This window comes from Bufo bufo, chromosome 2 (genome assembly GCF_905171765.1).
Source record: "Bufo bufo chromosome 2, aBufBuf1.1, whole genome shotgun sequence".
Lineage (NCBI taxonomy): Eukaryota > Metazoa > Chordata > Amphibia > Anura > Bufonidae > Bufo > Bufo bufo.
Window position 1 is genome coordinate 520,522,739 of NC_053390.1, and position 144,179 is coordinate 520,666,917.

Sequence of the window (144,179 nt, forward strand, 5' to 3'; positions counted from 1 at the left end):
GTTCCACTCTGTCACCTGGTCACTTTGTGGTCTCCTGATGCAGCTGCTGCTGCCATCTCCACACTATGTCACCTTGCCACTCTGTGGTATCCTGCTACAGCTGCCATCTCCACACTATGTCACCTTGCCACTCTGTGGTATCCTAATGCTACTGATACTGCCATCACCACACTATGTTACCTTGTCACTGTGTGGTATCCTGATGCTGCTGCTGCTGCCATCTCCACACTATGTCACCTTGCCACTCTGTGGTATCCTCCTGATGCTGCTGCTACTACCATCTCCACACTATGTCACCTTGTCACTCTGTGGTATCCTGCTGCTGCTGCTACTGCCATTTCCACACTATGTCACTTTGCCACTCTGTGGTATTCTGATGCTGCTGCTGTTGCCATCTCCACACTATGTCACCTTGCCACTCTGTGGTGTCCTCCTGATGATGCTGCTGCTACTACCATCTCCACACTATGTGACCTTGCCACTCTGTGGTCTACTGATGCTACTGATACTGCCATCTCCACACTATGTCACCTTGCCACTCTGTGGTATCCTGCTGCTGCCATCTCCACACTATGTCACCTTGCCACACTGTGGTATACTTCTGATGCTGCTGCTTCTACCATCTCCACACTATGTCACTTTGCCACTCTGTGGTCTCCTGATGCTACTGATACTACCATCTCCACACTATGTCACCTTGCCACTGTGTGTTATCCTGATGCTGCTGCTGCCATCTCCACACTATGTCACCTTGCCACTCTGTGGTATCCTCCTGATGCTGCTGCTACTTCCATCTCCACACTATGTCACCTTGCCACTCTGTGGTATCCTGCTGCATCTACACACTATGTCACCTTGCCACTCTGTGATCTCCTGCTGCTGCTACTGCCATTTCCACACTATGTCACCTTGCCACTGTGTGGTATTCTGATGCTGCTGCTGTTGCCATCTACTCTGTTGTATCATGATGCTGCTGCCATCTCCACACTATGTCATCTTGCCACTCTGTGGTATACTCCTGATGCTGCTACTGCCATCTCCACACTATGTCACCTTGCCACTCTGTGGTTCCTGATGCTGCTGCTACTGCCATCTCCACACTATGTCACATTGCCACTCTGTGGTATCCTAATGGTGATGCCACTGCCATCTCCACACTATGTCACCTTGCCACTTTGTGGTATCCTGCTGCTGCTATCTCCACAGTATGTCACCTTGCCACTCTGTGGTATCCTCCTGATACTGCTGCTGCTGCCATCTCCAGACTCTGTCATTGTGCCACTCTGTGGTCTCCTCCTGATGCTTTTGCTGCCGCCACCTCCACACTCTGTAATTGGGCCACTCTGCGGTCTTCTCATGCTGCTGCCAACTCCAGACTCTGTCATTGTGCCACTCAGTGGCCTCCTCCTGATGCTGCTGCTGCCACCGCCTCCACATTCTGCCATTGGACCACTCTGTGGTCTCCTCATGCTGCTTCTACCTCATGAATATGTCATAGGTCCACTTTGTGGACTTCTCATGCTGTTTCCACCCTCCCCATCTCATGACCGGTCCACATTTTTTTTTACCTTTCTTCTGATCTGTCTGAAAATGAGACGCACAACGGATCCTGTCTGTGTAGCAGCTATAAGACCTGTATGGTCCCATCAGAATTGGCTTATGATTTGGTAGCCAAAAGCAGGAGTGGGTACAAAACACAGAAGACATGCAAATATTCAATTTACGTGTCATCTCTGTTTTAGATCCACTTCTGTTTTTTTTTGGCATTAGCAATACTGATTGAGCAAATGCTGACCGAGTGAAGGCGTTTTCTCCACAGACAGGATCCATTTTTTGGTGGGTTATTGTTCTGATGAATCAGAGGAAGGGTAAATTAATCAGTGATGTAAACACAAACTTACTGCTGACACCCTCTTTCGGGGGGGGGGGGGGGTCTCTACTTGTATAAGAGTTTAATAGAACAGGTCCTGATAACATCTATGTGGAATCAGCTGGCGACAGTGTAAAAGGAGTGCATTTCTTCTTGGCGCTAACATCGACCTGTAAGGCTGAGTTCATACTTGAGTTATTTGGTCAGTTTTGGGCCCTTGACTGCCCAAATAAGTGAAGTGTGCAGTGATTCTAATAGCGATGCCTGTCATCTGCATGTCATACGGACTCACAGTATTATTTTACTACCAAAGCAGATTCCCTATGCGTGTTACTGCAAGGCACAGTGTTCCACACCACTATAAAGGCTCTCAGCAGCCAGGAAATAGCAGTTTTTTAACGTAATTTGCCCCAAATATATTTGGATCGAACCAAATTTTTGCCGAAAAATTCAGCGAACCGGGGAATCGAATTTTTGAAAAATTCACTCTTGTTTAATTTTGATACTGTACGGAGATGAATGGTAGTACAGAATTAATCTGAGGTTATGAATGAAGCGACTTCAGATGTAACATCTTAAGCTCAGATATAAATTACATTTAAATGGATAGATCACATGGTCAATTGTTGTTATCTTTGGATATTCAATTGATGGTTGTATTTCCCATATAGCCAGGGGCACATAAATGTATTGCAATCTTCCCCCAATTTAGCATTAGGTGCAGAGATAGTGCAAACAATGGTGCAAGAAAAGTGCAAATAGGTGCAATAATTATTTTTAAAAATAGATATGATATAAAAAAATATGAAAAATTAAAAATTTATAAAAATATATGAAAACTATATAAAAATATAAAGAAATGCGGTGGTGTCCAATCTGTTTAGTAGACAGATTTTGAGTGTATACACTTGTGTCGATTATTCATGTGAACATAGAGCGTCTTCTCTGTGGTACTCTTGCAGTCTTAATTCCTTTAGTTAATAATAAACCGTCATAGAAATTGCGTTATGGTCCGTGGTCCGAATCCATAATGCAATTTACCTTTTACCACCAAACGAAGCGTGAACAAATTTCAAAATAGGAACTTTGCTCATCTCTACTATTATTATACCCGTGTTCTTGAATGTGTTGTACTGTATATTACGGCAATATATCAGTACTAGTGCATCTCAATAAATTAGAATATCATCAAAAAGTTAATTTATATTATATAGATTTATTACACACACAGTGATCTATTTTACAGGTTTATTTATTTTAATGTTGATGATTATGGTTTACAGCTAATGAAAATATAAAAGACAGTATCTCAGTATCTCAGAAAATTAGAATACTACTGTATATAAGACCATTAATACAGAAGTGTTGGCCTACTGAAAAGTATGTACAGTATATGCACTTAAACCTTGGTAATTACTGCATCAATATGGAGTGGCATGGAGGCGATCTGTCTGTGGCACTGCTGAGGTCTTATGGAAGCCCAGGTTGCTTTAGTGTCCTTCAGCTCGTCTGCATTGTTGTCTCTGTTGTCTCTCACCTTCCTCTTGACAATACCCCATAGATTCTCTATGGGATTTAGGTCAGACAAATTTGCTGGACAATCAAGCACAGTGATACCATGGTTATTAAACCAAGTATTGCTATTTTTGGAAGTGTGGTCAGGTGCTAAGTCCGGCTGGAAAATGAAATCAGCATCTCCATAAAGCGTGTCAGCAGAAGGAACCATGAAGTGCGCTAAAATTTCTTGGTAGAAGGCTTCTCTGACTTTAAACTTGACAGTGGACCAACGGCAGCAGGTGATGTGCGATGACTGTGAAAACTTCACACTGGACCTGGACCTTGACCTTGACTTGGATTGTGTGCCTTTTCACTCTTCCTCCATATTCTGGGGTTAATTGATTTCAAAGAAATTCACTTTAATCTGAAAACAGGACTTTGGACCACTGAGAGCAACAGTCCAGTTATTTTTCTCCTTACCCCAGGTAAAACTCTTCTAATGTTTTCTCTGGGTCATGAGTAGCTTGACACAAGGAATGCGACAGTTGTAGCCCATGTCCTGGATATGTGTGTGTATGGTGGCTCTTGGAGCAGTCCACTCCTTGTGAATCTCTCCCAAATTCTTGAATAACCTTTTCTTGACAATTCTTTGAAGGTTGAAGTTATTCCTGTTTGTTGTGCACCTTTTTCTACCACACTTTTCCCTTCCAATCAACTCTCCATTAATATGCTTGGATACAGCACTCTGTGAACAGCCAGCTTCTTTAGCAGTGACCTTTTATAGCTTACCCTCCTCATGGAGGGTGTCAATGACTGCCTTTTGGACAACTGTCAAGTCAACAGTCTTCACCATGATTGTGTAGCCTACTGAATCCAACTGAGGGACCATTTAGAGGCTTAGGAAACTTTTGCAGGTGTTTTGTGTTGATTATCTGATTAGAGTGTGACACCATGAATTCACAATATTGAACTTTTCACAAAATTAAAATTTTCGGAGATGCTGACTTTTGGGTTTTCATAAGCACGTGTAAGTCATAATTGTTGACATTAATATAAATAAATGCTTGAACTATGTCCCTCTATGTGTGTAATGAATCTATATAATATATGAGTTTCACTTTTTGAATTAAATTACTGAAATAAGTTAACTTTTCGAAGATATTCTAATTTATTGAGATTTACTAATATATATAGCCCTTAGGGATGAGCGAATCGACTTCGCATAAAACTTCGGTGCAATACTGTACGGAGCAAGTGAGTATTAGAATGTGCTAGCTCAGATGAGCCGAAGTTATTACTTTGCGAAGTCTCGCATGACTTCGCATAATAACTTCATAGATTAATTTTTACTGTAAAAACTACTTCCCGAACTCTGGTACGGTTCCAAGAACCTGAGTTTGGGAAATGTTTTTTTTTACAGTAAAAATTAATCTATGAAGTTAGTATGCGAAGTTACGCGAGACTTCAGAAAATCAAGAACAAAAAAAGTGATGTGGGAGGTAATCTAACCAAGGAAGAAAGAGAAGGTATTAAAGAACTAACATATAGTAATGATCTAATAATGAAACCATCAGACAAAGGGGGGAACGTAGTACTGATGGATAAGGTAGGTTATGTCTCAATGGTAATGTCATTGCTCAATGACACGACTACATATCGATTACTAACGGAAAATCCGACAACTAAATTTAATAGAGAGCATAAAACTCTACTTTTTGATGCTAAAGAAAGGCAATTGATTACTAGAGAAGAGTTTAAAGTTATGTTTAGATCACGACCAACCATTGCAACCTTCTATGCAATACCTAAAGTCCACAAAAAACGCCAACCTATCCCTAGAAGACCCATAGTCTCCGGGAATCAGAATCTATACGAAAGAATCAGTCCATATGTTGATTAAATTATCTCACCATTTGTCCAGACTCTCCCCTCCTTTCTAATAGATACTAAGGACAATGTCATCAGACTGTAGGAGATACATATTGATAATAATAGATTAATAGCTAGTCTTGATATAGAGGCTCTCTACACTAGCATTCAACATGAACTTGGCATCAAGGCAGTTGAGTCGTTTCTCAACACAAATTTTTTTTGGTCAATACACTTTTATTTTTTCATATGAACTCACAATTTGTTGGCAAATATTATTTACAGATTTATGAGACAGCAATGGGTACGGTTTGTGCACCAAGTTTCGCTAATCTTTTTTTAGGGTGGTGGTAGGTAGGTTTTGTATTCACTGAACACACATTACACTAATCACGTGTTATATTTTGGGGTCGTTATATAGACGATATTTAGATTTTTTGGGGATGGCACTGAAATAGAATTTCTTAACTTTACGAAAGACCTGAATAAGAATGAGATAGGCCTAAATTTTACAGCAGAAATACAATGTGAGAGCCTCAACTTTCTGGATTTAAAATTACTCTGCAGCCTGATGGCAGTGTCACAACAGAAATCTATAGAAAACCGACAGGGACAAACAACTTCCTACTCTGGAAGAGTTTCCAACCGACGTCACTTAAGAAAGGCATTTCAGTAAGACAGTATCTAAGAGCTAGATGTAATTGTACAGACGAAACTTCCTTTGAACAAGAGAGTAATCAATTATACCGTAGATTCTTGGCCAGAGGTTACCCTAAGAAAGTTCTTCTTAAAGCATACAACAAAGCTAAAAACATTGAGAGGAACAGCCTACTCCAAGAAAAAAAACAAAAAAGAAGAAAATAAAAAAATACGTATAGCTACCTTCGATGTGCAACATGAAAGGATCTACAGGATGCCGGTCTTAATAACCCTGTGGTGAATCCTCCAAAATTATGAATAGGCAGCGGCCTCTATATAACTTCAGCGTATCCACCGCTGGTCTAAATGTAAGCCACCTTCCTTGCTGACTTGAATTTAATTTTTTTTTTATGGCTAAAAGAGGTGTAGAAAATGGTAAATGAGAAGGGCCTGCCGGCCTGTCCCCTTCCGTGCGCATGCCACGCCCCCTTTTTTTTTACACCTGGCGTGAGTGGTGAAATAACCCTTGCGCCGCAATCGTCGACAGATAACAAAAAACTGGCGCATATCTGGTAGTAAATGACCCCTTTTGTCCACAGTATGGAGAAAGTGTTTTGTCGCTAAGAAATGTGCATAAATGGATCGAGAAGTTTAAGGAAGGTTGCACAAGGGTTAGGCATGAAGAGAGAGTTGGACGCCCGTTCATGACTAATGACAACTTTGAGGGAGTATGTGAACTGATTCAGTTGGAAAGATGAGCAACAGATGATTATACAACCCTACAAACCTACAAAGACCAAGATTCACATCTAGTGAAGAGGTGAAGACAACGGTGCATTCGTGGTTTGCAGTTCAGCCTAAACCATTTTTTTTATGAGGGATATTGACAGACAAAATATATGGAAAGGCAAGGAAATAATGTCAGAAAATGACGTATTATTTGGAAGCGCTCACTAGTATCCAGGAGGTGCAGGGAGCAGTGACTGTAGCACTGCTAGTGCTTGCTGTACTCACTACTCCCTGGTCTTCTCCAGGCCTGCTGTCCTGACCTCGTATAGCACCTGAAGTTGTATGCATCTGGTCGCAGTGCAGCATGGGCCCAGAAAAGACCAGGGAGTGAGACTGTAGGAGAGACCGCTGGACCTGCAGAGTAGTGGCAGAGCAGCATAGGTAATTTAACTTATTTATTTTAGTTCTGATGAGGTCTGATATGAGGATCTCATATGGGGTATGATCTGAGGATCTGATATGGGTGTCTGATCTGAGGATCTGCTATGGGGGTCTGATTTGAATATCTGCTATGGGGGTCTGATCTGAATATTTGATATAAGGTTCTGATCTGAGGGTCTTATATGGGGATCTGATCTGAGGTCTGATGTGGGGGTCTGATCAGAGGTCTGATATAGGGGTCTGATCTACGGATCTCATATGAGGGTCTGATCTGAATATCTCATATGGGGGTCTGATCTGAATATCTCATATGGGGGTCTGATCTGAATATCTCATATAAGATTCTGATCTGAGGTCTGATATTGTGGTCTGTTCTGAGGTCTGATATGGGGGTCTGATCTGAGGTCTGATATGGGTCTGATCTAAAGTCTGATATGGGTCTGATCTGAGTTCTGATATGGGGGTCTGATCTGAGGTCTGATATGGGGGTCTGATCTGAGGATCTGATATGGGGAGTTTGATGAAAAATATTTTTTTTCTTATTCTCCTCCTCTGAAACCTAGATAGTCTTATCATCAGTTGTGTCTTTTAAAGTTAAAAAAAAAAAAAAAGCCTTTTCTGAAAGTTGATTAAAATAAATTCTACAGCCAGAGTGCAAATAATTTTTGACTTGTATAAAATTCTTTCATTGACAAAAGATTTGAGCTCCATTGGAAAAGACAATTTTTTTGTGTATGTTTGCCATTCATGTGAAGATCATATGGATTACACAGTCAAGTTCGAAGTTCACAGTCAAGATATTAACTTGTCTTTTTGACCTGTAACATGAAGAACAACTTTATTTCTTTTATTGTCCTCTGTAGTAAAATTGTTGGTGATCATGTCACTTTCGTTTAAAAGCTGAACTCCTGAAGACCCAGCATGAGGCTATAAACTCTATTTGTTGTGGACAATGGGTCTTTTGTTGAATACAAATTATGGCTTTGACCCCACTGAAGATGCAAAGTACAAGACACGAAGGTCACAGAAATTGGCCTGCTTTCTGTATAATTTATTATGAATGTAACAAAATGTACCACAAAAAAATAGTATATGTCCTAACTTTGCCCGCACCATGTGGATTGTGGACCCACTGAAGTCAATGCACTAATGTTAATAGCCAAATTTTACATACATAGAAGTAAACGTTAAGCTGCATTTTCTCTAAATAACGGGACAAAATAGCGTAGCATACTGTACTTTTTTGTCTGGTAAAATACTGGGTTTTCTAATGGAAACCAGATTCCATTAAAGTTAATGGGATCTGCAAGCTGTCGTTAATTTCTGGAAATGTTGCTTCCATTATTTTTATTGTTCTGCTCCTATAACTAAACAGAACAATGGAACAAAAAATAAATAAATAAATAAGTGAACACAACCTTACCCCTTCTTTGTGATCATGTACAGCTACATTGAGCAAGGAAGATATATACCTCTCCTCCTGTTCCTCCAGCCTATCAGTACTTCCCTGACTGGCCCTCCCTCTCCTCCTCCATGCTGGCTAGCCCAAGGTTGTGGCTGATTCAACCTTAAATATCCCAGGCTGTATAGCAGCTAGAGATATGAACCATACATTTCAATACATAAATCCAGTTGAGAGTGAGATTTGTATGTATAAGCGCTGTACACCCTGAGATATAGCCGTTAGTAGCAAGGAGGTTTCTGATATCTCCTTGGCTACTGATAATTAATGCCACCTCTATGTGCTAGTAAAAATTAAATACATACACTAACTGGTTTACCGGCCAAGTGGCAACTCTAGTGATGGGCCGTTTTTAGTATTTGCTGTAGCAATCACACTGCCTTCCATCTGTCCTCTACGCTTTATTAACCCCTTAGTGACAGCCTGCTTTGGGCCTTACTGACTAAGCATTTTTCTTCCTTTTTTCATTGTCGCGTTCCAAGAGCTATCATTTTTTTTTTTTTCTGTCTATATAGCTTTATAAGGGCTTGTTTTTTGCGGGACAAGTTGTAGTTTTTAATGGCGCCATTTTGGGGTACACATAACTTTCTAATTAACTTTTATTAACTCTTTCTGGGAGGGAGATGGGAAAAACAGCAATACTGTCACTGCATTTTTACGTTATTAATTTTACGGCATTCGTTTTTTTCGGTATAAATAACATAATATCTTTATTCTCTGGGTCAGTACAATTACAGTGAAACCAAATACATATATATTTTTTTACATTTTACTACTTTTTTGCAATAAAACCCCTTTTTTTTAAAATATATTTTTTTTTTGTATTGCTGCTTCCCAAGACCCATACCTTTTTTATTTTTCTTTCTTTGGAGTTGTGTGAGGGCTTGATTTTTGCGGGATGACTTCTATCTTTCATTGGTATCATTTTGGAGTAAATGGCGCTTTTTGATCGCTTGTTATTATGTTTTTTCGGTGGCAACTAAAAATAAATGAGCAATTCTGTCTTTTTTTTTTTTACGACGTTTACCATAGGGGATAATTTACATGATATTTATGTAGTCCAAGTTGTTACAGATGCGGTAATACCAAACATATGGGGAAGATTTTTTTCATTGAAAAGCATATTTGCAATGGAAAAAAAAGCGTTATATTTTTTTTATGGGATTTTTTTAATTGAATAAATGTGTTTTTTTTACGTTTTTTTTAACCACTTAATAGTCCCACAAGGGGACTATAACAGACAAGCTTCTAATTGGTTTTAAAATGCAATGCATTATCCCTATAGTGCAGTGTTGGCGAACCTATGGCACGGGTGCCAGAGGCGGCACTCGGAGCCCTCTCTGTGGGCACCCGCACCCTGGAAAAAGTCTATGGCACACTAATATGACTTAGATTTTTCCTGCCCTTCATCAGCGCAGGGCTCGCTATGAACAGCACAGGCAGCGCACTGAGTGTAGCAGGCTATTATAGCTAAATGATAGAGTACATGGAAGATATACTATCTTTGACTGTAGAATTCCGGTTAAATTACCGTGTTGGCACTTTGCGATAAATAAGTGGGCTTTGGGTTGAAGTTTGGGCACTCAGTCTCTAAAAGGTTCACCATCACTGCTATAGTGCATTGCATTTTAATGTCAGTGCTATTCTGACATTGACCAGCAGGCTGCACCAGAGTGGTTCAGCCTGCTGGAAATGACTCAAGGCTGGTCTGGGGCCTACACGAGACCCCATCCAGCCTTTACACACATCGGCACCCCGTGATCGCATTTGCGGGGTGTCAATGGGAGACAGAGGGAGTCTGCTCCCTCTGTCAGCACTTTACATTCGGTGGGCGCCATTGAACGCGGCATGTAAAGTGTTAAACATCCCGAATCGGTACTCCTGATGGTCCGGGCTGTTAGAGCAGGGCCGTGGCTCTCATGTGAGATCCAGGTCCCCGCTCCTCGCTGCGCGTAAAAAAGCGGCAGCCCAGCCTAAGACCCCTTAGTGACCGCCGTAAAAACACGTATGGGTGGTCACTAAGGGGTTAAGGGACAGATGAGAGTATGTCTGCAGGATCAGACTACACAGGGTTTTTTAGTAGTCTTTAACTATTGATAGTTCACATAGGTATCCATAGGAGCTGTAGATAACATGTTAGACATTTATTAATCAAGACTATGCAAAGTTGCTTAATTTTTCATTGTAGATGCAATGGAGCAATATAAAAAAGTGATTGCACAATGTTAATATACAGCTCAAGTGACAACTATCATTAGTGTTCTATAAAAAGCCTTTTAGTAGACATGAAATGTATGATTAAGTAGAATTCAATGATAACTCACTAGATGGAGACAATGATTATGCTGAAGCACGCTATGAGATCAGTGATGGAAATAGTATAAAGCAGCCCTTTTTCTAACATAGCTGAGAGGTTAATTCTAGCTAGTGCTTACCTGTACAAAATAGCGTGGCATAAGATACAGCGATCAAAAACAGTGATGAGACCATCATGACCTAGCAAAATGAAGGGAAATGGTTTAACAGAACTGTCAGATTCAATATAGCTAATAAAAGCATGGATAAATGTTTATTACGTAGAGGAGACAGATCATTTCTGTACAGAAATTGAGGATGACCTTTACTGATAGCTCTTATCTGCCCAATATCCCAGAGAAGAAAGGAATGCAAAATAAAACCATATCTTCTAATATTTATTCAAGAATACCAATCCAATGCAGCAAAGGATACCGGTTGCTGATTTAGATTTAATACGCAAGGTTGTCACCCTGTGTATTTTTGATTTGGAATCATCTGAAACATGTTGTCATCCACATCCTCCAAGCTATTTTCTGTGACTGGAGAAATTATTAATATGCTTGAAAATGTTGAAAACATCAGTTTAAACTTTTATCCTAATGAATAGGTTTAGCAATAAATATGCATCACATCCATGGATCTGTAAAATAGCCATGTGCGTGAACCGTAAAATGCAGAGCAAATAAATAGGATGCTGAACTTATGCGTGGATACTGCCAATGACTTTTTCATGGCACACTACTACTTCCACGCTCTGCTCTTTTCTTTGAATCTTTGTAAGGCCTCTTTCACACTACAGTATGTCCATTTCAGTGTTTTGCGTTCCGTTTTTAACAGATCCGTTGTTCCGTTTTTTTGGTTCCGTTGTGTTTCCGTTTCCGTTCCGTCGTTCCATTCCGTTTTTCCGTATGGCATATACAGTATACAGTAATTACATTGAAAAAATTGGGCTGGCCATAACATTTTCAATAGATGGTTCAGAAAAAACGGAACGGAAACGGAATGGAAACGGAAGACATACGGATGCATTTCCGTATGTGTTCCGTTTTTTTTTGCGGACCTATTGACTTTAATGGAGCCACGGAACGTGATTTGCGGCCAAATATAGGACATGTTCTATCTTTCAACGGAACGGAAAAACGGAAATACGGAAACGGAATGCATACGGAACACATTCCTTTTTTTTTGCGGAACCATTGAAATGAATGGTTCCGTATACGGACCGTATACGGACCGCAAAAAACGGACCGCAAAACGGAAAAAAAAAACCCGGTAGTGTGAAAGAGGCCTAAGACATATTTTTGATGATAACTCTATATATTCTATGACCTTGTGAATTCGCTCAATGTAAAGCTATACCTTAATTTAGTTTTAGGAGATAATATTCACTAATGGCACGCAACAAGACATAGGCAGTTTTCACATCTACGGCAAGAGGATCTGGTTGCCTGATCTGGCACATACTGTATGCCGGCTGTTGGCTGGACCCAAAACCATTAGATGCAATGGTTTTTGTCCAGTCGAAACCTGCCATTTAAGCCGTAAAGCGGTCATATCACCACTGAATCCTATTATAGTCAATCTGTAGAATCCGCCAATGCCAGATCCGGTGAACTATGGCAGGCTGTTCTCTGCCGGAAATGTTCACAGGAGATGTGAATATGGTCATTGCTTTTTACATAAAATTCCAGGAAAGCTTTTTGTCTCACTCTTGCATTATTGGAACAATTAACCACAGAAATTATATAGAATAATACTGTATATATGTACTTGTATGTATAGAAGACAACATAAACCTATTCAGCGCCTCACTCTTTGACAGCTTATTTCATACATTGTTACATTGTCACATTCAACTACTATAAGGCTACAACCACACATTCAGGTTTCTTGATTTTGACTTCCAAAACTGCATCCAGAAACGTGAAGGTGTGGTCGTACCCTTAATATCCTGGACTTAAAGTGGTATTCCAGTTATTAAAAGTTATCCCTTATCCACAGAATAGAGGATAGCTATAAGATCGGTGGAGGTCCCACTGCTGAAAACCCACCGATCTCAAGAATGGGTACCCCATATCCCTCGGAGCACTCCAAAATGAACAGAGCAGCAGGTTGACCAATGGCACTGCTGCTCCATTCATTTCTACAGGACTTCCGAAGACAGCCAAGTACAGAGCTTGACTTTTTCCAGAAGTCCCGTTGAGGTGAATGGAGAGATGTAAAATAGCTCCATATAAACTAGAAGGAAAGATTGAATAACTTGGTATATTGTTCAGTAATAAGGTGTACCAGGCCTCAGCAGAATTATTTAAAAATAAAATACTTTATTAAATAACCATTAAAGAGTTTATAATAATAATTAAAAAAAAATCTTGAACTAGTGGGTATCAGGCTTACAGGGGTTGTCTGACTTTTTCTTACTGATAATTAAGTGAATGGGGCTGAGCTGCGCCCAGGCCACGTGACATATACTCATGACGTCACTGGCCTGTGGGAAGCTGCAAGAAGGCAGTGGCGCTACCGTGAGCGCTGCTGCTTTCTCAAACAGCTGATCGGTGGGGATCCCCTGTGTCAGACCCCCACCAATCAGATGCTGATGACCTATCTAATGGGGATAGGGAATACCACTTTAAGTTACTCTAGCCTTCCAGTCAAGTTCAAGCAATTGTATGGAGGGAAAGCACGGTCATTTTCAAAGGGATTTTAGAGGAACTGAGCTTCATTTATTGCTACGGCTTTAAATTCTCTTTCCCAAGTTGTCACCATTTTGTTTTACTATGATGTATATAAATACTAGTATGTAAGTGGTTAAATATGTTAAAATCCTGAGCATAATAAGTACAATCGAGGTCAGAAAAATCATTGTGTATGTAGAATAGAGTTATTAAAATCTGCACGTGTTTCTCTTCACATCATGAGCTACGAATCTAATCTTCTCCAAATGAGCTGCTTTACAAACAAATCTTTTTAAGCAAAAATCATATCTGTTTCAGTGAAGGAGAATAATGCTAATGGCAGTATAGAAATTCAGAGATTAAATGAGGTATGAATATTTGGAGGGTAAGACAATTACCACCTCAGAAACAATATATTTGTAAAGCTAATTTCTCCAGAACTTGACCCCTTCTTCACTGCCTTGTCCATGCTTGAACTCTCCTTGAACTTTGAAGATCTGTCTCGAGGATATGATACGGCCATCTCTTTTGCATCTGGTTATTTTAGATCCTATTTCCAACTCTGAAACAGACATTAATGTGATTTACAGACCAAGCCACCTGACATGGGTTGGGATCTGGATCAACCTTTCATGCTCTGGAATTAATGTGAAAATGTCTATGACATTAAATGGTCTGACATAAAGTGCACATTTTGGAATTCATGAGGCTTGGGAGAAGTTAAACTTTTAATGCAATTATTTTGTTTTATTTTATCTCTTGACAGTATTTTAGAAGTTATGTCCTTGCATTAGATTATGGTTTGTGAATATACATTTAATCAAGTTGTTAAGGCTACTTTCATACTTGCGTTGTTGTTTTCCGGTATTGAGATCCGGAATCTCGATACCAGAAAAAAACATTTCCATTTAGTCCTTATGCATTCTGAATGGAAAGAGATCCATTCAGGATGCATCAGGATGTCTTCCGTACCATCAGCATTATGTTTTGTGACCGGACACAAAACCGCTGCAAGCTTAAAAAACTGATACGTCACCCCTTGACTTTTAATGTATTTAGGGACTGTTCCGTTTTTATTTTTCGTTTCGACTTCATACAACCGTATTCTAACGGAACAGATGCATTCTAATGTACAAAATTAAAATGGATCCATTTAATTCCGGTATTGAGATCCTCTGCCAGTTCTCAATACTGGAATTAACAACTCAAGTGTGAAAGTAGCCTTATGCTATAATAGTTTGGGTTAGCACAAATATTAACATGACATATGAATGATCATTCATCGCCATATTATATTTTAGCAAAAATCAATGAACAGATTTGAAAATACTATATTGCGTGGACTTCATTAATGCTATATTTCCCTTGCACCATAAATGCTAATTATTGGATGTAAAGCTGGCAATATAGAGTTTCGAGATGGCTGAACAGGAAGATTGCGACATTTTTGGCACCTCTTTGTGAATTGCAAGAGTGTGAATGACACTAACCAAAGAGTAATATCTGTAAAATAATGATCCATCGTGTTGTATATTTAGCCATTATTGAGGGTAGTAAATGGAAATACTGGGAAGATCATTTGTGCCCACCAATAAATGTACACCACCTCAGTAGAAGCCCATTCCAGGTCACAGAGCAAGGCAGAGAAAGGACTGCTAAATGTTGGCGATCAGCTTGGCACTGGGTTCTAAAACGTCAACCTTCCCAGGCCAACTGTGCAGTCATTTACAAGCAACCCCCTGATTAATACGGTATATGACCAGAACTGCAGCATGGGTGCTCAAATGTGAGAAGATATATCATTTTCATATGGAAGCTCAACCCTTTTCAAATTTTCAGTTGTGAACTTTAAAAGAGCAATTTCAAAATGATGCAATAAGGATTTCTTGTGTATATATGAAAGGAATATTATCTTTATATATATATTGAATTTAAACAGAATATTGAGCGAAACTTGCTGGTAGCATTAAACCCCTTCCCGACTGCAAGTATATTAACGTTCTGGCAGCTCTTTAATCCAAGCGCTGCAAAGCACTTGTATTAAATCTTCTGCCCCTTCACTGACACTGTCAAGGACAGTGCAGAGTCCAGTAATGCCAGCAACGGACCAATCAGAGTGGTCCTTTGTCGCCGATCGCTCCAATTGGTTAGTCTATGCAGACTAACCAATTGGAGCGCAGCAGTGTGAAAATGGCGGTTTCAGGCTCTGATCCGCACTCTGGCATTAGCTGATCTTTGCCCCCAATTTGCGCCCCTCAACCGTGCCCCCTGCCCCAATCTGAGCCCCCATCTGTGCGCTGTAATGTGTCCTGCCAGCCCCTTCCGTGCCCTCTGCTCGATCAGCGGCAGCTCCCCATCTGTGCCCCCTGCTTTTAACTTTGCTGGCCGTGCTCTGCACATGCCGGCCCCTGGCTTTAACTATTCACTGCCCCCATCTGAGCCCCCTGCCCCCATCTGTGCCCCCTGTTACGGTCCTGCTGAAAGTGATGGCGGTGGCTCAGTTCCTGAGCCGCCACCATCAGCAGCGAGTGTCAGCTGTATGCTGACACTCTGCTATAACCTCTTAGATACCGCAGCTTCTCTCAACCATCGGGTGATGGCAGCGGCCCAATGGTTGCCTTCCAAAGGCGTCCAGTGTTGCCATCAGTAAACCTGATAGTACTATACTTTGCAATGCAAGAGTATTGCAAAGTATAGTACAGCCATCAGCCCCATTGGATCTTCAAGATCCAAGCGGGACTTAATAAAAAAAAAGTGTGAAAAAAAAAATTTATTTAAAAAGAAAATAACAGGCTTTTCACATATCCGCTCATTTATACGACATAAAAAAATAAAGTACACATAATTGGTATCATCGCGTCCGTAATGACCTGATCTATAAAATTATTATGGTACTAATCCCGCATGATAAACGCTGTAAAAATAAAACTATGTTGGCAGAAAAATAAAAAAGCTATTGGTCTTAGATTTTGGTAATGCAAAAAAAATAAAAGTTTAATAAAAAGTGATTTTATGATATAAAAGTCGTAGAACATGAAAAAACTATACAAATTTGGTGCTGCCATAACTGTATCGACCCGCAAAAAAATTATCATATCAACTACAAATGAGCCCCTACACAGCTCAATCAACCCAAAAAATAAATAAAAAAACAATGGCCCTTAAAATCTATTTCAGCAAATTTCACGTTAGAAAATGCACATGCTACTCCTTTTGTTTTGAACAGTCTGCTCATACAGCAGTTTACGACCACATATGGGGTGCTGCTGTATTCAGGAGAAAATGGGTAACAAATTATGGGGTGTTTTTTCTCCAGTTATCCCTTGTTAAAGCCACTTTTTCTTGTAAAAAATATAATTTTTCATTTTCACAGCCAAGCGTTTCTAAACATTATGAAACACCTCTGAGGTAAAAGTGGTCATTAAACCCCTCAATAAATTCTTTGAGGGGTGTAGTTTCCAAAATGGAGTCACCTTTTGGGGGCTTCTTCTGTTGGTGTGCCTTCAAATATGACACGACACCCAAAAGCCATTCCAGCAAAATATGCTCTCTAAAAACCATATATCGTTCCTTTCCTTCTAAACCCTGCTGTGTGCCCATATAACTGTTAAAGAACATAAATGGGGTGTTTTTGTAAACTGTTTGTTTTGCGGTTAACCCTTGCTGTGTAAGAGGAAAAATTGGATTAAAATTAAAAATCTGCTCAAGAATTGAAAATTGAAAATTTTACCTCCATTTTTTTCTAATTCTTTTGGAACATCTAAAGGGTTATCATAGTTTGTGAAACCAATTTTGAGCAATTTGAGGGGTGTAGTTTCTAAAATCGGGTAATTTATGGGTGGTTTCTATTATGTAAGGACCTCAAAGTGACTTCAGAACTGTCGGTTTTGAAAATTTTATAGTAAATTTGAAAAATTGATTCCAAAATTCTAAGCCTTCTAACGTCCTAAAAAAATAAAATGCAATTTTTAAACTGATGCCAACATAAAATAAACATATAGGGAATCTTAAGTGAAAACTCTCTAATAAGGCATCACTAGCTGCTCTAGCTCTATTGTGTAGAAATTAAAATTTAGAAAATTAAATTTTTTTTCAAATTTTCTGTAAATTTGGGATTTTTTATAATATAAAGGTCAACGTTATCATCCCAAATTTATCCCTAACATCAAGTACGAGATGTCATGAGAAAGCAATCTCAGAATGGCTTGGATAAATAGAAGCATTCCAAAGTTATTAGCACATAAAGGTGAAAAATAGCTTGGTCTTGAAAGTGTTAAGATGCCACCAGTCCAAAGGGCTATATAGGCTTGTAGAGCTAGGACTATAGACATTAAGGGGAGCATTTCTTAACAGATATATGCCACAATAGTCTTAGACTTTTCCAAAGTGGCGATAAAAGGAAGTGTGATGTGGGTGGAAAAACGGGTAAGCCGGCAGGCCCGGCTCCTTTATTAAGTTTTTATCTAAATTTTGGCATGGAAAAGGAAGCCATAAATATTACCCTAAGTTTTTGAATGTTGATCATGTGTCAACAGTTTGCACATCTTCTTATATATCTAGCAGGAGAACATGGTACATAACATGGTACGTGGCATCTCAATCTTGTCCCATGATAATGAGTAAAGTGAATACCAGGAGCCTGCAAATTTCCTAGTTCTCAATCCACTGAAGGATCTCTAGAATGATACTACAGAACAGATAATCCCCATAGCCTGAGCAGGGCTGGGACAAGGTCCACCACCAACAGAGGCTGAGCTGCTCAAGTGCGCCCCCCCCCCCCCCCCCCCCGCCATTTAGATATGTATGTTTGTTATTAATCAGACATCCACCGCAAATCACCCCCCCCCCCCCCTGGGGGGTTCCTTGTAATTTTACCACATCCAGAACCCCATCAGACCAGAACCCCATCAGACCTCAGATCAGACGGAAAAGAATTTAATATTATCTTTATTTAAGAACTATCTTACTTTAGGGCAGACTCTCACGCTCTATCCCTGCTGGGGCCTGGGCTGGGTTGTGACACAGTGCTGTGCTGCTGCCTGCTGCTGCCCACGCTGCTCCTGGTCTCCAGAGGGCACACATGTGACCTGACTGCGTACAGCGCGTCAGGTCAAAGTGCACGCTGTACGCAGCCAGTCAGGCAAGCGACTGAGCAGAGACCAGTCTTTTTCACAGTTTTCATGGTCTGCTCATGGGCAGACCGGAAGGACGGATCCGTCCTTCAGTTGTTTTGCAATGCCGGATCCGGCAGGCAGTTCCGTCATTGGAGTTGCCTGCCGGATCCGCCGATCAGTGTGACAACTGACAGCATTTGTAGACGGATCCGGGTGCGGACCCGTCTACAAATGCATTGCAAGGACGGATCCGTCTACAAATGCATTGCAAGAACGGATCCGTCTATCCGCTTGTCATGCGGATGGACGGATCCCTCTGGCAGTCTTTTTCACACTTTTCATGGTCTGCGCATGCGCAGACCAGAAGGACGGATCCGTCCTTCAGTTGTTTTGCAATGCCGGATCCGGCAGGCAGTTCCGTCATTGGAGTTGCCTGCCGAATCCGCCGATCAGTATGACAACTGACAGCATTTGTAGACGGATCCGGGTGCGGATCCGTCTACAAATGCATTACAAGAACGGATCCGTCTACAAATGCAGTGCAAGAACGGATCCGTCTACAAATGCAGTGCAAGAACGGATCCGTCTACGAATGCATACACAGACCAGAAGGACGGATCCGTCTTTCAGTTGTTTTGCAATGCCGGATCCAGCAGGCAGTTCCGTTGTCGATGCTGCCTGCCGGATCCGCCGATCAGTGTGACAACTGACAGCATTTGTAGACGGATCCAGGTGCGGATCCGTCTAGAAATGCATTGCAAGAACGGATCCGTCTATCCGCTTGTCATATGGATGAACGGATCCGTGTGGCAGTCTTTTTCACAGTTTTCATGGTCTGCTCATGGGCAGACCGGAAGGACGGATCCATCCTTCAGTTGTTTTGCAATGCCGGATCCGGCAGGCAGTTCCGTCGTCAGAACTGCTCGCCGGATCACTATGCTGCAAGTGTGAAAGTAGACTTAGTCCTGCGACCTCTCGCCGTGCTGCGCCGGAGCTCCGCCCCCCCGTCCCCATTGACTATAACGGCAGTCCAGCGGCACGGCCAAATAGCGGCAGGGCGGATCCGACAGGGTGAACAGCCTGTCGGATACGTCCTGCCACTAGTGTGAAAATACACTTACGCTAGTGTGAAATGTACCATTAGCAGTATCTGTATGTAAGCAATATCTATATTATTCAAATATATATTCAATATAGATATTGCTTAGATAAATATATGTATTGGTGGCAGATATGGATTATGCATAGCTGAATCCAAAAATATGATTGACATTTATTTATTTTTTCCCAGGGGGTGTTCAATGTGTAATGTCTACTAGTGGGGGGGGGGGGGGGGGGGGGGGGGGAGGGCTGTAAGAACAGGGAACAGGGCTGTAAGAACGATCCATGTGTACAAACTGGCACCTCTAGCCCAGTGAGTGCAGGAGCGATAACATACACTGTTGCTGGAGAAGAGGTCGCCTCGGCTCTGGTATGTACCGCGCATGAGCGATCACATACCAGAGCCGAGGCAGTGGGAGGAGAGCTGGAGAGGGGCGGGCACCAGAGGCTCTGACGTCTTGTTTACAGAGCCTGGCCGCTCCATCAAGCAGGGAGAAGCCTGTAAACGAGACGTCAGCACCAGAGCCGGCTTGATGACGTCAGGGGTCACATGACCCAGAATTAAACTGGCCAAACAGGCAAAGATAGCTTATTGAAGTGATTTAAAAGAAACTTTCAGTGAACTAGAATAAGAGTAATTAGAATAAATTTATTTAAGTCGGATAACCCCTTTAAGTATGATTTTTTTTTATTTACCACCATTTCAGGGAAAATTGATTCGCTATCATGAAGCACAAGGAAATTCGGCTTTGCGGCAAAAATAATTTTTCCTGAAATTCAGATCAAAGTCCACTTCGGACACTTTAATTCGCTCAACACTAGTGATTAACATTTGGTGGCATTATACTCCTTATCTTCCTGGTAATAACATTATTAGCCCTGCTTGAAGTGGACACACCAATGACACAGGTAAATTTACTATGTCTTTTGATATCAATAAAAATATTTTTATTCAATGATTTCTGTTTATGTACTATGGTTTATATGGTTATTTACCGTTATGTCTTACTTCTTTTCACAGCGTCTTTTCGATAAATGTCTGGGATAGATGAAAAAATCAATGGATACAGGTCGGCTAATAATAATTTTCATGCATGTGCAACATCACTTCTGTTTTTATATGTCTGTGGTCCATGCAATAAAGACTGTTATAAACTTTGCATTATACAGTTTCAAGTTATAGTTATATGTATAATGGACATGGACATAAAGTCCAGACTTTTAGCTTTCATTTGAGGGTATCCACATTAAAAATGGATGAAGGGTTTAGGAGTTTCAGCTCCTTTACACCCTGTTTTTAAAGGGACCAAAAGAAATTGGACGATTGACTCAAAGGCTGTTTCATGGGCAGGTGTGGGAAATCCCTTCATTATTTCATTCTCAATTAAGCAATAAAAGGCCTGGAGTTGATTTGAGGTGTGGTTCTTGCATTTTGAAGATTTTGCTGACAAGTAAATATGCTGTCAAAGGAGCTCTCCATGCAGGTGAAACATCATTTGCGAAAACATAAAAAACCCACCTAAGAAATTGCTACACTATTAGGAGTGGTAAAATCTACAGTTTGGTACATCCTGAGAAAGAAAGAAAGCATTGGTGACCTCAATGATGCAAAAAGACCTGGACGCCCACGGAAGACAACAGTGGTGGATGATCGCAGAATACCATGGTGAAGAGCAACCCCTTCACAACAGCCAACCAAGTGAACAACACTCTCCAGGATATATTCGTATCAATATCCAAATCTACCATAAAGAGAAGACTGCATGAAAGTAAATACAGAGGGTTCACTGCACGGTGCAAGCCACTTATAACATAGAAACATAGAAACAGAATGTGTCGGCAGATAAGAACCATTTGGCCCATCTAGTCTGCCCAATATACTGAATACTATGGATAGCCCCCGGCCCTATCTTATATGAAGGATGGCCTTATGCCTATCCCATGCATGCTTAAACCCCTTCACTGTATTTGCAGCTACCACTTCTGCAGGAAGGCTATTCCATGCATCCACTACTCTCTCAGTAAAGTAATACTTCCTTATATTACTTTTAAACCTTTGCCCCTCTAATTTAAAACTGTGTCCTCTTGTGGTAGTTTTTCTTATTTTAAATATGCTCTCTTCCTTTACCGAGTTGATTCCCTTTATGTATTTAAAAGTTTATATCATATCCCCTCTGTCTCTTCTTTCTTCCAAGCTATACATATTAAGGTCCTTTAACCTCAAGAATAAGGCTAGATTGGACTTTGCTAAAAAAACATCTTAAAAAAACAGCACACTTCTGGAAGAACATTCTTTGGACAGATGAAACCAAGATCAACCTCTACCAGAATGATGGAAAGAAAAAGGTATGGCGAAGGCGTGGTACAGCTCATGATCCAAAGCATGTCACATCATCTGTAAAACACGGTGGAGGCAGTGTGATGGCTTGGGCATGCATGGCTGCCAGTGGCACTGGGTCCCTAGTGTTTATTGATGATGGGACACAGGACAGAAGCAGATTAATTCTGGAGTTTTCAGAGACATACTGTGTGCTCAAATGCAGCCAAACTGATTGGTCGGGGTTTCATAATACAGATGGACAATAACCCAAAACATAAAGCCAAAGCAACCCAGGAGCTTGTTAAAGCAAAGAAGTGGAATATTCTTGAATGGCCAAGTCAGTCACCTGATCTGAACCCAATGGAGCATTTCACTTGTTAAAGACTAAACTTCAGACAGAAAGGCCCACAAACAAACAGCAAATGAAAACTGCTGTAGTAAAGGCCGGCAGAGCATTAAAAAAGAGGAAACACAGCGTCTGGTGATGTCCATGAGTTTAAGACTTCAGGCAGTCATTGCCAACAGAGGGTTTTCAACCAAGAATTGGAAATTAACATTTTATTTACAATTATTTAATTTGTCCAATTACTTTTGAGCCCCTTAAATGAAAGGATTGAGTTTAAAAAATGCTTTAGTTTCTCACATTTTTATGCAATCATTTTATTCAACTCACTAAATTAAAGCTGAAAGTCTGAACTTCAACTGCATCTGAATTGTTTTGTTCAAATTCCATTGTGGTAATGTCATAAATTAGAAAAATGTTGTCTCTGTCCAAATATCTATAGACCTAACTGTATTTTAGTGTACAGAGAATATTCTTTCTATTGGTATAGCAGGGATTCTCTGTCCTACCTTCGCATATGGCATCTCACATTTATTGCATGCAAATACAACTTTTAATGAATTTGTTGAATCCATTTGTAAAAGAATTTAATGCTCTGAGAATTATAGGGGCTCTTTCCTTTACTAAAATAAACTCTGCTCTCCTGTATAGTAATATGTCTTAACTCATGTCACTAACAGTTAAATGTTGTATACATTTCTAACACCAAACAGTAATCAAGAAAATCAAAACTTCTAGTTCACCGACATTCACTTAGAGGCGGTTCCTGATGCTTGGATCCGGTCCGGCCTGGGCATATTTGTAGCTCCAAGAATAAGATGATCCAGCATTCAAGTAAAACCAGCAGATTTTAGTTTTTGCAAATAAACAGATCTTTTGGTTTTTTCATTTACTTAAATGCTGGATCATTGTATTCTTGAAGTAATCAAGAAAGTTTGATAATCCAGCCCTAATCCAATCCCATCATGCCTATATATATATATATATATATATATATATATACATATACACACACACACATACAGTATCTCACAAAAGTGAGTCCACCTCTCACATTTTTATTAATATTTTATTATATCTTTTCATGGGAGAACACTGAAGATATGGCACTTTGATACAATGTAAAGTAGTCAGTGTACAGCTTGTATAACAGTGTAAATTTGGTGTGTCCTCTAAATAACTCAACACACGGCCATTAATGTCTAAACCACTGGCAACAAATGTGAGTACACCTCTGAGTGAAATGGTCAAATTGTACCCAAAGTGTCAATATTCTGTGTGTCCACCATTATTTTCCAGCACTGCCTTAACTCTTTGGCCATGGAGCTCACTAGAGCTTCACAAGTTGCCACTGGAATCCTCTTCCACTCCGCCATGTTAGAGACCTTGTGCTCCTCCACCTTTCGTTTGAGGATGCCCCGCAGATGCTCAATAGGGTTTAGGTCTGGAGACATGCTTGGACAGTTCAACGCCTTTACCCTCATCTTCTTTAGCAAGGCAGTGGTTGTCTTTGAGGTGTGTTTGGGGTCGTTATCAGGGAGGGGATCATGCTCTGCTTCAGTATGTCACAGTACATGTTCTGCTCCTGATGAAGGGGACTCTTCCTGTGCCCCGAAACGCGTAGAGCTCTTTTTTCCTGCTTTTTTGAAAATAAAGGAATTTGCAAGAAGTACCGAGTTGGGAACTGCTGCCTCTTCCTAAGATCTTTGAAGCGATCCAGGATTGGGAGGAAACTTTTTTGGGTGTCTTGAGCTTTATCCCTCAAAATTTCCTCCCTGTGAAGTGAGTGGAGACCAATACTATTCATTGATATTATTAAGTATATGCATTTATATCCATTTATATCCATCTATATGCATAGGCACTGAATGGGTCTGAAACCTGTTGGGACCATTGTGTGCTTTTGCTCTCATACTTTATACTTTTTACTGAAGAAATTTTCAATACTATTTGATTTCTGAGTATGATACCTACCCAGGATCTGAATATATAGGGTTTAATCCCGTCTTCTACCCCTCTTACTGTTATCACCGTTATTCAGTGACCAAGAACTGGTCCGCACCTTCTATTGCGAATATCAGCATTGATCCGCACGGGTCAAATATATCTACCCTATAGATATTGTTATTATTGTTGTTTTTTTTCTCCACCTTGACTGGCGTCCCACATTGTGGTCTCCAGCTCAATTTTTTTCCTTCTTTACAGTACATGTTGGCATTCATGGTTCCCTCAATGAACTGTAGATCCCCACAGCTGCACCACTCATGCAGCCCCAAACCATGACACTCCAAACACCATGTTTGACTGTAGGCAAGATACACGTCTTTTTACTCCTCACCTGAATGCCACCACACACGCTTGACACCATCTGAACCAGATGCAGCGATAACACTAAATTCAACACACCTGCTCCCCACTCACACCTGAGACCTTGTAAAACTAGTGAGTCACATGGCACCGGGGAGGGAAAATGGCTAATTGGGCACAATTAGGCCATTTTCACTTAGGGATGTACTCACTTTTGTAGCCAACGGTTTAGACATTAATGCCTGTGTGGAGTTATACAAGCTGTACACTGACTACTTTACATTGTATCAAAGTGTCATATCTTCAGCATTGTCCCATAAAAAGATTGAATAAAATATTTACAAAAATGTGAGGGGTGTACTTACTTTTGTGAGATAATATATATATATATATATATATATATATATATTTGTATGTAATGAAAATAAAAATGTGCATAGTAAAAGCAATGTGTAAGCCTGAACATGGCATTCTAAAAACTTTGTATTGCTTTATTTCACTCATTTTACTTTAAACTGGCTGAATGAATAAATAAAAAATCACTGAAAATTGTAGTAATCCCACAGTATATAAAATCCTTAAGATAAGGACTGCTGAGATGCTTAACATGCAGTTCACAGTACAATGCAGATTGTGTATATATAAGATGATGAGCAACAAAAAGAAATGTAATCTACATTGCAATGCTTCCCTTAACAAGCACAAGGGAAAATGAATTGAAACATTTTCTTGATTGCGTTACTCGTCCTTTCTAGAAATGAATGAGCACGTTTCTCGGCTCCTACCCAGACAATTTCTCTCTCTTTCTCATTCCGTTTCCTAACCAAGTGTCACAAGATGGTAAAAGTGACAAGCTTAAGAAAATGAAGATCTCATTCTGTTTGAATATTATGTTAACCCCCGAGCCTCACTGCTTCATTTATCAGCTTTTCCATATCTCTCTCCCCCCGCCATGCCTGACCCTTTTGGTCTGATTATGTATGATCAATGTGCACATTTACAGTGGGGATCTTCCCATATATCCAGACCCTCGGCCTCTAGTCACTCATGCAGATAATAACAGCGGTTCTACTCACTTGCCCATAACTACAAGCTTCATTAAATGGAAAGGATGTCACCAAATGTCCCTTTAGCCATCTTTTTTTTTTTTTAAACCAGGAGGCTTGCAAAAATAATGATCATGTTATAAAATAAGTTCATTTATCAGCATCCTTTTAATAGTGTTTCTCTTAATAACTAATTGGAAGGAGAAGGCTGAACCAGCATTGTTGTGTGCAATACAGTGTAATAACTTACTTTAGAAAAAGTGCAAATGTTATTTTTAATTAAATCAGTTTCTTATATATCATATTTATATTTAGAACTGTAAACTGAATAAAATCAATTTCTTCCCTTTATACAAAAATAAAAAGTCAATAAGCATAAATTGTGTGATGTATGTATTAAAGGAGTATTCTCATCACAGACAATGGGGGGCATATCGCTAGGATATGCCCTCATTGTCTTATAGGTGCGGGTCCCACACTTATATCGGGAACAGAGCCCTGCAAGGTGGTGGCTGGAGGATGCTGAAGCTCGCTTCCCATAGAAGTGAATGGGGACGCAGTGCATGACTGGCCATCACTCCCATTCACTTCTATGGGCCCGACGGAAATAGCCGAGTCAGCACTTAGCTATTTTTGATGGCCCCATAGAAAATGAATGGAGGGCGGCTACACATGCACAGTGCGCCCTCCAACACTTTTTGGGGCTCTATTTCTCGATATAGGTGCGGATCCCAGTGGTGGGACCCGCACCTATAAGACAATGGGGGCATATCCTAGCAATATTCCCCCATTGTCTGTGATGAGACAACCCCTTTAACCACCTCCGGACCGCCTAACGCAGATTCGCGTTCCGGAGGTGGCAGCGCTGCGCACAGTCACGCATATACGCGTCATCTCGCGAGACGCGAGATTTCGCTCCAAGCCGGCCCGCGCATGCGCATCGCGGGCCGGCAAAAGTTAAAGAACAAGTTAGTCACCAGCCTGCCAGCAACGATCATTGGCTGGCAGGCTGGCGATTTTTAAAAAATCCAATCACAAGCCATATAACAGATCATATTAGTAAATATGATCTGTTATATGGCTTGTCTGCTCCTGTGCTGGTCCTTTTCGTCGGTTGGATCCAGCACAGGAGCAGACTGAACTGTGAGTAGCACCAACACTACACCTTAGCCCCAGATCACCCCCCTGCACCCCAATTAACCCTTTGATCACCCCTTTGATCGCCCCTGTCAATCACCAGTGAAAGGAAAAAAAGTGATCAGTGTAAACTGTCACTTTTTTTTTTTCACTAGTATTGGCTGTTAGGTTTTAGGGATAGTTTAGGCCCCTTGGTTAGGTAGTTAGCGTCAGTTAGCGCCCACCCCACCGCACCGCAGTCACTTTTATTCGCTGAATAGCGTATCGCTAATCAGCATTTGTACTTTTATAGTATCTGTAAGTGATCAAAACTGATCACGGTCAGATCTATAATAGTATTAGTGTCACTTTAGTTCGCCCTCCACCCAAAACGCAGTGTTTGCCCGATCAGGCCTGATCGGTCGCCCACACGTGCGTTCACCCACGCCCGCCCCACCGCAGTGACAAAAAATATATATTTTTTGATCACTGCACATTCATTTTACACGCACTGCGGCGATAAAAAAATCAGTTTTGATATTTTTTATCAACCGCAGCGGCCTCCGGTACTTCGCTAGCCTCCCCTTTGTAAGACAGGTTTGCTTTTTTTCTTGGGTAGTCTCAGGGAATACCCCTAAATTTAGTAGTCCAAAATGTCAAACAGGGGGTATTCTTCTGAAGAGGCCTACAGGATTCTGACCCAGTCGGATGAGGAGTGGGAACCCTCATCTGATGAATCTAGCGGGTCAGAATATGAACCTGTGGAAAGCAGTGGCTCTCTGACCCAAAGTTCGGACGAGGAGGTGGAGGTCCCTGGCAGCACCAGGCGTACCCGGCCCCATGTCGCTAGACCACAGGTTATGCAGGATCCGCTTCAAGAGCAGCAGAGTGGGGCTGTCGCTGCCGGATCACGTGGTGAGGCATACACCAGCAGCGCAGCCCTCCCTGGACCTAGTACCAGCACTGCCGTACAACATGGTGACGTGGCGAGCACCAGAAGGGCAGTTGAAGCTGGTACGGTGGCACGTGCACTAGTTACCCCGTCGCAGCCACCGCACAGACAGGCCCGTAGAGCCCCTAGAATCCCTGAGGTGCTGGCAAACCCTGATTGGCAGTCACCAACTTCAGCCGCACCTGTAGTTCCCCCTTTCACCGCCCAGTCTGGAGTTCGGGTTGAGACGGCTCAAATCGGTTCGGCCCTGGGATTTTTTGAGCTGTTCTTGACTGCGGAGCTCTTGGACTTAGTCGTGGCAGAGACCAACCAGTATGCCACACAATTTATATCCGCCAACCCGGGAAGCTTTTATGCCCAGCCTTTCCGGTGGAAACCAGTCCAAGTTTCCGAAATTAAAATTTTTTTGGGCCTTCTCCTCAACATGGGCCTGACAAAAAAGCATGAATTGCGGTCATATTGGTCAACGCACCCGATTCATCACATGCCCATGTTCTCTGCTGCTATGTCCAGGGCACGATTTGAGGCCATCCTCCGTTTCCTGCATTTTAGCGACAACACCACCTCCCGTCCCAGAGGCCACCCAGCTTTTGACCGGCTCCACAAAATTCGGCCCCTCATAGACCATTTCAACCAGAAATTTGCAGATTTGTATACCCCCGAGCAAAACATCTGCGTAGACGAGTCCCTAATACATTTTACCGGGCGCCTTGGCTTCAAACAGTACATCCCAAGCAAGCGTGCCCGGTATGGGGTCAAATTGTATAAGCTCTGTGAAAGGGCCACAGGCTATACCCACAAATTTCGTGTCTATGAGGGAAAAGATCAGACCCTGGAGCCGGTCGGTTGCCCTGACTACCTGGGGAGCAGTGGGAAGACAGTCTGGGACTTGGTGTCACCCTTATTCGGCAAGGGGTACCATCTTTATGTGGACAATTTTTACACAAGTGTGGCCCTCTTTAGGCATTTGTTTCTAGAACGGATTTGCGCCTGTGGCACCGCGCGAACTAGTCGCGTGGGCTTCCCCCAACGGCTTGTAACCACCCGTCTTGCAAGGGGGCAGAGGGCTGCCTTGTGTAACGAAGAACTGCTCGCGGTGAAATGGAGAGACAAGCGTGACGTTTACATGCTCTCCTCCATTCACGCAGACACGACAATCCAAATTGAGCGAGCAACCCGTGTCATTGAAAAGCCCCTCTGTGTCCACGACTATAATGCGCTCATGGGAGGGGTGGACTTCAATGACCAGATGTTGTCTCCGTATTTAGTTTCCCGCAGAACCAGACGCTGGTATAAGAAGGTGTCTGTATATTTAATTCAATTGGCGCTGTACAATAGTTTTGTTCTCTACAGTAAGGCTGGGAGAACACGATCTTTCCTCAAATTCCAGGAAGAGATCATCGAGAACCTCCTTTACCCAGGAGGTTCCGTGGCCCCATCCCCCAGTGTAGTTAGCCGTCTACACGAGCGACATTTCCCCAGTGTCGTTCCTGGTACCTCAACCCAACCGTCACCCCGAAAAAGATGTCGTGTCTGTAGCAGGAGTGGAATAAGGCGTGACACCCGCTATTTCTGTCCTGACTGTGCTGACCACCCTGCCCTATGCTATGGAGAGTGTTTCCGGAAGTACCACACACAGGTACACCTAGCATAGGGATTGCATCTCACAGGACAGGCACACAGGGCTATTAGGGCCCTTTTACTCTCAGCTGCTGCAAACCTCTCCTTTCACCTGGGATAAAGTGCATAACGTACTTCGCCACATCTTTGGGCGATTTGCGCTTTGCACATTGTCCCATGGGGAAGGAGAGGTTTGTTCTATAAAGGTAAAAAAAACTAAACAAAAAAAAAATTACCGGTAAGTAAAAAAGTTAAAAAAGTTTAAAAAAGTTAATATGTTCTGTTCTAAAGTTAATAAAGTTATTGCTTTGCGGCCTGGTTTTTTCTTTTTTGTTTTGTTTTTTTTACCTTCCAGGTGGACCAACCGATCGACCAGCTGCAGCACTGATGTGCATTCGGACAGAAGCATTGTGCTGCTGTCAGATTACACGCAAGTCGGTGTATGCGGCGCTGCAAGACGAGATTTCTCCTCTGCAGTAAAAGATATGTTTGCCGAGGCATATGAGCTGAGGAGGTGGCGGTGTTCATATACTTTGGCAAACACTTTGTATATATAAAAAAAAAAATCCCGGCAATGATTTATTCATCCACATCGATTGATGTGAATGGAGAAATCTGGTTTGCCAGGGCATACGAGCTGAAGTGGGTATGGATGTTGGGCGGAGCTCCTATGTCCTGGCAGACGCCTTTCCCCTCCTTTTTCTTTTTTTGGCAGAGATTTTTTCATCCACATTGATCGATGCGAATGAAGAAATCTGTGCCGTTCATTTTTTTCTTTCAGCCCAGAGGCTGAACGGAAAAAAAAAATCTCATTACCCGTATGCTCAATATAAGGAGAATAGCAGAAACTCCTAATGCTGGGCATACATGTAATGATTGCGGAGACCCTCAAATGCCAGGGCAGTACAAACACCCCACAAATAACACCATTTTGGAAAGAAGACACCCCAAGGTATTTGCTGAGGGGCATATTGAGTCCATGAAAGATTGAAATTTTTGTCCCAAGTTAGCGGAAAGGGAGACTTTGTGAGAACAAAATCCAAAAAATCAATTTCCGCTAACTTGTGCCAAAATTTTTTTTTTTCAATGAACTCGCCATGCCCCTCATTGAATACCTTGGGGTGTCTTCTTTCCAAAATGGGGTCACATGTGGGGTATTTATACTGCCCTGGCATTTTAGGGGCCCCAAAGCGTGAGAAGAAGTCTGGTATCCAAATGTCTAAAAATGCCCTCCTAAAAGGAATTTGGGCCCCTTTGCCCACCTAGGCTGCAAAAAAGTGTCACACATGTGGTATCTCCGTATTCAGCAGAAGTTGGGGAATATGTTTTGGGGTGTCATTTTACATATACCCATGCTGGGTGAGATAAATATCTTGGTCAAATGCCAACTTTGTATAAAAAAAATGGGAAAAGTTGTCTTTTGCCAAGATATTTCTCTCACCCAGCATGGGTATATGTAAAATGACACCCCAAAACACATTCCTTACCTTCTTCTGAGTACGGAGATACCAGATGTGTGACACTTTTTTGCAGCCTAGCTGGGCAAAGGGGCCCACATTCCAAAGAGCACCTTTCAGATTTCACAGGTCATTTACCTACTTACCAGACATTAGGGCCCCTGGAAAATGCCAGGGCAGTATAACTGCCCCACAAGTGACCCCATTTTGGAAAGAAGACACCCCAAGGTATTCCGTGAGGGGCATGGCAAGTTCCTAGAATTTTTTATTTTTTGTCACAAGTTAGTGGAAAATGATGATTTTTTTTTTTTTTTTTCATACAAAGTCTCCTATTCCACTAACTTGTGACAAAAAAAAAAAATTTCCATGAACTCACTATGCCCATCAGCGAATACCTTGGGGTCTCTTCTTTCCAAAATGGGGTCACTTGTGGGGTAGTTATACTGCCCTGGCATTCTAGGGGCCCAAATGTGTGGTAAGGAGTTTGAAATCAAATTCAGTAAAAAATGACCTGTGAAATCCAAAAGGTGCTCTTTGGAATATGGGCCCCTTTGCCCACCTAGGCTGCAAAAAAGTGTCACACATCTGGTATCTCCGTACTCAGGAGAAGGTGGGGAATGTGTTTTGGGGTGTCATTTTATATATACCCATGCTGGGTGAGAGAAATATCTTGGCAAAAGACAACTTTTCCCATTTTTTTATACAAAGTTGTCATTTGACCAAGATATTTATCTCACCCAGCATGGGTATATGTAAAAAGACACCCCAAAACACATTCCTCAACTTCTCCTGAGTACGGCAATACCACATGTGTGACACTTTTTTGCAGCCTAGGTGGGCAAAGGGGCCCATATTCCAAAGAGCACCTTTCGGATTTCACTCGTCATTTTTTACAGAATTTGATTTCAAACTCCTTACCACACATTTGGGCCCCTAGAATGCCAGGGCAGTATAACTACCCCACAAGTGACCCCATTTTGGAAAGAAGAGACCCCAAGGTATTCGCTGATGGGCATAGTGAGTTCATGGAAGTTTTTATTTTTTGTCACAAGTTAGTGGAATATGAGACTTTGTATGAAAAAAAAAAAAAAAAAAAAAATCATCATTTTCCACTAACTTGTGACAAAAAATAAAAAATTCTAGGAACTCGCCATGCCCCTCACGGAATAGCTTGGGGTGTCTTCTTTCCAAAATGGGGTCACTTGTGGGGTAGTTATACTGCCCTGGCATTCTAGGGGCCCAAATGTGTGGTAAGGAGTTTGAAATCAAATTCTGTTAAAAATGACGAGTGAAATCCGAAAGGTGCTCTTTGGAATATGGGCCCCTTTGCCCACCTAGGCTGCAAAAAAGTGTCACACATCTGGTATCTCCGTACTCAGGAGAAGGTGGGGAATGTGTTTTGGGGTGTCATTTTACATATACCCATGCTGGGTGAGAGAAATATCTTGGCAAAAGACAACTTTTCCCATTTTTTTATACAAAGTTGTCATTTGACCAAGATATTTATCTCACCCAGCATGGGTATATGTAAAAAGACACCCCAAAACACATTCCTCAACTTCTCCTGAGTACGGGGATACCAGATGTGTGACACTTTTTTGCAGCCTAGGTGGGCAAAGGGGCCCATATTCCAAAGAGCACCTTTCGGATTTCACTCGTCATTTTTTACAGAATTTGATTTCAAACTCCTTACCACACATTTGGGCCCCTAGAATGCCAGGGCAGTATAACTACCCCACAAGTGACCCCATTTTGGAAAGAAGAGACCCCAAGGTATTCGCTGATGGGCATAGTGAGTTCATGGAAGTTTTTATTTTTTGTCACAAGTTAGTGGAATATGAGACTTTGTATGAAAAAAAAAAAAAAAAAAAAAATCATCATTTTCCACTAACTTGTGACAAAAAATAAAAAATTCTAGGAACTCGCCATGCCCCTCACGGAATAGCTTGGGGTGTCTTCTTTCCAAAATGGGGTCACTTGTGGGGTAGTTATACTGCCCTGGCATTCTAGGGGCCCAAATGTGTGGTAAGGAGTTAGAAATCAAATTCTGTAAAAAATGATGAGTGAAATCCGAAAGGTGCTCTTTGGAATATGGGCCCCTTTGCCCACCTAGGCTGCAAAAAAGTGTCACACATCTGGTATCTCCGTACTCAGGAGAAGGTGGGGAATGTGTTTTGGGGTGTCATTTTATATATACCCATGCTGGGTGAGAGAAATATCTTGGCAAAAGACAACTTTTCCCATTTTTTTATACAAAGTTGTCATTTGACCAAGATATTTATCTCACCCAGCATGGGTATATGTAAAAAGACACCCCAAAACACATTCCTCAACTTCTCCTGAGTACGGGGATACCAGATGTGTGACACTTTTTTGCAGCCTAGGTGGGCAAAGGGGCCCATATTCCAAAGAGCACCTTTCGGATTTCACTCGTCATTTTTTACTGAATTTGATTTCAAACTCTTTACCACACATTTGGGCCCCTAGAATGCCAGGGCAGTATAACTACCCCACAAGTGACCCCATTTTGGAAAGAAGAGACCCCAAGGTATTCGCTGATGGGCATAGTGAGTTCATAGAACTTTTTATTTTTTGTCACAAGTTAGTGGAATATGAGACTTTGTAAGAAAAAAAAAAAAAAAAAAAAAAATCATCATTTTCCGCTAACTTGTGACAAAAAATAAAAAGTTCTATGAACTCACTATGCCCATCAGCGAATACCTTAGGGTGTGTACTTTCAGAAATGGGGTCATTTGTGGGGTGTTTGTACTGTCTGGGCATTGTAGAACCTCAGGAAACATGACAGGTGCTCAGAAAGTCAGAGCTGCTTCAAAAAGCGGAAATTCACATTTTTGTACCATAGTTTGTAAACGCTATAACTTTTACCCAAACCATTTTTTTTTTACCCAAACATTTTTTTTTTATCAAAGACATGTAGAACTATAAACTTAGAGCAAAATTTCTATATGGATGTCGTTTTTTTTTGCAAAATTTTACAACTGAAAGTGAAAAATGTCATTTTTTTGCAAAAAAATCGTTAAATTTCGATTAATAACAAAAAAAGTAAAAATGTCAGCAGCAATGAAATACCACCAAATGAAAGCTCTATTAGTGAGAAGAAAAGGAGGTAAAATTCATTTGGGTGGTAAGTTGCATGACCGAGCAATAAATGGTGAAAGTAGTGTAGGTCAGAAGTGTAAAAAGTGGCCTGGTCTTTCAGGGTGTTTAAGCACTGGGGGCTGAGGTGGTTAATGTTAGCTTATTGTTAAACGAACACTTAAAGGGGTTGTGCAAGAATTTTTTATTTTTTATTTGCAAACTCCTCCACTGGTCACCGGCTCCCCTTGCGTCGTGACAAATGGTCACATGATGCAAGGGGATCCATCTCTATCTCGACCAGTGATTGGCTGCAGGCAATGTCAAACTGGATATTTTCAGAGAGGGAGCCCAGCAGAGCATGGCAGGCTGGGAAGAGAAGGAGCAGGAGCCAGTGCTGGGAAACAAGTAAGCTTTACAGGTCCGTCATCCTTGCAACGATGATTATGGTAAGTGAAGCTTGACATTCTGTATGGTATGTACAGTTTGAAAAAACTGATATTAGAGCATAGCTAGGAGTTGAGCATGAGGGAGGGGGTTGGACGAAAAACATCTGTTACCTAAGTTGAGCTTCAACCCAGTTAATGCCAGACCATGACTACTACCAATTCCACCAAATAATAACTGAATATTAATCCCAATACAAAGGGCAGGCATGGGGGGGGGGGGGGGGGGTGGGGGGGGGGGCGGACAAACAGGGCAATTGCCCAGGGCCTCCATCCCTACATGGGGCCCACTGTTGAGCTGCCCAGACAGATGTCAGTGTATGGAAGAAAGAGGGCGGTCGTACCTGAGAAAAGCACAGACAAGCACAGAAAAGCGCTGGTCCCTGGTCTCCCGCCCCCTGTAGCAGGCACGGTCCCTATGCTGTAGTGAGTGATTCATCCGAAGCATCGGCTCCACTGTAGTCAGGCAGACCTTGGCCACGCCCCCTTCCGCTCTCTCTCTCTCTAGGCACTGCACTGTGATGGCCTCCTCTAGCCTGCTCCCGCGGTTCACTGGGTCTCTGGTGAGTTTAGAATGTGTCACCCTCTAATGACCTAACATATGAGCTGCCGGACCCTCTCTCCTCTCTGTGCTGCAATAAATTACAAGGGATGCTTATAGAGCCTGCAGAGAATATACAGGACCTGTCCTCTGCAACCCCCTTCCCCCCACTGTAGCTGTTTTTTATTTAAACTATTGCTGTCTGTAACACAGTTCTCTAAATGTAATGTGATATTTATAATGTATCTAATATTTGTCTATCTCACAAATTCTTTCTGCATCCCCTATCTACCCATATATATACTCATCAGTGTTGATCGAGCATGTTCGGCAAAACACCAGTTCGGCTCGAGCATCTCGATGCTCGGCACATGGCGGTACTCGGCCGAATACCGCATGTGCTCGAGCGCAATGCTCGAGTCTCCTCCCCGCACGTTTCTTGGCTGCTACGCAGCCAAGAAACGTGCAGGTAAGTACTGCCCTCACTGTAATGCTGTAGCCATGTTGGTTACTGGCATTACAGTGATTGGCTGGCCAGAACGCGTCTTTGGGTGCTATATAGCACCCGATGACGCATGTTCGGCTCAGTCTTAGTCAGGGAGAGCTGTGCTTTTTAGAGACACATAAGTCCTTTTAAGGACTATTGTGTGTGCATGTGAAAAACTTTATCTGTGACATCCAGTGTACTTATTCAATAGACGGTGTCTGCTTCTGACAGTGACATTACCAGTGCAACATCTGAAGTGTAAAGTGCGCGCTGAAAAAAATGATCTGTGACATACAGTGTAATTTTTTCGTAGACACTGCGGACTGTATAACCCAGACAATTTCTCTCTCTTTCTCATTCCGTTTCCTAACCAAGTGTCACAAGATGGTAAAAGTGACAAGCTTAAGAAAATGAAGATCTCATTCTGTTTGAATATTATGTTAACCCCCGAGCCTCACTGCTTCATTTATCAGCTTTTCCATATCTCTCTCCCCCCGCCATGCCTGACCCTTTTGGTCTGATTATGTATGATCAATGTGCACATTTACAGTGGGGATCTTCCCATATATCCAGACCCTCGGCCTCTAGTCACTCCACACGGGGCAGTGGCCGTCAGGCCCGTCGCTAACAGACAGGCAAAACAAGCAATTGCTTGGGGCCCCGAGCTGGTTGGGGCCCCCGAGCTGGCCCGGGGCCAACTTCCAGCCAGGCCACTGAGTAACTCAGAAGATCCGATGATATATTCTAACCCCCAGGCATTCCCATGGTGACGGGGACGCTTGCCTGGGGGTTAGAATATACCATCGGATCTGAGTTTTACGAGCTCAGTGAGATCGTAAAAACTCAAATCCGATGGTATATTCTAACCCCCATGCGTTCCCATGGTGACAGGGACGCTTGCCTGGGGGTTAGAATATACAGGGCCACGCCGCTCACAGCAGTATATTTATAAACTAATCAGTAACTACTTTAACTTTAATCATTGCTCATTGCTGAGTTCTTTACTTGGATTATTTTGATATCTTACTTTGTCTTAGCTCCGGTAATAGCAGGCAGTGCGGGGGGCGGCGCTCACTCACTGACGTCACGCGCCTGCTCCTCCCACTAGGTGGCGCAGGCGCGTGACGTCAGTAAGTGAGCGCCGCCCCCCGCACTGCCTGCTATTACCGGAGCTAAGACAAAGTAAGATATCCAAATAATCCAAGTAAAGAGCTCAGCAATGAGCAATGATTAAAGTTAAAGTAGTTACTGATTAGTTTATAAATATACTGCTGTGAGCGTCGGGGAGGGAGATCTGTGGATGGCACTGTAGGGGGATCTGTGGATGGCAGTGCCATCCACAGATCCCCCCTCCCCTAAACAGTGCCATCCACAGATCTCCCCCCTAAACAGTGCCATCCACAGATCCCCCCTAAACAGTGCCATCCAAAGATCCCCCCTAAACAGTGCCATCCACAGATCCCCCCCTCCCCTAAACAGTGCCATCATGGCACTGTTTAGGGGAGGGGGGATCTGTGGATGGTACTGTTTAGGGGGGATCTGTGGATGGCACTGTTTAGGGGGGATCTGTGGATGGCACTGTTTAGGGGGGATCTGTGGATGGCACTGTTTAGGGGAGAGATCTGTGGATGGCACTGTTTAGGGGAGAGATCTGTGGATGGCACTGTTTAGGGGGATCTGTGGATGGCACTGTTTAGGGGGGGATCTGTGGATGGCACTGTTTAGGGGGGAGATCTGTGTATGGCACTGTTTAGCGGGGATCTGTGGATGGCACTGTTTAGGGGGGATCTGTGGATGGCACTGTTTAGGGGGGGATCTGTGGATGGCACTGTTTAGGGGGGAGATCTGTGGATGGCACTGTTTATTGGGGATCTGTGGATGGCACTGTTTAGGGGAGATCTGTGGATGGCACGGTTTAGGGGGGGATCTGTGGATGGCACTGTTTAGGGGGGATCTGTGGATGGCACTGTTTAGAGGGGGATCTGTGGATGGCACTGTTTAGGGGGGAGATCTGTGGATGGCACTGTTTAGGGGAGGGAGATCTGTGGATGGCACTGTTTAGGGGAGGGGGAATCTGTGGATGGCACTGTTTAGGGGGGGGATCTGTGGATGGCACTGTTTAGGGGGGATCTGTGGATGGCTATTTTGCTTGGGGCCCCCAAATTCCTTCAAACGACCCTGGTGGCCGTAATGCTGATGGTGCACGCAGAGGCCGTGTCCCTGGGCATGGTGAAACTGTGCCTGCTGCCAGAGCACAATAAAAACAATTATCCACGATACCTAGCTTCATGTCCCAGTTTGCAGGGCGGCGCAGGACACCACTATTGAAGTCAGACCAGTGCGGCCAGGTTGTCGGTTGGATTGCAGCAGATAATGCTTCCAGTCGCTTAAGCACCATCCTGTCTTCCACCAAGTCCAGTCTAAGTAGCCAAGAGTCTGTTCAACACAATCCTCACCCTAATCCTCCTTCCTCCCACCATGGAGAGTTTGGGCAAACAATTGATACCACACTCGGAAATTCCGAGGAGCTCTTTTCAGCGCCATTCATTTATTTGGCCCTCTCTCCAAGCACGTTTGAAGGGGGACAGATCTTGTGCCCTGATTTCCAAACTCGTGAGCATCCACAGTCACAATAAGATGACGGTGGGGAACAGCAATTACTGTTTAATGAGGTGGATGATGATGAGACGCAGTTGCGAATAAGTCAACGGCAATTACTGTCTCAAGAGGTTGATGAAGAGGATGAGACACAGTTGTCAATCACTGAGGTTGTAGTTAGGTCAACAAGTCAGGAGGATGAGCAGAGTGAGGAAGTGGAAGAGGAGGTGGTGGACGATGAAGTCACTGACCCAACCTGGCAAGGTAGAAAGCTGAGCGAGGACAGCAGTACAGAGGGGGAGAGATTTGCTGCACCGCAACAAGCTGGAAGAGGCAGTGGGGTGGAAAAAGGGAGAAGGTGGGCCACACCAAACAGGCCCGCAACTGTTCCACGGAGCACCCCCTTGCGGAAATCTCCATTGCCAAGGGGTAGGTGTTTCGCAGTATGGCGCTTTTTTGAGGAAAGTGCGGACGACAAAAGAATAGTAGTTTGAAAACTGTGCCATACTAAAATGAGCCAGGGCGTGAACACTAGCAACCTCACCACCACCAGCATGATCCGCCACATGGCATCCAAGCACTGTAATAAGTAGGATGAATGCCTGGGTCCACAATCTGTGTCTGCGGGTCACACCACTGCCTATTCTTCCCCTGTGCTACGTGGTGGCCACCCCCTGTCGGAGGTGCAGGCCTGGATGCCTACCGCCCTGTACCCGGACCTTCGCAAGCACCATCAGCGACCACATCCACTTCTGTGTCACAGCGCAGCGTACAAATGTCTTTACCCCAGGCGATTGAATGCAAGCGCAAATACCCAGCCACCTACCCACAGACCATAGCACTAAATGTGCAACTTTTCAAATTACTGGCCCTGGAACTGTTGCCATTTAGACTTGTGGACACTGAGGCCTTTCGCAGCCTAATGTCAGCGGCCATCCCGCTTTACGCAGTCCCCAGCCGCCACTATTTTTCAAGGTGTGACGTGCCCGCCTTGCACCAACATGTGTCCCGTAACATCACACGTGCCCTGACCACAGTTACTGGGAAGGTCCGCTTAACCACAGACACATTGACAAGTGCATTCGGCCAGTGACGCTACATTTCCCTGACGGCACACTGAGAGAGTAGTACCCTGGGATGGCACAGGTGCTACCGACGCCAAGGATTGCGGGCCCTACGTTGATCAGGGTTTCCGCCAGCACCTACGTTAGTGGCTCCGACCCCCACTTATTCTCCTCCGACTCCACTTCCACCTCCGAATTATCCGCGTGCAGCACCAGTCAGCCATCAGTCGGTAGCTGGAAGCAGTGTAGCACTGCAGTGGGGAAGCGGCAATAGGCCGTGCTGAAGCTGATATGCTTAGGGGACAAACAGCACACCACCGCAGAGCTATTGCAGGGAATAAGAGACCAGACTGAGCTGAGGCTCTCGCCACTCAACCTAGAACCAGGCATAGTTGTGTCTGATAAGGGCCGTAACTTGGTGGCGGCTTTGGAGCTCGGCAAGCTCACACACATCCCATGCCTAGCCCACGTCTTGAACTTAGTGGTTCAGCGGTTTCTCAAAACCTACTCCAATTTGCCTGAGCTACTGGTGAAGGTGCGCCGCGTGTGTGCACATTTCCGCAAGTCATCGACAGCTTCAGCCGGTCTGTCAACGGTGCAGCAGCGCTGGAAATTGCCAGCTAAACAGCTGTTGGGCGACGTTAGCACGCGCTGGAACTCGATGTTCATGTTGGCCAGGCTTTGTGCAGCTGATGCAGTTGGCCAGGCTTTGTAAGCAGCAGAGGGCAGTAGCGGAATACCAGCTGCAACATGGTCATCGCCTTTCCAGTCAGCTTCCGCTATTCACAAGCAAGGAGTGGACATGGATATCTGACCTCTGTGAGGTTTTAAGAAACTTTGAGGAATCAACACAGATGGTGAGCGACGATAACGCTATTATCAGCGTAACCTTCCCACTTCTGTGTCTACTCAAACGGTCGCTGCTCACAATTAAGGACAATGATTTTCATGTGGAAGAGGTGGAAATGGGTGAAGACATTACACAGGGTGATAGCCAGACCACCCTCAGTTTGTCTTCTCAGCTCGAATGGGACGATAAAGAGGAGGAGGAGCAGGAGACGGTTGCCTCCGCTACAGAGGGTAGTACCCATGGAAGTTTAATTCCATCTGTTCTGCGTTGGTGGGCAGAAGAGGAGGAAGAGGATGAGGAGATTGAGAGTCATCCTCCTGATGACGACAGCAAAGTCTTACCTGTTGGTACTCTGGCAGACATGGCTGACTACATGTTAGGCTTCCTTTCCAGCGACCCTGCGCGTTATATGCATTTTAGACAACATGGATTACTGGTTGTTCACTCTTCTTGACCCCCGCTACGAAGAGAACTTCTCATCTCTCATTCCTCTAATGGAGAGGAGGAGCAGAAACGATGCAATACCAGAAGGTCCTTGTTGAAAAATTGCTCCAAAAATTTCCATCTGACAACGCTGGCGGCAGAGTCCGTAGTTCCTTGGCCAACCGAAGAGGGGAGACAAGGGGAACACACAGCAGTTCCAACAGAGGCAGGGGAACACTCTCCAAAGCCTGGGACAGTTTCATGACACCCCACCAGCACCCACACCCTGATGCGTGGCCTAGTGTCACAAGGAGGGGAACATTTTGGAAGATGGTGAAGAAGTACATAGCAGACCGTGTCAGCGCCCTCAGTGCCTTACAACTACTGTGTGTCCAAGCTGGACACATGGCACGAACTGGCGCTCTGCGCGCTGAAGGTGCTGGCCTGCCCTGCCGCCAGCATTTTGTCTGGGCGGGTATTTAGTGCTGCTGGTGGCATTATAACAAATAAACGTATCCGCCTGTCAACTGAAAATGCTGACAGTTTGACTCTTATAAAAATAAACAAGGCCTGGATTGACCATGACTTCTCGACTCCACCAGAGGAAAGAGTCTGAATATAAAGGCACTCTAAATGTGTTGTTTATAATGTACTGAATACACTGTATTCCCATGCACCCTTTCCACCACAAACAAGGGTATATGGTTGAATCTTCCTTTTCTCATCCTCCTTCTCCTCTTTCATCATATCAACACATGCTTATTCGTCGCATATAATGCTCTCGCATATATGCCCTTCGCATATAACTTTTTACAGGGTTTACTCAGCTGCAGGCCCTCGCATATAATTTTTTAAAGGGTCAGCTCTCCATCAGGCCCTCGCATATAATTTTTTACAGGGTCAGCTCACCAGCAGGCCCTCGCATAAAAATTTTTGAGGGTCAGCTCACCAGCAGGCCCTTTCATATAATGTTTTACAGGGTCAACTCACCAGCAGGCCCTCGCATATAAATTTTTAGAGGGTCAGCTCATCAGCAGGCCCTCGCATATAATGTTTTACAGGGTCAGCTCACCAGCAGGCCCTTGCATATAATGTTTTACAGGGTCAACTCACCAGCAGGCCCTTGCATATAAAATTTTAGAGTGTCAGCTCACCAGCAGGCCCTCGCATATAATATTTTGCAGGGTCAGCTCACCAGCAGGCCCTCGCATATAATTTTTAGTGGGTCAGCTCACCAGCTGTCCCTCGCATATAATGTTTTACAGGGTCAGCTCACCAGCAGGCCCTCACATATAATTTTAAGAGGGTCAGCTCACCAGCAGGCCCTCGCATACAATGTTTTACAGGGTCAGCTCACCAGCAGGCCCTCGCATATAATTTTTAGAGGGTCAGCTCACCAGCAGGCCCTCGCATATAATGTTTTACAGGGTCAGCTCACCAGCAGGCCTTCACCTACAATCTTTTACAGGGTCAGCTCACCTGCAGGCCCTCACCTACAACCTTTTAGAGGGTCTGCTCACCAGCAGGCCCGCATCTAAAATCTTTATAGGGTCAGCTCACCAGCAGGCCCGCACCTAAAATATTTTACAGGGTGAGCTCACCAGCAGGCCCACACCTAAAATATTTTATAGGGTCATCCCACCTGCAGGTTCGCACCTTAAATCTTTTACAGGGTCAGCTCACCTGAAGGCCCTCACATATAATGTTTTAGAGCGTCAGCTCACCTGCAGGCCCTCACCTACAACCTTTTAGAGGGTCATCTCACCAGAAGACCCACACCTAAAATATTTTACAGAGTCAGCTCACCAGCAGACCTGCACCTAAAATCTTTTACAGGGTCAGCTCACCAGCAGGCCCTCACATATAATTTTTTACAGGGTCGGCTCACCAGCAGGCACTCGCATATAATGTTTTACAGGGTTAGCTCAACAGCAGGCCCTCACATATAATGTTTTACAGAGTCAGCTCACCTGCAGTCCCGCATCTAAAATCTTTTACAGGGTCAGCTCACCAGCAGGCCCTCGCATATAATGTTTTACAGGTTCAGCTCACCAGCAGGCCCTCGCATAAAAATTTTTGAGGGTCAGCTCACCAGCAGGCCCTTTCATATAATGTTTTACAGGATCAACTCACCAGCAGGCCCTCGCATATAAATTTTTAGAGGGTCAGCTCATCAGCAGGCCCTCGCATATAATGTTTTACAGGGTCAGCTCACCAGCAGGCCCTTGCATATAATGTTTTACAGGGTCAACTCACCAGCAGGCCCTTGCATATAAAATTTTAGAGTGTCAGCTCACCAGCAGGCCCTCGCATATAATGTTTTGCAGGGTCAGCTCACTAGCAGGCCCTCGCATATAATTTTTAGTGAGTCAGCTCACCAGCTGTCCCTCGCATATAATGTTTTACAGGGTCAGCTCACCAGCAGGCCCTCGCATATAATTTTAAGAGGGTCAGCTCACCAGCAGGCCCTCGCATATAATGTTTTACAGGGTCAGCTCACCAGCAGGCCCTCGCATATAATTTTTAGAGGGTCAGCTCACCAGCAGGCCCTCGCATATAATGTTTTACAGGGTCAGCTCACCAGCAGGCCTTCACCTACAATCTTTTACAGGGTCAGCTCACCTGCAGGCCCTCACCTACAACCTTTTAGAGGGTCTGCTCACTAGCAGGCCCGCATCTAAAATCTTTATAGGGTCAGCTCACCAGCAGGCCCGCACCTAAAATATTTTACAGGGTGAGCTCACCAGCAGGCCCACACCTAAAATATTTTATAGGGTCATCCCACCTGCAGGTTCGCACCTTAAATCTTTTACAGGGTCAGCTCACCTGAAGGCCCTCACATATAATGTTTTAGAGCGTCAGCTCACCTGCAGGCCCTCACCTACAACCTTTTAGAGGGTCATCTCACCAGAAGACCCACACCTAAAATATTTTACAGAGTCAGCTCACCAGCAGACCTGCACCTAAAATCTTTTACAGGGTCAGCTCACCAGCAGGCCCTCACATATAATTTTTTACAGGGTCGGCTCACCAGCAGGCACTCGCATATAATGTTTTACAGGGTTAGCTCAACAGCAGGCCCTCACATATAATGTTTTACAGAGTCAGCTCACCTGCAGTCCCGCATCTAAAATCTTTTACAGGGTCAGCTCACATGCAGGCCTGCACCTAAAATCTTTTACAGGGTCAGATCACCTGCAGGCCCTTACCTAATTATACTGAATAGGTAATTTGCGTGCATGCTGCCTTGCTTGGATGTGGTAGTCGTAGCTATCCAGAATCAAACCCTGATTCCCCGTTACCCGTAGTCACCAAGGTTTGAGCTGACAATAACATCGAAAGTTGATAGGCCAGACATCCAAATGGATCGTCGCCATCACGGGGAGGTGCGATCAGCCCCAGGTTATCTAGAGTCACCAAAGCAGCAGCAGGTCCTCACCCATAATGTTTTAGATGGTCAGATCAGCAGGCCCTTGCTCAAAATGTTTTTGAGGGTCACCAGCAGACCATCAATCATAATTTTTCAAGGCTGTGTATGATGCCCTCCTTTATGCGTGACAAAGGGTGTATTGTAGTGCTGGTTCCTTGTACATTTTGGCAGCCCTTTCAATTAGTGCATACGCTTTATAAGTTTAGGAGTTCTACTACATGAACAATTGTACCACAATGTGAATGGGGCCCTCCTTTATGTGATATACAGGTTGTATCAGATTGCCTCTTCCTCGTAATTTTTGGCAGCACTTGCTTTTTATATACAAGTAAATATACAGGAAAAGAATGTTTCCTAACAATTTTTCATCTAAGATAGATTTTATCTTCGGTTTTGTGCGTATTATTGTCAGTCGGTAAAAGTGGCGTACTACTCGGACAACATCGTTCCCAGCAGCAACCTGGGAGTCCAAGATGCATCCAGACATCCTCCCCATGCTGTTTCCGAACCATTTCAGTGGTGTTTCCATAAATTTCTGACCTTTTTCATTGAACCAGGCACCCTCCCCCAATGGGGTTTTCCCCCTTGACTTCCATTATACTGATATACTGATGTGTTCGGGCCGAGCCCCCGAGCACTATGGTGCTCGATCAACAGTAATATTTATTAGTTAGTCCAAAGAGGACATACATGACACAACATCAGGGGCGTAGCTATAGGGGGTGCAGAGGTAGCAGTCGCTACTGGGCCCAGGAGCCTGAGGGGGCCCAAAGACCCTTGCGCCCCATAAGAAGACACCAGTATTATAGAAAGTGCATGCTGGTCAAGTTATAGCTCTGGCTGGAGGGAAGGGCTTGGGTCAAGAATTTAGCTTGGGGGGGGGGGTTTACTGTTTACATTTTTTCCGCAGGCAGCATGAAGGTTATGTGCTTCCCTAGTCATAAAACACTGAGGGGAGGGAAGGGGGGGGGGCAAGCTGAACCTTTAGACCAGGGCCCATGAGCCTTTAGCTACGCCCCTGCACAACATATAACAAAAATAAATAAAAAATATCCATGCTAGAAGTGCAATGAGGTAAAGAAAACCCCCTCCCCCCAGACTAATGGGTCAAGTAAATAAATGTAATGTTCCAATATTCACAATAACTGAAATGTTGTAATGCTGTGGGGGATACTGGGTATTGGACATATGCAAATGAATGATTGCCAATAAACCCCACAGGAAACTCAGGTATAGAACACACCATAAAGGATTGTCGCAATATGCAGCCTATTGCTAAGGCAACTCTACAACCCCCTAAACAATAGTGATGAGCGGCAGGGGTCATATTCAAATTCGTGATATTTCGCGAATATTATGTAGAATATTCGTCAAAAATTAGCGAATTCGAATATTCGTTATATTCTACGTTTTTTTTACTCGAAAATCGGCAAGGTAAGGATCGCGTAATATGCGAATATTACGCGATCAATACAGGTGTGCGTCAAAAACAAATATATAGTACTATATTCAATATAGTTCTATATATTAGTTTTTTAGAATATTCGTAATTTTTTTCCATCTGAAGTCATGATTCCTCCCTGCTTAAGTTGCTTGACAAGCAACTTAAGCAGGGAGGAATCAAAACTTCAGATGGAAAAAAATGCCGAATATTCAAAAAAATTTATATATAGCACTATTGCTATATATTAATTATTTTTTTATATTCTTCAATGACAAATATAAAAAAAAAAATATATATATATAGCACTATATTGAATATAGTGCTATATATTTGTTTTTTAGAATATTCTGCATTTTTTTCCATCTGAAGTCATGATTCCTCCCTGCTAAAGTTGCTTGTGGGCCAATGACACGTGTCATGTATGTCCTCTTTGGACTAACTAATAAAGATCTGTTTTGTACCTTGAAATGTGTGGCATTGCTTATTGGGGTACCTTGGTTAGGGTCCCACACATGTGCTATATTCTACTACTATATTTTTGGATGCATATATAAAAATGTCAAAAAATTGTTCAAACTGATGACAATTATGTGTGTATTAAAATGTGGAAAGGTCTTATCACAGTTTATAATATCCTGGTCCTTACAAAGTCTATATGTCAGACATCACTGAAATAATGAATATTCCTACATAATGTCTCTGCAACATTGTTACTAAATCTACCCCGTCATTAATTAAATACATATTCAAATAATTATTTTCAAATGTTTTAAATCTTTAGGTACAAGAACTTATGTACATTTAGAATTATTCTTGTGTGGCTGTTTTCTTCCCATCACATCATCTCGGGTGGTGTCACAGGAAATGTATTTAGTGACAGACCCACAAAAATAACAAAACACCTCTCGATAAAAATATCTGCCTTTATTACCAATCTCGACTTGCTGGCAATCCCCTCAGTTCCCTTTTAACATTGCAATTCTTTAGATGAACATTCTTTTTCCCTTCAGTCAATTTTCGAAATCTTCCCAAGAGTCACATTTGTAGGAGGCAGTAAATAACTGTCCTTTGCAATACCTAGCACAATATACTGCCCGCTGACCTGCTGAGGCATTTTGAAAAACACCTAAATTCTTACGACCTGAAATTAACAGAAACACTCTGTTGTGGTAAACACCATTATTTATAATGGCGTTGTTTTCTGATGCCTCTTTTATGTCCGTTTATTAGTTCCTTGCATGGGGCCAAGATGAACAGTACGATTCATAATGCCATTGTTTTAAAAATGCATTTTCTTGATGACATATGGATGAATTCCGTTGGTGAAGCTGTTTGCCAGTTGGCTTGGCGGACAGTAGTAATGCAAATTCAGTTTGTGTAGTGCTGTGAGAGCATTTGCTAATAGATGCTTTGTGCAAAAGCTTGAAAGATGCTTCTTCATGGATAGGATTGTGCCAGAAGCACACTGAGATATCCACAATATCATTCTGCTACATTTCAAATGTTTTTCTTTATATACAGGAGACAGAAGTTACATTGCACATTACTATGAGTGTTACAATCATTCTTATAATTGTAGTTTAGAAAAGATATTCATAATGTACAGGTGCAAAGTAATAAAATTCACATTATTATTGGAAACCCGCTGAACAATCTGTTAATTTTGCAAGCCTTTTGGCAACAAATATGCCCCCTAAGAATCTTTCAAGTGCAATTTACTTTTGAGAATAGACACCCAGTGCATCTCATTAGTAACTTCTGAATTAGTAAGATAAGTGTGGTTCTAAAAAATGATCCATCTAGTTAAAAATATTATATTATTACATAGCACCAATTTATTCTGCAATGACATATGCCGGTAATCAGTGACGTAGCTAGAACTGACTGGGTCCCTCACTGGGTCCCTCAGAACCAGTGATGGCCAGTTCGCCGTGTTCGCCCGCGAGCCTGTCTGAAACAAATGCGGTCACCGGGAGCAGGCAGTTCCGAAAACAGCCCGATGAAGGCCCCCGGCGGCTGTTCTCGGAACTGCCTGCTCCCGGTGACCGCATTTGTTTTAGACCGGCTCGCGCACAGGCACAGGTAAGGGCTTACCTGTGCATCGCCGGACTTGTGAGTTAAGATGGCAGCCCGCATGTGCTTGCGGGCGAACACGGCAAACTGGCCATCACTGCTCAGAACCCTTAATGCAGACATCAGACCAGACCAATAAAAATACTCACCTCTCTTCTTCCCCTACAGTTGCCTCCATTCTTCATGCAAAACTGTGTCTAGGCACATACTACATTGTGACCTGAAGTTGCACTGCATCAGGTCATAGTGCGCTCTGACGCATCCCATCCTGAAGCTGTGCACTGCCAGGACTTACTGCAGCACAGGCTCCTGGAGAACAGGAACAGGGAGCCCTGAAAATAAATCTATTTGTCCTCCTCCTGGGCCCCTTAGTGAGTTCAGGCCTCATAACAGCCGCTTCCTCCGCTTCCATGGTGGTCAAGCTCATTCCAGTAATGGTATCATCCAGTACAATCAAACTTTTTTTTTTACATTAAATGCCTAGTCGTATCTACAGTGTTCTTTAACCTCTTAATGAGTACCAAATTTCTTTTGATGGTGGGTGGTACCGGTCCTCAGTTCACAGCAACATCTTCTGCCATCGCTGTAGTAGATCGGGGTTAACAGCATATAGAGCATGTTTGCTCTAACAATGAAGTTTGTAGCTCCGGTTCTTTGAACAGCTTTGCGTACAACAGCCAGGATCAGAGGGAGCTTGAATCTTGACTGCTATTTCTTTGATCGACGCAATCTATGACCATGGCATGATCAAAGGGGATTCTTCTCTTTAATTGGGTCATCGAGTTTCTCAGTGACCTGATCACTGACTAGGGGACATGTCTACAGTCAGCCCTGTGGACCTATAGAAGACCACATGGCTATCTATTCAATAAACCTTCTGTTAGGGCACCCTTAGGCTACTTACACACTCGCGTTTTGTGCGGATCCGTCATGGATGGATCAGTTCAGATAATACAACCATCTGCATCCGTTCTGAATGGATACGTTTGTATTATCTTTAACATGGCCAAGACAGATCCTTCTTGAACACCATTGAAAGTCAATAGAGGACGAATCCGTTTTCTATTGTGCCAGATTGTGTCAGTGAAAACGGATCCGTCCCCATTGACTTACATTGTGTGCCAGGACGAATCCGTTTGGCTCAGTTTCATCAGACAAGCAGCGTTTTGGTGTCCGTCTCCAAAGCGGAATGGAGACTGAACTGATGCAAACTGATGCATTCTGAGCGGATCCTTATCCATTCAGAATGCATTAGAATGCAAACTGATCCGTTTTGGACCACTTGTGAGAGCCGTGAACGGATCTCACAAACGGAAAGGCAAAACACGAGTGTGAAAGTAGACTTACTTGGATTAAAAATGTAATAAAAAGCTTACACAATTAAAAAGTAATCATTTAGTATAAAATATGTTTTATTGTACACAAATAACATGAAAACAACCCCCCCCCCCACAGATATGATATATTTACACAGCTGTTATACCCTAGAATTTAAAGGGAACCTGTCACGTTGAATATGGTGTTTGAGGTGAAGGCAACATGTTATAGAGCAGGAGGAGCTACTGTGTATAGACGATAAGTTATTTTGGTGGGACAAATCTTTTAAATGAATAAATATGTTACTTACTTAAAGGGTTTCTATCACTTCGTATGCCATAATTAGCTCTCAGACACTAGCGATCCGCTAGTGTCTGCTCTGGCCAACCATCCTAATATAAGAGCTTTTTGGGCAGCCGTTTTGCTAAAAAAATAACTTTTATAAATATGCTAATGAGCCTCTAGGTGCTATGTGGGCGTCATTAGCACCTAGAGCAGGGGTGCACAACCTGCGGCCCGGGGGCCACATGCGGCCCTTGATACTATTCTGTGTGGCCCCCAACCATCTTGTAACAGACATGTATGTCTATGTCTTGTGGCTGCTCACATGTATTTTTCATGTATTTCTCCCATTAGATGGGAGTCCTGGAAGTGTAACTAGACATTAATGATATAAATTGTGTGTTCAATATGCCATAAGTACAAAATTTCAGTTGTTAATACACCTTTAAATTTTAATTTCGGCCCTCGTCATTGGTTCAGTCTGGCAATGTGGCCCCCAACCAGGGAACGTTGTGCACCCCTGACCTAGAGGCTCCGTCTACCTTCATACACAGCCACCGCCCAGTGCGTCCCTCCAGCCCGCCCATCTCCTGATGAATGCGATCCTCCGTGTGACGCAACGGACGAATTCTCGCGCATGCGCCGTGCGCGGCTGTATTCGGCGCATGCGCAGAGAATGTCTGACCGCTTCCCTGCTCAGACATCTCCACTGCGCCTGCGCCGATGACGTCATAGTGCTCCAAGGAACAGGCGCAGTGGAGATGTCTGAGCAGGGAAGCGGTCAGACATTATCTGCGCATGCGCCGAATACAGCCGCGCACGCCGCATGCGCGAGAATTCGTCCGTTGCGTCACACGGAGGATCGCATTCATCAGGAGATGGGCGGGCTGGAGGGACGCGCTGGGCGGTGGCTGTGTATGAAGGTAGACGGAGCCTCTAGGTGCTAATGACGCCCACATAGCACCTAGAGGCTCATTAGCATATTTCTAAAAGTTATTTTTTTAGCAAAACGGCTGCCCAAAAAGCTCTTATATTAGGATGGTTGGCCAGAGCAGACACTAGCGGATCGCTAGTGTCTGAGAGCTAATAATGGCATACGAAGTGATAGAAACCCTTTAAATTGTTGTACTGATATCTAAAACATGCATATGCAAATCATGCTGCCTCAGATGTAATGACTGAGGTTGCGTTCCAGTGTGAAGAACATTGGAACATATTAAGCAGTGACCTCTAAATTTTGCAGTATATGTATAATACTGTAGAACATAAGGGTCAAGCAATTTCCTGGTATATGTAGCATTCCTTCTTTTAATCCACAGATGCATGACAGGGGATTTAGAGTTACGCCACAGCCAGGTGTATACTAATCCATAAGTATACTTTTATGAAGCCATAAACTTGCCAGATTTTGAGGGTTGCACTTGCTCAATCAATTTTCCAGGTGGTGTCTACAGGTAAGCTAATTACGGCTCAATTAAAGCAATCTGGAAAGCTTTTTCTTCTGTAGCCTTCGAGACTTGAAATCCTAACAATGTTAAATTAGTGTATTAAGGCACTCCTTATGTATCATAAGTGACCATGGTGCTGCATTAATGACCTTTTAATAGATATTAATTGTTCTTTAGATGGTATTTACAGCATAGATGCAGCATGAATTATATATAATATGTATTACTAAACATTTGGGAACCATTAAACACGATCTATATCCAGTAAAAACCAATATACAGAGTAGAAAGCATTTTAGTAATCTAATGTATGTTTAAGGCATATGCAGATCATTGTACTGAATACTGTTAATATTTTGTGGCCACTGTTGAATCAGAATAGAAGAAAAGGAGGAAATCTAAGCAGTCCTAAGTATAATAATAATAATAATAATAGCAATAATTAGAGATGAGCAAATTTTTCTAAAATTCAATTTGGCCAGTTCGCCGAATTGTTTTGAAAGAAAAATGTATTCGTGGTGAAATTGCATAAAAAAAACTGCTATTTCCTGGCTGCAGAGAGCCTTTATAGTGGTGTAGAACACTGTGCCTTGCAGTAACACGCATAGGGAGTCTGCTCTGGTAGTGAAATAATACTGTGAGTCAGTATGACATGCAGATGACAGGCGTCGCACTTAGTTGTTTTCCTAGGTCATTGTATCTCAAGGTAGCAAGCACCTCACTGATGCCAGGAAAAAGGCCATCTCTGACATCCAACTCCCGGACACCCCTCATCAGTTGCAAACCTTTTTGGGACTCATCTCCTACTGCAGACCCTGGATCCCTGATGCTTCAGTCCTAATGCAGCCCCTATATGACTGTATACCCCGCAATGCTACTACTTCTTTCCAGATGACAAAGGAGGCCAGAGAAGCCTTTCAGACATTGAAGGCTGCCATTGCATCTTCCCCTGCTCTTGGCACCCCCAACTATAGCCTTCCTTTCCGACTGTATATCATAGAAAGTCAGGGCCACACGACTGGAGTCAGGGCCACGCGACTGGAGTCCTTACTTAAACTCATGTTGGCCACAATAGACCCCATGGTTACTATTCTAAGCGCCTTGACCCCGTAGCCAGAGCAACTATTCTGGCTCCCCATTACATTTCTGCCATCCTTCAGCAGACTCAACCTAAACACCTCACTGCACAGTGCCACCTCCAGCTCCAGTGTAGTCTGCTCCTGCCAGATAATGTCACCATTCAGAGATGCCACATCCTCAACCCTGCTGCACTCCTTCCTCTTCCAAGAAGGGAGTATACTGGAGATTCTAAAGATTTTATTGATCTACATGCTGAAGAGGAGTTTCAGAAAAAAGAACTATGGACCTCAACCGACTCTCTTTACAAGGAACAAGATCATGATTGCATCACAATGATGGAAGCTGAAGTAGGGACACCACCATCAGTCCAAGACACTCCTTAGAAAAACCCACATTGGACTCTCTATGTGGATGGCTCAAGGTATGCCGATGACAAAGGGAAGTTCCATACAGGCATGGCGGTCACTAGTGAGCATGAAGTGCTATGTGCAAGACAATTGCGCCCAGACCAGTCAGCACAGGAGGCTGAACTCATTGCCCTCACTGAAGCCTGCCTCATGGCAAAATACTCTACCACCAATATCTACACAGACTCTAGATATGCCTTTGAAGTGGTTCATGACTTTGGAGTAATATGGAAAGCCCGGGATTACATCACAGCCGCAGGAACCCCAATCAAGAATGCTTCAGCAGTAGCGCTCTAATGGTAGCAGTACTCCTGCCTGCCCAAGTGGCAGTGATCAAGGTAAAGGCCCATAATCGAGCTGACACCTCTGAGGCCAGAGGAAATGCCCTAGCTGACCGAGCAGCCAAGAAAGCAGCAGTGGAAGAAAAAAAAAGAGTCTAGTCAGACCAGATTATAGTAGCACAGGAAGACCTGGAACAGAAAGAAGTCACATGGGACCTACTGAAACAAATGTAGAAACAGGCCACTCCCATGGAAAAGGAAACCTGGTTGAAAGAGCAAGCCCTCGAAGAAAATTCTGGACTCTGGACACAAGGAAAGAGAGTGTGCCTACCCAGAGCCCTCTTTCCCTTAATAGCCTCAGTGGCCCATGGACCCACCCACCAATCCAAAACCAACATGAAAAGGCTAAAAATATAGGTGGCCCCAGGAATCACCCCAGTCCTGGCAAGATATCCCCAGTCTTGCCTCATTTGTGCCGCGTGCAACCCAGACAGGACTGAACCCATGCCCACCAAGTTCCTTTCCAGAGCTCTGCACCCATTCCAAAGGATCCAAATCAACCACATCCAGATGCCAATGTGCCAAGGGTTTCAATATGTACTAGTAGTGATAGACTTGTTCTCTGGGTGGCCAGAAGCCTACCCCGTCCGAAACCAGACAGCAACCACCACTGCTAGGAAACTAATGCAGGAAACTTTTTGTAGGTTCGGGGTACCTGAGGTCATTAAGAGTGATCAGGGCCCAGGATTCACTGCTAGTCTAACCCAAGAGGTCTGGAAGATGGTAGGGTCACACCTAGCATTTCACACCCCTAACCGACCCCAAAGCAGCGGCAAAGTTGAAAGACTGAACGGGGTGTTGAAATTAAAAATGCTGAAGATGACCAGGGAGACATGGCTTAATTGGGTTCAGTGCTTGCCTATAACACTCTTTTTAGTTCGGCACACACCAAGGCTCCCACACAAACTGACCCCGTGCGAGATCCTATTTAGGACAGGGCCAAGAATGGGACAGTATTTTCCACAGCAGCTACAAATGCATTCTGAATCTGTTGCAAAATATGTGATAGCATTGAGCAAACAATTGTCTCTTCCATTCCAGATCCAGACTCCCTAGAAGGAAGCCACACTCTGAAACTTGGGAGTGGGTGGTTGTCAAGAAACTCATCAGAAGCACCCTCGAACCACGATACGAGGGACCCTACACAGTGCTGTTGACTACCCCAACTTCCGTGAAACTCGAAGGGAGACCCACCTGGATCCACGCCTCACATTGTAAAAGAGTAAAGGCCGTCCTGACAACCCTGGAACAATAAGCCATGAGGAAAAACAAAAGGAAACACCATTCAACACGGTTCCCCCTCCCAGCTATGATGCCGTGCAGAGATAGGGTAAGATGAATCCCGGGGTACTACCATAAGCCTTGAAACTAGGAGCTTAACTATTAGGGATAAGTTGTCGCTGGTGAAGAGGATACGAATAGTATTCCCAGGGGATTTGCCAGGCTTTAGGGATAGCCTACAATCAAGTTTCCAAGGGGGGACTGTTATGGACTATTGAAACACTATGGATACTTGCTTGTTTTATACACTTGCGTCACACTGCTCAGACACCGCTTAGTAGAAAAATCCTGCTTCCTGGATGTGCCACCAGACAGGCATAGAGCTTTCCCACTTGAAGATGGGAGGGGGGAAGGAGCGCATTCCAAAGCCCTAGGTACATGTCAGTGAGAGGGTTCTGCGGAGCTGTGCTCCTAGCTGATTTATTAAGTTAGCCTGATGGAAAGGAAGTGTAAGATTAACCCATTGAATGCTTGCTATTTTTTCTCAGTAACCAATAAAAATGCACCACATTTAGTCACCTCCCACCGGGAGGGTATATTCTGTGTGAACACTTACAATAAACTAGAGATTTTTACTTTGACTCCAATGGGTGTGTCAGAGTTTGATTTCTCTGTGCACGTTAAGACAATTTTCTACTAATTTGGAGCAGTACATCAACCTACCTGGTACCTTGACCAGATCCAAAACAATGGCTTCCATGATATCACAATGATGTCGCTTGGATAACACTAGACACTATTAACGCAGCTCATTCCTTTGCAGGATGGTAACCTGCGTTAGAGGCTATAGCAGATATGTATGGTGGTTCTCCAGCTTCTGCTATGCTCACAGGACACACTGGGGGAATTCATTATTGGGGATAGATAGATAGATAGATAGATAGATAGAATTTAATAGATTTTGATTCAAAAAATATAGTTTTGTTATAAGCTCCAAATGTAGCTTCAATTGTTTTTAGTTTTCTCCTGGACTTTTGGGGTCCACTATAGTCTCAGAACCTGGAAGCACCAGAGGATCCCTGTTCTTATGATAACTGGAGGTCCCAGTAATTAGATCCCGCTCAAGCACTTATCCCCTGTCCTGTGGATAGTGTTATTATTAGTGACACTACTCCTTTATGTTAGTGCTCTTACCTCATGCTGGACAAAGAGACATGATATCTACAGATTACATAGGACACCAAAACCTAGTCAGCTGACTCAATCAGTTCAAAGAGTTAAAACCACACAACAAAACACAACCTTCAGTATATGGATTGAATATTATACTGCTATATATTAACTATAAAAATGAATAGGAGGTAATTAGCAAATATATTGTGATCAAACACATTTATTAGACTATGAGAGTTAGTGTACTTTCACACTAGCGTTATTCTTTTCCGACTTTGAGTTCCTTCCTAGGGGCTAAATACCGGAAAAGATCAGTTTTATCCTAATGCATTCTGAATGGAGAGCAATCCGTTCAGGATGCATCAGGATGTCTTCAGTTCAGTCTTTTTGCCCTTTCAGGGCGGAGATAATACCGCAGCATGCGATGGAACTGCCTGCCGTAATCCTCTGCCGCAAGTGTGAAAGTACCCTTAAACATAAAAATGTCCCTTATATTTTTTGCACCACTAAACAAAACAAAAATGAATGGAGTGCTGATAGCTGCCTGGGACTCTTTAGAGTTTCTTAAAGTCAAGACTAGGTCAGTGCTTTTTCAAAAAGTAATAGACTCTTCAATAAAGATGGCCTTGCGGTTCGCCCGGCACTCGTTTTGCGGCGAACTTTGCTTGTTTGCGAACATATGGCGATATTCGCGCCCACCATATTCTTTTACATTGTGAAGAACTTTGACCCATGACACATCCATCAGGTGGTACAGGACAGCCATTTGAGACGTTTCAGCACATGGACATACCCCCTACTTTATAAATAAACCTGATCTGGCCGCAATTTTACTTTCAGTCTTTTGCCAGTGTAGGGAGAGGTTGCTGTGTGGAGCAGGGACAGGCTATTAGGGATACCAAACTCTAGCTAATAGGGCCACAAAAGTCCTTTTAAGGACTGGTATAGGTGTGCTATCGATAGGTGTGATACACACAGGGGTGTGATATACTTATAATATACTTTTATAATGAGTCAAAAACACATAGATAGATCTATATAGTGATCATCTGGAAGGCAGGGGCTTAGGGGCTTGGGGCTTACTAGGGTCATTTTTATATAGGGTAAGGTTCCGGACAGGGTCACTCAGGGTGGGTGCTCTGTAATTAGGCTATCAGGGCCAGAATAGCACCCCCCTGTAGGGCAATATCAGGGACGGTTTTTGCCCACCCTGTCCTTCAATACCACATCATCATCTAGCCCAGGGATGGATGTTTTTTGCTTTCCCTCCTGGATTCATCGATGTGCACTGGAACCCCCCGGAATGTGGTAGGACATATTGTTTCCGATTATTGTTTCCTGATTTTTGTGCCGCCGTGCACTTGTTACCGCCTACCACATCTATGCTTTTTGCTTAACTTTAATAATTTGATTTATTTTCATTTTGAGGGCTATCTTTTAATAGTAACATTATTAAAGGTTACGTTTTATCTTTATGTATATTCTAATGGATTGCCTTCCTTGTACAATGTTATAATATACTGTACTTTCTAACATAGAAAGTATATTATAGTGCATTTGTATTGTGCAGCAGTTGTGTGCAGTTCTGCTGAAATACCGCAGGTATATAGAGGGACAAGGGTTATTGGAACATATAATTTCTACTGGTGTGATATACTAGTTGCCCCCCAAAAAAGTGATTGAAGCAGGGGTGGTATATATCAATAATATACTTTCTATATAGTGCATTTAGGTAGCGCAACAGGGCACATTTAAGAGAATTTCCCTTTAAGAAGCATAAAAATGTCCCCTGATTAAGACACATATTTTTTGTTGGAATTTTTGGCATTGAGCCCCTTCTACTTCTACTAAGTATTTGGTGGCTGCAAATATGAGCTGAAGGTTTTTCAGGTTCGCCTGCCATTAAAGTGAATAGGGCCCGCTGTGAACTTGTGGTTCGCGAACATTTGATCGATTCACGAACCGTCCCGGCCGATGTTCGTCCATCACTACTCTTCAACTGGAGTTATCACGTAGCCCAACCACATACCAGTTTCAGGAACTCTTAGGCCCCTTGCAGACGAGCGTGTCCAGATTAGGTCCGGATGCGTCCTGGTGCATTGCGGCAAACCCGCGCAAGTAGGTACGCAATTGCAGTCAGTTTTGACTGCGATTGCATTCCGATGTCCAGTTTTTATCGCGTGGGTGCAAAGTGTTTTGCACGCGCGTGATAAAAACTGAATGTGGTACCCAGACCCGAACTTCTTCACAGAAGTTCAGGTTTGGGTTAGTTGTAGTGTAGATTGTATTATTTCCCCTTATGGTTATAAGGGAAAATAATAGCATTCTGAATACAGAATGCATAGTGCAATAGGGCTGGAGGGGAAAAAATAAAAAATAATAATAATTTAACTCACCTTAATCCATTTGTTCGCGCAGCCGGCATCTCTTCTGTCTTCTTCTGTGACCAATAGGACCTTTGATGACGTCACTGCGTTCATCACATGATCCATCACCATGGTGATGGATCATGTGATGGACCATGTGATGAGCGTAGTGACGTCATCAAAGGTCCTTTTCCTCACAGATGAAGACAGAAGAGATGCCGGCTGCGCGAACAAGTGGATTAAGGTGAGTTCAATTATTATTATTATTTTTTTAACCCCTCCAGCCCTATTTTACTTAGCATTCTGTATTCAGAATGCTATTATTTTCCCTTATAACCATGTTATAAGGGCAAATAATAATGATCGGGTCCCCATCCCGATCGTCACCTAGCAACCGTGCGTGAAAATCGCACCGCATCCGCACTTGCTTGCGGATGCTTGCGATTTTCACGCAACCCCATTCATTTCTATGGGGCCTGCGTTACGTGAAAAATGCACAAAGAGGAGCATGCTGCGATTTTCACGCAACGCACAAGTGATGCGTGAAAATCACCGCTCATGTGCACAGCCTCATAGAAATGAATGGGTCCGGATTCAGTGCGGGTGCAATGCGTTCACCTCACGCATTGCACCCGCGCGGAAATCTCGCTCGTGTGAAAGGGGCCTTAGGGAACAATTTAGCAAAAGCTCTACAATCCAATTATTCATTCATTATTAATCTATGATCAGTACTATAAACAATTAGAAAAAAAGAACTAAAATCATTAAGTGTTGTACCCGTATAGCATTTCTGAGCATAAACTAAAAATTGATTGACTGATAAAAATCTGAGAATACACCAAATATTGAGAACTCCTTCATCATATTAGAAAAACAAACAAAATTAGAAGACAGTAACAAAAGCAATTTATCCTTGCCATCTCTTGCAGAATTAAAAAACTTTCAATATGAGCTTTATCAACTACCGCTCCATAAGTGTAATGCATGTTTAAAAGAAATTCTGTAGTATTGGCAAGGCAACAAAGCAAGTAAGATGCTTGCCAATATAGTAACAAAATATCTGGAACAAAATTGACCTCAATAAATGGCTAATTCACTTACATCATATTATAAAGACCTTTAACTAGAGATGAGCTAAGTATTAGAAAATTCGATTTGGCTGCTTCATTGAATTAAAGAAAAAGTTTCTTTGTAAGTAGTGGGTGCAATGATAGCGAAAAGCAATTGCGCCGCTCCCAGTCATTGTACCTCTCAAATGCCGCGTTCACAGCTGACTGCGCATCTGACATTAATATTGCAGTGTAAAATAATAATAAATAAAATCATACTTAGGGTCCATTCACACGTCCGTTTTTTCTTTCCTGATCTGTTCCGTTTTTTGCGGAACAGATCTGGACCAGATCTGGACCCATTCATTTTCAATGGGTCCTGTAAAAAATCGGACAGCACAATGTGACATTCGTATGTCATTACGTATGTCATCCGTTTTATGCGGATTCCGTTCCTGGAAATTAGGCTTCCTCCCCAGTATTAAATGTGACCAGTGCGGCCCCCCTCCCTCTATAATCATTGGTGGCCAGTGCGGCAGTGCGGATTCCCAGTAAGTTTTCTACAGATCAGATTTTTCACTTCATGAAAAACTCAGATCCGACAGTATATTCTAACACAGAGGCGTTCCCATGGTGATGGGGACGCTTCTAGTTAGAATATACTGAGAAGTGTGTACATGACTGCCCCCTGCTTCCTGGCAGCACCCGATCTCTTACAGGGGGCTGTGATCTGCACAATTAACCCCTCAGGTGCAGCACCTGAGGGGTTAATTGTGCAGATCACAGCCCCCTATAAGAGATCAGGGGCTGCCAGGCAGCAGGGGGCAGACCCCCTCCCTCCCCAGTATTAAATGTGACCAGTGCGGCCTCACCTCTTTCCCCCCCCCATCATTGGTGGCCAGTGCGGATTCCCAGTATTAATAAATGTGACCAGTGCGGCCTCACCTCTTCCCCCCCCCATCATTGGTGGCTAGTGCGGATTCCCAGTATTAATAAATGTGACCAGTGCGGCCTCACCTCTTCCCCCCCCCATCATTGGTGGCAGCGGAGAGTTCCGATCGGAGTCCCAGTTTAATCGCTGGGGCTCCGATCGGTTACCATGGCAGCCAAGACACTATTGCAGTCTTGGCTGCCATGGTTACTTAGCAATAAATACAAGCATTATACTTACCTGAAGAGCTGCGATGTCTGTGACCGGCCGGGAGCTCCTCCTACTGGTAAGTGACAGGTCTGTGCTAAAAGCAATGCGCCGCACAGACCTTTCACTTACCAGTAGGAGGAGCTTCCGGCCGGTCACAGACATCGCAGCTCTTCAGGTAAGTATAAGGCTTGTATTTATTGCTAAGTAACCATGGCAGCCAAGACTGCAATAGCGTCTTGGCTGCCATGGTAACCGATCGGAGCCCCAGCGATTAAACTGGGACTCCGATCGGAACTCTCCGCTGCCACCAATGATGGAGGGGGGGAAGAGGTGAGGCCGCACTGGTCACATTTATTAATACTGGGAATCCGCACTAGCCACCAATGAGGGGGGGGGGGGGGGGGAGAGGCCGCACTGGTCACATTTAATACAGGGGAGGGAGGGGGTCTGCCCCCTCCTGCCTGGCAGCACCTGATCTCTTACAGGGGGCTATGATTCGCACAATAATTCGGGTGCTGCCAGGCAGGGGGCAGTCATGTACACAGTTCTCAGTATATTCTAACTAGAAGCATCCCCATCACCATGGAAATGCCTCTGTGTTAGAATATACTGTCGGATTTGAGTTTTCACATGTTTCCGTTTTTTGCGGATGACATACGGAAACATTTTCAGGGACAACGGATCCGCAAAAAACGGACCGAAAATCGGGATGTAGAAAAATACTGATGTGTGAATGTAGCCTTACCCTCATCCATTTGATCACGGAGAGCCGGCCGCCACCATCTTGATTGAAGATCCAGCGCGAAATTTCATGTGGCCCGTGATGACATCATCACGTCAGCTGGTGTATGACATGACCGTGCACAGGATTTTGCATAGGATCTTCAATCAAGAAGGCAGTAGCCAGCTCTTCGCGTTCAAATGGATGAGGGTAAGGCTACATTCAGGATCCGTTGTTCCTGAAAATGTTTCCGTATGTCATCCGTATGTCATCCGTTTTTTGCGGATCCGCAAAAAAACGGAAACATGTATAAATTTCAATAAGCAAATAAAGTTGTTTGGATTTCTTTGAAAAAAAAAAAAAAAGTGAATAAAAGTCTAGTTATGTGTTACCTCAGGTGCCATTTTCTTTGGTTCATCGTGAGGTAAAGAGCTCTGTGTGGAAATTTAGCTTTATAGCCATTTTTCCGTGCAAACTCTACTGCGATAACATGCCGAAGGATATTTCTGGAGTTATGTTCCATTCGGTCCTATTTCGCTTATTTGGACATCAAGCAGCAATGTTGGAAGAAGAACCCGAGAGGAGGAGGAGGAGACAGTGGATTCATCCCATTGTTGCGCAGAGACATCAGAAGGGCCAATTTCATACACTCTATAACGATCTGCGTCAAGACCCCTTCAAATTTTTGCCGTATGTCCATGGAGTCATTTGATCACCTTTTGTCGTCTCTCCATCCCGACCTTAACTTCATGGACACTAGCATGCGGCGCAGCATCTCTGCCGAACAAAGGCTTATTGTCACGTTGAGGTAAGATTTTTTTTTTTATGTATATATTTTGAGGTTTGTTATTAAAATAAAAATATGAATATTTTTTTTTCCCACAGATTCCTTGCAACTGGAATTTCGTTTGCATCGCTGCACTTTGAACTTTTGCTTGGGATCTCAACAATCTCTGGGATTGTCTGCCATACGTGTAAAGTCATATGGCAGCGACTCAGTGATGCGGTGATGCCCACCCCCAAGGCGGAAGATTGGCTTCGTATCACCGAGGGATTTTACCAATCAGCGCAGTTTCCAAACTGCATTGGTGCACTGGACGGAAAACACATCCGTGTGAAGAAGCCGCCTCACTCAGGGTCCTGGTATTTCAATTACAAGCAATATTTTTCTGTAGTGCTGATGGCCTTGGTTGACAGTAACTACAAGTATGTAATTGTGGATATCGGGGCCTACGGGAGCACTTCAGACAGACGCATCTTTAGTGTTTCCAGAATGGGTGAACGGCTTCGTGAAAACCAGCTTGCCCTGCCAGAGCCAAGAAGACTACCCGGATCTGCAGGTCCGCCGGCTCCATTTGTGATCGTGGCAGACGAAGGATTCGCATTGTCACACCACCTGATGCGGCCCTTCCCTAGACGCGATCTGGATGACAGGAAGCGCATCTTCAATTATCGATTGACTCGCGCCCGTCGGTATGTGGAGTGCGCTTTAGGAATACTGTCCAGTAAGTGGAGAGTATTCATGTCATCCATACAGATGAATCCGGACAATGCCACCCTGGTGATTCAGGCTTGTGTACTGCTGCACAACTTCACTAGGATACATGATGCCTCCGCTGATGCTGATATTGGTCAAAATGTGCCATCTTCTGTCAATTTTGATCAGAGTCGGACTGGACGACCGGGAACGGCTGGGCTAGCTGTTCGGGAATTCTATGCCGACTTTTTCAGCAGTCCAGAGGGGGCATTACCGTGGCAATTGGAAGCCATCCGTGGAAGTCGCTGATTTCAGCTTGAATCTGGTTACCAAATTACTATACAAATTTACATTTTCTTAGTTTAGTTAGATCCCCTGTTGTTAGTTTAGTTTAGGGACTCGCAAGATAATGAGGACCCTTGACGTGGGCTTGCGAGCTGAGGTATTTAATATTTGACAAATGACAATCATTATATCAATTTTTATTGATAGTGTTTTAAAATTTTAATAAATATTTTTAATTTTTGATTAAATACCTTCAAATACCTCAAAATTACATTTATTAAAAATTCTTTTAAATGTGTTTTTGATTTGTGCTTTTGTAACCACAAAATGCTTTTTTTTTTGAACAATAAAAATTTTCTTAAATTTGTGTTTTACTGATATTTTTTTTTTGAATATGTTATTAACTTATTTCTCAAAATAAAAATTAATAGACATATTTAAATGAAAAATGTCATTTATTATAGTAAGCATATTTATATTTTTTTTAAGTTAGAGATCAAAAAGTTCCCTTGTAAAAGGGCCGGTATTGGAACTGGGGAGACGAGTTCCCTCGGAAGACCTGGGGTATCCATGTTCAAATTGAGAACTCCCCTGGGTAGAAGATTCTCCACGATAGTATCTTGATGGAGGTGGATTGTGGGAAAAAGTTTGCCCAAATGGCCTCCAATTGAGCATTGTATCTCTATCTCGCTCCAAATTATGTACTGTTTCTATTGGTTCGTGTGGACCTGCAAATAGGTCCATTAAAAGTGCCACAGCAGATAGACACCGAGCTTTTCGTTACTTGGGTATTTTTTTAAGTAAGGGGACCAAACTTTTTACCATTGTTTCATCCGGACTCTCACCACGATTCTGGTTTAGATACTCCATAACCCTTGATTCAACAATGGTTCGAGTATCTAAAGCAGAATCGTGGGGAGGGGGACCCCTACGTCTACCCGAGGAACGACGCTGGGTGTTTATCTGCTGTTGCACTGAGATATTTTCAGGTACATCCTCAGAGACAGTTTGCAATGGCGAATTTTCTTCTGTGGATGGAGGGGCAGAAGGATTGACTATTGAAGACGGTCCTGATGCTGCTTCTACTTCTTCCGGCTCGTTGCTGAGGTTATCAACGGTCCTGTAAAATATTTTCAAAAGTATTATTAAAGTTAACTATTAAAGAATTTTTAAAGTTCATAAATGATTATTATTTGACAGACATGCTGATCTGGAAAACGTCAAGCAATTTCAAAACTACATTTCCCATCATTTCAGAACGGCCTACAGAAATCCTCTTATTAGGACCATTTTTGGAGTTGCTATTTGCCAACTGTTCTAAGAATGACGCAGGGACACTATCCAAGCTATTGGATATGAAAATACCTTAGGCCCCTTGCAGACGAGAGTAACTGATTCTGTCTGGATAGATTGTCTAACTAGTTCAACTAAACCCACGGGATTCCTCACTTAATGAGTGCAACATTTTTTTTTTATTTTTTTTAAAAACTATAAAAAAAAAAAATATATTTTACTTGAAACTTCCCTATCACCATGAGAAAACCTCTATGTTAGAATATACCATCGAATTTCAGTTTGAAGGTTCAAACTCAGGTCCATCAGTATAATCTAACACAGAGGCCTTCCCGTGGCGATAGGGACGCTTCAAGTTGGAATATAAAAAGAACAATGTACATATTGACCCTCGCCTGCCTGGCAACACCCTATCTGTTACAGGGTGCTATGATCCCCACAATTAACCCCTCTGGTGCGGTTATGTACACTGTTCTTAGTATAATCTAACTAGAAGCGTTCCCATCACCATGGGAAGGCCTCTGTGTGTGTATATACTGTTGGATCTGAGTTTTAACGAACAAACTCACATCCAATGGTATATTCTAGGCATGCTCAACCAGCGGCCCTCCAGCTGTTGTCCAACTAAAACTCCCACGTTGGCCTGCTGTAAGCTGATAACTGTATGTTGTTTGGGCATGCTGGTAGTTGTAGTTTTGCAACAGCTGGAGGGCCGCAGGTTGAGCATGCCTGATATATTCTAACATAGAGGCTTTCTCATGTTGATGGGGACGCTTCAAGTTAAAATATACCATCAGATTGGAGAAAACTCTGATCCGATGGAATATTAATAGGGAATCCTGACTTTACATTGAAAGTCAATGGGAAAAGGATCCGTTTACAATTGCACCATATTGTGTAACTGCAAAAGGATCCGTCCACATTTACTTACATTGTAACTCTGGACGGATCCCTTTGGTTCGGCACCTCCTGGAGCACACCTAAATTCTTCATACATCATTTAGATGCCCGCCTCCTGAGCGGAAAAGAGGCATGATGGCGCCAAATTTATGCATTCCACATGGATCCATATCCATTCAGAATGCATTGATCCAGAACTGATCATTTTAAGGCCGCTTGCGAGAGCCTTAAAACTGATTTCACAGGTCGACCCAGAAACGCCAGTCTGAAAGGAACCAAACTATAAGTATAATCATCAAGATGACATTGAAATATAATATTAATAAAACATTACTTACGGTCTAGTTTCCATGATTGGCCTTAAAAATTGCAAATTGGCTGTATATAAGTACGGCTTTTTGGCCAAAGATCCATCGCCACTTCTTTGTTTCATGTTCATTTCCCGCTTGAACTGGTCCCGACAGGAATACCAGCGGTTTTTAATTTTGCTAACTAGGATAAAAAAATAAAATTAATAAACAGACATATATTTTAATTTTTCCAAAATTAAAAAAAACAACATATCTGAGATTTACACACTATCCAAACACTAATCTACTCAATTTAATGTATTAGCTATAAGGCAGGCATGCACTACCTCAGACCCTCATGCTGTTTCCAAACTACAACTCCCAGCATTTCTGCACAGGCTACAGCTATCAGCCTATAGCATGGCATGTTAGGTGTTGTAGATTGTAAAAAGCTGGATGGCCACAGCTTGAGCAGCCATGCTATAAGGGGTTAACATGTTTGCAAGGCCTAAAAAAAATGTAGCCATATGCAGCTGTATAATAATGCCTTGCTATGCACAGGTTTGCAAACTAAAAAACTTAGACTGGGGGGTTAAAATGTTTGCAAACCAGTAAAAAAAGCATGCATATGCAGATGTATAGTAATGCCTTGCTATGCACAGGTTTGCAAAGAAAAATTCTTAAACCGGGGGGTAAAAATGTATGGAAATCAATAAAAAAGCATGCATATGCAGCTGTATATTAATGCCTTGCTATGCACAGGTTTGCAAAGTAAAATTCTTAGACGTAAGGATTATAAAAGTTTGCAAAGCAAAAAAAAGCATGAATATGCAGCTGGATCTTTATGCTATATGGAATGCATGGTCAGCCTGCTGCTCTCCAAATGCTGAAAAACTACTACTCTAGACAGCACGTCATAGGAGGAGTAGTAGTTTGGAGAGCCATAGTTTTCACATTCCTGAATACATGCATTTCATACAAGAAATATGACCAGACATATATACATATATAAATTACTCACGGATGATGTGACGCTTCTTGGAGTCAGCTTTTTCAAATTCTGCCCCATCAATTTCTCGGGCAATCTCCTCCCATGACCTTTCCTTCTGGATTCGGTCATGGTAGGAGTCCAATCTGGTATCCCATAGGTTGGGACGCTCTTCAATGAGAGTAATCAATTTTTCAACATCATATAGTGGCATCCTGACAACTTATCCACTCTGATTTTCAAAAAACAGGATACAGCTCCTCTGCCAAGCCCTTCCCCTTTGGTTTCTGTGGGCAGGATTTAATTTCCAGGAACGGAATCCGCATAAAACGGATGACATACGTAATGACATACGAATGTCTTCCGTTTTTTGCGGATCCATTGACTTTGTATTGTTCCAGGATCCGATTTTTGCGGAAAAGAATAGGACAAGTTTTATATTTTTTCGGACATGCGGAACGGAACAACGGAAACGGACAGCACACATTATGCTGTCCGATTTTTTCCAGGACCTATTGAAAATGAATGGGTACAGAACTGGTCCAGATCTGTTCCGCATAAAACGGAACAGATTAGGAAAGAAAAAACGGACGTGTGAATGGACCCTAAGTATGATATATATATATTTTTTTTACCGCCATTCAGGGAAAATGGATTTGTTACATGAAGCATGAGGAAATTCGGCTTCGCAGCGAATCAAGTTTTCCCTGAAATTGAGATTGAAGTCCACTTTGTCTACTTTAGACTTTGTGGACTTCGATTCACCCAACACTATTTATAACCTTAAAATTACCCAGATATCAATCAACATTCACAAACATGTATTCATTCTTTTCTTCAAACATTCAGCTCTCCCATTTTGTTGCCAGAAGACCACAAAGCTTTCAACCAACTTAAAATAGACAAATCCACAGTACCCGATGGGTTCCTTAATGAATTCTACATTGCCCATATCTTTGTCTCATATCTACTTCTAGCTTTCAATCAGAAAATCTAGACTGGAGAACTTTCTAATAACAGGGATCAAACTTGGTAACTTGGCGCGCTGCATAGGATTTGTTGCAGATGACATGAACATCCCCTTATGTCCTACCGAACTTATTCCATATCATATCTGATTTTGTAGAATTTGCATCCTTCTACAAATGTAATAGCAGATATCTAAATTTTTAAACTTAGGTTTATCTTTGACCATTGTTGAATATCTGAAAATCGAATACCCATTTAAAGGTCCTAGTTCATCAGACTAATCCTGCGACAGGGTGTCCCCAAAGCTGAGGTGAGGACACGATTGGACACGTCGGCTAACCCTAATAAGTAGTGGTGTAAGCGCACAGGTTCAGCTTCCCCAGGCAGTGCAGCGACTGCTCTTGAGCAGCAAAAGAGCTTTCCCCCATCAGGAGCCTCCCCCTGCAGCTTGATTGACCCAAAAGTGTAGATACGCATGCACAGTCTCTGCTGCGGTAGCAACTGCAGAACTTCTGCGCTTGCACTGGTACCCTGAGTAGTGGTGCAGCTACGAGATTGTTAGGATTTGGCAAGATGTCCAGCCCTGTCATTCAAGCTGCAAGTGGGAGCCTCTTGAGCACTGGGAACAGCTCCTTGCTGCTCAAGAATTCTCATGAACAAATCAGTTCATATGAATAGATTTACTCACCTCTACCACATACAATATGCCACCTGTGATTTCTATTGCAGATTTTGTGGCAGTTATTCTGACATTTTTTAAAACTATGGGGGAGAATTATCAAACTGGTGTAAAGTAGAACTGGCTTAGTTGCCCATAGCAACCAATCAGATTCCACCTTCCAGTTTCCAAAGGAGCTGTGAAAAATGAAAGGTGGAATCTGATTGGTTTCTATGGGCAATTAAGCCAGTTCTACTTTACACCAGTTTGATAAATCCCCCCCTATGTCTCTAACCACTAGCGATTTCCTCGCTGTGTTTTTTACCTATAGAGAAGTTGATGGCAAAATGCCTGAAACAAATGGCAAGAGCTACAGTTTACAAGTGTTTCTGAAAAGAAACAAGAAAGACAAAATCACCACCCTAATTAACAAAAACACCAACACAAAAAAGTGCTTGTGCCTGCATTTCATATTTCCATAGACCTTCAGCTAACCTATGGAGCTAGTGTTTTTACTGCAAAAAACACCGGACAAAGCACTGGTGCAAAAAATGCAACAAAAACAGGGAAAGTGCAGAAAAAATGCCACTAAAAAGCTATGTGTGAAAGCACCCTAAATGTGTTTTACCACTCTTCAGTATTTGGGAACAAAATGTACCTACCCCACAAATATCTTATTTGACCAGAACTGCCTTCTTCTTTTATTAAAGGTATAACTTCTTAAGGGGTTTTCCGAGATTGTAATACTGATGACCTATCCTAGGTCATCAGTATCTGATCGGCGGGGGTCCAACACTCGGGACCCCCACTGATCAGCTGTTTGAGAAGGCAGTGGCGATCCTGTAAGCGTCGCGGCTTCCTCTCAGCTTTTCCTAGGCCAGTGATGACATGTTCATCAGTCACATGACCTAGGTGCAACTCAGCCCCTTTGAAGAGAATGGGACTGAACGCCATACCAAGCACAGTCGCTATACAATGTACGGCGCTGTGCTTGGTGAGTACGGAGAAGGCCACGGTTCTCACAGGCGTGTCGGACCCCACCGATCAGATACTAATGACCTATCTAGAGGATAGGTCATCAGTATTAAAATCTCAGAAAATCCTTTTGAAGCAGCCTTAGAAAACAACACAATTAAAAGGTTATTTTGGCTTGGCAGGATTGCCACAATTAAAATGCTGATACTGCCTAAGATTTTCTATAGTTTGAGAACTGTCCCCATATCCATAGACACTCATTTCCTTACAAAATGCAATCAACCCTAATGAACTTCATTTGGAACAAAAATAAGTCCAAGTTGAAAGCCGATGAAGGTGAGATTGGGTGCCCAGCCATACTACAATACTATTGAGACACTATAATGGACCAAATGTGACATCTCTGGCTTACTGATAATCTTATTTATGGGGGCCATTTATAATTCATAGTATGTCTCTTATTTTGTGTCAAATAAAGAGTGTAAATAAAAGTATAAAATTAAAAAATGTAAAATAATAATACCTGATCCATTTAATCGTGACGCGATGGCCGGCGCCATCTTGTTTGAAGGTCTGGCACGAAATCTCGCACGGTCCGAGATGACATCATGACGCCAACCGGCGTAGTGATGTCATACATCACCGTGCACGAGATTTCGCCCAAGATCTTCAAGCAAAATGGTGGAGGCCAGATGGTCTAGAGCAAATGGATCAGGTAAGTATAATTTTTTTTGTTTTTTACACTATTTCAGTTTTAATAGATTTGCTACCGCGAAGCATGAGGAAATTCAGCTTTGCGGCAAAACTAATTCATCCTGAAATTCACTCATCACTATCCACTTCACAAATTAGGCTCACCCACACAAACCAAAGAGAGACTTAAAACTGACACCAAAAAACATAGCAAATGATAAATCCCCCTCTATGTGTATGCATGAAATCCTTTATTTTAGTTAAATACTCTAAATAAACAACTGTAATGGATTAATTGAACACTGTAACACTGTAATCATTAGAAAAAACTTTTTTTACGTTGAACTATAATAACCTCAATATACTGTAGATGTTTTAGAAGCAAGCGTACCAGATCTAAATGTAAAGGGATTGGCCACTTTCTGGCTACCTGGGACCAATGTGTAAGTTGACTACATGGCACTTACTAATATAGCCTTTATTAATATTCTGTGCTGTTTGGTATATTTCAAAAGCCATGCCCCCTTGTAAAGCAAATCTTCTGTGCTGCCCACAAATAGGTCCTGTCCATAAGATGGCCCAGAAAAAGGGTCATCTGACCACACATGACTAACACACTGCACCTGCACTAAACTCCCAAAAGTGAGGCGCAGATGGCAGGTGCAGTGTGTTTGAATGGAGTAGACCGCACATGAAGGCGATTTGCCGGGTCACATGACCCTCCATCAGCAGCTATTTAATGAACAACACACAAGATGTGGAAAACAATGGGGCATACCTTATGAAATATAGAAAATAGCACATCATTTTAACAAAGGCTATACTAAGTGCCATGTATTCACCTTACAAACATGATGATCAACAGTAACCATAAAGTGGCCAACCCCTTAAACTGACTGGTAAGCCAAAGGTATCAGCTCATTATCTGACCTGTATCAATAATTTTGTATCTTTTGAACATTTGTCTATGAGATATTCACTGGATAAGAGGGAATTTTATAGATTTCTGCAGTCCCAACATCCTTAATAGAATAGCCTTCAATGCATCAAAACTCCAAATTACAGAAAATGCTATCCTCCACTGTAGTTCCTTAAAAAAGTATATTCTTCTGGTATAGCATTTTCAGCAGTCACCTAAGCCTCCAGATGTATTTGCAGTGTCCCACTCCATGTTGGAAGTGGGCCCCTTAAATCTAATTTATTTTCTATGTATTAAGCTGCAAATTCCCAAATTCCCTACAAGAGGCTGGTAGTTGCATCACATCCATTCACCCCTAGGTGGTGCTGGCACCATATATATATATATATATATATAGAAAGGAAAGTTCAAGGCAGCACTCCTCAGTATTAGATGTTAGGGTGCCAGCAGTGGAAACACCTTACCAAGGTGTACAGTGTAGATGAAGAAAGACACCGCGGCACATCCGTTTAGTGAAAAAAGTGAGACCCTTTATTCACCCATGCGACGTTTCGGTCCGCTTGCTGGGACCATTTTCAAGCAATTGCTTGAAAATGGTCCCAGCAAGCGGACCGAAACGTCGCATGGGTGAATAAAGGGTCTCACTTTTTTCACTAAACGGATGTGCCGCGGTGTCTTTCTTCATCTATATATATATATATATATATATATACACTCACCTAAAGAAATATTAGGAACACCATACTAATACGGTGTTGGACCCCCTTTTGCCTTCAGAACTGCCTTAATTCTACGTGGCATTGATTCCACAAGGTGCTGATAGCATTCTTTAGAAATGTTGGCCCATATTGATAGGATAGCATCTTGCAGTTGATGGAGATTTGAGGGATGCACATCCAGGGCACGAAGCTCCCGTTTCACCACATCCCAAAGATGCTCTATTGGGTTGAGATCTGGTGACTGTGGGGGCCATTTTAGTACAGTGAACTCATTGTCATGTTCAAGAAACCAATTTGAAATGATTCGAGCTTTGTGACATGGTGCATTATCCTGCTGGAAGTAGCCATCAGAGGATGGATACATGTTCTCATTCTGTTTACGCCAAATTCGGACTCTACCATTTGAATGTCTCAACAGAAATCGAGACTCATCAGACCAGGCAACATTTTTCCAGTCTTCAACAGTCCAATTTTGGTGAGCTCGTGCAAATTGTAGCCTCTTTTTCCTATTTGTAGTGGAGATGAGTGGTACCCGGTGGGGTCTTCTGCTGTTGTAGCCCATCCGCCTCAAGGTTGTGCGTGTTGTGGCTTCACAAATGCTTTGCTGCATACCCCGGTTGTAATGAGTGGTTATTTCAGTCAACGTTGCTCTTCTATCAGCTTGAATCAGTCGGCCCATTCTCCTCTGACCTCTAGCATCCACAAGGCATTTTTGCCCACAGGACTGCCACATACTGGATGTTTTTCTCTTTTCACACCATTCTTTGTAAACCTTAGAAATGGTTGTGCGTGAAAATCCCAGTAACTTAGCAGATTGTGAAATACTCAGACCGGCCCGTCTGGCACCAACAACCATGCCACGCTCAAAATTGCTTAAATCACCTTTCTTTCCCATTCTGACATTCAGTTTGGAGTTCAGGAGATTGTCTTGACCAGGAGCACCCCCCTAAATGCATTGAAGCAACTGCCATGTGATTGGTGGACTAGATAATTGCATTAATGAGAAATAGAACAGGTGTTCCTAATAATTCTTTAGGTGAGTGTATATATATATATATATATATATATATATATATATATACCTTAGGGTGTGTCAGCTCTGTGTAGAAGATAGGAAGTTAGCTGAGATGTACGGAGAGAGGTAGTGATGTGTGAGGAGTAGGAGAAGCAAAGTCCAATATGTAGCTGCCATTTTAGCCCCTTGGCCCTGGCCAAGCTGAGGTAGTAGGGAGAACATCCTTACAGCTACCTAGCACAGACCAGAGTAAACTGTGGATATAGAGAAAGTCTAGTGGAGATAGAAGCAGCATTAGCTTATGGACTCCACAGCACCAGAGACCAGGAGAAGCCTAAAAGCACCTGGACACAGCCGGACGACTGGGCGCAAGGTTTTTCATTACCACATACCCAGTGGCGCGCCTAGGGGGCGGTCCACCCCGGGTGCCGGATCTCAGGGGGGTGCCAGAAACAATGACAGATGGAAGCGCTCATTGCTGGAGCGCTGATGCCCACATACTGCGGCGGGGCACGGGAGCGCATAGTTCCCTGCCCAGCCGCCGATCACCGCCATAGGCTTCAGGCCTAATAGGCCTGAGGCCTATGCGGTAGTGAAATCCTGGCGCAGGCGTGCGTGATGACATCATCGCGCGCGCCTTTGCTGGGACGCAGCAGCACAGTGAAGTGTGCGCGCCTTCCTCTGCAAGCAAGCGCCTGGACATAGGTGAGTATTTAGCTTTTAGTTTGGGGGGGCACAGGAGGACATGTGGGGGAAAAATATTATGGTGGGATACTGTGTTGGGGAAAATTATTATGGGAGGGATTACTATGTGGGGGCAATAATTATGGGAGGGATTACTATGTGTGGGGCAAATTACTATATGGCGCAATGTGGGGGAAATTACTGTGTGGGAGGCAGTGTGGGGGAAACTACTATGTGGGGGCAGTGTGGGGGAAACTACTGTGTGGGGGCAGTGTGGGGGAAACTACTGTGTGGGGGCAGTGTGGGGGAAACTACTGTGTGGGGAAAATTGCTGTGGGGGGAAGTGTGGGGGACACTACTGTGTGGGGGCAGTGTGAGGGAAATTACTGTATGGGGGAAATTACTGTGTGGGGAAAACTACTGTGTGAGGGCAGTGTGGGGGACACTGCTGTGTTGGGGAAATTACTGTATGGAGAAAATTACTGTATGGATGCAAAGTGGGGGAAATTACTGTGTGGGAGAAATTACTGTGTGGGGGCAGTATGGGAGAAATTACTGTGTGGGGGCAGTGTGGGAGAAATTACTGTGTGGGGGCAGTGTGCGGGAAATTACTGTGTGGGGGCAGTGTGGGAAAAATTACTGTGTGGGGGCAGTGTGGTAGAAATTACTGTGTGGGGGCAGTGTGGGGGAAATAACTTTGTGGGGGCAGTGTGGGGGACACTACTGTGTGGGGGCAGTGTAGGGGAAATTACTGTATGGGGGAAATTACTGTATGGGGGAAATTACTGTGTGGGGGCAGTGTGGGGGAAATTACTGTGTGGGGGCAATGTGGGGGAAACTACTGTGTGGGGGCAGTGTGGGGGAAACTACTGTGTGGGGGCAGTGTGGGGGAAACTACTGTGTGTGGGAAATTACTGTATGGGGGAAATTACTGTATGGGGCAGTGTGGGGGAAATTACTATGTGGGGGAAATTACTGTATGAGGCAGTGTGGGGGAAATTACTATGTGGGGGGAAATTACTGTATGGGGAAATTACTGTGGGGGCAGTGTGAGGGAAATTACTGTGGGGGAAGTGTGGGGAAAACTACTGCATGGAGGCACTGTGGGGGGAAATTACTGTGTGGGGAAATTACTATATGGAGCAGTGTGGGGGAAACTAAACTACTATATGGGGGCAGTGTGGGGGAAATTACTATATGTGGGCAGCGTAGGGGGTGTTGTTATTGGGGAGGCACTGTAGAGCAATTCTATTATTTCTGGGGACACTATACAGGGATTATTACCTGGAGTACAATATAGGGTGTTATTATTACTGGGGGCACTCTAGGGGACATTATAACTGCTGTGGACACTAATAGGACTGGCTTAGTTGCAAATCAGATTTCACCTTTCATATTTGAAAGCTCTTTTAGAAATCCAGTTATACTTTAGACCAGTTTGATAAATGACCCCAATTATGTCTACTGGGGTCACTATTTTTTCAGCAGTATAGTACCTGGGGCATTGGGGGGCACAACGGCCACAGTATTGGGGGTGGCAGCAGGATGACACTGTGGGGACACCAGGATGGGGAGGTTGATGGAAAAACTGAGAAATCTAACATGTCTGTGTTACAAACGCTGTAGATATATATATATATAAGAAATAAATACACCGCAGCACATCCAATGGTGAAAAAAACGGTGGGATCCTTTATTCACCATAATGGTCCCAGCAAGTGGACCGAAACGTCGCTTGGGTGAATAAAGGATCCCACAGTTTTTTTCACCATTGGATGTGCTGCGGTGTATTTATTTCTTCTGGATTTGACACTGTGGTAGAGTGTTGACATCGCTGGTACCCAGTACTTGTTGCAAGGTGTGCTGCCCTGAACTCCCGTTACTCTCTCTATATATATATATATATATATATATATGAAATCACAAATACAGCAGCAGCACAGTCAGACCACGTGTACTGGGTGCAATTCCCCACAGAGGCAGGCTTCTCCTCCACGATACGTACTTTGCAAATAACGAGGCAGCACTTCCAGCTTTTGGTAAAAGGGTGACGACCCCAAAACTTTATTGCCAGCAACGTTTCAGCCTACTCAATGAGGCCTTTGTCAAGCTATACAACAGTGCTTACAATTGGGTATATATACCCACAAATCCTTATCAACTCAGTGCAATCAGTCAAAACACATGTAAACAATAAGGTCACATGATCATCCTAAACAGCATCATCACATGACGTTCAGTGCATAATACATATTAGTGTCAAAACAATATTTACCATATATATGATCTATAATGTAAATCAACTCTGAATCTCGTACAATCTATACTCAATTCATGTATACTTTACAGTTTAATATACACACATAGTGTCCCTTAAGTACAACATCAAATGTTGAAAATGAAGTGCAGACGTGCTCTGTACAATAAAGGGTTAAAATACCATGTTCATGATGCAGCTGCATCATATCTAAAGTTAAAAACTAATGGAGCTCACCGCCCATGGACCCGCCGAGTAGGCCAGCACTGGCGTCCCCCCATCTGCTATGCGCATGCGCCAGGCCAGACGCCTCTCACCCACCTCCCCACGCCGCAGCGTCACCACGTACACTCACTGGAACGCACCGTCACACAGTGAAGCGCACCGCAGGCGCTGCCGCGGAGGGAGGAGGGAAAGGACACGTGACACGGCAGCACTAGCACCGCATCAGGGGGGCGTGTCAGTGGCCATAGCAACACAGGGTAAACACCCCAATGCGGCATACGGCGGGGGCATCGAGACGAACACACCGTGCACAATAGTCATGTCAACTGTCTTCTCAGTGTGTGGGGGGGGGAAGCATATGGCACCTGATTCTATGACCAGACATGCCCATGGCGTCCCCCATGGTCATAGAATCAGGTGCCATATGCTTCCCCCCCACACACACTGAGAAGACAGTTGACATGACTATTGTGCACGGTGTGTTCGTCTCGATGCCCCCGCCGTATGCCGCATTGGTATTTTAACCCTTTATTGTACAGAGCACGTCTGCACTTCATTTTCAACATTTGATGTTGTACTTAAGGGACACTATGTGTGTATATTAAACTGTAAAGTATACATGAATTGAGTATAGATTGTACGAGGTTCAGAGTTGATTTACATTATAGATCATATATATGGTAAATATTGTTTTGACACTAATATGTATTATGCACTGAACGTCATTATGCTGTTTAGGATGATCATGTGACCTTATTGTTTACATGTGTTTTCACTGATTGCACTGAGTTGATAATGATTTGTGGGTATATATACTTAATTGTAAGCACTGTTGTATAGCTTGACAAAGGCCTCATTAAGTAGGCTGAAACGTTGCTGGGAATAAAGTTTTGGGGTCGTCACCCTGTCACCAAAAGCTGGAAGTGCTGCCTCGTTATTTGCAAAGTATATATATATATATATATATATATATATATATATATACAGTACAGACCAAAAGTTTGGACACACCTTTTTATTCAAAGAGTTTTCTTTATTTTCAGGACTATGAAGGCATCAAAACTATGAATTAACACATGTGGAATTATATACATAACAAACAAGTGTGAAACAACTGAAAATATGTCATATTCTAGGTTCTTCAAAGTAGCCACCTTTTGCTTTGATTACTGCTTTGCACACTCTTGGCATTCTCTTGACTAGCTTCAAGAGGTAGTCACCTGAAATGGTCTTCCAACAGTCTTGAAGGAGTTCCCAGAGATGCTTAGCACTTGTTGGCCCTTTTGCCTTCACTCTGCGGTCCAGCTCACCCCAAACCATCTTGATTGGGTTCAGGTCCGGTGACTGTGGAGGCCAGGTCATCTGGCGCAGCACCCCATCACTCTCCTTCATGGTCAAATAGCCCTTACTTTGAAAGTTTTTCCAATTTTTTGGCTGACTGACTGACCTTAATTTCTTAAAGTAATGATGGCCACTCGTTTTTCTTTACTTAGCTGCTTTTTTCTTGCCATAATACAAATTCTAACAGTCTATTCAGTAGGACTATCAGCTGTGTATCCACCTGACTTCTCCTCAATGCAACTGATGGTCCCAACCCCATTTATAAGGCAAGAAATCCCACTTATTAAACCTGACAGGGCACACCTGTGAAGTGAAAACCATTTCAGGGGACTACCTCTTGAAGCTCATCAAGAGAATGCCAAGAGTGTGCAAAGCAGTAATCAAAGCAAAAGGTGGCTACTTTGAAGAACCTAGAATATGACATATTTTCAGTTGTTACACACTTGTTTGTTATGTATATAATTCCACATGTGTTAATTCATAGTTTTGATGCCTTCAGTGTGAATCTACAATTTTCATAGTCATGAAAATTAAGAAAACTCTTTGAATGAGAAGGTGTGTCCAAACTTTTGGTCTGTACTGTATATATATAAATAAATAGAAATAAATACACTGCAGCACTTCCAGTAGGTGAAAATAATGGGATCCTTTTATTCACCCATGCAACAGTTCGATCCACTTGCTGGGACCATTTTCAAGCAATACAACTCAGTACACGGTGCGTATTTATGAGGTCACATCATATTAGCATACATAAGTGTCAATCAATTTTACATAGAAAAATATACTAGAACAAACATGTGTGTGCATATGAAAACATAGTGCTGTGTAACAAATATCATTTTGCACATAGAGCAATACAAAAAGACTGTCCATATGCATTAGTATCGAAAAAACACAATATTTTACATAAGTGGTAATTAATAGTGATTGGTAGTCACCTGTGTGTGCAAAGAAGTAGGAGGGCCAAACCGCTGGCACCCACTATTACAGGTTGCTTTACAAGGTGTGCTGCCCTGAACTTCCATATTTGCTATATATATATATATATATATATATATATATATATATACATATATACATACACTCTTGCTTCAGAGCGCTGCTCACTCACATCATATAAGGGGTTAATTATAGTGCGTCCGACGGCACGGCGGGGCGCGGGCGCAGAAGATTGGGCATGAGCGATGCCGGGAGGATTGAATTGCGCAGGCGCAGGATCGGGACTGGGGAGAGTTCTAGCCCCGCCCAGCGAAGTGAATAATGATGAGCTGGGCGGGGCTTAAGAACGGCAGTTGGGAAGGCTGGCTGGGCGCATTTTCACATGAAACGCCGCCCCTTGGGCAGATTGCTGAACGGAGAAGCAGGTTATAAAACTTTATATTTCGCTCTTTATAAGGTGGACAGGGGGGATAGTTATATGCTTTTAAAAGACTCTATAAGACCTGTAATGTGATATATCTAACTATATATGCTGATTTCGCCTGTCAGTGTCCCTTTAAGGAAGCGCTGCAGGGAACAAGCAGCAAGCATGCTGTGGCCAGGGCTGAAAGGAAACTGTGAAGCGGATCCCAGAACAAACAGTACTTGCAAGGACAGAGCCCAGGACTGCAGCGGTGAATGGGGAAGCACAGACAGCAGATCACTGCTGAACATAGCACACAGGACCGCAGCGGTAAGACAGCTGCTATACAATGTACGGTGCTTTGCTTGGTGAGCACGGAGAAGGCTGGGGCGCTCACAGCTGATTGGCAGGGGTTCCAGGTGTTGGAACCCCACTGATTCAGGTACTGATGACCTAATAAGAGGATAGCTCATAAGTATTTAACTCTTGGAAAACCCTTTTAAATGTCAAATGCTTACCCCGGAAAAAGTGCAGTGCCACCTTAAAAATACAAAAATAGATAAATCACTGGATCCAGATTGCAATTGCCCCAAGTTATGGACCGTTATAGATTAAACCCTTATTTCTAATATCTGTATTCCATAATAACGTGACCTTATTCTGCCAATATTCAAAACAGGGGGTCAAAAGTGATCCAGGAAACTATAGGCATAAAAGTTTAACTTCTATTGTGAGAAAAAATATTTGAGGGCTTTCTTAACTATGCCATCTTAACATGGCATCATAACATTATAACAATGCATTATAAGAAAGATTAGCATAGATTTATGAGGGATCAGTTATGTGAGTGTTATCCGATCAGCTTCTATGATGAGGTACATACATGTTTTTTGAGGCTCGAATACGGACCTATTAATTTCAATAGGGGTGCAAAAGATGCGGACAGCACACCGTGATGACTTTAGACCAGGGGTGCACAACCTATTTTGGTCTGAGGGCCGCATTGTCGCATTGTTCTGCATCCTGGGGCCACAAAAAAATTTAGCTGCTTAAACTGTAAAAGTTTACTGCAGGAAAACTACAACTTGTTTTGCATCATTAATATTTAGTTTATACGTTGATGCATTCATATAGCAATACCACACAGGGGTACTGATTATGTAAAAGCACACAGATGGAGCAGTTGATTATGAACTTTTCCTTCCCAATAACTGCCTGCTTGTCAGTTGAGGTGAAGAGCTTCATTTACATTGCTACTACCATCTCTCATTCTCATACAGATTCATTGTTTCTGGACAGCAGAGCGTTGTTCACAGATTTAATGTGCCGCATGACAGATCACTTCACCCAATCGGCAACACACTTACATAGGCCGATTATCAGGAACAAGCATTCATAGTAACATTCGTACCTGATAACTAGAGATGAGCGATTTTCAAAAAAATTTGATTCGGCCGGTTCGCCGAATTCTGAGAAAAAATTTGGTTCGATCCGAATTTATTTGTGGCGAATCTCGTTAAAAAACGGCTATTTCCTGGCTGCAGAGAGCCTTTATAGTGGTGTAGAACACTGTGTCTTGCAGTAACATGCATAGGTAGTCTGCTATGATAGTGAAACAATACTGTGAGTCAGTATGACATGCAGATGGCTCTTAGAATCACTGCACACTTCACTTATTTGGGCAGTTATGGGGCCCAAACTGACCAAATAACTCAAGTGTGAACTCAGCCTTACAGGTCAATGTTAGCGTTTAGAAGAAACACACTCCTTTTACACCGCCGGCGCTGATTCCACATAGATGCCTACAGAACCTGTTCTATTAAACGCTTATACAAGTAGAACCCCCTCGAATAAGTGGAGAGGGTGTCAGCAGTAAGTTTCTGTTGATGTCACTGATTATTTTGCCCTTCCTCTGATCTGCACCAGCAACTTGGTCAGGAGCACATTCAGCTTCTGTGCCGTTGGATGAGTGCACGCATACTGTTGTCTGTTGGAAATCTCTTTGGTGATCGATTGCTGACGGAATGACTGACGAGGAGTAAGAGGAGGAGCAGGACATGCAGTGAAATGAAGTTGTCCATCCTGTAGTCCTGGCGACTGACAAATAAAGTGGCCTCCTCAAATGGCCTGAGCAAACGGCAGGTGTCATACATGAGCTGCCACTGGCTGACATCGAGGTTACACAGGGGAGTACTCCTGTCCGCTTGGATCATCAAGAAATCATTTATGGCCTTTCTCTGTTCGTATAGTTGGTCCAACATATGGAAGGTGTAATTCCAATGGGTGGAAACGTTGCATATCAGCCTATGTTGGGGGATGCCGTTCTGCCGCTGCAGCTCAAGCAGGGTGTGCTTTGCGGTGTACGAGTGGCTGAAGTGCATGCAAAGTTTCCTGGCCATTTTTAGGAGGTCTTGCAGATGGGTGGAAGACTTCAGGATCCACTTGACTACCAGATTGAACATGTGTGACTGTCAGGGCGCATAGCTCAGACCTTTTTGACGCAGCGCCGACACCATGTTCTTCCCGTTTGTTGGTCACCATTGTTCCGATTTTCAGTTGTTGCTGGGAAAACCAGGATTTGATTTCTTGGTGAAGGACATGGAGCAGTTCCTCCCCTGTGTGACTCCGTTCACCCAGGCAAACAAGGTGCAGAAAAGCATGATGCGCCCTGCACATGTTATATGCTGGAGGAGCACTGTGAGTTGTCCCTGCAGTGGATGCTGAGGACATGGTGGAGGATGAGGGGGCAGAGATGGACATTGCAGGACCAATGGCGTGAGAATGTGGAGGCGGAAGCGGCGTTACCTAACCAAGTTGCTTGTGTGGCTGTGCAGGAACCACATTCACCCAGTGGGCCGTAAAGGACATGTATTTTCCCTGACCATAGTTACAGCTTCACACGTCGGCGCTGCTGTGCACTTTGGTAGACACCGACAGGCTCAAAGACTGGCCCACCTTCTGTTCTACATACCTGTGCAGGGCTGGTACTGCCTTTTTGGCAAATAAATGATGGCTTGGACTCTCCACCTTGGCTCAACACAAGCCATCAGTTCTCTGAAAGGCGCAGAGTCCACCACTTGGAAAGGTAGGGACTGCAGCAACCGCAACTTGGCCAGGAGCACATTCAGCTTCTGTGCCGTTAAATGAGTGCACGCATACTGTTGTCTGTTATCAATTGCTTTGGTGATCGCTTGCTGATGGAATGACGAGGAGTAGGAGGAGGAGAAGGAGCATCAGGACCAGCAGATGATGGGAAGGACAGACATCTCCCTTCGCTGAGGTGGTGGAGCCTTGACTGCCTGAAATCAGGTGCGCGCCACTGGGTAATGCAGTGGTTGCTGCGGCAGGCTGGACCACCACATCGGAGCCACGTTTCTCCCAGGACACTTTATGGTGACGCTGCATATGTTGATGCAGGGCCGTGGTGCCAACATTGGCACCCTGGCTACGCTTCACCTTCTGCCTACAGATTCTACAGATGGAAAACTGCTTCACCGTCGAGTAGGTGATTTTACCCCTAACACTCCACACTGACTGACTGCTACCGCCGCTGCTTCCGTGGACCCCTGGACCACTACTTTCCGGGCAGGTAAGCTCCTGCGAAGCCGGTCGTCTACCCCGAGCACGTTTGGCTCCCGACCTCCCACTGCTGCCACCATGCTGACTCCCGGCCACATTAGTGACTTGCTGGCTCCGCCGCTGTCTCAAGGGCAAGCTGCCACCCTCTTCTCCCGATGATGATTAAGCCCCTATTTCAACCATCTCCGAAATGCGATTGTAACATCCCAGCATATGTCACTAAAACTCTTTCTCCCCGCTGCAACATGTCAGGTGCATATGTATTGTCATCTTGTGTAGTCTAACATTGCATTTTCCATTATATGTATTTTCTATGCCTGTTTCATATATTATGCTGTAATTTCCCTGTACACCAGCAGGTGGCAGCAATGTGTTTAGTTCAGTTTAGTCCATTCCAATCTAGCTCCCCCCTCTTTGAGGAGGAGTGGAATGTTCCCACATCCTGCCTCATGGGGAGGAAAGAAAGTTCTAGTTAGTGTGTACCAGCCCCCTCCTTGGGGAAGGCTGTGTTGGTAGGAGCTCCCAGAAACAGGGATCCCAACCTAGGATCCAGCCTCGGTTGAGGCCAAGATCACTCTTCCCAGCCTGAGCCATCAGCCTCAGCTGGTTGACAAGAAAAGCAGCCATCTCCAGCCTCCAGGAAGAAGCATTCCTTGTGAGCCAAGCTGTGAGTACATATCCAGAGACCAGGAGAAGCCAAATTCCTCCTCAGCTAGTCAGGCCCATACCAAGCAGAAGACAGACAGAGCAGAAGATAAATACCTGCCAGATTCTCCAGGCACATAATATAGATGCAGAAGAGGCATTAACCCCTGCCATACATAGCCAATACCTGCTGGGACCTAAGGACTATTGCTGTACTCATATGGATTTATGCTGCACTCATTAAGTAAAGACAAGTTGGATCATATTACCTGTTTGGATCTCATTCATTCCTCAATTACTCCTATTAACCAAACTCAATTTTATTGCAAGTGAGCCAGGATCCAGGAGTCCAGCCGTACCAAGGTAGGAGACACCGTTGACACTATACCTACTATACAGAGACATTATCCCCCTCTGGAATTCCTCACCTGGTACGTGAGTTATATCATCTTAAAGGGCCCTGCTACAGTACCTGCGCAAGCTGCAATTGGCGTCACGAACTAAAAACTATTAATATTGCGCCAGTGTGCATCTGTCCCAATCCGGCTTACTGCACGATCAGCTACATCATCATCACCGAGTACTGTCTGCACGTCACCTCAACGGCCTCTGGGTCAGGAGCCTGATCGCTTTCAACACCAGCTCCCACGCCATTCTCCTCATCACTATTTGCCTGCCTATCAGAGGAAGCGGCTGATGTCTCCTCCATATCTTGGCTGGCCAGTAGCTGCTGACTGTCCTCTAGTAGCTTGTCCTCACTGTATAGTGGAGCTGAGCCCACAGCATATAATACTTCTCTGGCTGAGGGAACAGAAAAGGACAGAGGGAGGTTGAGGACAGGTGAGGGCACAGGGCCTGCTCCCGGGCCATGTCAACTAAGGGTTGCGTCTGACGAACCCACCGAGTCTTGGCTGGGGGTGTCTGATGTCACTTGGGACGAAGTGGATGACCGAGTCAACCATTCAAGAACCTCTTGGTTGCTGGTCAAGACACGACCGCTAGATGACACCGGGAGCTCAGGCCTCTCTCTGCAACTCCTGCTGCCATGCCCCCTTACTCTGCTGCGACCTGTGCCTGCACCAGAAACATTTAAGCCTCTGCCACTCCTCTGTGCAAGGCCTGGCACTTCTCTGTCTGACATACTGTTAGATCAAATAAATAAATAAAAAGGAAATTAAAACACCCCAAAAAGTCTGTAATTTTATCACTTCACCACACAATGGCTAATAAGTCCTATTTTTTTCCACTACGGCACCCCCGCCTATTAGCTGTATAAATATATTGCTATATAAGATATTGCTGTATAAAGATATTGCTCGTCCCATAATCATTATGGGACAAGCAGTTGTAATTACACTGCACCGCCACTACAAGCTACAGTGGATATAAACAACTCAATTGAAAAACAAACTGAAATCTTTTAGGTAGAGGGAAGAAAAAATATAAAAATAAAATAATATGGTTGCATAAGTGTGCACCGCCCTTAAACTAATACTTTGTTGAAGCACCTTTTGATTTTATTACAGCACTCAGTCTTTTTGGGTATGAGTCTATCAGCATGGCACATTTTGACTTGGCAAGATTTGCCCACTCTTCTTTGCAAAAACACTCCAAATCTGTCAGAATGCGAGGGCATCTCCTGTGCACAGCCCTCTTCAGATCACCCTACAGATTTTTAATTGGATTCAGGTCTGGGCTCTGGCTGGGCCATTGCAAAACTTTAATCTTCTGGTGAAGCCATTCCTTTGTTGATTTGGATGTATGCTTTGGGTTGTTGTCATGCTGAAAGATGAAGTTCCTCTTCATGTGCAGTTTTCTAGCAGAAGTCTGAAGGTTTTGTGCCAATATTGACTGGTATTTGGAACTATTCATAATTCCCTCTAGCTTAACTAAGGCCCCAGTTCCAGCAGAAGAAGAACAGCCCTAAAGCATTATGCTGCCACCACCATGCTTCACTGTGGGTATGGTGTTCTTTTGGTGATGAACATATCTTTTGGAATTATGGCCAAAAAGTTCAACCTTGGTTTCATCAGACCATAACACCTTTTCCCACATGTTTTTGGGAGACTTCAGATGTGTTTTTTGCAAAATGTAGCCTGGCTTAGATGTTTTTCTTCGTAAGAAAAGACTTTCGTCTTGCCACTCTACCCCATAGCCCAGACATATGAAGAATGTGGGAGATTGTTGTCACATGTACCACACAGCCAGTACTTGCCAGATATTCCTGCAGCTCCTTTAATGTTGCTGTAGGCCTCTTGGTAGCCTCCCAGACCAATTTTCTTCTCGTCTTTTCATCAATTTTGGAGGGACGTCCAGTTCTTGTTAATGTCACGGTTGTGCCATATTTTCTCCACTTGATAATGACTGTCTTCACTGTGTTCCATGGTATATCTAATGCCTTGGAAATTCTTTTGTACCCTTCTCCTGCCTGATACCTTTTAACACTGAGATCCCTCTGATGCTTTGGAAGCTCTCTGTGGACCATGGCTTTTGCTGTGGGATGCAACTAAGAACGAAACGGAAAGGAGAAACGGTGATGTAAAAAAGAGCCTTAGAAAATTTCAGGAAAGACTAAGGCTGGGTTCACACGGGCGAGATTTCCGTGTGGGTGCAATGCGGTAGGTGAACGTATTGCACCCGCACTGAATCCCAACCCATTCATTTCAATGGGGCTGTTCAGATGAGCGGTGATTTTCATGCATTACTTATGCGTTGCGTGAAAATCGCAGCATGCTCTATATTCTGCGTTTTTCACGCAACGCAAGCCCCATAGAAGTGAATGGGGTTGCGAGAAAATCGCAAGCATCCGCAAGCAAGTGCGGATGCGGTGCAATTTTCACGCACGGTTGCTAGGAAACGATCGGGATGGAGACCTGATCATTATTATTTCCCCTTATAACATGGTTATAAGGGAAAATAATAGCATTCTGAATACAGAATGCATAGTAAAACAGCGCTGGAGGGGTTAAAAAAAAATAAAAAATTATTTAACTCACCTTAGTCCACTTGATCGCGGCCCGGCATCTCCTTCTGTCTCCTTTGTTGAATAGGACCTGTGGTGAGCATTAATTACAGGAACAGGACCTTTGATGACGTCACTCCGGTCATCACATGGTACATCACATGATCTTTTACCATGGTGATGGATCATGTGATGACCGGAGTGATGTCATCAAAGGTCCTGTTCCTGTAATTAATGCTCACCACAGGTCCTATTCAACAAAGTAGACAGAAGGAGATGCCGGGCTGCGATCAAGTGGACTAAGGTGAGTTAAATTTTTTTAAAAAAATTTAACCCCTCCAGCGCTGTTTTACTATGCATTCTGTATTCAGAAAGCTATTATTTTTCCTTATAACCATGTTGTAAGGGAAAATAATTCAATCTACAGAACACCGATCCCAAACATGGGTACCAAACATGGGTACCAAACATGCGCGATTTTTCTCACGCGACTGCAAAACGCATTACAATGTTTTGCACTCGCGCGGATAAAATCGCGAGTGTTCCCGCAACGCACCCGCACATTTTCCCGCAACACCCGTGTGAACCCAGCCTAACTAGAGCAGCTGAACTTTATTTGGGGTTAATCAGAGGCACTTTAAATGATGGCAGGTGGGCAGGTGTATTCTGACTCTGATTTAACATGATTTTGAATGTGATTGCTTAATTCTAAACACAGCTACATCCCCAGTTATAAGAGGGTGTGCATACTTATGCAACCACATTATTTTAGTTTTTTTTTCTTTTCTTCTCTCCACCTAAAAGATTTCAGTTTGTTTTTCAATTGAGTGGTACAGTTTATAGGTCACATTAAAGGTGAAAAAGTTCTGAAATAAGTTATCTTTTTATTTACATCACAGAAACCTGACATTTTAACAGGGATGTGTAGACTTTTTATATCCATTGTAGATGGCGTGCAGATGAAAAGGCAGCGCTCGCGTCCCTCATAGGAACACTGCAATATCTTTATACAGCTGATAATTCCGGACCCCCGCCTAACTGATATTGATGACCTAGATAGAATAGATCATCAATATCATTATGGCACACAGTCAATATGGGACAGATTTTTTGCACACTGATCGCAGAGGCAGATGATCAGCTGTGCCTCAGTGCAGTAGTACGCGGGCCTCGGGTTGGTAGGAGCTCCTACCAACACAGCCTTCCCCTAGCTGGGGTGGCTGGCACACTAACTATAACTTCCTTCTCCTCCCCATGAGGCAGGATGTGGGAACATTCCACACCTCCTCAAAGAGGGGGGAGCTAGACTGGAATGTACTATTCCAGTCTAGATATACTAAACTGGCTAAGGTCCTGCTACATACTGCTGCCACCCGCTGGTGTACATGGAAATTACAGCAAATACATTATACAGGCTTGGAAAATACATATAATGGAAAATGCATTGTTAGATCACACAAGATAACATTATACATATACTTAACATGTTGTAGCAGGGAGAAAGAGTTTAGTGACATACTCTGGGATGTTACAGATACTGATGGGAGCATTACTACAGATCTTTCAGGAAACATACCTCTGTAAATTCCCTCCTTTCAGCTCAGTCCTCCCACCCGAGGAATTTTATCAACAGCATTCCTGTTGGCCAGTTCCTGCGGGCAAGAAGAATCTGTTCCACTGACCGTTTATTTGAAATTCAGGCTGACGACCTGCGGAAGAGATTTCAGCAGAGGGAATATACGAGACGGCTGATTGAGAGGGCGTATCATCGAGCGCGATTGGCTAGGTGTCCTGAACTCTTACAACCAAGAATATGGGAGGACGCACCTGATGACATACGGTTCATCACAACGTACAACAATAATTGCACTGAAATAGGTGAGGTACTATCTAGATACTGGGGAATCCTGCGTGGGGATTCACATTTGGGTACGGCAATCTTGGATCGCCCACGCTTAACATTTAGACGGTCCTAGAACCTCAAGGACCATCTGGTACGAAGCCAATATATTGTGAGACAACCTGAACTTTTCGGGTCCAAGGGGGTAACAAACCATGTGGTAAATATGTTGCGTGTTGTAATATGGATAGGACAGACATATTCTGGGATACGGCACACAGAAAGGAATACCGCATCACCTACCTTATTGACTGTGCTACCACTGGGGTGGTGTATTGGGCCCTATGCCCATGTGATAAAATTGACAACACGCCAATTTAAAAAGCACATTCAGGAACACGTATTGGCGATTACAGCCGCAGCTGATGTTACGGATGATGATCTCCTCACTACTATACCAAGACACTTTAACTGCTTTCCGACCGCCTAACGCACGGATGCGTCCTGGCGGCGGTCGATTCATTCCTCCTGGACGCATCCGTGCGTCATCTCGCGACAAAAGTTAAAGGACAATTTCGTCACCAGCCTGCCAGCCAATGATCATCGCTGGCAGGCTGGCGATTTTCAAAAAAACGAATCACAAGCCATATAACACCTTATATTTATAAATATAAGGTGTTAAATGGCTTCTGTGCTCCTCTGCTGGTCCTTTTCGTCGGTTGGTCCCAGCAGAGGAGCACACATCACAGTGAGTAGCCACCAAACACTACACTTAGCCCCAGATCACCCCCCCATCACCCCAATTAACCCCTTGATCACCCCTTGATCGCCCCTGTCAATCACCTAGTGAAAGGGAAAAAAGTGATCAGTGTAAACTGTCACTTTTTTTTCCCACTGGTATTGACTGATAGTTTTAGGATAGTTTAGGCCCCTTGGTTAGGTAGTTAGCGATCGTTTAGCACCCAGCCCACCGCACCGCAGTCACTGATTCGCTGATCAGCGTATCGCTAATCAGCGTTTGTATTTTTAAAGTATCTGTAAGTGATCAGAACTGATCACAGTCAGATCTGTAATAGTATTAGTGTCACTTTAGCTCGCCCTCCACTCAAAACGCAGTGTTTGCCCGATCAGGCCTGATCGGTCACCCACACGTGCGTTCACCCACGCCCGCCCTGCCGCAGTGACAAAAAAAAAATATTTTTTGATCACTGCACAATAACTTTACAAGCACTGCGGCGATAAAAAAAACAGTTTTGATATTTTTTATCAATCGCAGCGGCCTCCAGTACTTCGCTATCCTCCCATTTGTAAGACAGGCTTGCTTTTTTTCTTGGGTAGTCTCAGGGAATACCCCCTAAATTTAGTTGACCAAATGGCAAACAAGGGGTATTCTTCTGAAGAGGCCTACAGGATTCTGACCCAGTCGCATGAGGAATGGGAACCCTCATCTGACGAATCTAGCGGGTCAGAATATGAACCTGTAGAAAGCAGTGGCAGTCTGACCCAAAGTTCGGATGAGGAGGTTGAGGTCCCTGATAGCACCAGGCGTACCCGGCCCGTGTTGCTAGACTGCAGGTTGCGCAGGATCCGCTTCAAGGGCAGCAGAGTGGGGCTGGCGCAGTCGGATTACGTTGTGAGGCATACACCAGCAGCGCAGCCCATCATGGACCTAGTACCAGCACTGCCGTACAACATGGTGAAGTGGCGAGCACCAGAAGGACAGTTGAAGCTGGTACGGTGGCACGTGCAGTAGTTACCCCGTCGCAGCCACCGCACAGACAGGCCCGTAGAGCCCCTAGAGTCCCTGAGGTGCTGGCAAACCCTGATTGGCAGTCCCCAACTTCAGCCGCACCAATAGTTCCCCCTTTCACCGCCCAGTCTGGAGTTCGGGTTGAGACATCTCAGATCGGTTCGGCACTGGGATTTTTTGAGCTGTTCTTGACTGCGGAGCTCTTGGACTTAGTCGTGGCAGAGACAAACCGGTATGCCACACAATTTATAACCGGAAGCTATTATGCCCAGCCTTTCCGGTGGAAACCAGTCCAAGTTTCCGAACTTAAAATTTTTCTGGGCCTTCTCCTCAACATGGGTCTAACCAAAAAGCATGAATTGCGGTCATATTGGTCCACGAACCCGATTCATCACATGCCCATGTTCTCTGCTGCTATGTCCAGGGCACGTTTTGAGACCATCCTGCGTTTCCTGCACTTTAGCGACAACACCACCTCCCGTCCCAGAGGCCACCCAGCTTTTGACCGGCTCCACAAAATTCGGCCCCTCATAGACCATTTCAACCAGAAATTTGCAGATTTGTATACCCCTGAGCAAAACATCTGCGTAGGCGAGTCCCTAATACATTTTACCGGGCGCCTTGGCTTCAAACAATACATCCCAAGCAAGCGTGCCCGGTATGGGGTCAAATTGTATAAGCTCTGTGAAAGGGCCACAGGCTATACCCACAAATTTCGGATCTATGAGGGAAAAGATCAGACCCTGGAGCCGGTCGGTTGCCCTGACTACCTGGGGAGCAGTGGGAAGACAGTCTGGGACTTGGTGTCACCCTTATTTGGCAAGGGGTACCATATTTATGTGGACAATTTTTACACAAGTGTGCCCCTCTTCAGGCATTTGTTCCTAGAACAGATTGGCTGCTGTGGCACCGCGCGACCTAGTCGCCGGGGCTTCCCCCAGCGGCTCGTTACCACCCGTCTTGCAAGGGGGGAGAGGGCTGCCTTGTGTAACGAAGAACTGCTCGCGGTGAAATGGAGAGACAAGCGTGACGTTTACATGCTCTCCTCCATTCACGCAGACACGACAATACAAATAGAACTGGCAACCAGTGTCATTGAAAAGCCCCTCTCAGTCCACGACTATAACCTTCACATGGGAGGGGTGGACTTCAATGACCAGATGTTGACTCCTTATTTAGCTTCCCGACGCACCAGACGCTGGTATAAGAAGGTGTCTGTATATTTGATTCAATTGGCTGCATATAATAGTTTTGTTCTCTAAAGTAAGGCTGGGAGAACAGGATCCTTCCTCAAATTTCAGGAAGAGATCATCGAGAACCTCCTGTATCCAGGAGGTTCCGTGGCCCCACCCACCAGTGTAGTGAGCCGTCTACACGAGCGACATTTCCCCAATGTCGTTGCTAGTACCTCAACCCAACCGTCACCCCGAAAAAGATGTCGTGTCTGTAGCAGGAGTGGAATAAGGCGTGACACCCGCTATTTCTGTCCTGACTGCCCTGACCACCCTGCCCTATGCTTAGGGGAGTGTTTCCGGAAGTACCACACACAGGTACACTTAGCATAAGGATTGCATCTCACAGGACAGACACACAGGGCTATTAGGGCCTTTCACTCACAGCTGCTGCAAACCTCTCCTTTCACCTGGGACAAAGTGCATAATGTACTTCGCCACATCTTTGGGCGATTTGCGTTTTGCACATTGTCCCATGGGGAAGGATAGGTTTGTCCTATAAAGGTAAAAAAAAAAAAATCACCGGTAAGCAAAAAAGTTAACGTTCTGTTCAAAAAGTTTAATAAAGTTTATATGTTCCGTTCAAATGTTATTATAAAGTTAATAAATTTATTGCGTTGCGGCCTGGTTTTTTCTTTTTTGTTTATTTTTTTTTACCTTCCAGGTGGACCAACCGATCGACTAGCTGCAGCACTGATGTGCATTCTGACAGAAGCATTGCGCTGCTGTCAGATTACACAAAAATCTGTGTATGCGGCGCTGCAAGACGAGATTTCTCCTCTGCAGTAAAAGATACGTTTGCCGAGGCTTATGAGCTGAGGGGGCGGCGGTGTTCATATGCTTTGGCAAACACTTTGTATATAAAAAAAAAAATCCCGGCAATGATTTATTCATCCACATCGATTGATGTGAATGGAGAAATTGGGTTTGCCAGGGCATACGGGCTAAGTGGGTTTGGATGTTGGGCGGAGCTCCTATGTCCTGGCAGACGCCTTTCCCCTCCTTTTTTTTTTTTGGCAGAGATTTTTTCATCCACATTGATCGATGCGAATGAAGAAATCTGTGCCGTTCATATTTTCTTTCAGCCCAGAGGCGTATGCTCAATATAAGGAGAATAGCAGAAACTCCTAATGCTGGCCATACATGTAATGATTGCGGAGACCCTCAAATGCCAGGGCAGTAGAAACACCCCACAAATGACCCAATTTTGGAAAGAAGACACCCCAAGGCATTCGCTGAGGGGCATATTGAGTCCATGAAAGATTGAAATTTTTGTCCCAAGTTAGCGGAAAGGGAGACTTTGTGAGAAAAAAAACAAAAAAACAATTTCCGCTAACATGTGCAAAAAAAAAAAAATTCTATGAACTCGCCATGCCCCTCATTGAATACCTTGGGGTGTCTTCTTTCCAAAATGGGGTCACATGTGGGGTATTTATACTGCCCTGGCATTTTTGGGGCCCTAAAGCGTGAGAAGAAGTCTGGAATCCAAATGTCTAAAAATGCCCTCCTAAAAGGAATTTGGGCCCCTTTGCGCATCTAGGCTGCAAAAAAAGTGTCACACATGTGGTATCGCTGTACTCTGGAGAAGTTGGGGAATGTGTTTTGGGGTGTCATTTTACATATACCCATGCTGGGTGAGATAAATATCTTGGTCAAATGCCAACTTTGTATAAAAAAATGGGAAAAGTTGTCTTTTGCCAAGATATTTCTCTCACCCAGCATGGGTATATGTAAAAAGACACCCCAAAAGACATTGCCCTACTTCTTTTGAGTACGGCGATACCACATGTGTGACACTTTTTTGCAGCCTAGGTGGGCAAAGGGGCCCACATTCCAAAGAGCACCTTTCGGATTTCACAGGGCATTTTTTACACATTTTGATTTCAAACTACTTCTCACACATTAGGGCCCCTAAAATGCCAGGGCAGTTTAACTACCCCACAAGTGACCCCATTTTGGAAAGAAGACACCCCAAGGTATTCCATGAGGGGCATGGAGAGTTCCTAGAATTTTTTGTCACAAGTTAGCGGAAAATGATGATTTTTTTTTTTTTTTACAAAGTCTCATATTCCACTAACTTGTGACAAAAAATTAAAACTTCCATGAACTCACTATGCCCATACATTTCTTTGACCATTTAGCGTGTTCATCAAGCAGCACACATGGTGGCGTGTCTTCATAACAGTGGACATCTTGCGTGGAGATGCAATTATGCACTGGCACTTTGTACCCACCTGGGTGTGGGTTGCATTATGAATTCATGTATTTTTTATATAGCCTAATATTGTCATTTTTGTATATATGATCTGTGGACATGAGCATGATTTATGTATTAATATGTGTTTAGCACTTTATCATGTGAAGTAATGTTACTGGTTCATTATCAATGTATTGGTATATATTATGTATTTAATATTGACTGTTCCAATACTGTATATGGAGCAGTGTGGTATTTTACTGTATAATTAATGCACTCTATTCATAAATTTTGCTGCATGTGTTCACTTTTTGCACTTACACTTTTTCACCTTTTGTGCACTATTACTTTTTCACGGTTATTTTCTTGCACTTGCACTTTTGTTATTTTCCTGCACTCGCACTTTTTGCAGTTATTTATTTATTTTCATGACTGTGGTATAATTCATCAATCGGTGTATGAGGAGTTTGTACTGCTCTCTTAATGTGAATTGAGTAGTTTACACTACTCTCTTAATGTGGATTATCCATTGTTTGTTTCACTTGAGATATCATGGGACGTATAGATGTATGTGAGTTCTTTTACCTGCTGGTCATGTGGTTGCTGTTGCTAGGTGGCCGTGATGCTGTGGCCGGCAGCTGGATCATGTGACTGCTGAGGACGCGTCATCTTTACTTCCGGTCTTGACAACACATCCGGTCTGAGACTTTAATGGTGATCGGGTGTCGGTCCCGTCGGGAGCGTGGATTGGACGCTGAATCATGACATGATCCAGCTGCGTGTGCATTTGCAATGCGTCATGACGCATGACGGCCGCTCTGCATCCGAAATGGGATGCATGGTAGCGCTTTCGAGGTGCAGGGTCTGGGGATTTGATTGTTTTACCTTTGATTGGCTGATGTTAGACAGGCTGGGCGGGTCTTGTGGCAGTTTCATTGTGCCCATGTACTGGCTTGGGGGCTTTCTTTCCACACTCCTCTGCATTTTCCTACTGGGTTTTATTCATTTTCTATGTTTGCATATTTGTTCAATAAAGATTTATATGGTCATATCCGCGGGTTTGTTTTTGCTTTTGTAGGAGGTTTACGGTCAGTTACCGTGCGGTGTACATTATTGCTGGTTTCCGCTATTGTTGGTATATAATTCACTACCAGCTATGCACATTGCTGCAATGCACAGTGATGTACACTGAGATACACTCTCCCTGCAGGCGAGATATAGCTGATTTAACACGCTTCATGACAAATTCAGAACGCAGCAAATTTCTTTGAGCTATTCGGCAAAGCACCTGAAATGCTCATTTATTTGCTCATCTCTAGTTAAATTCATATGTTGTGCTGTTATTTCTGAATAAAACTCTGTTGTTCACCATGCTGATTAATCCACTGCCAACAACAACCAAAGCACAAACTCTCAGCAAGCTAACAGGTGTTACATTGACTAGCAAATTACGTATGTTGTAACTGCTATGATCTATGGTGACAACATCAGCTGATCAGTTGCTGAAGTATAATCAATTTCAAAATTCTGAATCGCCATTAAGTCTATATTAGGGGAAGTTAACATTATTTAATGGAGGGTTGGTCCTATATTTAGTTTTGTTGATTCTGGAATTCTGGGCATATTACTGCAATGCACTGACTGACAGGTCCCTGATTGTATCCGCACCAGAGCTTGTACCTCTGGTTCCATACTTGATGTCCATTGTATGTAGCTTTATTCCCTTGCTCAGGTAGTGTCATTGTGCACTGTATAATTGTATTAGACACTGTATAATCCACCATAACGGGGCACTGTCCAACCTAAGACCAGCTCTGTATAAAAGGGTTTCAAGTGCAACGAGCACCTCCCCCCAGGGCCCTCTCTATAACACGACCCAGGTGTAGGAAATACAGAGTGGTATGTTGCGACCTAAAATTTATGCCTCTTTATGTGTGTCAAGGTGCTCCTATCTGGATACAGCTGGACCCCAGGCTTTGCCTCCAAAGCAATAAATAGGGGGAATAATTGAGGGATTTGAAGAAAGAGTCCAGACCTTGAGATGAAGTTCAATGGCAGCTTTACTTGAATAAACATTTCTCCAAACAGTTTCAGGCTTTGTCTTGGTTCCAGCAGGCCTTAGCATTAAACTGGCAGGCAAACTCAACTCTGCTCTATCGTACTCTCACTCTGCTGTACTGACAAGCTGACTTGGTAACTTGGCTTCTTCTTTATGCTGCACTTCACTTTTTAGTCGAACTTATCTTCAGCCAAGGATTAGGTTATAATCCTGGCAGCTACAACATGGAGTCTCTACCAGCACACACCAGAACTGCCCCACCTTCTTCTTTTAGCAAACAGGACTGGCCCACTTCTGACAAAAGGGGGGAATGGAATGGTGAGTTCCATTCTATCTAACTATAGCTCTGCCGTGTTTGCTGCCACCTACTGGTGAACAAGGCACTTTACATGAACAGTTACATAACATTATTATAAATGCACACTGTATAGGACCTGAACAGAAATACATAAGATGACATTATATCAGCCCATTAGAGATAGTAGCAGGGTGCAGAAGTGGTAACACCACTCTGGGGTGTTACACAACTACTTACTTTTTAAAATGACTGTGATAGTGGCAAACAGCACCACTGACACCAGTTGTAACCTATTATGGCCATTTTATCTGGTCTAATGATAAAATGTACAGTATGCTTTTGAGAATAGTTTGTATGTAATTTTCCTGCATTTCATATTACTGTATCTACTATAAGCTTTAGGCTGTTCCTTAAACTATGACTTATCTTAATTCCTTAATATTTCATGCAAAGTAGATTTTTTCCTTACCAACACCAGCTGGACTTGCGGCATGGTATTTCACAGTGCCATCTTGTTTGGTCTTAACACCAATATGACTGCTACCTAATAAAATGTTATTAGCAAAAGAAATTTGATAAATATGGTGTTTACTGCAAGTGATCACAAACACGAACGATATTGGCACTACTTGTAGTTATGAACATTTCTTGTACTACCCCTACATCATCACTAGATGGCCAGTTGTGTCTTTTCTAAAGCATTTGCTTTCTAAATATCTAAATACTGGATTACTTAATAAAACAACATTTTTCCTGCAAGTTAGCCTGACATCAGAATGCAGCTACCGAAAAATTAAGATCATACTTGGTACGATATAGCTGTTTTTTCCCCCACTATTTTTAAAATACAATATTGCACACAAAGCAACATCATTTATTTTATAAAATTTGTTTTTTATGTTTTTTTTTTTAAGGAATGCATTAATGTGTTTTTTCTGCAGCTTTTCAAGTCTTATACACTACTGGGGGAAAAAAAAGAACACATTGAAAACAATGTAATTGAGATGAGACAATATAATCTATTTGTAGTGCTTTCTTGGTCAGTGATCACACAACAAAGGTGGAGTACCCTTTATTTTGGGTTCAGCAGCAGGGCATATGTTGAGACAGGGCCACTTTCATACTGGTGGCATCTCCCCTTGCTGTGAGCTGCCACTCTGTCATGCTAACATTCATTCAGATCCTGGATATCCTCCTGTGGTATGTCGTTTCATGCTCTTTCAACTTGGAACATTAGTTCAGCTAAGGTGATTATTGGCTGCACAGGAGATCCATAGTCCCATCCGGTCCCAGACATTATCAATTGGTGAAAGATCTGGTGATCAAGCTGGCCAGGGGAGCTGCTGTAAACCCTGAAGAATACATTGTGTAGTATGGGCATTGCGTGGGCAAGCACTAGATTGTTGGAACCCGTCTTGTAACTATGACAAAAAAGGCAGCAGTATTGTTTCCACAATGTTCTGGACTTGCCAAAGGCTGGACAAAGGTCGCTCCTCAAATACCACTTGGAATGGCCTTGGTAACTAATGGCACCCCACACCATGACACCTGGGGTTGGTCCTGTGTGTATCCGCACTATCCAAGATAGCAGTAGGCACTGTACTGTGAATTCTGATATAGCCTTCATTAGTACCAAGGCAGAGCCTACTTTCATCAGTGAACAGTATTGTTTGCCATTGGTGGCCAAAGTTCGCAGGAGGGCTAGAGAGCGCCCACTGCCATCATTAAGTTTTCCAAGTATCCTTTTTTTATTTTTCAGTAGTGAAGAAAAGCTTATGGGGAAAAAGCCAGAACAAAATAGCATTTTGAAAAAAACAATACTGACCCAGAATGCCACAAACCAAAATGCATTGTATGTAGTGCATTTTGTACTTCAAAATACTTCAAAAAATAGAGGTATTACAGTTTAAAGTAAATGGTTTTGAAATGGTTTGTAGTGCAGGTTTTGGCTGTGCGCACAAGTGAAATATCTGGTTTTCAATAGGGCAGATTTACTATTGAAAATGCACTAGATATTTGGTGTGATTTGTAAAAAAGCGTTCATTACTTAAACCACATTTTGTAACCATTTAGGCTACACACAGCCATTTGCAGAGCTAATAAAAGTCTATGGAGCTATTCACATGGCATTTTTTTTTAATGGCCAGTGAATAGCAGCCATAAAAAAATACCGTAGGACATGTCCTATTTTTGGCCATTTTCACGGCCAGACAGACACTATTAAAATCAATGGGCTCCTTTCTAATGGCTGTATAGACAGGAAAGCATCTGTCTTACAGCTGTTTAAAACAGCTGCAAGGGTATTTCAAGAGTAAAATAAAAAAATAAATACTCACCTCATCCACTTGAATGTGCAGGAAATTCTCTTCTTGGACCTTTGCTGTTCACTTAATGCAGCAGGATCTGCGCCCCCAGCACATTGACGGTGCATGTGATGTCACAGTGCTGGGAATGTCACAGGAGTTCTAAACACCTATGGAAAAAAAATATCATACACCAGACTATTTCCTCCATTACAAATTTATGTTGAGAACTTATAACTCTGCCCTCCACCTCGCCAAATAGACCTATTTCATGACTCTTATCTCCTCATTATCCAATAATACAAGAAAACTATTTGACACTTTTCATACTCTCCTCAGTAGTAAAGTGCAGGTGCCTATTACAGACCTCTGTGCTGAAGATCTGTCCTCCTACGTCAGAGAGAAAATTGAAAACATTCAGCATTAATTTTGTTCCCAGCTGCTAAGTGTCATTGATACCCCCCTCTACTGCACCTCCTCTGGTTCACTTTCCACATTTGACCCAGTTACTGAAGACTTCGCCAGAATCCTCTGTTCTTCTTGTTCTATCACATGCACTTCTGACCCTATTCCCTCATACCTCCTCCAGTCTCTCTCCCCAGCTGCCACTACTCACCTAACTGTGTCCTTGATCGATTAAAATCTAGTTTTTGCCCGCTACCGTTTACAGAAACTGCCCTTATCAAAGTGACAAATGACCTCTGGCAGTTAAATGACTATGCACAGTGACTACTCTCTGCTCATTCTTCTGGATCTCTCTGCAGCATTTGACAATGTAGATCACCATCTCCTACTCACCATGCTCCAATCTATTGACCTTAGGGATACTGCTCTATCTTGGTTTTCTCCCTACCTCTCTGGCATCTCCTTCAGTGTATCATTTTCTGTTTTACTTCCTCTTCTCATTCTCTTGCTGTTGGGGTTCCTCAGGATTCAGTCCTAGGTCCTCTCTTCTTTTCTCTATACATAGTCCCCATTGGACAGACTATCATTAGATTTGTATTTCAGCACAATCTCTATGTAATAATGATACCCAACTATACACTTCATCCTTTGACATCACCACTGCTGTACTACAGAACATCAGTGACGGTCTGCTGTCTAACATCATGTCCTCTCTCCACCTGAAACAGAATCTTTTAAAAACGGATCTTCTTGTCTTTCCCCAATCTACTAACCTACCAAAACCTGATATCTTCCTCTGAGTGTGTGGCACTACCATATGCCTAGGCAGCATGTGTCGTTTTATAAAGTGACAAAAAAGTTGCAAACGCACTACAGTAGGAAGGTGGTATAGAAAAACTGGAGTAGCATTTCTACAGAAAAGTGTTAGGTTTAAAGAGGCACCAAATTCTACAACTTGCAACATTTGCTAAACTTCAAAATTTACCCTCATGATAAATTTCCTCCTAAATATTTACCTGCAGTTATGGAAATAATGGCAAATTTGAGGAATTGAAAATTAATAACTCAGAAACTATTAGAAAAATGCAAGCACAGTTCAAAAGTGAACATTGTCAAAAAGGGTTACCACAAAATCCACAAACAGTATTCTTTGACCTTCATATTTCTCATACAGATCCCTACGTGATTAAGGAACATCTGGATTGCTCCATTAACTGATCTCACTGGGCTACACTCATTCTGTTCTAGTTTATGTTGAGATAATATAGTATGACATAAGAAAAAAAGCTTAAGGTCTATGAGATATAATTAACACATAGAAAAAAAAATAATGTACAAATATATACACTATATGGGCAAAAAAATGTGGACATTTTTATTAATTAATGGGTTCGGTGTTTTCAGTTACACCCACTACTTCAGGGGCCATACATAAGCTGTAGAATATAACCATAAATCTTCTTCGATTTTATATTAACTATAGAATAAGCCATAATAAAAAAAACTTAACAATTCTAAATGTGTCAAATTTCTCCAAATCTCTGGGCTATTATCAAGAAGTGTAAACATGTGCTAGTACATTTTAATATTTGTCACAGACTATATGTTACCCCTTTATGGATGAATAAATGTGGTTTAAGAGACACGTCTAACTGCCCTAAATGTGACACCTTAGGTGCGGATTATTTTCATATGATCTGGACGTGCCCAGAACTTATAAAATACTGGAACAGTATTCACAACTTCATCCGCTACAAATTAAAAATACGAATTCCTCTTGAACCACAAGTGTTTGTGCTTAACGATCTTTCCAAAATAAATAACCATAAGTACCAAAAGATTTTCCTAGGCAGAATACTGATGTTGGCCAGAGTTTTGGTCAGTCGGACCTGGTTTGCTCGATATACTCCAGAGATAAATACATGGATAAACCTAACTAACAAGGTAAAAAACTATGAGAAAATTATGTACAAACAGAGGGAAGCCGAGGAGAAGTGGATCAAGATATGGGGCGGTTGGAGGACTTGATTAGTTTGGATAATCCCTTTTTTTTTTTTTTTTTTTTTTTTTTTTTTTTTTTTTTTTTGACGCACCACAGGTATGGGGAGGGGGGTGGTTACGGGGGCAAGGGGAAAGGAAAAAAGGAAAAAAAAAAAAAAAAAATACTTTTGTACTGTAATTCTCTGTTCTTTTATATACTTCAAGTAATAAAGATATTAAAAAAAAAAAAAAAAAAAAAAAAAAAGAAGTGTAAACATCTAGAAGCTGAGCCAAAGCATTAGTTTATACTGAAACTGCTCTAAAGAAGGACAACCAGTTAACTGGTGACAGGGTTAGGGACCCTAAAGTCTCATTGATGCATGTGAGTAGTGAAGACTAGCCAATCTGGTCGCACAGAAGAGCTACTAAAGCACTGCAATGGCCAGGTTTGAGGTGGCCCTCAACTCTACGTAGGGTCCCCTGAACTCTGTTGGTCCTCTCCAGAGAAAATGGTAAGTTGTGGTGTAGTAAACCAATGTGTGCTTCCACTGGAGGAATTCAAGGGCAAAACAATACAGACAATGTACTGAGCTGGCTTCTCTAGTCTTCTTCGTGCTGAAGAAATGATTGAACTAGCTTTTCCTCTCTCTCAAAAAGCTGATACCCTGGCCAAAGGGCTGGTGGTCTAGGGTCTGGACTCAGTTGTCAGGCAGTGCATCCCCATTCAGCCCCCTGTACTCTGATCATTTTCAGATTGGGTGATTGAACAGTGGTCCGTGAGATATTCAGAGCTTGGGATATTTTTTTATAACCTAACCCTGCTTTACACTTCTCCACAATTTTATCCCTGACCTGTTTAGTGTGTTCCTTGTTTTTCATGATGCTGTTTGATCACTAATGTTTACTAACAAACCTCTGAAGCTTTCAAAGAACAGCTGTAGTTATACTGAAAATAAATTACACACAGGTGGACTCTATTTACTAATTAGGTGACTTCTGAAGGAAATTAGTCACACTGGATTTTATTTACAGGGGTCTGAATACAGGGGTCTGAATACAATTGTATGCCACACTTTCTAGATTCCAGAACTGTGTATGCTTTGAGACTTTTGAGCCTACCTGTCATGCAGAAGATCCTCTCCATGAAACAAAGGCAAACTGAGCAAGCTGGGACCTCTGCCTCGGTATGTTAACCTAGGAGCATGTAAGATCCTGATATTGAGGTCCCTTGTGTCACGGAACCATGAACCAGACGTACAACAAGAGATAAGTGAAAATAAGAAGGCTTTATTGAAAATAAAGCTGTAAAGCAAAAGTCCAAACGGATGGTGAAACCGAGCAGAGTCTTTGCGAAGCCAGAGGACAGGAACCAGAAGGGTAGTCAGACGAAGCCAGGATCAGGAACCAGCAGGGTAGTCAGACGAAGCCAGGATCAGGAACCAGCAGGGTAGTCAGACGAAGCCAGGATAGGGAACCAGAAGCAGCAGCAGTCTTAGAAGCATGTGAACACAAGAGGACCAAGCAAGGAACTGAAGCCACAGACCTCCTATATATATGAGCTAGGCATCCAGCTCCTCCCAGGGGAAGGAGGAGCCGCAGGGTGGAAGGCTACAAGAAACCCAGAAACCAAGATGGCCGCCAGCACATGTCAAACGAAGGAGAGCAGCAAGCAGGTAAGACCATAACAGTACCTCCCCCTCAAGGGCCCCTCCTCCGCGGAGCACAAAACGGTTTCTGAGGGAAGCGTGCGTGGAAGGCTCGGAGCAAGGCAGGAGCATGGACATCTGCGGAGGGAACCCAGGAACGCTCCTCTGGACCAGAACCACGCCAATGGACCAAAAACTGCAACCGACCGCGGACCAGGCGTGAGTCCAGGATATTGCTCACCTCATATTCCTCACGATTGCCCACTTGGACCGGACGAGGCCGAGGAACCGAGGAAGTGAAACGATTACACACCAGTGGCTTCAACAGGGAGACATGAAACACGTTGGAGATCCGCATGCCAGGAGGAAGCGCAAGGGCATAGGCTACCGGGTTTACCCTGCGAAGCACTCGGAAGGGACCAACAAAGCGAGGCGCCAGCTTGGGAGTGGGCACTCGAAGGTTGAGGTTGCGGGTGGACAACCATACACGGTCTCCGACCTGGTAGGAAGGAGCAGGCGCTCGTCTGCGATCAGCCTGGAGTCTCTGGCGCTGCGCAGAGACCTCAAGGGACTTCTGGATCTGTACCCAAGAAGCACGTAGGACGGAAAGGTGATCCTCCACAGCCGAAATATCCTGGGGAGAGAATACCTCCGGTAACACGGCAGGTTGGAACCCATAATTGGCCATGAAGGGAGACGTCCCAGAGGAAGAGTTCACCGCCGTGTTCCTGGCAAACTCAGCCCAAGGCAGGAGGTCAAACCAATTGTCTTGGTGATCGGAGACATAGCAACGAAGGAATTGCTCCAAGGCCTGATGGGATCGTTCTGCGGCCCCATTGGACTGAGGGTGGTAGGCCGAGGAGAAGGAGAGATGAATCCCCAACTGGGAGCAAAAGGCGCGCCAGAACCTGGACACAAACTGACTCCCCCGATCCGACACAATCTCCTTAGGCAAACCGTGCAACCGGAAGACCTCCCTGGCAAAAATCGTGGCCAACTCTTGTGCAGAGGGTAACTTCTTGAGAGGAACACAGTGGCACATTTTGGAAAACCGATCCACAATCATGAGAATGACCGTATGGCCTCGGGATGCAGGGAGGTCCACAATGAAATCCATCCCCAGGTGTGACCATGGGCGCTCCCCGGTGGCTATGGGTTGCAGAAGGCCCAACGGAAGGTGCCGAGGGGACTTACTCTGGGCACAAACGGAGCATGCCGCTACATATGCGGCGATGTCGGAACGTAGGGAAGGCCACCAGAACAGACGTGAAACAGCCCAGGACAGCTGATTCTTTCCAGGATGCCCCGCGGTCTTGGAGTTATGGTAGGTTCGCAACAACCGAGTGCGCAACTCCTCAGGCACAAAACATCTGCCGTTGGGTCTCCCAGAGGGAGCACCAGATTGAGCCGCCAAAATCTGCTCACCCAGGGGAGAGGTCAGGCTGGTGCGAATGGCGGCCAGGATCTGATTCGGAGGTATGACAGCTCGGAGTACTGCCGTGATAAGGCATCCGCCCTGATGTTCTTGGAACCGGGTAGGTAGGAGACCACGTAATTAAAACGTGACAAGAACAGAGCCCATCTGGCCTGACGTGGTGTCAATCTCTTGGCCTCAGAAAGGTAGGTCAGATTCTTGTGGTCCGTCAGGATGAGAACCGGAACCACCGAACCCTCGAGCAAGTGCCTCCATTCTTTAAGGGCCTGCACGATGGCCAATAACTCCCTGTCACCAATCTGATAGTTGCACTCCGCGGAAGACAGTTTCCGGGAGTAAAACCCACAAGGAAGCAGAGGACCCTCTGGTGTTCTACGCTGAGACAGAAGGGCGCCTACTCCCGTCTCAGACGCGTCCACCTCGAGGACAAAGGGCAACCCAGGGTTGGGATGCGACAGAATCGGAGCCGACACAAAGGCGGACTTTAGGGCCTCAAAAGCTCGGATGGCCTCGAGCGGCCAGACCTGGGAATTACTGCCCTTCCTGGTCAGATCCGTGAGAGGCTTGGCCAGCATGGAAAAGTCCCTGATGAACTTCCGATAATAATTGGCGAAGCCCAAAAAGCGCTGCAGGGAACGAAGACCACTGGGCTGGGGCCACTGTAAGACAGCCGAAACCTTCTCAGGATCCATGGAGAACCCCTCAGCGGAAATGATGTAACCTAAGAAGGTTACCTGGGATCGGTGAAATTCGCATTTCTCAAGCTTACCGAACAGCTTGTTCTCTCGTAACCGTTGCAACACTCGTCTGACATCCAGAATGTGGGCCTCCATGGATTCAGAATATACCAAGATGTCATCCAAATAGACTACCACACACTGCTGCAACAGGTCACGGAAAACATCGTTGATGAATTCCTGAAAGACTGCGGGCGCATTGCACAACCCAAAGGGCATAACCAAGGATTCGTAATGACCGGTCCTGGTGTTAAACGCGGTCTTCCACTCATCGCCCGCCTTGATCCTTACCAGGTTATATGCCGCCCTCAGGTCGAGTTTGGTAAAGACCGTGGCCCCTTTAAGGCGATCGAACAGCTCGGAAATCAAGGGTATCGGGTAAGCGTTCTTGATCGTGATGCGATTGAGACCCCTGTAATCGATGCAAGGCCTCAACTCACCGCCCTTCTTTTTCACAAAGAAAAATCCAGCCCCTGCCGGGGACGAAGATTTGCGAATGTGTCCGCGTGAAAGTGCCTCCCTCACGTACTCCTCCATGGCCTCATTCTCCGCTACCGACAGTGGATAGACTTTGCCACGAGGAGGAACGGCACCAGATTGTAACTCTATGGCACAATCGTATGGGCGGTGCGGAGGTAGGGCAACCGCGCGCACCTTATCGAATACATCCCGGTACTCCTCGTATTCAGGAGGCAACAGAGAGTCCGAGGAAGTACACAGCAACTTGACAGACCCATGGATGCAACTAGCCCCACACTGCGGTGACCACGAGAGGATCTCGACCGATCTCCAATCGAAAGTCGGATTATGCTTCTGGAGCCAGGGGTACCCCAAGACCACCGAGTAGTGTGGAGACGAAATAACCTGGAGGCAGACCGACTCTCTGTGAACGGCACCAATGGCTATCCCCACTGGAAGGGTCTCATGAGTCACGTGTGGCGGCAGAAGGGGTCTGCCGTCTATCGCCTCAAGAGCCAGTGGGGAACCTCGAGCCTGCAGAGGAATGGAATTGGCGGCAGCGAACACACTATCAATGAACAAACCACCAGCACCAGAGTCCACCAACGCCTGGGTCGTCACCGAGCCCCCGACCCAGGAGAGGACAACAGTGATCAGTGGTTTGTCAACACGGGAAACCGGGGACGAGGAGACTCCACCCAAGATCTGCCCCCGACAGGATCTCAGGGTACGAGCGTTTCCCGGACGGTTCGGACATGCCAACCGAAAATGCCCACCGAGACCACAGTACATGCATCGGCCCTCGCGTCTCCGGAGTGCCCTCTCCCCCTCGGACAGGCGAGCAAACCCCAGCTGCATGGGTTCACCCCCAGACAAGTCATCCCCAGGAGGCGTGGGAGAAGAGGGAGGCACGGGTGGGACAGCAAACGTAGGCACCAATCTGTTAGAAGACCTCCGCAGGTTCTCCTTAAAGGAAGGTCTCTCCCTGAGTCTGGTGTCAATCAAAATCAGGAAAGAAATAAGAGACTCGAGCTCAACTGGTAGGTCCTTAGCTGCAACCTCATCCTTCAAGGCATCCGAGAGACCATGAGAGAAAGCAGCGACCAGAGCCTCATTATTCCAGCCCACCTCTGCTGCCAGGGTACGAAACTCAATGGCGTATTCAGCTACGGATCGTGAACCCTGTCTGATGGACATAAGGAGCTTCGCAGCAGAGGCAGCACGAGCCGGCACATCGAATACCTTCCGAAGAGAAGCAACAAAACCGGAAAACTCGGCAACCACCGGATTGTTGTTCTCCCATAAAGGGCTGGCCCAGGCCAAGGCCTTGTCCGAGAGCAGCGAGATCAAGAAGCCCACCTTTGATCTCTCAGTAGGAAAGGCATGTGGCAGCAACTCGAAATAAATGCCCACCTGGTTAAGGAAACCTCGGCACTGAGTTGGCTCTCCCCCAAAGCGCTGTGGAAGAGGGGCAGAACCGGTCATACCCCGAAACACCGCAGGCGCAACAACAGGTGTCGGGGTAGACTCTGGCGCAACAACCGGAGCGGCAGTAGGAGCGAGCCCAGGAGCGACAACCGACCCATCGGCAACGGGAGCGAAATGAGCCGTGCGTTCAAGCAGGGTTTGCAACGCCACAGCGAACCGACCCAACAGGTGATCCTGCTGATCAAGTCTGGCAACCAGCGTGGGTAGCGAGGATGGCCCTGTACCGTCAGAATTCATGGCTTGGTCCTAATGTCACGGAACCATGAACCAGACGTACAACAAGAGATAAGTGAAAATAAGAAGGCTTTATTGAAAATAAAGCTGTAAAGCAAAAGTCCAAACGGATGGTGAAACCGAGCAGAGTCTTTGCGAAGCCAGAGGACAGGAACCAGAAGGGTAGTCAGACGAAGCCAGGATCAGGAACCAGCAGGGTAGTCAGACGAAGCCAGGATCAGGAACCAGCAGGGTAGTCAGACGAAGCCAGGATAGGGAACCAGAAGCAGCAGCAGTCTTAGAAGCATGTGAACACAAGAGGACCAAGCAAGGAACTGAAGCCACAGACCTCCTATATATATGAGCTAGGCATCCAGCTCCTCCCAGGGGAAGGAGGAGCCGCAGGGTGGAAGGCTACAAGAAACCCAGAAACCAAGATGGCCGCCAGCACATGTCAAACGAAGGAGAGCAGCAAGCAGGTAAGACCATAACACCTTGGGGCCATTGTGCAGTTCAGGTGTGATCCCAGAATAGTTCTACTACATTGCTGGACTGAAAGTGTTTAGTTTGCCTTCCCTTTCAGAAGACAAATTAAATGTCCCCATTTTACTTTTATTATGAACAAAAGAGTGGATGTCAAGCAGTCAACAGTCTTCGATGTCTTGCAAACATTTTCCATTCTGAAAGCGGTCCAACTGCTACAGATTGCCAGAATAGTATCACTGTGTACTCCCTATTTCATTCTCTTTCCTAATCACAGCTGACATGCGCGGTAGTGAGTTCAGGGACTTCTTTTTTTCCCAAAAAACAAGGTGTTCTTCCTCTCCTTCCTACACTACCATGTTGAGTATATGAATAAAGTGTGAAATGCTACTAGGAAATGTAGCTGGGAAATCAGCAGAAGCCATCTATTTTAGTGTTGTGGACATGGAGGACTGCGAGGAGGGTATGGAACTAATGTTTGGCATGGTCTCGCCAAACAAACAATAGTAATGCTGTTTCACCAACTCAGCTTCCTGTTCTTGTCATTGATCTACCACTTTTTTTTTTTACCTTCCGCTGGATCAACTTGTAGAATGACAGGCCGAACTGGATGGACAAATGTATTTTTTCGGCCTTATGTACTATGTTACTATGTTACTATGTATGTTACTTGTCATCACTGCCAGCATTCATCACTACATGGGCCATGAAAGACATGTATTGCTGCTGCCCATAGCTAGTACTCCAGTGTGAGTTGTGATGGAGGAGACAGAAAGATATAGGGGCATATTTATTAAGACCAGTGTTAATAAAGCCCCATAGCTGGTGGTGGTTCCACCGAAGTTATAAAGAGGCGCTGGCCTCGTCATAACTTCGGCGCAATCAATGCCAGTTCTAAATGTAAGACAGCTTCCGAGCTGTCTTACATTTAGACCATTTTCTTCACCTAAAATAAGCGTAGAAAATGATGAATGAGATGGGTCTGCCGGCCCAACCCTTCCCCGCCCACAAATTTAGACCTGATGTGAGCAGACAGCGGCGCAACTAACCATTGCACCGCCATCTGCGCCTGAAATAGGCCTAATTTAGGCCTATTTCAGTATAGTAAATGATAGTAAATGACCCCCGTAGAGACCACCTACATCACGGGTGTCAAACACAAGGCCCGCGGGCCGAATCCGGCCCGCCAGACCTCGTCATGTGGCCCGCGTAGCCGCAGGCGGCCCCCGCTCCTCCTGGCTCCTGTATCGGGTGTATCGCATAAGGAGCGCTGTGTATTACCGGTACTTACAGATACAAGCGCTCGCCGAGAGGAGGCAGGCTGGGAGGACGGGCGCTGGCAGTGTGAGTCATACGTCACGCGCCTGCGCCGCCCACTTTATGAATGAAGCAGGCGCGTGACGTATGACTCACGCTGCCAGCGCCTCTCCTCCTGGCCTGCCTCCTGCCTCCTCTCTGCTACCTACCGAGCGGCGAGCGCTTGTAGTTGTAAGTACCGTAATACCCAGCGCTCCTTATGCGATTACATACAATTACAATTAACTATTAGACATAGGATTATACAGTGAGCGGGGCCCGTGTAGTAGAATAGTCACTGCACGGGCCCCGCTGACATAATAAAAGCAGATGCCGGCCCCTAGCCCGTGTATTGGGGGTCATTCACACTACAGGGACACTTATGGAGGGGATCTGTGGATGACACATAGCATAAGATGCTATATATGTGTCACCCACAGATCCCCCCCATAAGTGTCACCCACAGATCCCCCATAAGTGTCACCCACAGATCCCCCATAAGTGTCACCCACAGATCCCCCATAAGTGTCACCCACAGATCCCCCATAAGTGTCACCTCAGATCCCCCATAAGTGTCACCACAGATCCCCCATAAGTGTCACCCACAGATCCCCCATAACAGTGTGTCACCCACAGATCCCCCATACCAGTGCGTCACCCACAGATCCCCCATACCAGTGCGTCACCCACAGATCCCCCATAACAGTGCGTCACCCACAGATCCCCCATAACAGTGCCATCCACAGATCCCCCATAACAGTGCCATCCACAGATCCCCCATAACAGTGCCACCCACAGACCACAATTAGTTCAAAACCCACCAAAAGCACACCTTTTGGTTCAAATTTTTTTTTTCTTATTTTCCTCCTCAAAAACCTAGGTGCGTCTTATGGGCCGGTGCGTCTTATAGGGCGAAAAATACGGTAACCCTTACAGTTCTGGAATGTGTTGGATAACACTGACAGCATTATGTCAGTGTTATCCAACACGTTCCAGAACTGTAAGGGTCACATAGCATCATGAATCAGTATAATGCTATGTGACCCCAGTCAGCGCTTGCAGGTCAGGCCGGGACCGGCCCTTTGAGGGGGACCAAACTGCTGATGCGGCCCCCGATGAATTTGAGTTTGACACCCCTGACCTACATTGCTTGAACATAACCAGACAGAATATGAAAAGCCTTTTTAGAAAATTTGGAATCTGAAAGTAGGAAATATGTTTGAGTTTGAAGGTTTTGTCAAAGTGGACTCCTGATTCTCACCCTTTCACCCCTACCTGTGGCCTCGGATTGCAGGGGCCACTAGGAGCAATCTCTATTCAGTGGCTGCTTACCCAGGTGGGTCAAGACACACAAGAGGCAAAAATATGGTCAGAGGACAAGCTGAAGTCAGGGCAGATATACAGGTACATCACAATAAATTAGAATATCAAAAAGTTATTTCAGTAATTAAATTAAAAGTGAATATTATATGGATTAATTAAACAGAGTAATCTATCTCAAACAATTATTTCTTTTTACCCCTTCCCTTACGGGTCTGGGCAGGACTTTAAAGATGGCACCTGCTTCCGAGTGGACGCCATAGCCACTGAGTGCCTGCTGTTTTAAACAGCAGACACCAGGGACTAATGTATGCGATTGACTATAACCTCTCAGGTGGCATGGTCAAACGTGACCATGGCACCTATAAGCACAAAAACCAGAAAGAGCGCGCTTCCAGGTTTGTACCGGCTCCCTCTTGCGAGGATTAGTGGAGCTGAAGTGTGTGTGTGAAAGCCTCTGTATTCCTGACATGCAGGACTCTTAGCTTAGCAGAGCAGGCAGAATAAGAAGCCTGCTCTTCTCAGCAAATCCTGGCATAGTACATGGGTACAGGATACCCATGTGTTATGCCAGGAGTTAGTAATCCTCCAGGGAGCACAGGCAGAAGCAGCAATATGTGCTCCTGCCGTACTCACAGCGCTGCTGTGGCCCCATTGATAAAATGTGTACTCCGTACTCAGTAAACTGGGTTTTAAGTGCAAAGGGAATACTGCGCTTTAGGGAAGTAAAAGTATAATAAAAATACAAAATTGATTAATAAAGTATATTACAAATAGTTTTATTAGGGCATTAGGGACAGCATATTAAAAGTTCATATAAATGTTTAGATACTCTTTAAAGCAAAAACAGATTTGTAAATTCAGAGTGACTGTGACATACACGGCTATGGGTAAAGGCATGGTTGGCAGTGTTAACAAACACAGCACTGTCAGATTTGTATGCTTTTTAAAATTAAAAATGAATCCACAAATTGTTCCTTTTTGGGGGCAGATGTCTTCTGGTGTTTACACACTTGTTAGTATCGGTAAAGTATTTGCTTGTTCTGAATTAATTGCAATAGGGTTTAGATAGAAAGGCACATTTGGACAACCTTGCAGCCAAAATATACCCTGCTGGTGACACAGCAAAATATGCAGTTATACATTTATTAACTGTAGAAAAAAAAAAAAAAAAAGGTACCACTGGACCTCAGCGGCCAAAATATGCCCAGCTGGTGATGCAGTAAAATACACTTATTTGTACACTTATTAACTGTAGAACATTTGCAATAGATTTGTGAAAACATCTGTGGACAAAATATATGCTACCAGTGACGTTGTAAAATATGCATAATATACTTTTAGGTTTATAAACTTAGGTTTGTCAAAAAAAATCATAAAAGCTTTTACCAGGTTTGTGAAAGAATGGCACAATTCAATTTCACAGTGCCCAGTGCAACTATGATGCTTAAAGTATCATTAGCCAGGAGAGTTCGTTTGTTTTTTTTGTTTTTTTATCGGGCGGCTAGCTGGCTCCTGCACATAAAAAAAGAGTACTGTCTCTTTAAAAACTAATGGGCAGTGCAGCGGACTGTATATGTGAACAGCTGAAACCCTATAACACATAATAACCGAATAACTAAACAAACTGACCCTATCTTGTCCCTAGTGCTAAAACCTGCCTTTCTTTCAAAAAATTCAAGCTACCTAACTAAATATATCTTCCCAATCCCTAACACTTTTACTGTAAGACCCTAAACTCGCTGTCCTGTGTGTCTAATTGCTGTGTCTGTGACAGACACATCCTATCACATCAGAGGCTGAGCTAGGAATCTCTGCTTGGGAGTTGGGACCCTACATAGTTCCTCACAGGCAAGTCAATATTCTTTCCACTGATTGGCTGTAAGGCCAGGCCCCCACCCAGGTTCATGTGGTCCTTCATCATCATCTTCTCTGCCCTGTTTACTAAATTTTTTGGGGAAATTCATAATGAATTTGATTAGTTTAGAAGCAATATGCTCCTCTCTACAGCCAGGTCTAAAACTTGAAACTGCACAAAGTGTGTGGCCGTGTCCTCTACCAGTTGCACCAAAATGACAGTAATTATTTAACAGAGCATTCAAACATAAACAGAGAATAATTTGAAAAAAAAACAAAAAAACAGTCTAAAACACAGAATTTACATATATTTTTCATTTGCAGCAGGCTCTGGAAAAACATGGAAAGCTGACAAAACAGTCGACACTTTTTGGATTGTTTCAAATACCATATAGTTAAAAAAGATTGGTGTTTGAATTAAAATATGTTAATAGCTGACTGGGATTGCAGGATACAAATTAAGACCTTCGATACAACGGGGCACTGTCTGGACCTATTGGAGCTCAACCTCTTGTGTTTTTCCTTTGTAGGGGTTTTTCCATCTTACATTAATTAAATGTCCCTAACCTCTGTTCCAAGTTACAGCAGCAGACAGCAACTACTGCCTATTAGTATGATGATGATAATAATAATAAACTTTATTGATATGTCCTGCATGTGCCACCACAATAGAAATGATGAAAATAAAAGTTGGTTTGTGCATGTTCTTCATAGAAGGAGCTTTGGTCTTCCGAATCATTTCCCATGGCAGGAACATGGATCCCTAGTTCTAAGATGTTCATACTTAAATAGCTGTAACATTATTGTTTTATTACAGGCGTTTCCATGCCTAGTTTTATTGCGTGGCCAGAGGACTCATTTATGGTATTGAGTGAGATTAGTGGTCAGCTGCTTATTTTACTTCTTCTTGGGGCTCAGGCACACAACCGTTTCCGTTTTTATAGCCACAAACTATGGATCCTAGTCTCCTGTTATCTGGGGAGCAGCGTTTTTGTGCACTTTTGCCCCGCCTAGCCTACAGGTGACTTTGATTAGGTGGTACATATATCTGTGCGTGCTCCTCCTCTCACTGGTTGCTGATGCACACAGAAGTAACTAGAAGCAGCACACTATATGTGCAGGGTCTGCTCTCCTGAACATAGATGCACAACTGCATAGGTAGGTTTAGAGCAGGACCTGCCTGACTGAGACAACCTTGGCAAAGGTAGGTGGTCACAGAGTGATAGCTTAGTCCATATATAATGTTTGCACCTATTGTGTTAGTGCATTATTTTCCATGATTTTTTTAGTCTCCATTTTGAAATCCATATTTCGTCCTAGTTTGTTCCTATTTTGCATCCGGTATTACATCCATCTGTCATTTGTTTTTCGCGATCCACAAAAAACAAATAGAATCATTTTTTTTATTCTTTTTCTAATAGTTTGGCCTTTTTATAGATGTTTTTGATTGTATTTTTATTAAGGAATAAGGGAAAGTGAACATGTAGGACTTGATAGATAATTTTTAATCACAGGCCTCAGAGCCTTTCCGAAGGCCAGAGGCTGCCATAGCAACTAAACAGCCCTGTGATTTTAAATCAGAAATGGTGTCCCATACTGTAACTCTGGATGGTCATGGATCAGTGTTATCAGCTCCTCTGCGTCCAAATGAGGCATCCTGAGGTTTGCAGTGAGAGCTGCAGGAAGAATATATGTAGGCCTCTGATTAACCACACGGTCTACAGGGTCCCTAGCAACTGTCCGCAAAAAACAGACCACAAACAGATACCATTTCTGTGTGATGTCAGTTTTTTTGCGGACCCATTGAGTTGAATAGCAGGAACTTATCTGCAAACGCTACACAGCCAACAAAAGGGCGTGGAGGTACTGGCACTCACTGTAATGCCGTAGCCATGTTGGTTACTGGCCTTACAGTGATTGGCTGGCCAGAACGCGTCATCGGGTGCTATATAGCACCTGATGACACGTGGTTTGGCTCAGTCTTAGTCAGTGAGAGCTGCAGCAGAAGGGACAGGTAGTGTAGGGACAGGAATTTTTTATTTTTTTTAAGGCAGGGTTTACTGGTGAAAGGTGTTAGAGACCCAAAAGTCCTTTTAAGGACTATTGTTTTATCTGGCTGCCATAAATATTATTAGCGCAACCTGAGCTAAATTGCGTGCAATTGTTTGGCCGCTGCTGACAGTGACACAACCTCTGCTACATCTGTTGTGCTACATTTGCGCTGTGAAATTCAGCGCAATTGTTTGGCCGCTGGTGACATTAACTGCGCTACATCTCCAGTATAACGTTAACGCATCCTAAATATCAGTTACATTGAATGTAATTTTTTCGCCGCTGGTGACATCGACATCACCTGCGCTGCATCTCCTGTATAACGTTTGCCCATCCTAAATATCACTGACATTCAGTCTAATTTTTTTGCTGCTGGTGGCAGCGTCATTACCTGTGCTGTGCTACATCTCCTGTATAACATTTGTGCATCTTAAATATCTGTGACATTAAGTCTAATTTATTTGCGCATACACTTACAAAACCTGTGCTAATGTACATATGACATACTTGCAAGCATATATACCATTTAATATGCTCAAGGTGAGCAGTAGGGGACGGGGAAGTGGCTCTGCTGCTGATTGTGCACGCAGAAGCCGTGGCCCTGGGTGCGCTGAAACTGTGCCTGCTGCCAGAGCACAAGAAACACACTCATCCACGATACCTAGCTTCATGTCCCAGTTTGCAGGGCGGAGCAGGACACCACTCTCGAAGTCACACCAGTGCGACCAAAGGTCGGTTGGATTGCAGCAGATAATGCTTCCAGTCGGTTAAGCACCACCCTGTCTTCCACAAAGTCCAGTCTCAGTAGCCAAGAATCTGGTCAACAGAATCCTCACCCTGATCCTCCTTCCTCCCACCATGGAGAGTCTGGGCAAACAAGTAATCCCACACTCGGATATTCTGAGGAGCACTTTTCATCGCTATTCCTTGATTTGGGCCTCTCGCCAAGTCCGCTTGAAGAGGGACATGAAGAGATCTTGTTCACTGATTCTCAAACTCTTGAGCAGCCACAGTCAGAAAAAGATGATAGTGGGGAATGGCAATTAGTGTTTCACAAGGTGGAGAATGATGATGAGATACAGTTGCCAATAAGTCAACAGCAATTAGTGTCTCAAGAGGTTGATGATGAGGATGAGACACAGTTGTCAATATGTGAGGTTCTTGTTAGGTCAACAAGTCAGGAGGAAAACCAGAGTGAGGAAGTGTAAGAGGAGTTGGTGGACAATGAAATCACTGATCCAACCTGGGAAGGTGGCAAGCCGAGCAAGGGCAGTAGTACAGAGGGGGGGGGGGGGGGCATCTGAAGCACCGCAACAGGCTGTAAGAGTCGGTGGGGTGACAAAAGGGAGAAGGCGGGCCAACTTTTCCCCTTGCGGCAATCTCCCTTGCCAAGGACTAGGTGTTCTGGTGTTTTTTTGAGGAAAGTGCGGACGATAAAAGAATTGTCATTTGCAACCTGTGCCATACCTAAGTGAGCAGGGGTGTGAACATTAGCAACCTCACTACTACCAGCATGATCTGCCACATGGCATCAAAGCACCCTAATAGGTGGGACAAACGCCTGGGTCCACAATCAGTGTCTGCGGGTCACACCACGGCCTTCTATTCCCCTGTGTTATGTGCTGGCCAATCCCCTGTCCAAGACGCAGGCCCGGATGCCTCCCGTCCTGCTCATGGACCTTCGCAAGCACCATCAGCTAGCACATCCACTTTTGTGTCCCAGCGCAGCATGCAGATGTCCATACCCCAGGCTTTTGAACAAAAGCACAATTACCCAGCCACCCACCCACAGGCCATAGCACTAAAAGCGCACCTTTCCAAATTGCTGGCCCTGGAAATGTTGCCATTTAGGCTTGTGGACAATGAGGCTTTCCGCAGCCTGATGGCTGTGGCTGTCCCTCGTTACTCAGTCCCCAGCCACCACTATTTTTCCCAGTGTGTCGTCCCCGCCTTACACCAGCATGTGTCCCGTAACATCACCCGTGCCCTGACCAACGCAGTTATTGGGAAGGTCCACTTAACGACTGACACATTGACAAGAAGTGATTTTGGCCAGGGATGCTACATTTCCCTGACGGCACACTGGGTGAGCATTGTGGAGGCCGGGAGCGAATTGTACCCTGGGATGGTGCAGGTGCTACCGACGCCAAGGATTGCGGGCCCTACTTCCATGAGGATTTCCGCCACCACCTACATTAGTGGCTGCAACCCCCTCCTCTTCTCCACCTCCTCCTCCACTTCCATCTCTGAATTCTTATCTTGCAGCACCAGTCAGCCATAAGCCAGTAGCTGGAAGCAGTGTAGCACTGCTGTCGGGAAGCAGCAACAGGGTGTGCTGGAACTAATTTGCTTAGGTGACAAACAGCACACCGTCGCAGAGCTGTGGCAGGGTATAAGGGACCAGACTTAGCTGTGGCTCTCGCCACTCAACCTACAACCAGGCATGATTGTGTCTAATAATGGCTGTAACTTGGTTGCAAGCTCACACACATACAATGCCTAGTCCACATCTTAAACTTAGTGGTTCAGTGGTGTCTCAAAACCTACTCCAATTTGCCTGAGCTACTGGTGAAGGTGTGCCGCGTGTTTGCCTATTTCCAAAAGTCATCTATAGCTGCCGTCGGTCTGGCAACTCTGCAGCAGCGCTTGCAATTGCCAGGTCACCGACTGTTGTGCTATGTGAGCATGCGCTAGAACTAGACGTTCCACATGTTGGCCAGGCTTTGTGAGCAGCAGAGGGCAGTAGTGGAATACCAGCTGCAACATGGCTGTCGCCTTTCCAGTCAGCTTTCGCTCTTCACAAGCGACGAGTGGGCAGGGATGTCTGTTCTCTGTGAGGTTTTCAACTTTGAGGAATCAACACAGATGGTGAGCGGCGATGCAGCTATTATCAGCGTGACCATCTCACTTCTGTGTCTACTGAAACGCTCGCTGCTCACAATGAAGGTGGACACTTTACATGTGGAAGAGGTGGAAATGGGGGAAGACAGTACACAGGGTGATAGCCAGACCACCCTCAGCGCGAATTGGATGATGATTATGATGAGGAGGAGCAGGAGGTGGTTGCCTCCGCTACAGAGGGTAGTACCCATAGCAAATTTATTCCATCTGTTCAGCGTGGATGGGCCGAAGAGGAGGAAGAGGATGAGGAGATTGAGAGTCATCCTCCTAATGAGGACAGCGAAGTCTTGTCTGTGGGGACTCTGGCACACATGGCTGACTTTGTTATGCTGCCTTTCCTGTGACCCTCGCGTTATACGCATTTTGGCCAACACTGATTACTGTCTGTTCACCCTATTTGACCCCTGCTACAAAGAGAACTTCTAATCTCTCATTCATGTGGTGGAGAGGACTAGCATAATAGTGCAATACCAGAAGGTCCTTGTGGAAAAATTGTTCCAAAAATTTCCAGCTGACAACGCTGGGGGCAGAGTTCGTAGTTCCTTGGGCAACCAAGAAGGAGAGGCGAGGGGAACAGAGGCAGGGCAACACTCTCCAAGCCCTGGGACAGTTTCATGACACCCCGCCAGCACCCTCACCCTGATGCGAGGCCTAGTGTCACAAAGAGAGTAAAGAAGATGGTGAGGAGTAAGTAGCAGACCGTGTCAGCCTTCTCAATGATCCCTCTCTGCCTTACAACTATTGGGTGTCCAAGCTGGACACATGGCACAAACTGGCGCTCTACACCTTGGAGGTGCTGGCCTGCCCTGCCACCAGCATTTTGTTAGAGCAGGAATTTAGTGCTGCTAGGGGCATAATAACTGATAAGCGCATCCAACTATCAACTGAAAATGCTGACATCTTGACTCTTATCAAAATGAACAAGGCCTGGTTTGCCCTTGACTTCTCTACTCCACCAGAGGAAAGCGGCTAAACATAAAGGCACTTTTAATGTGGCTTTTATGGTCGTCGTCCTCCTCCTCCATCATATCAACATGCTTATTAGGCTGCCCTCGCAGCACAGCGACAGACCCTCACCTCTAATGTTTTTGAGGGTCACCAGCAGGCCTTCGCCCAGCCAGCTAAGCAGCAGGCCCTCGCCCCTAATGTTTTAGAGCAGGGGTCCTCAAACTTTTTAAACAGGGGGCCAGTTCACTGTCCCTCAGACCGTTGGAGGGCCGGACTATAGTTTAAAGGGGTATTCCCATCTTGGACAATGGGGGCATATCGTTAGGTGCGGGTCCCAGCGCCTATATAGAGAATCGAGCCCTGAAAGTGAATGGGAGCGTACCGCGCATGCACTGCCCATGCTCCCATTCATTTCTATGAGGCCAACGGAAATAGCCGAGCCAGCGCTCGGCTATTTTCGGCAGCCCCATTGAAATGAATGGAGGGCACCTGCGCATGCGTAATGCGCCATCCTTCACTTTTCGGGGCTCCGTTCTCTATATAGGTGAGGGTCCCAGCGGTGGGACCAGCACCTATAGGACAATGGGGGCATATCCTAGCGATATGCACCCATTGTCCAAGATGGGAAAACCCCTTTAACTTTGAACAAACTCCTATGCACACTGAACATATCTTATTTTGAAGTGAAAAAACTAAAAGGTAACAAATACGATATAAATAAAATGTAGAACTTGTAAAGTTAAATCAACAGACTTACCAGTACTTCAATGGGAACTGTGGGCCTGCTTTTGGCTAATGAGATGGTCAATGTCCTGTTCCATATTTGTCACTGCTAGTCGTAACAAGTGATGCAAGTGTGCATCAGTTAATCTAGATCTGGTTGGAGATTTCAGATGTTTCATTCTGGAAAAAGTCTGTTCACAGACATAAGTGCTGCCAAAGATGGTTACCATTTTGAGTGCATGGTTCCTGAGATTAGGAAAGGTCTCAGAGGGGAGAGATGCATAGAAATTAGGAAGGCTGCTTGACTTGAATGCGTCACAATTCTGCAGTTCAGCCAGTTCCATTTGGTAAATTGTATGGACATTTTCAATGTCAATAGAAAATGGGTTACGGAAAAGCTGTATGTCCTGTTCATGGAGATGAAGCTCTTTAAATCTAAATCTGAACTCCTTTTTCAACGTTTCCAGTGAATCCACACATGTTTTATTTGGGAATGCAACCAATGGTTTTTCCGCTAACAGGTTTTGAGTTGGGGAGATGGCAGAAGTTTTCCTCCTTCACTTGTTTGATGAGGAGGCCTAATGTTACTTCAAATGCTTTCACATATGATTGCATATGACAGATGAGCTTCCCTTGCAGATTGAAACTGTTGAGTGGCTCTGTTATATCTGTCAGAAAGGCAAGGTGCCATTTCCGTTCTGCATCATTGAGCTCTGGTACTTCTTTGTTTTTTGAAAGTAGAAAAGCTGTAATCTGTGGAAGTAAGTCATAGAAACGTTTCAAAATTCTCCCTCGATTTAGCCACCGGACTTCTGTGTGGTACAGAACATCTTTATGGGCAACATTTAGCTCAGACAGAAATTCCTGAAATTGTCTGTGGTTTAGTGCATGAACTCTAATGAAGTTAACACAAGATACCACAATTTCAGACTCCCACTTCAGTGATTTACAACACAGCGCTTGTTGGTGGATGAGGCAGTGTATGGTTATTGGATGAGGATGGTTATGTTTGTCCATCTCTTGTTTAATGTGAGCAATTACTCCTTTCTTAGACCCCACCATGCTAGGAGCACCATCAGTTGTCACACTGGCTAGTTTAGCCCAATCCAGCTCCAAACCATTCACAGTTTGGCAAAGCTTTTCATATATATCCGCTACTGTGGTTGTACCTTTGATGCTTTGCAGTGCAGCAAGCTCTTCTGTGACTTCGAAATAGTCATTCGTTCCACGAATAAAAATGAGAAGTTGGGCAGAATCATGAACATCATTGCTTTCGTCGAGTGCCAAGGAAAAATAGTTTTTTTGCGTCGTTTTGCAAATCCTGATGCAAATTGTCTCCCATTTCTTCAATCCTTCGTGTAATTGTAGGTCCTGAAAGACTCACTGTACTAAATAAATCGGCCTTCTCTGGACACATCTCTTTGGCAACAGAAAGAAGGCATTCTTTAACAAATTCTCCCTCCACAAATGGTCTGCCAGTTCGTGCTATTAGCTTGGCAACTTGAAAACTTGCTCGCAGTGATGAAATATTTACTGTAGCTGCTTCTGCTTCACAAAAGTATTTTGCTGAGTTGTCAATGTATTTTTCAGTTTTAATATTTTATCTTTTCTCACTTCTCCGACCAATCAATCATATTTATCTTTATGTTGAGTTTGACAGTGGCGACGCAAATTGTATTCTTTGAACACAGCAACTATATTCTGCCATATCAGACACACAGCTCTTTCCTTGTACCGCATGAAAAAGTAATCATAAGTCCACTGTTCTTTAAATATCTTACACTCCGAGTCAATTTTTCTTTTTCTTGACATCATTGTTTCCTAGGGATTCCAAATTGCTATTAGTAAAATACCAATATGTATGTGTGTGTGTGTGTGTGTGTGTGTGTGTATATATATATACACTGCTCAAAAAAATAAAGGGAACACTTAAACAACACAATGTAACTCCAAGTCAATCACACTTCTGTGAAATCAAACTGTCCACTTAGGAAGCAACACTGAGTGACAATCAATTTCACATGCTGTTGTGCAAATGGGATAGACAACAGGTGGAAATTATAGGCAATTAGCAAGACACCCCCAATAAAGGAGTGGTTCTGCAGGTGGTGACCACAGATCACTTCTCAGTTCCTATGCTTCCTGGCTGATGTTTTGGTCACTTTTGAATGCTGGCAGTGCTTTCACTCTAGTGGTAGCATGAGACGGAGTCTACAACCCACACAAGTGGCTCAGGTAGTGCAGCTTATCCAGGATGGCAAATCAATGCGAGCTGTGGCAAGAAGGTTTGCTGTGTCTGTCAGCGTAGTGTCCAGAGCATGGAGGCGCTACCAGGAGACAGGCCAGTACATCAGGAGATGTGGAGGAGGCCGTAGGAGGGCAACAACCCAGCAGCAGGACCGCTACCTCCGCCTTTGTGCAAGGAGGAACAGAAGGAGCACTGCCAGAGCCCTTCAAAATGACCTCCAGCAGGCCACAAATGTGCATGTGTCTGCGCAAAAACAGACTCCATGAGGGTGATATGAGGGCCCGACGTCCACAGGTGGGGGTTGTGCTTACAGCCCAACACCGTGCAGGACGTTTGGCATTTGCCAGAGAACACCAAGATTGGCAAATTCGCCACTGGCGCCCTGTGCTCTTCACAGATGAAAGCAGGTTCACACTGAGCACATGTGACAGACGTGACAGAGTCTTGAGACGCCGTGGATAACGTTCTGCTGCCTGCAACATCCTCCAGCATGACCGGTTTGGCATTGGGTCAGTAATGGTGTGGGGTGGCATTTCTTTGGAGGGCCGCACAGCCCTCCATGTACTCGCCAGAGGTAGCCTGACTGCCATTAGGTACCGAGATGAGATCCTCAGACCCCTTGTGAGACCATATGCTGGTGCGGTTGGCCCTGGGTTCCTCCTAATGCAAGACAATGCTAGACCTCATGTGGCTGGAGTGTGTCAGCAGTTCCTGCAAGATGAAGGCATTGATGCTATGGACTGGCCCGCCCGTTCCCCAGACCTGAATCCAATTGAGCACATCTGGAACATCATGTCTCGCTCTATCCACCAACCTCACGTTGCACCACAGACTGTCCAGGAGTTGGCAGATGCTTTAGTCCAGGTCTGGGAAGAGATCCCTCAGGAGACTGTCCGCCACCTCATCAGGAGCATGCACAGGCGTTGTAGGGAGGTCATACAGGCACGTGGAGGCCACACACACTACTGAGCCTCATTTTGACTTGTTTTAAGGACATTACATCAAAGTTGGATCAGCCTGTAGTGTGTTTTTCCACTTTAATTTTGAGGGTGACTCCAAATCCAGACCTCCATAGGTTGAAAAATTTGATTTCCATTTTTTTATTTTTGTGTGATTTTGTTGTCAGCACATTCAACTATGTAAAGAACAAAGTATTTCAGAAGAATATTTAATTAATTCAGATCTAGGATGTGTTATTTTTGTGTTCCCTTTATTTTTTTGAGCAGTGTGTGTGTATATATATATATATATATATATATATATATATATAGTCGTGGCCAAAAGTTTTGAGAATGACAAAAATATTAGTTTTCACAAAGTTTACTGCTTTTAGTTCTTTGTTTCAGTTGTTTCTGTGATGTAGTGAAATATAATTACACGCACTTCATACGTTTCAAAGGCTTTTATCGACAATTACATGACATTTATGCAAAGAGTCAGTATTTGCAGTGTTGGCCCTTCTTTTTCAGGACCTCTGCAATTCGACTGGGCATGCTCTCAATCAACTTCTGGGCCAAATCCTGACTGATAGCAACCCATTCTTTCATAATCACTTCTTGGAGTTTGCCAGAATTAGTGGGTTTTTGTTTGTCCACCCGCCTCTTGAGGATTGACCACAAGTTCTCAATGGGATTAAGATCTGGGGAGTTTCCAAGCTATGGACCCAAAATGTCAACGTTTTGGTCCCCGAGCCACTTAGTTATCACTTTTGCCTTATGGCACGGTGCTCCATCGTGCTGGAAAATGCATTGTTCTTCACCAAACTGTTGTTGGATTGTTGGAAGAAGTTGCTGTTGGAGGGTGTTTTGGTACTATTCTTTATTCATGGCTGTGTTTTTGGGCAAAATTGTGAGTGAGCCCACTCCCTTGGATGAGAAGCAACCCCACACATGAATGGTCTCAGGATGCTTTACTGCTGGCATGACACAGGACTGATGGTAGCGCTCACCTTTTCTTCTCCGGACAAGGCTTTTTCCAGATGCCCCAAACAATCGGAAAGAGGCTTCATCGGAGAATATGACTTTGCCCCAGTCCTCAGCAGTCCATTCACCATACTTTCTGCAGAAGATCAATCTGTCCCTGATGTTTTTTTTGGAGAGAAGTGGCTTCTTTGCTGCCCTTCTTGACACCAGGCCATCTTCTAAAAGTCTTTGCCTCACTGTGTGTGCAGATGCGCTCACACCTGCCTGCTGACATTCCTGAGCAAGCTCTGCATTGGTGGCACTCCGATCCCGCAACTGAATCCTCTTTAGGAGACGATCCTGGCGCTTGCTGGACTTTCTTGGATGCCCTGAAGCCTTCTTAACAAGAATTGAACCTCTTTCCTTGAAGTTCTTGATGATCCTATAAATTGTTGATTGAGGTGCAATCTTAGTAGCCACAATATCCTTGCTTGTGAAGCCATTTTTATGCAATGCAATGATGGCTGCACGCGTTTCTCTGCAGGTCAACATGGTTAACAATGGAAGAACAATGATTTCAAGCATCACCCTCCTTTTAACATGTCAAGTCTGCCATTTTAACCCAATCAGCCTGACATAATGATCTCCAGCCTTGTGCTCGTCAACATTCTCACCTGAGTTAACAAGACGATTACTGAAATGATCTTAGCAGGTCCTTTAATGACAGCAATGAAATGCAGTGGAAAGGGTTTTTTGGGGATTAAGTTAATTTTCATGGCAAAGAAGGACTATGCAATTCATCTGATCACTCTTCATAACATTCTGGAGTATATGCAAATTGCTATAATAAAAACTTAAGCAGCAACTTTTCCAATTTCCAATATTTTTGTCATTCTCAAAACTTTTGGCCATGAGATATATATATATATATATATATATATATATACAGTGCAGACCAAAAGTTTGGACACACCTTCTCATTCAAAGAGTTTTCTTTATTTTCATGACTATGAAGGCATCAAAACTATGAATTAACACATGTGGAATTATATACATAACAAACAAGTGTGAAACAACTGAAAATATGTCATATTCTAGGTTCTTCAAAGTAGCCACCTTTTGCTTTGATTACTGCTTTGCACACTCTGGGCATTCTCTTGATGAGCTTCAAGAGGTAGTCCCCTGAAATGGTCTTCCAACAGTCTTGAAGGAGTTCCCAGAGATGCTTAGCACTTGTTGGCCCTTTTGCCTTCACTCTGCGGTCCAGCTCACCCCAAACCATCTCGATTGGGTTCAGGTCCGGTGACTGTGGAGGCCAGGTCATCTGGCGCAGCACCCCATCACTCTCCTTCATGATCAAATATCCCTTACTTTCAAAGTTTTCCCAATTTTTCGGCTGACTGACTGACCTTCATTTCTTAAACTTAGCTGCTTTTTTCTTGCCATAATACCAATTCTAACAGTCTATTCAGTAGGACTATCAGCTGTGTATCCACCTGACTTCTCCTCAACGCAACTGATGGTCCCAACCCCATTTATAAGGCAAGAAATCCCACTTATTAAACCTGACAGGGCACACCTGTGAAGTGAAAACCATTTCAGGGGACTACCTCTTGAAGCTCATCAAGAGAATGCCAAGAGTGTGCAAAGCAGCAATCAAAGCAAAAGGTGGCTACTTTGAAGAACCTAGAATATGACTTATTTTCAGTTGTTTCACACTTGTTTGTTATGTATATAATTCCACATGTGTTAATTCATAGTTTTGATGCCTTCAGTATGAATCTACAATTTTCATAGTCATGAAAATAAAGAAAACTCTTTAAATGAGAAGGTGTGTCCAAACTTTTGGTTTGTACTGTGTATGTGTGTATATACACACGCACACACAGTGTATGAACCCCCACTTGCAGGTCTCTGCCCCCGACGTGGACACTTACCTCTTGCAGGCTCTTCTATGCATACCAGCTCAGTCCCTGACGGGGTTCAGTTATATTTCCCTATATAACGGGCCAGATTGATATCTAAATCTGAACACTGAAAAGGAAACGTGTATCAAATTTAAGTTTTTCTATCAAGGAAACCCCTTTAATCAGTAATGGTTTATTTTTTACCCTTGAGTTGACTTTCTGGTTTGGAATGTCAATATAAGCAGGAAGATGCTATTTTAGTATCATGGTTGGCCCATGGAAAGAAAAATGGCAGTTGGCTGGGTTGGCATGCTCTCATTTCTTCCTCAAAGAGACTTGGATAATGAAATATCAGGGTACCAGTCTGCATTTCAACAGGTCAGATAATGGTGGGAGATATGGTCTCAACCAGACCATAGCTGTGGTTAAGCTGTTCAAGGAAGCTGCTGATGACAGAAACTACAGTGGTCCTGCTTATATAGCCATTCAAAAACAGAAAATCAACTCAAGATGAGGAAATGGTAAGTAAATATTCGCTAAAAAAACACATTTCCCTACTCCTGAACGTCTCCTTCTCCTTTCTTCTTCTCCGGACTTCCTGTGATGCAGCTGCACATGAGGTTCAGAGGTCTGGAAGGAGGTGCGCCTGCGCGGCAAGACTAATAGAACCAGTGGCAGATCCAGAGCTCCCCAATACTATCCTGCAGAAACAGATAATACCACTGATATTAGTGCCACACAGAGCCCCCCATATAAAATACCCCTTCTTTGTGGCCTCAGTAAATGTCCCCATAGTGCCCCCCAATCATGTGCCAGTAAGAGGTGCCCCATAGATGCCCCCCAATCATGTGCTAGTGAAAAGTGCCTCTCCCCCCCACTCATGTACCAGTAATAAGTGCCACTCTCCTCTCCCCCCCACTCATGTGCCAGTGTTCTCTTTGCTGCCACCCCCCCATGTGCCAGTAATAAGTGCCACTCTCCTCTCCCCCCATCATGTGCCAGTCTCCTTTCTGCTGCCACCACCCCCCATATGCCAGTAATATGTGCCAATTCTCCCCCCATCATGTGCCAGTCTCCTCTTTGCTGCCACCCCCCCATGTGCCAGTAATACGTGCCAATTCTCCCCCCATCATGTGCCAGTTTCCTCTTTGCTGCCATCCCCCCTTGTGCCAGTAATAAGTGCCAATTCTCCCCCCCATCATGTGCCAGTCTCCTCTTTGATGCCACCCCCCCATGTGCCAGTAATAAGTGCCAATTCTCCCCACCCATCATGTGCCAGTCTCCTCTCTGCTGCCACCACCCCCATGTGCCAGTAATATGTGCCAATTCTACCCCCATCATGTGCCAGTCTCCTCTTTGCTGCCACCCCCCCATGTGCCAGTAATAAGTGCCAATTCACCCCCCCATGTGCCAGTCTCCTCTCTGCTGCCACCTCCCCCCATGTGTCAGTAATAAGTGACAATTCTCCCCCCATCATGTGCCAGTCTCCTCTTTGCTGCCACCCCCCCATGTGCCAGTAATAAGTGCCAATTCTCCCCCCCATCATGTGCCAGTCTCCTCTCTGCTGCCACCACCCCCCCATGTGCCAGTAATATGTGCCAATTCTCCCTACCATCATGTGCCAGTCTCCTTTCTGCTGCCACCCCCCCATGTGCCAGTAATACGTGCCAATTCTCCCCCCCATCATGTGCCAGTCTCCTCTTTGCTGCCAGTAATAAGTGTGGCAGAAAAATCGGCCGATTTTAATAAAATAAAAAAAACACTCATACTTACCTCCTGTGATGCAGTGCGATGCAGGACTCTTCTGGCCTGTGTCCCGCTCTGTACTGCTCAGGCGGCGCGATGACGTCATCGCGCCGCCTGCACTGGCCTCTGATAGGCTGCGGGCCTTGTGCCGGCAGCCTATCAGAGGAACAGGGAAGGGAGACGCATCTCCCTCCCCCGCCACAGCACAGCAATCTGTATCGCTGTCCTGAGGACGGCGATACAGATCACTATGGAGATGAGCGCAATGGAAGCGCAGCGCTCATCTCCTGCTGTGCCCTGCAGCCGCCAAAACACCCGGCGGGCCGGATCAGTGTCCTCGGCGGGCCACATGTAGTTTGAGGACCCCTGTTTTAGAGGGTCAGCTCAGCAGCAGACCCTCACCCCTAATGTTTTAGAGGGTCACCAGCAGGCCCTCGCCCATAATGTGTTAGATGGTCAGCTAAGCAGCAGACCCTCACCCCTAATGTTTTAGGGGGTCACCAGCAGGCCATCAATCATAATTTTTCAAGGGTGTGTATGATGCCCTTTTTTATGTGTAATAAAGGGTGTATTGGAATGCCGTTTCCTTGTAATTTTTGGCAGCCCTTTCACTTTATTTACCAGTAAATATACAGTAAAGAATGTTTCCTTTTGTGCGTATTATTGTCAGTCTGTAAAAGTGGCGTACTACTCGGACAACATCAGTCCCAGCAGCGACCTGGGAGTCCAAGATGCATCCAGACATCCATGCTGTTCACGAACCATTTCAGTAGTGTTTCCATCAATTTCGGAACGTTTACTGTGAACCAGACACCCTCCCCTCTTCAAAACAGGGAGTGCCTGGTTTAATGCTCGGGTTCTCCCATTGACTTCCATTGTGCTTGGGCGCTCTGTAGAGCACCCGAGCATCCCAAAGTGTTCTACTCGAGCTCCTGAGCATCCGTCCGAGCACTTTGGTGCTCGATCAACATTAATCACCACCAATACACAGGCCAGCACACAAAAGTATGTGAGGGATAACGAATTTAGTCCCAAATCCTAATTTTTTTTCTTTGTTCACAAAGACGTTTCCAATTTATTTATTTATTAGGGACTGATTATTTAATAAAATAAATATAATAAATATATATATATATATATATATATATATATACATATACAGCAAAAAACGAAGGCAGCACTCCAGATAGTGAAGAAAGTGGAAGGTTTATTCACCCAACCAGCAGCAACGTTTCAGCTCTCTCTATGGAGCCTTTGTCCAGCTGAGTAACATGTGCAAGGTAACATACATAAGTAGTGGCAGTGATTAACATAATTACAAATTAATTCATATTGTCATAGAAACAAAATAAAGTAAATATACTGAAGTGCAGTCATATAAGTAGTGCGATTCATCTATACATCTCATGTGAATACAGTATAGTTGGGCATAAGTGAATACATAAAAATACATGATATAATTCATATTGTGTAGAATATACCCAAATCTTACATAATTGATAATCATTACAAAAGTGAACAGGTGTGTAAACATAATAAAATCGATTAAAAACCTTTGAAATGGAACAATGCTGGCTGAAGCGACATGGTGGAGACTGCTGGCGTCCGGAAAAGACAACGGCGCATGCACCGCACTATCTGTTATCGCGAGACATGTACAGGAGCTGAGTGGTACATGGTAGTCACGAGTGTTATGGAGCGGATGCGCCGATATATCTGGACGACAGGGTGGAGTTGGTATGACAGCCACACCCCCCTGTCGATACAGATGTCCTGGCGGTGACCGGCATTGAACCGCCGGCCCCCGATAGATGGATCGGCTTTTCTGCTGAACACTGCGGTACATGTTCTATCATTAATGACGTCAAACGCTGTATGGGCGACAGTGCTGTCTTGCGCATGCGCCCTAATGCGATGTTCCCACAGTGGCCATTTTTGTTATGGTCTATAATGGCTCTGAGCTCCTGTACATGTTTTGCGATAACAGATAGTGCGGCGCATGCGCCGTTGTCTTTTCCGGACGCCAGCAGTCTCCACCATGTCGCTTCAGCCAGCATTGTTCCATTTCAAAGGTTTTTAATCGATTTTATTATGTTTACACACCTGTTCACTTTTGTAATGATTATCAATTATGTAAGATTTGGGTATATTCTACACAATATGAATTATATCATGTATTTTTATGTATTCACTTATGCCCAACTATACTGTATTCACATGAGATGTATAGATGAATCGCACTACTTATATGACTGCACTTCAGTATATTTACTTTATTTTGTTTCTATGACATTATGAATTAATTTGTAATTATGTTAATCACTGCCACTACTTATGTATGTTACTGTGCACATGTTACTCAGCTGGACAAAGGCTCCATAGAGAGAGCTGAAACGTTGCTGCTGGTTGGGTGAATAAACCTTCCACTTTCTTCACTATCTGGAGTGCTGCCTTCGTTTTTTGCCTTGTATCTACAATCTGGACCTTGGTCACAGGTCTGATAGGAGGATTTTTTTGCACCCGCATACTTTTTGAGTGCTGCTTCTTTTCTTTACTTTTCTAGTAATAGTCACCTGCACACACAGATATCCCCCTAAAATAGCTAAAACTAAAAACAAACTAAAAACTACTTCCAAAAATATTCAGCTTTGATATTAATGAGTTTTTTGGGTTCATTGAGAATATGGTTGTTGTTCAATAATAAAATTAATCCTCAAAAATACAACTTGCCTAATAATTCTGCACTCCCTGTATGCTCTTATCACGGGCATCTATGCCCCTTTTGATGCAAACCATTATCTTATTGGCCTTGGCAGCAGCTGCCTGACACTGGTTTTGCAGCTTAGTTTGCTGTTTATTAAAATTCCTAGATCCTTTTCCATGTCAGTGTTATCGAGTGTTTTACTATATATATAGTGACACAGTAAAGGGAGTTGTATGGGAAGGCAGGTATTTTCCTCCCAGTGTGTGCTGCTGGACTGATTAGTGGCCAGGTGGGGTCAAACACCGGACTGGACTCATGTGGCGGTCCGGGTTTTGACAACACCTAGCTGCCTTTAAAAGACAGCTGGGTTCAGCAGAAAGGATCTCTGCATTGGGATCTGAGGCTTGTGCTGTGCTTGGAGGTCTGAGACCAGTGTGAGGGGAAACAGGCCGCCTAAAGTCTGTTTATGGACTCTTTGAGGCAGAACTGCCAGCTGTGTGTAAACTAACACCAAAACCAAAATGTGATTTTTTTTGTGTTGAATGTGAATTTTTGTTTATGAACTTGCCAAGAGTGTGAATAAACACTGAACTGTTTGATTTAAGAACTGGTTGGTGCCTCTATACTGCGTCCACTTATCCTGTCCAACAGAGCAAATCCCCACAGTTGGTGGAGGATGTGGGCAATCGCAGTGAGGCTGGCGTAAAAGCCGAATTTTTTATTTTTTTTCTCTGGTCACGGATGCATGTTCTGGATTAAACCAGCTAAATTTCAACCCGTGTTACTCGGCAAAATGGAAGCTGTAATGAAGGCCCTCTTGGAGGCTAACCTGAAACAGCGGGAGGATAATAAGCAGCAGCAAGAAACAAACCAGCTGTGCTGCGACACGTGATTGCTCTACAGACGGCAGGAGCATTCACGATGCCCGGAAAGCGCGGCTATCCCCAAGATTGCACTTAAGGATGACGTCGAAACCTACCTAGCGGTATTCGAAAAAGTGACCATGAGGGAGAATCTACCATGAGATCACTGGGCTGAGGTTGTCGCTCCGTTCCTGGCATCCGAGTCCCAGCGAGTGTATTGCGACTTACCAGACGAGCAAGCGGCCGATTACCAGAAAGTCAAGGGTGAGATCCTGGCAAGGCTGGGGGTGAATGTATTGGTCCTTGCCCAGAGGGTGCACCAGTAGTATTATGCTTTATTCCACCTTTTGCAAAAATGGCTACAATCAGACGTACTGAGTCCCACTGATATGCTGGACCATATTTTAGCTGATATGTTCTGGAGGGTGTTACCATACTCTCTTCAGCATTGGATTGGCCAGGCATCTCCTGTTAATGCCCTTGAGATGGTGGACCTGGTTGAATGATATGAGGCTACCAGGAAACTAAAGGGGGGCTCTTTCGGGAAGGGGGCAGTTAAACCCCGACAATCCCCACCCCAGATCCAGAGACTAGAGCCGAAAAAGCCCGCCCGGGAGGTACCCACTGCAGACCTGGCTCAGATAATCTGTTGGCGTTGTCATGAGCCTGGTCACACAAAGGCCAACTGTCCCCATAGGGTTGAGTCCATGGACACTAACTGTGGCTACCGTCGGTCGCTATATGCCAGGAAGCTGTGTGCAACAGGTACCAGGGAGTCTCTAGATAATAATCACCTGTGCCAGGTGGAAGTGGGAGACACTCCAACGGTGGTTCTGCTGTACTCGAGGAGTCTGGTGACCCTGGTAAGGGCTACCCTGGTGCGACCCGCTGAGTTTACTGGCCAGAAAGTCGAGGTAATGTGCATACATGGTGACTTAAAAGACTACCCCACCACTCTGGTGTCTTTAACCACGGTTGCCGGCAGGAGGATTCATGAAGTGGCCGTCGCCACAAATCTATACTATGAGCTAATAATAGGAAGAGACTTCCCGGAACTGTGGCCAGGTATGAGACTTACCGGTCCCCAAGAGTCAGGGATAACCCCAGGGGATTGGCCTTGCTCAAGGGGGAGGCCAGAATCCTTGGAACCTGAGGCCAAAGGGCCAGTGGTAGGGGTGACCACCACTTTGGTGTATGAGGGGGGAACAACCCCATTGAATGTGATAGTTGGGGAGGTGGAGGACTTGCCACCAGGCCCTGAATTGGCAGACTTGAATGTCTCTGGTGATACCAACTACGGGTGGGGAATGTGGAACAGTTGGTGGTGCCCAAGACTTATCGCAAACTGGTACTAGATCTAGCGCACCAACATGTTCTCGGGGGTCATATGGGATGGCAGAAAACACAAGACCGTATACTACAGCGGTTTTACTGGCCAAGTGTGTTTAGAGAGGTGGAAGAGTTTTGTAAGTCTTGCCCAACCTGCCAGATAACTAGCCCCCAGCCCCATTTCCGTAGTCCTTTAGTACCTCTCCCGATCATCGAGGTCCCGTTTGAAAGAATCGCTATGGATCTCATAGGACCAGTACCAAAGTCCGCTAGAGGGCACCAACACATTTTAGTCATCCTAGACTATGCTACCCAGTACCCGGAGGCGGTGCCACTGCGGCATACATAGGCCAAACTAATAGCTAAAGAGGTTTTTACGGACCAAGGGACCCCATTCATGTCCAAGGTCATGAGGAAATTGTGCAAGTTGCTGCACATAAAACAGTTACTGACGTCAGTCTACAATCCGCAAACGGACGGGCTGGTAGAAAGGCGGGCTGGTAGAAAGGTTTAACCAAACCTTACTTTTTTTTTTCAAAAGAGTGGTGTCCAAAGATGGAAGGGACTGGGACCTCCTCCTGCCCTATCTCATGTTCGCAGTGCAAGAGGTGCCCCAGGCCGCTACTGGGTTCTCACCCTTCGAACTGCTATATGGCAGACATCTTCGCGGGCTGTTTGACGTAGCCAAGGAGGCATGGGAACAACAGCCCACTCCATATAAAAGTGTTATTGAATACGTCACCCAGATGCAAGAACGGATAGAGACCGTGCTGCCTCTGGTTCGGGAACATATGGAGGCGGCTCAGCGAGCCCAGAGTCGAATCTATAACCGGCAGGCTTGAGTCCGGAGCTTTAACCCGGGTGATCGGGTCTTGGTTCTGGTTCCGACAGTGGACAGTAAGTTCTTGGCTAGGTGGCAGGGGCCCTACGAGGTAATAGAGAAAATTGGAGATGCAAATTACAAGGTACACCAGCCAGGGCGGCGAAAGCTGGATCAGGTCTACCATGTTAATCTACTAAAACCTTGAGAGGATAGGGAGACCTGCCCTGAGGACAGAACGCAGTCGTTTTGTCTAGGGGAAGAGGTTTTAGCCCCTCTGTCTGCTGCAGGGGAAGCGGTTGCCACAATAAGAATTGCTGACAGCCTCTCCTCTAAACAGGCTCAGGAAGCCAGGGAGTTAGTTGTAACGCGGATGTGTTCTCGGAACTCCCTAGACGCACTTCCATAATCCAGCATGATATTGTCACCGAGCACCAGGCAAAAGTCCGGTTAAAGCCGTACCGGGTGCCCAAGGCTCGGCGAAAATCTCGGAGGAAGTGCAGCTAATGCTGAGGCTGGATGTCATCGAGGAGTCTAAAAGTGAGTGGGCCAGCCCAATAGTTCTAATACCCAAGTCAGACGGGACATTGCGGTTCTCTAATGATTTTCGCAAATTAAATGAGATTTCTAAATTTGATGCTTATCCCATGCCCGGGTGAATGAGCTAATCGAGGACAGACAAGGTATTTCTTGGTCTTGGACCTCACCAAAGGGTACTGGCAAGTGCCCTTAACGGAGGCTGACAAATAAAAAAATGCCTTCATCACCCCTGAGGGGCTGTATCAGTATAAGGTGTTACCCTTTGGCCTACATGGCGCCCCCGCCATGTTTCAACGATTAATGAACATTTGTCCCTATCATAGGTACGCCTCGGCTTACCTGGACGATATTGTCATTCAGAGTACTGACTGGGAGAGTCACCTGCCCAAGGTGCAGGCCGTAGTGGACTCCCTTCGGAAGGCTGGACTAACCGCTAACCCAAAAAAATGTGCAATAGGGTTAGAGAAGATTAAATACCTAGGATAAGTCATTGGGTGCGGACTCATCAAAACCAAATTGAACAAAATAGAGGCGATACGGAACTGGCCCCGACCTGTCACCACTAGGCAAGTAAAGTCGTTCCTGGGAATGGTGGGCTATTATATGAGGTTCGTTCCCCATTTTTCCACTTTAGCGGCTCTATTGACAGGTCTCTTGAAGGGACGGAAGTGCGTGATGGTCTGCTGGAATGACAAGGCGGAAGAGGCTTTTTCCGCGTTGAAGTCGGTCCTGTGCGGGTCACCGGTTTTGGCGACGCCCAACTTCAAGAGGGAGTTTGTGGTACAGACCAATACCTCTAAAGTAGGCCTCTGAGCTGTACTCTCTCAGGAAATCAATGGGGAGGAACATCCCGTTGCTTTCCTGAGCCGCAAACTCACTCCAGCTGAGACTAGGTGCAGTATAGTGGAGAGAGCGTGCAAGGCCATGACTTTTGTGTTAAATGTGACTTTTTGTTTGTGAACTTGCCAAGAGTGTAAATAAAATCTGTTTGATTTAAGAACTAGTTGGTGCCTCTATACTGCGTCCGCTTATATTGTCTCCCAGAGCGAATCCCCAAAAAAAAAAAACAAAAAAAAAAATATATATATATATATATATACATACATACACTCACCTAAAGAATTATTAAGAACACCATACTAATACGGTGTTGGACCCCCTTTTGCCTTCAGAACTGCCTTAATTCTACGTGGCATTGATTCAACAAGGTGCTGATAGCATTCTTTAGAAATGTTGGCCCATATTGATAGGATAGCATCTTGCAGTTGATGGAGATTTGAGGGATGCACATCCAGGGCATGAAGCTCCCGTTCCACCACATCCTAAAGATGCTCTATTGGGTTGAGATCTGGTGACTGTGGGGGCCATTTTAGTACAGTGAACTCATTGTCATGTTCAAGAAACCATTTTTCCAGTCTTCAACAGTCCAATTTTGGTGAGCTCGTGCAAATTGTAGCCTCTTTTTCCTATTTGTAGTGGAGATGAGTGGTACCCGGTGGGGTCTTCTGCTGTTGTAGCCCATCCGCCTCAAGGTTGTGCGTGTTGTGGCTTCACAAATGCTTTGCTGCATACCTCGGTTGTAACGAGTGGTTATTTCAGTCAACGTTGCTCTTCTATCAGCTTGAATCAGTCGGCCCATTCTCCTCTGACCTCTAGCATCCACAAGGCATTTTTGCCCACAGGACTGCCGCATACTGGATGTTTTTCCCTTTTCACACCATTCTTTGTAAACCCTAGAAATAGTTGTGCGTGAAAATCCCAGTAACTGAGCAGATTGTGAAATACTCAGACCGGCCCGTCTGGCACCAACAACCATGCCACGCTCAAAATTGCTTAAATCACCTTTCTTTCCCATTCTGACATTCAGTTTGGAGTTCAGGAGATTGTCTTGACCAGGACCACACCCCTAAATGCATTGAAGCAACTGCCATGTGATTGGTTGACTAGATAATTGCATTAATGAGAAATAGAACAGGTGTTCCTAATAATTCTTTAGGTGAGTGTGTGTGTGTATATATATATATATATATATATATATATATATACACACACACACATATGTATATAAGTAGAAGAAATCCACGGCACTCCTCTGTAAAATGTATAAAAAAAAAATTGTCCTTTATTCACACATTTCACACAGCGACGTTTCGGTTCTCTCACAGAACCTTTCTCAAGCCAATATGTGTATATACAGTGGATATAAAAAGTCTACACACCCCTGTTAAAATGTCAGGTTTCTGCGCTGTAAAATAAAATGAGACAAAGATAAATCATTTCAGAACTTTTTCCACCTTTAATGTGACCTATAAACTGTACAACTCAATTGAAAAATAAACTGAAATCTTTTATGTAGAGGGAAGAAAAAATATAAAAATAAAATAATATGGTTGCATAACTGTGCACACCCTTAAACTAATACTTTGTTGAAGCACCTTTTGATTTTTTTACAGCACTCAGTCTTTTTAGGTATGAGTCTATCAGCATGGCACATTTTGACTTGGCAAGATTTGCCCCCTCTTCTTTGCAAAAACACTCCAAATCTGTCAGATTGCGAGGGCATCTCCTATGCACAGCCCTCTTTAGATCACCCCACAGATTTTCAATAGGATTCAGGTCTGGGCACTGGCTGGGCCATTCCAAAACTTTAATCTTCTTCTGGTGAATCCATTCCTTTGTTGATTTGGATGTATGCTTTGGGTCGTTGTCATGCTGAAAGACGAAGTTCCTCTTCATGTTCAGCTTTCTAGCAGAAGCCTGAAGGTTTTGTGCCAATATTGACTGGTATTTGGAACTGTTCATAATTCCCTCAGGCTTAACTAAGGCCCCAGTTCCAGCTGAAGAAAAACAGCCCCAAAGCACCATGCTTCACTGTGGGTATGGTGTTCTTTTGGTGATGTGTAGTGTTGTTTTTGCGCCAAACATATCTTTTGGGATTACAAAAAGTTCAACCTTGGTTTGATCAGACCATAAAACCTTTTCCCACATGCTTTTGGGAGACTTCAGATGTGTTTTTGCAAAATGTAGCCTGGCTTGGATGTTTTTCTTCGTAAGAAAAGGCTTTTGTCTTGCCACTCTACCCAATAGCCCAGACATATGAAGAATACGGGAGATTGTTGTCACATGTACTTGCCAGATATTCCTGCAGGTCCTTTTATGTTGCTGTAGGCCTCTTGGTAGCCTCCCAGACCAGTTTTCTTTATCAATTTTGGAGGGACGTCCAGTTCTTGGTAATGTCACTGTTGTGCCATATTTTCTCCACTTGATGATGACTGTCTTCACTGGTATATCTAATGCCTTGGAAATTCTTTTGTACCCTTATCCTGACTAATACCTTTTAACAATGAGATCCCTCTGATGCTTTGGAAGCTCTCTGTGGATCATGGCTTTTGCTGTGGGATGCGACTAAGGAAATTTCAGGAGAGACCAACTAGAGCAGGTGAATTTTATTTGGGGTTAATCAGAGGCACTTTAAATTATGGCAGGTGCATGCTGACCCCTTTTTAACATGATTTTCAATGTGATTGCTTAATTCTGAACACAGCTACATCCCCAGTTATAAGAGGGTGTGCACACTTATGAAACCACATTATTTTATTTTTATTTTTTTCTTCCCTCCACCTAAAAGATTTCAGTTTGTTTTTCAATTGAGTGGTACAGTTTATAGGTCACAATAAAGGTGGAAAAAGTTCTGAAATGATTTATCTTTGTCTTATTTTTTTACATCACAGAAACCTGACATTTTAACAGGGGTGTGTAGACTTTTTTATATCCACTGGATATGTGTGTATAATATATATATATATATATATATATATATATATATATAATTATTGTCGCTCTGGTAGGCAGGTTAGCGGGCACAGTATAAAGGCAACAGCAAAGTCTTTGAATTAAACAGTTAAGTGTTTATTCACACATTAAGTAAATGACAAAACAAAAAGTCAGTTTCAACTAAAACAGTCACCTTGTGATTCTGGTGTTTGTTCACACGATGCAGCAGAGAAGAAGTCTTTGGACAAAGCAGAATCCACTTGCTTTCACACCAACAAGGTAGCGGGCCTTAATCCAGGCCCAAACTCCCAGGTCCCAACACAGAGACTGACAGAGCTCCACTGTCACAGAGGAGTAATACACTCACAGCTGACAGTGCTGCCTGTGTTTTATAGGCCAGTCAAGACCCGGCCTGGAACGTGGGGAGTAGTCACCCACCCATCACTTTGGCTACTCCCAGTAAGAGCCGTCCCGGATCAGCTATACAGCCATACTAAAATAGCAAAGTGTCAATCAGCATTAGCTGCCTCTGACACCTGAAAATACCAGCTCTTACTTCACCAAGGCCAGGAACCTCAATGACACATACCTTCCGTAAACGACGGACCCTTGCGCCTTCCTACAATAAACGTGCAGGTAAGTACTGCCCTCACTGTAATGCTGTAGCCATGTTGGCTGAAGGCATTACAGTGATTGGCTGGCCAGAACACATCATCGGGTGCTATATAGCACCCGATGACGCATGTTCGGCTCATTCTTAGTCAGGGAGAGCTGTGCTGAGGAAGGGACAGACAGTGTAGGGAGTGATTTAAAGGATAACTGTCGTTTTATAATTTTTTTTGGAGTATTGGATTGTGGTGATTAATATCACCTTGGTGGCCCTATTTCAACTTTTCACTGTGTATTCAATTACCCCTTAATTCCACATTTTTGTTCCCTGTACTGCCTACTTTTACCTGTGCTTAAAATAGGGTTGCTAGGCATGGTCCGTCTATTTGTTGAAGGACGGAGCACACAGAAGCAGGCTGCGTGCAAGGTCACATTACTGACAGCAAGGGACTGTAAGTAAATGATTAAAGCCAGGTTCTCCCCAGCAGCTGATAACAGTGCCTGCCTGGGCTGTGTGCACTTCTCCCTGTCCCTGCGCTTGGCAGACGCTCCCTCACTCAGCAGAGCTGGGGGAATGCAGAGTTGAACCAGCGCACAACAGGGAAGGGAGATCTGCCATCTGATCAGTGTATAAATGAAAGCAACATGTGGTAAGAGGACCCCTTTGTGCTGCAGGAAATTAACCCTTTAGGGGGGGAGGGCTCTGGTTACTGACACTTTTGGGGGGCTATTGTTACTGGCTAGTGAGGGCAGGCGGGATTAGCCTCAGGGTGAGGGCAGTGGCGGCCATCTTAACTGAATAGTGAAATTGCAGTTTTATGCAGACTGGTTGCTAAGGGCTGAATCTTATTACATATGGGGTAAGTCAGTCTAATACAGTGGCGTACCTACCATATAGGCAGACCACGCAGCTGCTATGGGGCCCGTGAGAAAGAGGGGCCCGAAGTGGAGGAGAGGCCCCGCCCCCTAATTGCTCCTGTTTATCTTTCTAAAGCTAAAGGACCTTTGATGATGTCATCAGAGGTCCTGTAAGGGAACTGCACAGTGTAAAGTGTAGTTCCCAGGTTAGAACAGTGCATCTGCCAGGACCTGTGATGACATCATCTTCAACATCACAGGTCCTGCAGAATCTAGCAAAGGAACTGCACCAAAAATGGTGTAGTTCCTAGGTTTCAAAGGTATATCTGCCGGGACCTGTGATGACATCATCACAGGTCCTTCAACCCCTAACAGCAAGTATTAGAAGTTCACAAGCAGCTCTGCATTGATCTATACAGACTGGAATGGAGTGGTAAGAGGAGGTCCTCCACTTTTCATCATTTTCCCCCCCTCCATGCCCTGTTTTTACTCATTGCTCACTCATGTATAATACTTCAGACAGTTACAGTGACCACTACCTCATGTACCTCACACACAGTGACCATAATGTATAACTGACCACATATATCTGTACACACTGCATCTACAGTATTATACCTTCTATGTCTCACATCAATACACTGCTCTGTGTGTGTGTGTGTGTGTGTATGTGTGTGTGTGTATATATATATATATATATATATATAAATAGTGAAAAAGGGGCAGCAGTCCAATAGATAAAAATGAAAAATAACTTTATTTACCCATAAGCAGCAAGAATAGTTCATGGAACAAAAGGAGGGGCTATAAAAGGGGAATGGGGGCCCAATTTAGATTCCTGCTATGGGGCCCAGTGATTTTTATGTACGCCCCTGGTCTAATAGTAACTGATTCTGGAATATCATGTTATTAGTAACTACACATATGAAAATTGAAATTAGGGTCTAAATTATCCTTTAAGAATATTATTACCACCAAAACATTTCAGAGACCCAAAAGTCCTTTTAAGAACTATTGTGTGTGGCAGCAGCAATCTAAATTTTTAGAGCAACCAGCGCTAAAAAGCTAAAACTTTACAGACCCAAAAGTCCTAAGGACTATTGTGTGGCAGCAGCAATATCTATTTTTAGCGCATCCTGCGCTAAATAGCGTACAATAGTTAGGCCGCTGCAGACAGTGACATTAGCTGTGCCACATCTCCAGTGTAAAGTGTGCGCATCAAAAAAAAATCTGTGACATCCAGTGTACTTTTTCCGTATACGGTGTCCACTGCGGACAGCGAAATTAGCTGCACCACACCTCCAGTGTAAAGTGTGCGCATCCAAAAAATATCTGACATCCAGTGTACTTTTTCCGTAGACGGTGTCCGGTGCGGACAGTGACATTAGCTGCGCCACATCTCCTGTGTAAAGTGTGCGCATCCAAAAAATATCTGTTACATACAGTGTCCTTTTTACGTAGATGGTTTCCGCTGCAGACAGTGACATTATCAGCGCCACATCTCCAGTGTAAAGTGTGCGTATCCAAAAAATATCTGACATCCAGTGTACTTTTTCCGTAGACATTGTCCGCTGTGGACAGCGACATTAGTTGCGCAACATCTCCTGTGTAAAGTGTGCGTATTCAAAAAATATCTGTGACATACAGTGTAAATTTTCAATAGACGGTGTCCGCTGCGGACAGTGACATTAGCTGTGCCACATCTGCAGTGTAACATGTGCGCTTCAAAAATGTATCTGTGACTTACAGTGTACTTTTTCCGTAGACGGTGTCTGCTGCGGACAGTGACATTACCAGCGCAACATTTGCAGTGTAATGTGTGCGCTTCAAATATTTATCTGTGACATAGTGTACTTTTTCTGTAGACAGTATCTGCTGCGGACTGCGACATTACCAGCGCCACATCTGCAGTGTAACATGAGCGCTTCTAAAATTTATCAGTGACATACAGTGTACTTTTTCCGTAGACGGTGTCCGCTGCAGACAATGAAATTAGCTGCGCCACATCTCCTGTGTAAAGGGTGCGCATCCCAAAAAAATCTGTGACATACAGTGTACTTTTTCAATAGACGGTGTCCGCTTCTGACGGTGACATTACCAGAGCCACATCTGCAGTGTAACGTGTGCGCTTCACAAATTTAACTGTGACATACAATGTACTTTTTTACGTAGACTCTGTGTACAGTCACATTACCGGTGGTACCTCTCCTGTATAATGTTTCCTCATCCCAAATACCTGTGACATTCGCTGTAATTTTTCATTAGCTGCTGGTGACAGCATTGACATTAGGCGCCTTCACAACGGCACTCACAGGAGGGTGTTCCCGCCCCCAGGATAGGAAACGAGGTAGAAGCAGGATTTTAAAAGGCCTCCTCCGATTACCTAATTCAGTCATTGTTTCCTGTCCTCAGGTGAACGTGGAAGCTTTATTGTTCCCACAGTGGTAATAAAGCTCTCTACAGTCCCATCAGTAGTAATAAGGCCCCCCAGAGTGCTTCTAGTAGAAATAATGTGGATCTATAAGTCCCTACTATAGAACCCCCAGTAGTAATAAGAATACCTATAATGTCCCCTGAATTAAAAATTTCCCTACAGTCCGCCAGTATTTATAATGCCCCCTACTGTTATAATGCCTCTACAGTGCCCCCAGTATTTATATTGCCCCCTACTGTTATAATGCCTCTATAGTGCCCCCAGTATTTATATTATACTAGAGAACATCTGAATTATATTACGAATACTAAGGCTACTAATGTGTCCAGTGTAGCCCAACATTTTATTAAAATCCACAATCGCGACATTACTGGGCTCTGTACTTTTCCTATCGACAGGGTCAGAGTTCCAATAAGAGGTGGTGCTGTCAAAAAGAAGATTCTATTTCATGAAGCCTTTTGGATCTTTCGTCTCAATACTAGAATGCCCTTTGGTCTAAACCTTAGGAAAGAGTTAATGCAATTTTATTAACCACCTCAGCTCCCCTAGCTTAAACCCCCTTAATGACCAGACCACTTTTTACAATTCTGCACTACACTACTTTCACGGTTTATTGCGCGGTCATACAACTTACCACGCAAATGAATTTTACCTCATTATCTTCTCACTAATAGAGCTTTCATTTGGTGGTATTTTATTGCTGCTGACATTTTTACTTTTTTTGTTATTAATCGAAATTGACCAAATTTTTGGGCAAAAAAATGAAATTTTTCACTTTCTGTTGTAAAATAAAAAATAAAAAAATACATTTCTATATAAATTTTTCTCTAAATTTATTGTTCTACATGTCTTTGATATAAAACAATGCAAGAAGTGTATATTTATTGGTTTGCGCAAAAGTTATAGCGTTTACAAACTATGGTACAAAAATGTGAATTTCCGCATTTTGAAGCAGCTCTGACTTTCTGAGCACCTGTCATGTTTCCTGAGGTTCTACAATGCCCAGACAGTAAAAAACACCCCACAAATGACCCCATTTCAGAAAGTAGACACCCTAAGGTATTCGATGATGGGCATAGTGAGTTCATAGAAGTTTTTTATTTTTTGTCACAAGTTAGCGGAAAAAGATATATATTTTTTTTATGACAAAGTCTCATATTCCACTAACTTGTGACAAAAAATAAAATTTTACATGAACTCACCATACCCCTCACGGAATACCTTGGGGTGTCTTCTTTCCAAAATGGGGTCACTTGTGGGGTATTTATACTGCCCTGGCATTTTAGGGGCCCTAAAGCGTGAGAAGAAGTCTGGAATCCAAATGCGTAAAAAATGCCCTGTGAAATCGTAAAGATACTCTTTGGAATTCCAATGAGTACCTTTTAGGAGGGCATTTTTAGGCATTTGGATTCCAGACTTCTTCTCACGCTTTAGGGCCCCTAAAATGCCAGGGCAGTATAAATACCGCATAAGTGACCCCATTTTGGAAAGAAGACACCCCAAGGTATTCCGTGAGGGACATGGCGAGTTCATAGAAGTTTTTTTTTTGGCACAAGTTAGCGGAAATAGATTTTTTTTTTTTCACAGTCTCCCTTTCCGCTAACTTGTGACAAAAAGTTCAATCTTTCATGGACTCAATATGCCCCTCAGCGAATACCTTGGGGTGTCTACTTTCCGAAATGGGGTCATTTGTGGGGTGTGTTTACTGTTCTGGCATTTTGGGCGGGGCTAAATTGTGAGCAACCCTGTAAAGCCTAAAGGTACTCGTTGGACTTTTGGCCTCTTTACGCACATAGGCTGCAAAAAAGTTTCACACATGTGGTATCGCTGTACTCAGGAGAAGTAGGGCAATGTGTTTTGGGGTGTATTTTTACATATACCCATGCTGGCTGAGAGGAATATCTCTGTAAATTGACAACTTTGTATAATTCTTTTTTTAAAGTTGTCATTTACAGAGATATTTCTCTCACCCAGCATGGGTATATGTAAAAATACACCCCAAAACACATTGCCCTACTTCTCCTGAGTACGGCGATACCACATATGTGACACTTTTTTGCAGCCTAGGTGCGCAAAGGGGCCCAAATTCCAATGAGAATCTTTACGATTTCACAGGGCATTTTTTACGCATTTGGATTCCAAACTACGTCTCACGCTTTAGGTCCCCTAAAATACCAGGGCAGTATAAATACCCCACAAGTGACCCCATTTTAGAAAGAAGACACCCCAAGGTATTCCGTGAGGGGCATGGAGAGTTCCTAGAATATTTTTTTTTGGCACAAGTTAGCGGAAAATGATTATTTATTTATTTTTTTCTCTTACAAAGTCTCATATTCCACTAACTTGTGACAAAAAATAAAATTTTACATGAACTCGCCATGCCCTTCACAAAATACCTTGGGGTGTCTTCTTTCCAAAATAGGGTCACATGTGGGGTATTTATACTGCCCTGGCATTTTAGGGGCCCTAAAGCGTGAGAAGAAGTCTAGAATATAAATGTCTAAAATGTTTTACACATTTGGATTCCGTGAGGGGTATGGTGAGTTCATGTGAGATTTAATTTTTTGTCACAAGTTAGTGGAATATGAGACTTTGTAAGAAAAAACAGAAAAAAAAAATAATAATCTATTTCCGCTAACTTGTGACAAAAAAAATTAAAATCTTCTATGAACTCGCCATGCCCCTCAAAAGTGATCTTTATAGCGCCGCAGCGATTTTATGGTGTTTTTGCAGTGATCAGAAAAAAAAAATATTTCTGTCACTGCGGTGGGGCGGACTGAACGCAAGTGTGCGCACAACATCAGGCCTGATTGGGCGAACACTGCGTTTTTTGTAGAGCCTATAGAACATGTCCTATTCTTGTCTGCAATTGCGGACAAGAAAAGGCATTTTCTATATAGTTCTGGCAATGTGCGGATCCGCAAAATGCGGAAAGCACATTGCCGGTGTCCGTGTTTTGTGGATCCGCAAAACACATACGGGCGTCTGAATGGAGCATTACAGGGGGTGATCAATGACAGGGGGGTGATCAATGACAGGGGGGTGATCAGGGAGTCTATATGGGGTGATCACCCCCCTGTAAGGCTCCATTCAGACATCCGTATGTGTTTTGCGGATCCATAAAATACATATGGACGTCTGACTGGAGCCTTACAGGTGGGTGATCAATGACAGGGGGGTGATCAGGGAGTCTATATGGGGTGATCAACCCCTGTCATTGATCACCCCCCTGTAAGGCTCCATTCAGACGTCCGAATGTGTTTTGTGGATCCGCGGATCCGCAAAACACATACGGACGTCTGAATGGAGCCTTACAGGGGGGTGATCAATGACCGGGGGGTGATCAGGGAGTCTATATCGGGTGATCACCCCCCTGTCATTGATCACCCCCCTGTAAGGCTCCATTCAGACGTCCGTATGTGTTTTGCGGATCCGATCCGCGAATCCGCAAAACACATACGGACGTCTGAATGGAGCCTTACAGGGGGATGATCAATGACAGGGGGGTGATCAATGACAGGGGGGTGATCAGGGAGTCTAATATGGGGTGATCAGGGGTTAATAAGGGGTTAATAAGTGACAGGGGGGGTGGGGTGTAGTGTAGTGGTGTTTGGTGCTACTTTACAGAGCTGCCTGTGTCCTCTGGTGGTCGATCCAAGCAAAAGGGACCACCAGAGGACCAGGTAGCAGATATATTAGACGCTGTTAACAAAACAGCGTCTAATATACCTTTCAGGGGTTAAAAAAATCGGATCTACAGCCTGTCAGCGAATGATCGCCGCTGGCAGGCTGTAGATCAGCTCATTTACGTGCCGGCGCGTCTCGGAGGAATGAATCGACTGCCTCCGGAACGCAATCCTGCGTTAGGCGGTCCGGAGGCGGTTAAATAGCTAACAATATTTTAATATTCTGCTTCATATACCGTATTTTTCGCCCTATAAGACGCACCGGCCTATAAGACGCACCTAGGTTTTTGAGGAGGAAAATAAGAAAAAATATATTTTTAACCAAAAGGTGTGCTTTTGGTGGGTTTGAACTAATGGCGGTCTGTGCATGACACTATTATGGGGGACCTGTGGATGATGCACTATTATGGGGTGGGGGATTTGTGGATCGCACTGTTATGTGGGGGATCTGTGGATGGCACTGTTATGGGGGGAGCTGTGGATGGCATTATGATGGTGGGGGGGATCTGTGGATGGCATTATGATAGTGGGGGGATCTGTGGATGGCATTATGATGGTGGGGGGGATCTGTGGATGGCATTATGATGGTGGGGGGGATCTGTGGATGGCATTATGATGGTGGGGGGATCTGTGGATGGCATTATGATGGGGGGGGATCTGTGAATGGCACTGTTATGGGGTAGTGGATCTGTGGATGACACTGCTATATGTGTCATCCACAGATCCCCCCCATAACAGTCCCACCCACAGATCCCCCCCATCATAATGTCATCCACAGAACCCCCCCATCATTATCTGTCATGGCCATGCCCATGACCGTGACTTCTTTACCGCATGCAGTTGCCTGCGGTTTTGTATGGGTGTTCAACCACGGGTGAGGGCCGCTTGTTTGTGGCCTCACTTGTGGTTGCCGCGGGCAACTAGTGTTGTATTTAGCAGCAGAGCAGCCTGAGCGTCGCTAGGCAGCTTGCTGCCCTGGCATGCGGTCTCACCTGACTTTCTTTATGTTAGGTGTGTGTGTTGTGTGCATGGTGTATTTTGTATTGTGTGCACTTCCCCTTTATGTGTCTTTCCCTTCTGTGGTACTGGAAGGGTTAACTTCCTTCCCAGTGTGTGTGTGTTGTCACTGGGTGTGTCCAACCCTTGGGTGTGGCCACTTGGGCCTATAGAGACCCTCTCTTTAGCAGAGCTCAGTAGGTTGTTTCAGTCTTGCTAACTGGAGCAGCCTCCTGTCTTTTCTATCCGCCTGTGAGAGCCACCACTGTGGTCATAAGTTTAAGTTTAGCTAAGTCTGTGTGATGTTCGGTTTATGTTTTCCTGTATTATTCAGTGCTGCCATGTTTCTGGGTTCCGGTGTGTGGATGAGTTTGTGCTGACTTCTGTTTGCTATTTGTGGACTTCAGCTTTCCTGCACACGGATCCAGTCAGCAGGGCTGTGGCAGGTGGCTTGAACTAGTGCAGCACCTGCCATATACATAGGCTTGCATTTGTTCCCCTTTTCCCAACAGCTTGGCCAGTGAGACTCCTGCTCCTCCGTGCCTAGGAGGAGTAGGTCGTCTTACCCTGACTCCTAGCGCAGGGACCGGACGGAGGGTGAGTTAGGGATCCGAGGTTCCTGCGCATGGGTCCTCCTACCTTTAAGGTCGGCCCATGCAGTTAGGAGTTAGGGTCAGGGTAGGGACGCTGTTAGGAGGTCACCTGCTCCCTATCCTGTTCTCCTGGCTGAGCAGCCATAACATCACCCGGCACGCACGGCTGAGGATTTCCCCCATCCTCAGCCGTGACATTATCCCATCCATAGATCCCTAAGGAGGGGCTGTAGTAGGCGGGCAGAGCGGCAGGGCCGTGCAGGCACTGTACTCTGGCCCCCGCAGCTCAGTATGTACTGTATTATACGTAGTGTTAATCATAATATCTAAACTGAATAATGATGCGCTCCCCATGTGTAACGTACTTACCGGTACACATGTCACGCTCCTGTAGTAATGCAGGCGGCCGTAACTCACTGAGGTCACGTGCCTGCTCCGCCTGCTTCATTCATAAAGTAGGCGGAGCAGGCACGTGACCTCCGTGAGTTACGGTCGCCTGCAGCCGGGCCTGCCTGCTAGCTGCTAGTGCTTACTACAGGAGCGTGACATGTGTACCGGTAAGTACGTTACACATGGGGAGCAGGGGGAGAGCAGTTTAGATATGATGATTAACACTACGTATAATACAGTATGTACTGAGCGGCGGCGCCAGAGTACAGTGCCTGCACGGCCCTGCCGCTCTCCCCGCCTACTACAGTCCCTCCTCCCTCCTCACTAATACATCGAAGTCTGCGATGCTGCAGCATCGCAGACTGCGATGTAAATTGCCAGCATTCGCCCCATAAGATGCAGGGGCACTTTCCCCCCACTTTGGGAGGGGGGGGGGGAAAGTGCGGCTTATGGGGCGAAAAATACCGTATGTTTGCTAGCTCATAGTCAGTGTAATGTGTCACATTGAATTTACCTGAGGATATATGGTTCCTATTTGTATGGTTCAATGTAGTACTGTGTCAAGTTTTCTGTTTACATTGTGAGTGATGTTCACATTATGCGTTTTCTATGACGCTGATTTTATTATGTCTCGATGTTTATTCATTTGGACGTACACAATTTTTGTATGTATTATTTACTTTTGTTTTTCATCACATGTAAGTTTTGAACTGGGTTTTCTTTGCCTCGTCTCCCATCCACAGGTGAGGGTGATGTTCCTAATTTTTATTTTATATTTTTTTCTTCCTTCCCCTCCCTCCCTCCCTTTTTTCCCCCCCCCCCCCCCCTCTCCTCTAGTTGGTGGTAGCAAGGTATAAGAATACCCATAGTTCAAGGTGCTTTTGGATCATGATTAAGAACCGCTTCTTGGTTCGAAACATGTCGATCTGATGGGAGGCGTCGGGAGTTGAAGTGCCACTGCTTTGTATTGTTGTTTCTACCGTGGAATAAAGACTGCTGGAATTTCCATTTTTCTGTGCTGGATTTTCTTCTCTTGCAAGCTGTTGAATTGAGCCCTACCTCAGCTGATCCCTGCACACAGAGGAT